The sequence below is a fragment of the Apostichopus japonicus genome, chromosome 16, assembly GCF_037975245.1.
Source record: "Apostichopus japonicus isolate 1M-3 chromosome 16, ASM3797524v1, whole genome shotgun sequence".
In the NCBI taxonomy this organism is placed as follows: Eukaryota; Metazoa; Echinodermata; class Holothuroidea; order Aspidochirotida; family Stichopodidae; genus Apostichopus; species Apostichopus japonicus.
The window spans coordinates 21,630,338-21,734,100 of NC_092576.1; the positions used below are offsets into that span (position 1 = coordinate 21,630,338).

General features: G+C 38.7%; 4 protein-coding genes and 1 pseudogene across 11 annotated transcripts; 3 read left to right on the forward strand and 2 right to left on the reverse strand.

Annotated features, from left to right (window-relative positions):
• Positions 1-269: 269 nt before the first annotated feature.
• Positions 270-32,129, forward strand: LOC139983618 (uncharacterized). 4 transcript variants are annotated; one of them, XR_011798771.1, is made up of 8 exons: positions 270-410; positions 1,497-1,631; positions 13,931-14,166; positions 14,588-15,836; positions 18,803-18,952; positions 23,116-23,233; positions 23,520-23,665; positions 28,412-32,129. XR_011798771.1 is itself a non-coding variant. In XM_071997288.1 (8 exons), exons 4-7 carry the CDS (start codon positions 15,794-15,796, stop codon positions 23,622-23,624), a joined length of 441 nt encoding a protein of 146 aa, XP_071853389.1. In that variant the 5' UTR covers positions 270-410; positions 1,497-1,631; positions 13,931-14,166; positions 14,588-15,793; the 3' UTR covers positions 23,625-23,665; positions 28,412-32,129. The 4 variants fall into 4 exon arrangements, 3 of the variants coding, with proteins under 3 accessions (XP_071853389.1, XP_071853390.1, XP_071853391.1); XM_071997288.1 differs by having other exon boundaries at positions 23,495-23,665; XM_071997289.1 differs by having other exon boundaries at positions 23,560-23,665.
• A 177-nt stretch (positions 32,130-32,306) lies between these two features.
• LOC139983617 (ubiquitin-conjugating enzyme E2 T-like) lies at positions 32,307-51,064 on the forward strand. 3 transcript variants are annotated; one of them, XM_071997285.1, is made up of 7 exons: positions 32,307-32,494; positions 35,379-35,537; positions 37,165-37,234; positions 40,593-40,698; positions 42,468-42,566; positions 43,049-43,129; positions 50,306-51,064. In XM_071997285.1, exons 2-7 carry the CDS (start codon positions 35,429-35,431, stop codon positions 50,483-50,485), a joined length of 645 nt encoding a protein of 214 aa, XP_071853386.1. In that variant the 5' UTR covers positions 32,307-32,494; positions 35,379-35,428; the 3' UTR covers positions 50,486-51,064. The 3 variants fall into 3 exon arrangements, with proteins under 3 accessions (XP_071853386.1, XP_071853385.1, XP_071853384.1); XM_071997284.1 differs by having other exon boundaries at positions 32,307-32,485; XM_071997283.1 differs by lacking the exon at positions 32,307-32,494 and adding an exon at positions 34,122-34,414.
• Positions 50,999-55,725, reverse strand: LOC139983619 (ribonuclease kappa-like). The gene is made up of 2 exons (XM_071997291.1): positions 55,463-55,725; positions 50,999-53,415 (listed from the first exon to the last, which is right to left on the reverse strand). The coding sequence occupies exons 1-2, from the start codon at positions 55,532-55,534 to the stop codon at positions 53,212-53,214; spliced, it is 276 nt and encodes a 91-aa protein (XP_071853392.1). The 5' UTR covers positions 55,535-55,725; the 3' UTR covers positions 50,999-53,211.
• Positions 55,726-58,138: 2,413 nt separating this feature from the next.
• On the forward strand, positions 58,139-99,466 carry LOC139982821 (pleckstrin homology domain-containing family F member 2-like). Of its 3 annotated transcripts, none has more exons than XR_011798384.1 (10): positions 58,139-58,228; positions 63,324-63,388; positions 72,971-73,108; positions 76,094-76,157; positions 78,325-78,450; positions 80,878-80,984; positions 87,151-87,289; positions 87,608-87,708; positions 96,269-97,382; positions 97,432-99,466. XR_011798384.1 is itself a non-coding variant. In XM_071995932.1 (9 exons), the coding sequence occupies exons 1-9, from the start codon at positions 58,213-58,215 to the stop codon at positions 96,299-96,301; spliced, it is 789 nt and encodes a 262-aa protein (XP_071852033.1). In that variant the 5' UTR covers positions 58,139-58,212; the 3' UTR covers positions 96,302-99,466. The 3 variants fall into 3 exon arrangements, 1 of the variants encoding a protein (XP_071852033.1); XR_011798385.1 differs by having other exon boundaries at positions 96,269-97,331; XM_071995932.1 differs by having other exon boundaries at positions 96,269-99,466.
• On the reverse strand, positions 64,236-72,438 carry LOC139982829 (uncharacterized; annotated as a pseudogene).
• Positions 99,467-103,763: the final 4,297 nt, after the last annotated feature.

Here is a 103,763-nt window from a genome sequence, read left to right on the forward strand (position 1 = left end):
ATGTCACTTTAAACATCAGGAGAAATAATCAGTGATAGTTTGTTGGTCGCTATGGTCCTGAAGGGACTACCTGCAGAGTTAAAACCGTTTGTAACCGTAATAACCCAGAAAGACAAAACTCATACATTCAGTGAATTCAAAGTTAGGTGCTTTGAAGAGACTGAAAAGGCCAGCCGTGACGTCACAAGCATGGACAGCGTGATGAAACTGCAGTCCAGCCCGTACGGTGGATCTGGAGGATTTACGGGGATGTTTCCAGTGTGGAAAACAAGGGCACCAGGCCGCAGATTGCTACACAAAGAAGATATGGTATGATGTCTGCAGAAACAACACACATTATACAAAATGGTGCTGGAAGAAAGATGCTGCAAAATCTGTTGACAATTCGGAAATTAGTTCTAATGACAAAGGTGAATATTCATTTTCAAGGTCAGCTTAGATACCGGTGACCTAAAAACAACACATGAGGTCAAAGGTTTACTTGTGCACTGTGGCGCAACAACCCACTTTATAAACGATGACACAATGATTACTTCAACCCAGCAGATCATTATTTGAACTGGCTGATGGTAGTAAAACAAATAATATTACTTTGAAAAGGGGTGATGCTAATATTTCTTGGGTAGATTAAAGTGGGAATGCCCAAAATCCAATTCTAAAGAATGTATTGTATGTTTCTGCTGTCAAACAAGATATCTTTTCTGTGCAAGCAGCTACTGATAAGGGTGCTTCGGTTCAGTTCAATCCAAATTCTGCTGAGTTGGTAAGTCAAGATGGTACTTAGTTTAACATTGAGAAGTGTGGACGCCTATATTTCTTGAATAATGTGGTACCATCCAAACATGCATCCCACACTTGAAAAATTGGCATCAAGTTATGGGTCACTGCAACCACATCAGAATGGTACTGTTGAAAGGGCTTGGCGTTCCTTGTTCGAGATGGCTAGATGTTTGTTGTGAGAATCCCAGTTGCCCAAAAGTCTGTGGACTTATGCTGTCATGTTTTCTGCATATGTTCGCAACAGATTTTACATTTCTAGAATCTCAAAAACCCCATTTCAAGTATTCACTGGTCAGAAACCAGACATCAGCAACATGCATACTACTGGTAATGTTTGCTATGCCTATGTTCAAAACAAAAACAAGTTGGATCCCGAGGGAATTTTTGTAGGCTATGACAGAGGAAGCCCTGCTTATGTTGTGTACTCTCGTGAAAGTCAAAGTGTCAGGAGGGTCAAATGTGTAAAGTTTCCTAAAATGTTGAGAGTGCTGGAGGTGATCATGGTGATGGTATTGTCATAATCAGAGGTAAACCAGAGTTAGCTATGGTGTCGGTGAGCATGTAGAACCTCAGCACATTGCCAATGAACAACCTGAAGGAGAAAGACTCGGTAGGTACTCTGGTAGAAGGCGAAAGAAGCCAACCTATCTTAATGAATATGATCTTGGGAATAATGATGATGATAGTGTTAATTTTACTATACATTATTGTTACAGATTAGCAGATGTATCCAAGACGTACCAATATGCAGTTGGCTCTTATGCTTCAGGTCAATGGCAGAAGGCTATGGAGGATGAGATGTGTACCTTCGAGAGAGAATGAAACTTTTGAGTTAACTCCCTTACCAGAAGGTAGGAATGCAGTGGCAGGGGTCGAAATTTACGCTATTCCGCTATCCCGAGATAGTGAAATCATGAACGGAATACCAAGTTGCTTGGGTTCACTATTCCGTATGGATAGTGCTAAAAGTGATAGCTAACAACAAACTTTGACAAATCCACCTAAATTTACTTGTCTGTCACTAGTCAGGCAACAATTTTAATTTTATTTGTTTCCCCGTGCGTTAAAACTTGCTCAGAAATACAAAAGAAACCCTCTTTACACGTGAGTTGCAGTTACGTACAGTGCATACATGTCCCGTAGGCCAACTGCACTTGCACAGTATAGCAAGCCTTACATTTCCCTCCGATTTATTGCACCTTACACGTTCCGTATACCATCGCGTATGTAGGGAAAATTATCACCTCGTGGGTAACAGGTTAGTACAGTGTTGAAAATCCTTGTTCAATTTTCTGCGAACACACTAAAAACAACTGCCGATTTCCCGATTTTGGTTATATTTTTCGGGCAAGTCGTTTCAGCCCCCAAATCAAATAAGGCTCCTATGCCTATGCTTGTGGGTGTCCAGAGGCGAAGGCCCCGGAAAATATTGGTAATTTTGGGTGTCTGGCGATAAAAAATTAGCAGTTGAAGATGCAAAATAATAACAAATTTTGGAATTTAAATTGTCACGAAACTGATGAAAATTTTAAAATGACAAGTTGGAGACTGTAGCAATATTATGTTATGAAAAGAGATTTAAATTGTCTTACTGTACAATCTTTAAAAAGTTTAACTTACAAAACTTCCGATATTATGAAACAAACAACGTTCGGCAAAGCCCCGTTTCTAGACTGCCATATTATAACAATGAATATACGTAAATCAGTTTACAACTGCAGTGTTTACCCCTACTTAAATACTACAGTACGTTAGGCTACACATGTGCTGCAAATTTTCCCAAGTACATTGCTAAACAACTGTGAGCTCATCCCCTGTCTAACACCTGTTTGTTAACATTTTTTGGCACGTTTCCAAGAAACGTTACATGGGGTTCAACTGTTTTGGCTCCATTCTAGAATTAATTAGGTCAGTCAGTAAAGGATCGGTAAAGTAATGCGAAATATTATCTTAGGCGTTCAAGAAAAGAAGGTAAAATATCCCCGTAACATTTAGATAAGTAAAACACACCTCAAGCCAACTGAACTCCTTCCCCATGATACACGAGACACAGTCCATACTATACAAGCATAGCACGATATCAAGGCCCCTATAGTTACCATCTTTATGAAAGTAACCCTTGTAATGACATGTTTTAGGCCACTTGGCATGATTCACTAAATGCTTAATATTGTTTCCATGTTCTTGTAGAAAACGTCAACTTCGCAAAATACAATAAGTTGTGTTTTGTAGTTACGTGTGATCCGTAACCGACGAGGTGGTTAGGCTATTTGCTATACACTTAACTATGGTAGGATATTATTTTTGCGTATATTCGGAAATTCTAGAAAATACTTTTTCTCCCGCTTAACACCAGATGTGGTCTTACGGTTTATTCATAAATGGGTGTACTAGAGCCTTGTTTTCATGACATTAGTTGCATTTAGCATGATATACCAGATTCGCGTGAATTTTTCGAAAGTGTTTTGCTCGATCTTTTTGTAAAATCTGAAAGGTGTACCAACTTACATTTTGTACACAATTGGTATTTTTTCTACTGATTTTCTTTTTTCCCCTCTATACAGTGAAGTGAATACGTTGTGCATTGAGTATAAACTTAACGCGAATGCAAGAAAACTATGCGGGGACTTCCAGCAGACAAATGTTTCCTTTGCGGGATTACTGAGTCAGTTGGAGGGAATCCTGCACATTAGAGGGAACGCTGAACTGAAGTCAAATTCATACGAAAGAAAACGTTAACTAACTAACATACAATATTAATTAAAAAAAAATGTGGAATGGCAATATTGTTCAAAACATTTCCCGCGAGGCTGATTTATTACAGCAACCTTCCCGCGCGGGGCCGTAGATGTCCGTGTGACCCGTATACCCTGAAGTGTGCGAAACTAGCCTTTAACATTGCCCTTGTGAGTGGGTTTTACAACCTGCGTCATGGGTTACCTGCTTTCTTGCCTCAGTACACAAAACACTAATGATTATCAATAACCCAACAAAAGAATCAACATATAATTTTGTTATGTTTTTTTCTTCTTTTGATTGTTTCAAAGGAATAGTGGAAAATGAGACGGAATAGTGTATTTTCAAATCCACTATTCCGCTGGAATAGTGGTAAATATTCTAAATTTCGACCCCTGAGTGGGTTTATGCTTACAAGTCAAACTTGACCTAAATAATGAAGGGCAATGTAAAGCTCGCTTTGTTGCAAAAGGGTATTCCCAACTCCCTGATATAGACTATCTTGAAAAATCCATATCACTAACCTGTATGTGTTTTTCATATGTGTGGTTCCTCAGAAATGTAATGATCTCAAAATATTTATTGTTCTGTGCAAATGCAACGTTCAATTGAGCAGAATTTGACCACAAAATGTCTGCCGTGTCAAGTTCTTCCATACCCCTGAATTGACACAATTTTCGATAAGCTTACTGTAACTTTGGTGTAAGTATACATCAATTGACTGTGGATGCTGTACATTTGCTATGCTCTGAGCCTCTAAGCTCAGACAGGTCAGGTCCCAGAGAGTAATGGTATAATGCTGAGGTAATACTGGTTATTTTTAGGGAGTAAAATTTCCAATCCAAATCCCCAAATTACATGCAAAAATGGATGGAGGGTGTTAAAAAAACACAAATTGATTAGCACATAGCTGAAATGGATTCAGACTCATGAAGTAGTTTAGGTTGCCTGCTGTATCGATGCTAGTAATATTTGAAGGTGTGTCAATTACGAAGGTGTGCCTTTAGTATACTACTAGTACTACAAAGCATAACTGCATGTTAGGAATGTAACTGTGTAAGCCTTACATAAGCCTGCAAACTTTACTGTTAGTGTCACAGCCATTCACTCTCATATTTTAATAATTAATACTACCCTAGGGCCTAGAGGTAATACTTAGTTTTGTACTGGTGGATCCAAGGGGGAGGGGAATGGGGTCATGCTTACCCAAAGGCGATTTTACAATATGTCTAATTCCCCATTGTTTGTCCTATGTACACCGTCTAACAATGTGCAGCTAGTGTCTGCAACTTTGAAAAAGATTACCAAGTACTCATTCCACATGTTATTCAGCACTTAGGCTACATGTTTTTCATGGACTTTTGTAAATGAAATTAGAAGTCCTTCTAGTTTTTAATGTCTTTGACTCTTTGTAAACTGCAGTGATTTAGATCCTTGTTTGGACAAGGTGTTGAGCTATTTTAATAAAATTGTGACAGGTAATCAGTAGTGTTCGATTGATTATATTACAATCGGGCCGATGCCAAGTACCGATTAAATTTCAACATTTTTGTAGAACTGTATGATATAGTGTTATGCATGATTACCGACTACTAGGCCAATACAATCAAAGATGTAAATGAACGACTTAACGTTTCACAGTAAAGATTAATTGAGCAAGTAAAGAACACTGTAATACATACATGAGGCAGGCGCTGTACGTTTATAACGAGGAGTCGCAAAATTGCAATCCTCCCACAACACGGTTAATGACAGTGCTGTACAGACAACAGAAGGGGAAAAATAGTAGTCATTGGCTATGAAATGAAGAAAAAGAAGTTAGGAACAGCTTTTACAACTGGTTATTATAACCATTATCAGTGTTGCAACTCCAACGTAAATAAAGGGAATAGTATATCGCACAGAAATAAAATATTCGTTATTTCATTAGCTAATATCGAAAATTATAATCTGATATGAAAAATAATGTGGAAGAGTAAGTAAGCCTGACGTTTCGATCATAGCAGGATCGAAACGTCAGGCTTACTTACTTGTACACATATTCTTACACAGGCTCTCTAATGGATAAGCAGTTTGTTAACACTTTAATTTTACTATGAAAAATAAAACAATCCTGAACATTTGATTCAAGGTTTCATAATTGCATCTGCTAGGTATAACTTCCGATGGAACGTTGTTTCAAACAATCATACACAGTAAGTCAATGGTGCTTCTTTCATTGACTTAACTACATGTGAGAAAATAACACACTAAAGTCCCATTGACTTTGTCGCACATGCCGCTGAAAATTGCTGGAAAGGGATTATTTAGCAAGTATAGAACATGCGTTCAGAGAAAATAAGTTGCTTTGGGCTTTTTGCAAAAATATGCGAAAGAATGTTTGACTAATCTCAAAATACTGTAATGCAGTAGAACTACTGAGGGCGGGTTGCCAAAATTGTTTACAATTTTTTGGTTCCTTGCTTTTTTGCAAAGCAAGGAACCTATGCATTCAACTTGGCGTGTGTGTGTGTTTGCATCTGTGGGTGCATGTGTGTGTGTGTACATGTGACGCTTGGCTTGTGTACACAATATCTCAATTGGGAAATGATGTATCATGATCAAACTTGGTGGGTGGATAGCTCATAGTGAGAGGAAGATCCCTATTGTTTTCGGTGCCTGTAAAGGTCTCCAAAGATCAATAAGGGGCACAAACCAAAATAGTTAACAAAGCAATAACTCCCATTAACAGGGTCCGAAATGTTTTTTTTTTGGAACTAGTTGTAAATGAGGTAGGAGATTGTTTTCAAACATAACAGTCATGTGATCCAAGGTCAACAAAGGTTAATTAGCGGTAAAAAACTAGTATTTTTGCGATAACTTAAGAACAAGGTTGAGAGTTACTCTCGACCTGCATCTTTGTGACCTTTGACCTTAGGTTGACCTCTGGTGACCTGTATTAGTTTCTATGGTCTTTTGAATTTTCGTGGCCATGTTCAGATCTGAAATGGTCTGCCGATCAGAATTGTTCATAGGTTCTGTGCTACCTTCTGGTGCAAAGTTATCAGAGTTTAAGTGTTTTTTTATCAATATGCTCATTTTAGGAGACACAGGGCAAAGATAAGAAAAATTGGTCAATATTTTAATATATGATAGAGTTCTGTGTGATCTATGGAAGAAACTAACTCCAGGTTTGATCTGACACCTGGTTCTTCAGTTATGAGATGCCAAAAGTTGGATTTGATACCTTCTTAGCAATAACATTGTGTGTGTACATTGGAGTGCATATCAATTTTAGGATGGAGTGCACTTCATCAAAGGTATCATTTTTCATAAAAAACTGTCATGCCATCCAAGGTCATTCAAGGTCGCATATGGGCAAAAAACTACCCACTTATGCTAATTTTTGCAACAACTTCCAGTGACAAAGTTTGACATGGATGATATTGGGACAAGTTGTGAATGTAGGCAGGGGCGTCAATCCGATATGAAACGTGGGGGGGACGTAATCGATTCGAGTATTCCAGCCGTACGTGCTATCTAAGCGGAGCGCCACCATCGGTTGGCGCGCAGCATACCAAGAAAATTTCAGATTTCAATATCTGCCAGATCGTTGGAGATGGCACTTGCCAGGCTGGATAGCAGCCATCTAGTTGCGTGATTTCGGGAGAAAATTACAAATTCGTCACTCAGGAAATCTGCAATAAATTCATGCGACCTTCATTTTTGGTGGATTATTTCTTTTAGTGATTCCAATTGACATGAACATTAGAACCTTTTTTAATGAATGGGCCAGATTTTAGGAGTGAAAGATTGACAGGGCCGCAACTAACCAACGACCTGCTGTTGATTTCAAACCTTTGCTTCCGAAGACGTTCAAGCAATAGATGTGTGTACTAATCTGTATTCAAAAAAACATAATGTCAATACAGTCCAGTCGATAATTAATGGTGATAATAGACCTGACAGCATCATTAGTGCAGATAAATTCTAAGCAGCTAGTTCGTTTATTGTGATGATGTAAAATAGATTGATTTTTTTTCTTTCTTGAGACATCTCACGGGCCGCAAAAAAATCACTGGCATGTGGCCCGCGGGCTGTAGGTTGCCCAACCCTGGCCTATAGGAACGATGTCCCAAAATGTCCCCGGATATAGGAGATGGAAGCTATCTGCCGCGACTGCATGTGAGTTTCTCGACTTGCCGTCCTGGGAGTCATACCACAAATGGTGCATTTCCTCATACGCCATTATTAATAATAATTTAAATAACTAACTAATTAGGCACAGCCCAGATCCGAGTTCGTATATTGAGCTTAGCACAAATTTGGCCAAAAGTCGTCATTTACGCCAGCATGTTAAACCACCAATGACTTTTAATGCCACCCGTGACACACTTCCAATGGGACTGTGTCAGTTTAAAGGTTTTGCTAGGTCTACGAGAATACATTTCTATGAATTTGTGAAACAAGGATGGGCAAGACAAACCACGTTAATTATGTTTTCAGGACCTCACACCTGCGTATGTATCGTCAGACTTAGAAAAGGTCCCATGTGAGTGGTGGCTAAAGTGATGAAGGCATCAAAATAAATCAGTGGTTTTTCGTTGGAGTCCTCACGCAAGTTACCTCGGTTGCTAGGTGGATCTGCATCTGGTAATCGGGTGAATTCTGGTCGGAGCGTACTATGTAACCACCGTGTACCCAGGAACGTAGCTAAGGCCTTATGATTGGGGGGGGGTGTAGTGGCTGAAAATCTAACTGGATGGGTTTTGAAGCAAGAAAATTCCGACTGCTGCTTTGTACCGCCCCCCCACACCTCGCGCTACTCGTCAACGATACGGTCAGTGTCAGTCAGACACCCAATCTTTCGCGACTGTACTTTTGTTCCGAACTTTTTTTCGATAAATTTGTACCCCACTGGCACTCATTTCACAAACTTATTAGCCCCCCCACCCCAACCAAATATTTTTGGGAAAATTCGGGCAATATGCTTTTTGGGCCCCTACTGAAAGAAAGATAATTTGCATTGTGTTTTACAGTGGTTAAAGTTATATTATTATTACCATTAATATTGTAACGACTTCCCCAATAATTCTAACCAATGTGGTAATAAGACGGAAAATGATTGTATGTTATTTGCATGCGATGTAAAAACCGATGCATGTCTACATGATATGCACATTAACATGTGGAACGTGTGCTAATATTGGTTATATTTTTTGGGTAAGTCGTTACAACCCCCCCCCCCAATCAAATTGGGCTCCTGAGCCTATGATGGTAGTTCTATTAGGCATTTTTTGGGAGTATTCAAAATCATACGAAGTTTTGTACGGTGGAGTATAAGAATCACGAGATACAATTTCTCAAAGTGGCAAGGAAAACGTGGTAAATATAACAGATTAAAGGTCAATTTTGACCAAAATTTTTTAGGTGATGCACAATCACAGGAATAAATGCATAGGCTTAGATAAACTAGAGTGCGACAGTCGGAAATTCCGACTGTTGCACTACAATTTTCCAACTATCGTCACTTTTACCTAGTTTGGGGGTGAGATACCCCCACCCCCCCTCTAGCGACGTCCCTGCGTGTACCCAGTGTTCTCACTGTGGAGTAAACTCTGGTATCACTCAACAACAAGGTAACATGCGATGCGCTGCCACGGAATATGCTCCTTATTTCATTTCCCCAATATTAGGGAACAGGCACCGTCTTTGAAACACCATCTACAACTAAACAACAACTATGTACAAGCTTTGGTTCTAGCTATGAAGTGCTGTCTCTTATGATAATGACGGAGCGCACTTTTTTCCTACTGGAATCGCCCGAAGATGCGGCGTCTGTAATCCGAGGAACCAACGAACTTCTCTGCTAACTCCTCAGGCTTCAACTGGGCTAGACGTTCGCGGTGAATATGGCACACCATCATATGGTTCAGCTTCTGTCCTGGCTTCTGAGTCATGGTGCTCCGTAGCCATGTCTTAAAACGCCTCAAAGCACTAAAAGATCTCTCGGCTTCCGTCGAACTGGTGGAGGAGACGAGGAGCAACCGCAAGAGAGCGTCGACTTCACCAAACATAGCCCGTACCGCTGGATTCATCGACTTGAATATTTGTCTATACCCTTCAACCGACGACAACTGGAACTGGCCTCGAAAGAAAGGCAGACTAAGCTTAAGATTGTCGGAGATCTCAGGGTACCAACTCACAAGATCTGGGTGGAATTATCCATTCAGCAACATTGAGTGATATTCGATGATATGAATCCTGAGATGTGTAAGCCCTAACCAAATAGAGCCACGACACTACCCTTTTCCAAATGTGTGGGGGGGACATTTGATATTGTTTTCCCCACCCATCGAAATGTGGGGGGGACGTGTCCCCCCATCCCCCCTGGATTGACGCCCAAGAATGTAGGTGCATGTTTTCCAAAATAACCATTTTGTAATCCAAAGTCACCAAAGGTCAATTAAAGCTTAAAATGTGTTTTGGGGGCAATAACTTGTGAAACTCCCACTGATGGGGTCCAACATGGTTGAAGATATGAAACTAGTTGTGGATAGGGTTTAAGCAATTGTTTCCAAACATTACGGTCATGAAATCAAAGGTCAACAAAGGTCAATTATGGGTCAGAAACTCCAAACTGATCAAAATTGTCCATGGTTGACCCATGTGCGACCTTCATGCCCAAAGTTATCAGAGTTGAAGGTTTTGTTTGGTTTTGAGAGGTGGACCTCTGTTGACCTCACATGACCCTGGAATAACGCCTCCAGAAACTTGTATTAGTTTTTTAACTTGAATATTTGAATTTTTGTGGCCATATTTTGTCCATGGGTTGACTCCTGTGCAACCAAAGGTATGAAGTACAGTTAGGATGATTCTGCAAGTCCTTATAAACAAATCTAACAAAAGTCAACAGATTCTCAAAAGAACCAATCATTGATTAGTGATGGCAATAATATTGTGTGCGTACATTAAACCCGGAAATAACAATTTTAGGATTGTGCTTAGTCCTTACAAGTAAGGAACCATAGTGCCCTTGGGCTCTTGTGTATTTAGTCAAGACAATTAATCTTTCTTATCAATCGTTAAACATGATTAACAGGAGGTTTTGTTAGATGCAAGAAGCGAAGTTTAAAAAAAAAATTACGTTGTCCCCCTAAGCTTAGTGGGGTTATACTGTACTATATTATGTTAACTGCCAAAACTGGATACTGTAGTACAGTATATCAAACAGCATTATTACAAACTTATGTGAGGAGCTTGCGATACGGTTACACGGTAGATTAGCGCACCTTGCCTGGCTATGAATAGCGTTGAATTGAATGATCTACATTCTTTTCCTGTTGTGGTTGTGGTGAATCAAAAGCGCGGAAGATAATCCTTCATGTGGAAGGTAATAATCGGTTCCAAATAATCAGCAGCGCAATGGTTTTGCCGATGCCGATTATTTACTGATTGTCTGATAATCGGCCAGATGCCGATTAATTAACCAATTATCGGTTGAACACTAGTAATCAGCATGAGATCCAAGAGAACTTCATATGTCATTCAAAAGAACTTGGTCAAATAATCAAGATCTTGCAATCCAATTTTTGGTTCAGCGGCACAAAATATGAACCCATAGTTATGGTCATCTTCATCATCATCAGTTCTGATGCAGTTGGTCATTGGCCATATCAAAATCATAGCTAAAGGTGTATGACACAACAATTGAAAACAGAATATAATTAAGGGTGACCAAAGATCATTAATACTGAAGTAGTCAAGGTTTGTCAGTCCAATGACTATCCAGTCTGGCCTTCAGTCTTTCAAATATGGTTTGCTGACAACACGCCCAGGCAGTAGATTTCAAGGATCATTAATAGGCTGATAAAAAAAGGAAAAACATTGGAAAGGAAAGTAAAGCTGAACTCAAAGACACACCAAATACTTTGCATGGTTCCATGACTGGTCTATGGAAGTTGCCATCATGATAAATAACAGTATGTCCATGATGGATGCCTCGTATGAAAGAAGGCTTTGGAGCAAATGTTGTTATTCCATATTTAATGTAGTTGTTCCTGGTCAATGGAGAGCAAGCACAGTATATGTAATATGCTGGTGTAAGTCTGAGCAACTGGATATTTGAAAGACTCTCCCTTATTGAAATGTACAGTAACTTTTAGCTCGACCAGCTATGCCACTTTATATATTGTGACTCAGCATCTTCACTCTGTCAATCTATCTAGCTGTTATCCAGCTGTTATCTATCTTTCTACAGTACCTTTTTGAAGAAACTACTGAATGGGCTGTGTGAAAACCCCTCATAAAACTGCAACTGTATGGTAGCCTATGGCTAAGCCATCCTTTACCAACTTAAACCCTGCAGTTCTGTGTTTGAGGCAAGTGGGATTGCTTGACAAAAGATTGAACTATTAAGTTTATGTAGACAGCTCAAACTTGGCAAATTACAATTAGTTTCCTACTTGTATTAACATGTAATAGAAAACCATCAAGGTGGTAAGTTTGTTCACCATACATGTATCTGTGCTAGCAGCCTAGGATGTCATCACTTACAGTTTGTATTTAGGAATTCTATAAAATTATGTCTTTTTCTTTCACCTTGACACATGATGTGGTCGAGTACTTATTTATGAATCAAGTAGAGCCTTGTTTACATGAGACCTGCAGCATTTCATACAACATGCCAGTTTCAGGGTTTGCAAATAACAGTTTTCAGTTGTAACTTATCAGTAGTATTACAATTTAGTTATGAAAACTTTTTGTTAAAATTTCACAACTTGAGTGTGATTTAATGGATTATCTGTATAACATTTATCTATGGTTGTTTAAGTGCTCTGGAAACTCTTTTTGTGATGGATTTTTGTGAAAGTTGGATGCAATGTCCTTTGCAAGGTCACAATTGCAACACAAGCGATGTGTGTTCAGTCATCTGTTGGCAACATTTTCAGACATTATATGAGAAGAAATGCAATAATTCCACCTATGGCAGTGAGTAAAACTTTTGCCGAAAGCGTGCAAATCTGTCAAATACTTCACACAAAATACCTGACATCACATATTTCATGCATATTGTGTTGAAACTTTTCATCTTTTCATTCTATTTATGTCAAGAGACATGTTCAAGGCATAAGAAGCCTCATAGAGAAAGTTTCACGAGTGCAAAAAGACATGACAGTAATCACATGGAGAGTCATTTGGCTGGACATTCCAACTGTAAAAATGATAATTACTGCTTTGGAGGCATACTGTACATACTGTACATACCTGAAAAGGCAATGGGTGGGAGGAGGCATATTTCTTGGTCTTGCTGCCTTATGTGCATGTAGTTGTCGTAGTTGTCGGCCCCCCATGAAGAGGCTTAAACGTGGTCGCCCTGCAAAGGCGTATAAAATGAAGATCATTGCTTTGTCGGATCCCAAAGCAACAACAAGGCCTTCTACATGGAAGGCACTGAAAGGCCTTGTCCAATGCTGGCTTAGGTTTGTTAAATTAATCTTCAGAATTTTATGCAACTTGGAAAACAGTTGTGTTCAGTGTTTATGTGGGTAAAGATAGAACATTATATTTACAGTAGTTCTTGTGGTCAAAAGTTAAAACCTTCAAATTGCAATAACTTAGCAACCATAAGTTGGAATTTCTTCAAAGTTGGTATGGTGATATATTGCAGTGCTTCTTCAAAATTATTGATACTGTGAATTGGTCATAGTAATAGTTTAGTAGTAATCCATATATGGGTTGTTTGGATATTTAAGTTCAATGGTAATTAGGTCATTTTTGAAACATGCCCAGTACATTCTGCTTCTCCCATGTCAATGGATCTCTTGTGATTTGGTCACATGATTCCATGGGTGAGGGGTGGCAATCAGGGTTTGATTTAAGGCTAATTGTTGGGGTCAACAGTGGTGGAAAGATCTTTGTTGAAACTCATAAAATTTATCTTGCAATTTGTATTCTGTATTTGTATAAGGCCTTTAGTATTTAGGACTGGAAATAATAACATAATAACATTATAATGATGTCTTTAGCTTGAGAAATACTAGTCTACTTTCAAATTCAAAATGACTTATCCAGAAGATATATATCACTTCATATTCTGACTTAATGAACTGCTTTGCTCATTAAAACAAAATTGTAACCTTTACTAAAATATTATCTACAACTAAACAGGTGACTTTCTTTCACTAATACTAAACCTTTTCAAAGGTACGAACTGCAGCACCTTTCAATCCATTATAGACAGAAACTTACTGTAGGTACCTTGCAAAGGTTGTGCAATTTTGATGCATTTCTTATTTTTGATTTGTCCCTCTTCCAATAACATTACACGTAGTTTGCTATTTCTTCAACACACTCTTCCCTCTTCCAACAGCACCATGTAAAGTTTTCATTTCTTTCATCTATGACAAAAATTTCAATGATACATTATTTTCAGGACATCTGCCAAGAGAATGCACCATACCAGCTCATCTGGATAGCGATGAGTTCAAACAGTTTCTGTGGGGGCAGTTTCCATCTTTGAATGGGTTGGACCTTACATTCAAAAGGGCCAATGTGAAGGGGGACTTAATTGATCTTACTGAGGGTAGCACCTGCCCAGCAGAAATGAAAGATTGAAGCAGACATTGGTTATATGTTCTGTCAATATCTCTACCATCCATAAATTGAGAGGTAAGTATATTTGCCTCAAGTTCTAACCTTTTCAAGGTTCCATTATATAAATTTGAACAATAATAATAAACAGTTTTTATGTAGCGCAACTTACAATAAAGTCTCGCCGCGCTGTAATATATCATGAACATGTATGTGGTGGTGGGAACAGGTGTTCCCTGGTTCAATTTGAAACCTGTTTGATTCATTGAACCACGTTGCAGATAATCATTACTTTATCAAATCTTATTTACATCACATAGTGACCAAAAAATACCATGATATTTATAATGATCATGCACTGACCATTAAATTCCATATTCTTTTGGTATATAGTACTTGATATACATACCAAAACTTTCCATAGTATTCTAGTGACTACATATGTGTGTATGTTGAGTTGTGTATGATGTTTTATTTACACTGTTACTTTCCATCATAGACCATTTGTCAGTTATGTTCAAGGACCCTCAATGGTGCAGATTGCTTGATGGCGGGCAAGATGAGGAATTGAATGAGTTCCTTGCTGCAACAGAAACCAGGTTTTTATTTCTTAATCTATCTTCCATGGCCATGAAATGACTTCATTCTTTAAATAAGCCTGCACTGTTTGCTGAGATATTTTGTAACACACTGGCACTAGCAATGTGTCCTTGAGCTCATTGGTTGAAAACCTGTTGGACCAGTGGTTCATTGTTGAAAAACTTTCCACTGTTAGCAAAGTCAATTTTGGGCTGATATACAGCAGATTTTAACTTTCTGAGAATAGGGGGAAAGTCAGAGGTAACATAAAGCACTGGACCAGCTAGGTGCAACAGTTCAGTTTATTGTTGTTGTTGTAAATGTCAACATTTAGATTCATTGTTCCTAAACCCTGAATGTACACTCTTTGATTGTGGTCTGCCATTCAATGTACAATGCATTTTTGTTGGAAATGAAGGAAATCATCAAAAAGATAACATGGTTATTGACTACCAATCAGTGGTAAAAGAGATTTTTTTGGAACACAAAGGTTGCATAGTATCACTTTAAGGTTTTCTTTCAGCTAGCAAATTTTTAGAGGGTGGGCCAATTTCATAGGTTTGGCTGGTACACCGTTACTCCTCTTTCTGATTGGGTCACGTGATACGGTATATGTAATATACTGCCACTGTACAGTGTATATCCTGTATGTAAATGTACATAATGTATAGCACAGTTTCATGCAATGTTGGCATAACTCACGTATGTGTATATTGCAGTCATTGCGCTGTGTACGTTGTGATTGTGAATTAGTATCAATACAATACTTGCAAAGAGGATAGTAGTACTGCTCGTTACATCGATATCATCGTAAATTTTTGGCCTGGCTGTCTTTTATTGGCAATCAATCCTGTCGATCACATATGTTGGATGGTCTTTATGATATTCAACATATCATAAGCATTTCTGAGGGTTCTCCAAAGAAACGGCCGTATCCAGGCACTAAACGCGGGTCGGCCGGTGGAAGGCCCAGGTTGCTTTATTGTGGGTCCCGATGCCAAAAGCAGTGAGCGAAAAACGAACAGAGAATTGCAGGCATCAAAAGTGTACTTGAGCTGGTGCTACGTGGACTGGGTCTCCAAAAACGATCTACTGGAACAGAGATCGGGGATCAACAAAATGACCAATGCTACCTTCTCGGAGCATTTACTGGCAGATCATACGAGAAGGTACGCAGCAAATAATGCTAATGACTAACATTATATATTTACTATTTATGCTACAGTATACTGTTTACTGGCCGAAGTGTTTGGTCTACTGTAGGCTTCCTTGTTACATTGTTCAATAGACCAATGCTGTGCCTACTTAGGAGTAGCTAGGCTGACAAACTAAGGCAGCTAATACACCAAGAAGCATAGGCTAGTTGTACTGCAGTGCAGGCTGCTGTACTTACTCTAGCCTAGGCCAAACATTTTTTGAGTGTTATTTATGCATTCTACTTATATTCGCCTAATAATCATTATCAGTGTGGAAGTCTGGAGTATCATATGTGTTGGTTTATGATTTGGTAGCTTTGCAAATATGAATATACCTTAGCCTACATCAGTGTAATATGGACATGGATTTGTAGGGAGATCTCCCAACAAGAAAATAAAAAAACTTCTCAAGATGTATACAATGATACATCATGCAGAGCCTACCTCAATTTGGTGGTTATTCCTGTGGAGCATTTGTTGATCGAGCGTCTGGGCATATTTATTTTGTAACTGTAAGTCTAGTATGCAGTGAGGTATGCGAGGAACGTGAGGGACGGGCCTATACTCAATAAAGTAACTGTTTTCATTTCCTACTTTACTTTACCAGCACAATTATAGAGTTCCTTGCAACAAATAAATTAGTCTACAGTATGACAACTTGAAAATTTATTGCATATCTGCCTGCATGGTCATTTCTCAATTATAGACTACTTACCTGTGTAGCTATTTCATGGTAACTTTTTGTCTGAGTATGGGTTCTTAAATGGTGAAATAACCTTGAATCTGCTAATATGCATAGGCTAGGGTTTTTACTTTGCTTGTCAATCCGCATAGCCACTTTAGCAGTGGATGATTCTTCATTTGCAAAGAAAAAATGTACGCATAAACACTCTTTCTATCCCGAAATAGAGTATTGCCTAACACCCCCAACTTGGTACTAACTTAAAAAAATTAGTGAAGGATACTGTTCACATATTGATGCATTCATATCAATGTCACTAATAATTGTGCATGCCCAGTGACGGAGCTAGGGGTATTGGTCAGAGGGGGCGAGAATTGTCTGTAGGGGCGCTTTAACACTAAGCGGAGCGCCACCACAGGTTGGCACGGAGCGTACAGAATTTTTGTGAGCAAAGATACTCCCTAGATCGCCGGAAATGACCCTTTCCGGGCCTTGCTAGTTTGCAGATAAACGAAGAATAAATAGCCGTTAGAGCATTTTGTCAGAAAATTACAGCAAGAAAATGTGACAAATGTCAATATTTATATGAGGAGCCCAATAAAAAAGTCAGTAATCGCTAAAAAGTAAAAAGTCGTAAAAAGCTGAAAAAGGCGCCAGCAGTACATTTGAGTCCGCCAGGGGGGTGGGGGGTGGGGGAATTCGCCCCCCTGACTTTATGGACGCTCCACCACTGATGCCACCATTTTATGTTCGACAAAATTTATCAAATTTAATTTAAAGCATTCACCATGATATTTAGTTACATGGTACAGTATTCTGCAATTACTGTAGTCTTATAATCTACTCAATCTAAGATGTAATGCTAAAATACTTATCTACTATAAAGTGTGCTGGGTCCATTATATTCTTCTCTATTGTTCCAATAATTTATGTGGTTACCATGTGATGGTGTGTACTATTTAAGTCACATATTGCACAATGCAATAGAAACATTGTCTATTGTATTACTCAAATCTCAGTGTTGGTTGAACTATTCACATTATTGATTGTTCTAATGGACTTCTCTGTTTAACTCAAAATAGGCGTGAATCATTGTTTTTCCTTTGTATGTTTTAATCTATTTTGATTATAAAAGGACTTATCAGGATTGCAGTTGCCAGTAATGGTTTAGCAATCGTATGGCGCACACTCAGACCCCTGGAATAGGTTAATTTTGTTTAAATTTTGAACATTGATGCACCCCTGCATCATAGTGAAAGTGACACATTGTTGTTGTATGTCTTTGACATACACCAAATTTGACCGATTGTTTGCTGACCATGATGGACCCTGTATGGCACATTGACTCACACTGACATACATATTGTAGTTGTAATGACGCACCAAATCTGCGCTTTGACGGAACCCTTAGTCACACAATTCATCGGACGCACCATTACGGGGGGTTGTAGGTCTGTCTTACAATAATTGATAATTTCATCATGATATAGAAATTAAAGACATTTGCCAAAATATCACAAAAATAGGCTTCACAGCTCTACACATAATCTGATCATGCAGATCTAAAAATTATACTGAAGGAAAGTGATACTAGTGATTTGTGAGGGAACTAGAATGGTCGCCCATAAAATACCGTATCATGTTTCTATGTTGTTTTAAAAACTTTATAGTTCAGGGAACACCTGTAGAATATTCCGTAAGTTTGAGTCTCGGAATAAGCAAAGTCTAGCTATATTTTTAAAAGTAAATATGCATCCCTGAACATGATGAAATTTGGTGACATATTAGTGTATGAGCAAGCCTACTGGGACATTGCCATTGTAACATCAAACGTTATGACATTTAGTGTATGTAAGGTATTAGTAGATGAGTTATAATACTGCAGGTGTATACTACTACCATAGAAATAAGAAATATAATAGAAATTGTTGCACATCACTAGTTTAGGTTTGCACTAGATTAGTAAATGAACCATTCTTGAATCCTTGCAGAGTTGACACTATACATACTGTAAATCATATTTAGATGTGATAAATTTATGCTGCCAATAGCAAAGTTCTGTAACTAGTAGTGTAATTAGTAATTACTCTACTGTGTGTGCAAAAATTGATGTGAATTGTTGACTATTTAGAAAAGGGCATAAGGAGGTGGTATTCAGTAATTTAAGTTGGAAATGATATTATTCACTATGTGTACAGTATGCATTCTAATATATAATATTAACTTTGCACATCCCGGCATTATTTGTCTCTTTCAGTTGAAGGTGTGTGCCCAATTATGAAACTCGAGAGGTTGGTATCCAAACTGATCCACCAGAAAAGACAACACCAGTTCCTCATAAAAAGGCTATGCCCAACAGAGGCTGATGCAACAATGCACTCCTGCAGCTGTACCCCAGTGGACACTGGTAATATTTTGATGTACATACTGTAACCATTCCATGCTGCAAATAGGTCTGCAGTTCAACTAGGTCTACAGTTCAACTAGGTCTGCAGTCTACTACTGTAGGACTGTATATGACTAACCGGATTTAGGACATTGGACACATTTATTCATTTGTTGTATTATTAAATGACAAAGACATATAGTGCTAAATATAGTGCTAATACAGCCACTGGAGGTCTGTATATGCAAGTGACCCAAAATGTTCAAACTCCACAGGTTAATAAGGGTAGTATTTTTCCTTACCTCTGAAAAATAAAGACATTTACCAATCGTGTAGACTGCTACCTACCTGTCTGAAGCAGTTTATGTTCAAACCTTGCACATTTATTCTTTTCTTATGTTTTCTTTTTATGTTTCATGATGATGTGGCATAATTTGTACATACAGTACTTGCACTAATACTCTTAACTGCCTATACTGTAGTCTGATCAGGTTGTTACAGTTTCATATCAGCAAAGACGTTGACATTTTTGGCAAATTTTGAGTGTAAGCTATATTTCTAGTTTAACATTCGAGGGGCATCATTAAAGGGTCTACTTTCACCCAGATTTGAACAATAATTTTAGTTATTACAATGAGTGCAAGTTACAATTTCAGTGAATAAACAAACATTACATTTGTACTGGCTCCAACCAAGTTACCTTGGCTATGATTAAAATCAAATTCAATCTTCAACAACAACAGGTATGTCTTTTTTTCCTTTCCATTTCACATTACAGATGTACAGTACATCCTTTAAAGGAACAGTACAGCACAGCGTAGTGTTATGACATGATGGATGTTTTGCAAGCAGATATAAGGGTTGGAACTGGAAGTGTTCGATTGTTTTATTAATAAACATGTGATTCTCTACTTCTATTATGTAAGATGATCGTCATTCATCTTGTTCTCCAGTGAAAGCTACGGATTTGCATAATGAACGTTGTTAAAATGGATATGGACAGTTTTGAAAGAGCTGAAGTCAAGGCAGTTCCAAAAGCTTGTTTAAATACCATACATCAAGGACACAAGAGTGGACAATAGAAGTAACAAGTATCCAGAATGTAGATATCACAAGGCTTCAAGACAATTGAACAAACTGTACTGTAACGGACAACAACAAACATGGTGTCTCAGTGAAATAATGTCACTAAGCTAATGCAATGCATCATAAGAATTTATCTTTTTCATGGTGTCAAACATTGATTGTTGCATTCAGTGCGTTATGTATCTTACTCCTTTCTGTAGTATTTAGCATTGATTTGCATGTTCATTCATAGTGTAAGTAAACTACATAATTGATGTCATCAAAGTTACAACTGTGTCATATTAATAAACTAAATGATTGAATATTGGTTTCACTACATACTTTATTGTACACTATTTGGCTTTCCATGATAGCAATATCTGATCTGTTTACTTACTGTAGTTTGTTCAGTCATACCAGTAGTTCTAATGTGACATTGATCTTGGGTTATTTATTGTTGGTACAGAATAACTTGTCTTTATTTTGTATTGTGTGAGATCAATTTCACATATAACATATTTTGTGATGTCATAGAGTGTTGAAGAGGTACTCTAACTTGCAGCTAGTAGTGATAAAACAGTTCATTCAGTGCTCTCATGATAACCCCAGTCGGGCCCAGTGGCAGATGGAGATAGTGGCAGATGGAGATGTTTGAAATGCAGGGGACATTATAGGGTCTTTTGAAGTTTTGGCAAAGTTTCTTTTGGATGTAAAGCTGCTATACTTATCATGGAAGGGTCCACAACCATCATGGAAGGGTCCACCTTTAAAATATAAATGGAAGGGTCCACAACTTATCATGGTGTCTCCTAGCCATATTTAGGTATATGTTCTTGCATTCCATATGTGGAACACTGCCCTACTATTGTTTGTATTGCTTATTCTGAAGTTAGGTACAGTAAGTCAGTATTGTAACTTTTCTTTATTTTTAACACATTGATTGCATCTGTACAGTTCTATACATTGAGTTCAACTAAAATAACCATGAGCAGGGAAAACGTACCACTATCTCACTTGCATTTTTTTTATGTTAAAGTGACCATATTCATACATAAACCAAAATATTTCTTCCATATTAGATAGTGTTTATCCAGAGTAGGTTACAGGATATTTTAAAGGTAGGCTATGTAGCATTGGCCCCAATTTAGCGTGCTAGAAGAATTAATAAAGAACGTTCCTAGATGTCTTTACTTTCCAATTTGTTCTAAGGCATTCTAATTGAAGCAAAAGATGCCTGAATGTCCCAGTGAGGTAAATTTCCTCTAAGGTGGTAATAAAAACAGTTTCAAAACTTTGACCAAAGGTAACCATATTTGAAGATCTGGTATATTTGGGGCCAATACAGCATACCTGGTCGAGAGTTGCTGTGGAAGCCACCATATGTTTGTAGTAATGCAGTAAAATGTAGTAAAGGCAGCTGGAGGAGTCCAGTTTACTCCTGTGCCGAAGGTAATTCATCTTTTGGGGTTTTCTCTCCCTTACCCATCCCTTGGATTGCTACTCCCACAGCCTCACTTTGGCAAAATGGTTACACACTCACACCCCCCCCCCCACACACACAAAGGCCTTCATCTTAACAGGGAGTCCCTGATCTTACCCATATCTTATCACCCCTTACTACAGAACAGAACCCATGATAAGAAGCCTCAACTAACAGGAAAAGGAAGAAATGTATACCAATGCACAGCCTGAAGAGTCAAGTTGTCGGTGTGACTAATTTATCTTAAGCTGAACTAATGTGAGAAGTTCTCGGATGACCGTCCCATTCATTACATAGCCAAATCATTCTATCAATATTGTTGTTTCCTTGCTCATTAAATCAAATGAATACATACCGCGCCTATCTATTTGGCTACCGTAAATTAGACCTATCCAAACTGTGCTGGGGCCATTTATCACTATTAGTTTGCTTTTTTTCATGTGGATTGCCAGCAATAAAACTAAAAAAGTGTGTACCCTTAGTTTATTACTATTTATCTATCAAAGAGTTACTTTTAATGTAATGGATTAGATTTGATCACAAACTAGCGATGGGAATATTTCAAGTGCAGCAGATCCCTTGGTATTTAGCTGTTGAACGACATGCCAGCAAAAATAGGGAAAAAGGGTTTGCCCCGTTGCATGGAGGATTTGTTTTACTCTGACAAATGCATTGTTTCATAGCCAATAGAAAACTTGTGTACAACTAGCATCCTCGTGAACCAGCGAAAATTTGCTAGCACATAACGCACACTACGATTACACAGTAGGCCTATAGGGTACACAGAACTGAGATACGTATTGGAATTTCGGACGCCTGAGAACTTTGTGGTCACAGTGCCCAGATCCATATACTGTTTATAGCTAAGGAAAAGAATGCCACATTTAAGAAATGAATCTGTTGTCGCTAGGACAGAGGGCAGCATTGCTTTTATTTTTAAATCGGGGGAATACGTTGAGACAAGATTAGCTGAGAGAACCTTTAATGAGTGGTTACAAATAAATAGTGTCACACATTTACAGGTGGGCACATGCATCCAAACAACTGAAGAGCTTTCTCTCTGAAGAAATATTTTGCAACAGATAGCTAGCAAACCTAGCTACGCACTTTACCCAAGTAACCATAGAATGAAATAAATAATATCTCGCAAACAGTGAGTTTGCTACCATTATGGTCCAATTACATTTCATGATTCTCTCATTAGACATTTAATTTAAATTCTTACCAATGTGCTGTTGGTGCCAAATGGAAATTATTTTCATGGCATTGAAGACTCGCCCCAAACCATGTGCCGCGCTCTGATAAAGTTCACTGGGGGTGCGTCATAAGTTCCTTGGTTACCCGAACAGGAGTGGGGGATCTGGCATCTAACAATGCTGAGCACGGTCCCTCAATAGGTTGCAAACTACATCAATATCTGTACATACTGTGTAGAAATTAATACAGAACATTGTGTTTCTACTCATTCTTAATATACTTGTGTCCTATATTTACACAAAGGCAGGCGACTCATGGCAGAATTGAACCCCGCTTCCCTTGATCTTATGTATCTCATGGTTGCCTTACCAGCACATATAAGTCCTTAAACTAAGTGTCTTAAATTTTACTTTGTGTATTGTTTCATCATTTCATTTAAAAGGTCAGAAAAATGCGCCACCGTGCAACATAGTGGAACCTGAGATAGGTTCAAAATCAAGTGCTGTCTCCCTAGTGGTGATATCCTTCAAAGAAAATTCACAAAAGAGGATTCTGTGTCCGTAAGTGAATGTATCATTAATTGCAATATGAGGTATTTCATATAATACATCACTCCAAGAACATGGCATCTAAGTGTCAAAAGATATGGCAAGATTTTATATACGTCAGTAAAGAGCAGATGGCATGAGTGATCACATGCAGAGACTGCAGAGTGCTAACCAAATTGCCAAACATAATAGTCTCATTTGAATGCATTATCATTGCTTTCCTTGTTTGTTAAATGAATCCTTGTGTAATTACCACATATATGCCTTATATAGTCTTTTGTTGTTTTTCTTCATTCTGGACTTGGTCAACTGGATTGGATCATTCCATGATGCTACAGAAGACTTCACCATCAATATCATGAGAGCATACCAAATACAAATATTGCATCCAACACTCTACTAGACATTGGTCTGCAGGCATCATGCCTAGTAAATGTGTCATGGGTAAGTTTTAATTGCAAGCAACTTTGGTGATATCTCAATTTTTGTTATACAGGTAGTTAACAAAGTCATTCAGTTGAACAATATGTGGATGAAAGTGAAGTTGCATACTGTAAGGGGACATATTTATAAACCAGATAAAAATTCAGTGAGTACCATAATTGTTGCAATCTTCCACTATGTGACAATTTGCAATTAAGTAATATTAAAGTGACATATTTTATCCTGCATGCATGTTGTCTTTTCCTTTTGATACTACTGTATGTTGACATTCATTACACTGTATGGTTGAGGTAAACCACCCCTACTCCCATAATTGAGTATATTGTACTGTCATTCATTGCACTATAAGGACACTGTGACCTGTTAATGGTCACATCCTTTATGGGTGTCACCACGATAAGATCATAGCACCTAGTGTTCTTGAAGGAGAAGTATCCAACAATATGGATGATCCAGCTACCAGTTCAATCATGTATTATATTGTTCTTCTGTCCAATTGTATTACAACTCATATATCTTATGATATGTCAAATCTTTGTATCTAGTCTACTGTTTCATATTCTATTTGTGGCTTACAGTCTCTTCTCTCACTTGGATGTACACTTACATCATTAGATTCAGTATGCTTTAAAGTCAGCTAGAACACTACTGTCAGTCATAGTATACTGCTTGTATCGTCCTCATGTGTTAGGTGCTCTTCCTATGTATATGTGCCGTCACTACCATCAGACATTACATTCAGTATGCTTTAAAGTCAGTTAGAACACACTACTGTCAGTCATAGTATACTACTTGTATCGTCCTCATGTTTTAGGTGCTCTTCCTATGTACATGTGCATTCACTACCATCAGACATTAGATTCAGTATGCTTCAAAGTCAGTTAGAACACACTACTGTCAGTCATAGTATACTGCTTGTATTGTCCTCATGTGTTAGGTGCTCTTCCTATGTACATGTGCAGTCACTACTATCAGACATTAGATTCAGCATGCTTCAAAGTCAGCTAGAACACACTACTGTCAGTCATAGTCAAGGGCGGCGGAACCGGGGGTGCACAGGGGGCATGTGCCCCCCCACTTTTCCTCAGGTTAAAAATGTGCCCTTTTTCTACATAAAAATTGAGGTGCCTCAAGTTAGCAAGAGGCCAGGGAACCAGAATGAACGCTCGGGAAGGGCCGTTTTCGGCAATCTAAGGGGTTTGTAAAACCAAAAATTTTCTTGTACGCTCCGCGCCAACCGATGGTGGCGCTCCGCTCAGATAGTCGTGCATACAACTTTGCAAATCCTGGCTACGCCCCTGACTTTTAATGAATTTCTGTGGGTCAAACTCAAAGCTATTTTGAATGGAAAAAAATTGTTAAGATATTAACAAGAAATAAACTCTAATTCGGAAGATTCCTACATTAGCAACTAGCATGATTTCACCTCATTTGTCTCAAAAGAAAACTTGTTCCTTGTTTCCCAATTTGCACATTGGATATTGCAGTGCTAGTATTTCCTGGGGGGAGGGGGGGGGGTGTTGATGGAGTGATGTGTATACGCAAATAAGATTATACAATAAGAGTTATAAAGGGTACTAAATATAAGCGTGCATCAGTCTAATCGAATTTCTGCAAAGTGCCCTTCGATGTCGGTGCCCCCCCAGATTAAAAGTGCTTCCGCCGCCCTTGGTCATAGTATACTACTTGTATCGTCCTCATGTGTTAGGTGCTCTTCCTATGTACATGTGCAGTCACTACTATCAGACATTAGATTCAGCATGCTTCAAAGTCAGCTAGAACACACTACTGTCAGTCATAGTATACTACTTGTATCGTCCTCATGTGTTAGGTGCTCTTCCTATGCACATGTGCAGTCACTACCATCAGACATTAGATTCAGTATGCTTCAAAGTCAGCTAGAACACACTACTGTCAGTCATAGTATACTACTTGTATCGTCCTCATGTGTTAGGTGCTCTTCCTATGCACATGTGCAGTCACTACCATCAGACATAAGATTCAGTATGCTTTAAAGTCAGCTAGAACACACTACTGTCAGTCATAGTATACTGCTTGTATCGTCCTCATGTGTGAGGTGCTCTTCCTATGTACATGTGCAGTCACTACCATCAGACATTAGATTCAGTATGCTTTAAAGTCAGCTAGAACACACTACTGTCAGTCATAGTATACTACTTGTATCGTCCTCATGTTTTAGGTGCTCTTCCTATGTACATGTGCAGTCACTACCATCAGACACAGAGTCCAAACTTATAGTGTCCTCACAATAAATAATATCTTCTATAAATCATTTGGGACACTATTTTGACATTTTAATTGCCAGTCATAGTGTTTTTTTTAATTCTATTTTGACATTTTAAATTCTTACACTTGATTAAATTGAGGAAAGATAAAAACATAAACAAATATAGACAAAAAGATATGTTTTAGACTGGATTTTATGTAGTTTTTCAAGGATTTTGTGACAACATGCTTGAAAAAAGTGCAGGGGTGTGTATGGGGGGGGGGGGATATTAGACAACGTCTGCCAACCTCACCTCTCCCAACTGTTTTTCAACAAAACTTTTGGTTTGTTATTGAGATGTTTTTTAGCAAATAACTTGGAGACGACTCGTCCTCCTTTGTAAATTATCTATCTATAACTGCTTTGAAATGTACAGCCAAGTTTAGTTATTTGCGTAATGAAATTACGGCAAATTAAGCTCAGATATGAAAACTGATTTTCTGATGATAAAACTTTGTTTATCCACAATTTTGGCTTTGACAGGAAGTGAAATATTCTGGTAAAGTTTCTAGATTGTTCAATCACACGTGGTATTGTGAAAACTGCACTTTTTTTGCGTTGAATTCTAAACATCCTGACAGAAACACATTGAAAGGTTACTCAAAAAAATAAGGTTTCTGATAACAATTTAATGCTCGACGTCACTCAGTGAAACGTCGGGCAGATTGAAACGTGACGGTAATATTATCAAAGATTTACCCATTCAAACAGTAACCAAAAACCCCCATTAAATACGTTATCACAAATAATTTGTGTGCGTATGTTGTCTGAGTGTTTGTCGGTGTGTTAGGATGAATCTTTCGGTGATTTGAATTCTTTCTGGCGGGATCATGTCTTACATATGCAAACTATACTACCATCTGTTAAAATTCAATTGTAATCTTAGCTACAAGAATTCTCTTTTTCTTTGTCAACTAATTTGGAACAATAGTACGATTCAAGTTGATAACAAGCCGATAATTGCTTATCATGCATATTTCCATCATCCTCCAATGACTTGCAAGGAAATGCAAAGAATGTTTCTACATTGGTTTTATTCCTTCCTTTTGATTCAGACTTACAACAGCTCAACGAATACTTTGTAATATGATGTTTTTTCAAGATTTAATATTAAAGTTGCATGAATAAATTTGGTCAGTTGATGAAGTGAAAGTAAAGCAGAGTTCTGGATGCGTCTTAGATTAATTTTCAAAACTACACTCTATATGAGAGGCAATTCAAATACCTCTTTTCAAATCAGCAGAAGAAGGAGGAACTTTATCTTTATTCTGTTCATCGGAAACTTATGCAATTGAATGTATCATTGTCATAGAGATCTTATACACAATGTTCATGGTTCAGTAACAAACTGGCAAAATGGTATGGAAAGGAGGGGTAGCGGTGAAGGAAGGGTAGCTATGGCCATGAGAGGGATGCTATTGCCTCCTATAACTTATTTTTTATATGAGTGATTATAGCTGTTTATGTAGTCGACCATGTCATAGTGTTGATTTGTATTGCACATATAAGAGCTATAAAAACATCCAAACCCTGTCCTCGTCACCGTCCCAACCTCACTACCATTCAGTCTTTCAAAATGCAACAATTGTAAACGACGTGATTAACTTGGCTGCTAATAGATCAAAATTTGATATTTATAAAGATGATTCTAATATTTTTTATTAAGCAAAATACACACTTCTGCATGTGTGGAACACAGTCACTTAGGGGTGGGGGGGGGACCATCCACGCAAATGCCACAGTTTCAGAGGATCAATATAAGCACATCACTGCGGACTAAATAAAGTCTTGCAGTTGACAAATTCCCGATCCCTGTGTTCCCAAATCTTCTTGCATCAACTCAAAACCCTATGAATCCTGTTTCAGGTTCGAATAACCGTGCTATTTCCAGCCATTCAGATCCCTAAATAAGATTAGTCACATGAAGTTAACGTGTTTGACTTAGTAAGCATTGTCCCTTTCTCATTCAAAACGGTCTTGAAATGTGAACAGGTTTTGTTTGTTGAAATTTTAAGCTAACTCCAGTTCATGTTCGTCTGCATAGAATATAGTTGTAAAAGGACAAAACTTACAGCAAGACCTCTCTTGCGAGAATAATCTTAAGCAACCTTGTGTGAATAAGAAGATTTCACGGAATCCGTTTTTCTTTTACTGCTTGAAAGGAAACGACATTCTTACTGCTTGCTGCAATGTAAACAAAGACAAGCATGAGCTTCTTGTTAATAAAGTTATTCAGATCCGTTGTTCTATTGAGAGTAATACAGGATGAATAGAGATTTCGTCGAAAGCTGTGTCGTTCACTGTTACCAATAGATTGTATCCAACCAACAATACCAATTTAAGCTCGCAGAAAGTGAACTCTTCAAATGGCTCAGAGAGTAGAGCAGTGGACTGGTAACATGATGAACTGAGTTCGACTCCATTAATGGTTATACACGTTTCTTTTTCTCTTTCATCAGTTCACGCTGAAGTCTTGATATATTAATTCAACCATATAATATACTAGCTGATGTGGTGGCCGATGCTATAGAGGGTGACAAAAGACTCATTCCTCGTCCGGTCTTGTAAATCGTGGCTAGGGTTCAAGACAGGCCTATGGCGATAATACCTCTGGCTGTGGCATGGTGCTTTTTTGTGGCCTAGGATGCTGTACCATGTCTCCCTGGTTGTCGCAAAAGAACCTGGGAGGATGCGCCGAGGATAGTTCAAATCGACCAGAAGCGTCCTAGGTGGCGTGCGTGGATCCTTGCCTTTGGCCAGAGGTGGGGACACTCTCTGCGACCAGCAAGCTTGCAGCCACCGTCCACTGAATACATGGCCTGATGAGGCGCTATTCTCCTCAAAGTAAATCTACAGATGCCTTTAAGAGCCATATAATTATTTTTTATTAAAAAACATCCTGTTTCCAACTAGCGCGATCGAATACCTTAAAAGCTGTTTTATTTTTTGTCAATCTGAAGGTGGAATGGATTTTATTGTAACAGGTTATTTGTAGTAGGCCAAAAAACACATTCAAACAGTCATGCAGTTCACAAGGGTTTGCAGGAACTTAATTAAACTCATTGTTTGACATAAATGTGTTGGAAAAGATTACACAACCTACATCAAAACAATCATTATATTTTATGCAATGCCAGAGACATACAAGCCAGCAAGACCATGAGACAACATTTTAATATACATAGAATTCAATCTATATCACTTTTGCAAGAACACCAAAGTATACCAGTGTCAATATGGTCACATTATAAGCAACTGTCATGCCCTTTAATATATTTTTAGCCACACCTGTGTCTTTCATCCATAGATGGAGAGCTGGTCCCAGATATGGTCTCAGGGGTCACATTAGTCCAGCCACTGTGTGACATTCCTTTCCATCTGTGATCGTAAAAAGCTGTCTATGGTCATATATTAGATTTTCTCCCTCAGCTATCCCTGTAATTTTCACATTAGTTCAGTTGTTAATAACAGTTTGTTTTAGCAGGTTGTTCACTGCAGTATCCAGTTTTGTGTATAGGAGGCAACACTGTTTCATTCACCTATCAGCCTCTTTTTTGTGTATACAGTTTTTGTCCTGGCAAATTAATAGTTCGTAAGTACTCTGTTTTGTTTATTTTCTAGATTGTTGGAAATTACCTTTCACTAAGGTGTCATCAATTGTTTCGGTCGTTGACCACTTATTAGGATTATTTAATCACCTTATTTATCGGCAACTCAGTATGTTTACCTGCTATGTGCTTACTCACCGTTTTAATCATTTGGGTATCAAGTCTTTGTTAGGTATCGGATCTAACAGTATACTTCATGTTCTAATTAATTTACTTATTATTCAGCCTTTGTAGTTTCTAATTTCAAGTTCAAGGGTGTTATCGGATAGATCGTTATGTTAATCAGTTAGTTAATCCGAAGGTACATTTTTGTAGTGTTGCTATTAGAGGTAACCTACTTTATCCTCTTCTCTTTCATACTCAGTCATAGTTATGCTATATTGATCATAACCGACATTGTTACCACGTCACTGTTCTGAGTACATTCATTATCGTATTTAGTTTAGTAATTAATTCTCGTAAAGCTGTAGTATTATTTTGATTCAATTACCTTGTTTCACAGTTTTACCACATAAATACAAGTTGGGAAATTCAGAAGCTACATCTGTCTTTGCCTCATTTTTTGGTAAGCTGGCTGTCTAACGAGCATATCCTACGCGAGTGAGGGCAGCACGCAACAGTGTTGTGGCAAATTATCATACCGGATAGTAGTTAGTTTCAGAAACTGAGTGATTCTTAAGAACTTTGTTCGAGATTCACAAAATTTACCCCATATTGTGTTTCGATAACTTCAGGAACAAAATTAACTCTGATATGCCGTGGACCGTAAAAAAGCACTGCTCTCGGTCTAGCTATAGTTGTATAGCACATTTACTTATTTTTTGTTTGTTTTTGGAATGACCCTTTAAACAGTTGAGGTGCACTAGTTAAAGTGACTGGACCTTTTAGTTTAATACACAGCCCATTGGACTAGTTCCTCAGTTGCACAACAAAACTCAATTGGAAAAATTAAGATTTTATAGTCTAACATGACATGTTTATAATTATTACAAATTTGTTAAGGACAAATGGTGTTGAATGTCATCCAAGGGTGCTCTGTTGCGTACATTAACTGTAACGAACATATTCTGGTTGACCTCAACAACAATGGATTAACATTAACTATAAGAACTGCAATAAGGAGCCGACGTCACCATCAAGTGAGCCTTAACAAATATTCCAGAAATAAGTGTCTTTAACGAAACATATCTTGAAAAATACTGGAATAGCTACCGGAATATTATTGGACTGAAAGTTGTCTGTTATTTTTGGTATTATAACATATCAAAACTAAAATTCTGCCTTATTCATTATTTAATTATTTTATTGAGTTAGTGTCGGCAAAATCTATCTGTCGATCATTCTCCCATAATTGAAATACCGGGGATACTTTTAAGAAAAGTTACCTAGGAAAGAACCTGGGCACGAAAACCAAACTACCGAACGTCTGATCCGCTCTCAACCCAAGTCCCCTTGCATCGGGACTGTGACTGTGTGATCATCGTCAGGTGTGCATCACCATTTCCCCCGAAAGGGAACAGATACTACACATGATCTTCGGGATGTCTTCAACTCTTGGGTCGATCTGTTAATTGTACACGATTCAGGATAAAACTAGTTTGATATCGGAAGAATGTTATCTGATTCCTTGATCTTTATTCTATTTGTGTCAATTGACTACATTCTGATGAACAATGAACAGATGAAGATAACTGCCATTTCTGGAATACCAAGTAGTCCCTGTTATGTGGAACACGTAACTCACTAATGGACTTTATCGATGCTCAATGACGAACCACATCTAACTTACTTGAAGCTAGCGAACAGGTTAAACCCACCCTATAGCAAAATTAGTACATAAATAAATCGAATTGAAGCTGTCGAACGTGCGGTAGTTGTTCTATTAGGCATTTTATTCAAATTCATAGGAAGTTCCGTCTTGTGGAGTATAAGGATCGCGAGATGCAATTTTTCAAAGTGGCAAGGAAAACGTGGTAAATATGTCAAGGTAAAGGTCAAGTTTGACGGAAATTTTTCAATTTTTAGGTCATTCACAATCAGAGGAGTATATAAATAGGCCTAGGTAAATTAGGGTGCGACAGTCAAATTCCGACTGTCGCACTCCAGTTTTCTAACTATCGTCAGTTTTACCAAGTTGGGCGGGGGGGGGGGGGGTGAAACACTCCCCACACCCCCTCTAGCGACCTCCAAGCTTTCAGGATGTCGGACTTCTGTACGTAGACTGTCAGCTTTCAAATCGGACGGGTAGAAGCAAAATCAAATTCAAACCGGGCTCACTGTTTGGTTAAACGGACTGGAGAGAAACCTGTCTGCCAGTTAATTATCAATATTTTTTTGTACAATAGGCCTTTGATCTTATAATTCTTCCTGTGTACAAGTTAAAAAAATCGCGAGTTCAGTCAGTCGACAGAAATGAACTCACAGGATCTGTAAGAATTTGTTTATAAATGTTCACAAGTGGGGGGGTTGATATTGTGTCCTCCTAACTCAAAAAGTTGGGAACATGCCCCCCCCTCCCCAGGATTGACGCCCATGCTGTCAAGACTCGAGTTTCCAGCACTGTCAAGGCACAAAGATGTCCAACTTCTAATGCGAAGCAACACACTGCATAATAAGCGGGTCAAGAGACTCAGAAAATGCCACAACGTATTTTTACTGATTTGGCGTTCAGTACTTCCGAAACCTTGCACGAACTTTCAAGTATAGTAGTGCCATAGAAATTGATTAGTAGTGCACAGTACTAGTGGGGGTTTGACGGCTTATATCACAAACTGAATGGCTTTACAGTACCACTGCAACTTTCATTGCACGGCAGGATACTGCAAAAGACTTACAAGAAGTCAAAACGGGAAGATTATATCATTGAAGCAAATAATCAACCGATTTCAATACAAAACTATTTTGTGTTGTCTAGTTTTCTTTGGTGTAAGTCCGGTATGACTGAGTTCAACTTCTAACTTCTTCTAGCTAACGTACTGTAGCCTAACAACACAGCTTGGCCTAGCCTAAAGTTGAACTTAGCGTATTATACTGCATAGGCTACACATAAGTCCTATTGTAAGGCGACATAAAGTCGGATATAAATCGGCGAGAGAGGAACCGGGCAATTTTTTGTTGTTGTTGTTGGGGGGGGGGGGGGGGGGAGTTACAGGTTGGCCATACAGTAGTTCTAAGGGTGTTGCGCCGATAATCGATTGCCTTATCTGTGTGGGCCATTGTATTGAACAATTTACTAAGTACCGTAGCATGGTCACTTCGAAGTTCGGACACCTAAGCCCTAAAACACCCCAAAACTAAATCTTATGGTATAAATCACCTGAACATATACTTGATTTTGTGGGAGAAATTTGTTATAGTACGATACACGGCCAAATTTTCTTTCCTGCAAACTGTTTTCACGTTGTATTCCAAGAAGATTCTTCGTGTTTGTGGAACTGGTATTTTTTTGCTAGAGTATTGCGAAGTTCGGACACCCAACCCACAGTGTGGCACTGGTGATAAAATTAGTGGCGCAGTTGCTCTTTCAGTAATTATAACAGACTTCATAGATCTCCATCATTTTATTGACAAATATCTTAGTACTTTGTTGCACACAGGCCATTTTGGAGGGAAAATAACTGTAGCTTCGTACTTTTTGATGAAATGTGGCTCTTCCTGTAGGTTGTCATGGTAAAATCGTGTATTTCTTAGGGTGTCCGAACTTCGCAGTGTTCCGAACTTCGCAATACTGACTATACTTCTTGTTACTTGCAATGATATATGAATCTGCTCTAAGAAACCCTCATCTTTAGCCTCTCAATTTGATGGCATATTGTCAATATGCCGATCAGCTGGTCAAAAAACAACACCCAAGTTTTGAAAAATATTAAACCAAAACGATCTGTAAACAGACCAGTCAAGCCACTTAACATTACGTATGTAGCAGCGTGGCCGCTGTATATACAAGTGAACACAGCACAATTATAACTGAAGATACCTTCCTGACACCTGTTTTGCCCTTGCAAATATTCTTGGCAAGAATCCAAGAAACTTCTTGCACAAACAAAGTTGTAAACTTGGCATATTCAGACGTACAAACAATGCACCAAAGTCAAACACAATGTAAGAAGTAGGCTAACTTATGTGACATTGAAAACATTTGATGAAACTATGTACGTATACTTCAGTAGTAGCCAGTCACACTAACTTGCACAGTGCTTCTGAGGCGTGAGGAGAATAAATGTTATATCACATGGAAACCGGGCTACTAAATCATTCCAAAAATTGCATATCTTCTTGAAAGGGTATCATACGGTTTGTTAAAACATCAATGACTGATGCAAAGATTGTATTTTGAGAATCAAGTTTGCAATATCGACATTTTTTTGCCTGTTGGTTTATGAAATATTTCAAACACTTAGCACTTGCTAATTTTGGCTAGGCTTTAATAGTTTGTTGTAGGAAAATATTTAAAATAATTTTTTCATTTTGGGTTTGGTAAACAAAAGGGGTGGTAAAAGTTCTTAGCCAGGATACGCTAATGTCTTTTCTAAATGAGATCAGTTTTATTCATTGCAGGATGTCATCTATTAACATTTTTGCTAATAAATTTGTGGTTCCATTTGACGAAATCGGAGATTTCCCGCAGACTGAAGTGTTTACGCTAAAATGCATAGTTGGACAACGCAATTGCAGTCACATGCATGGTTCTTCCTGCTTAACGATGGTCGGACCATGCTTAATTCGGGCTAACCATGCTAATTACCATCTTTAGTGGACGATGGTTGGACGATCGTCAGACCATAGTAGAGAGCGGTCACACGCAAACCGTATCATGGTCGGACCATGGTGGGACCATTGTTATGTCTGAAAAATGTACGTGTGACCAGTGTCTTAGACTCGCAGCCTAAGTGTTGAATGTAGTTGGTCAAACAGAGTAACAAATCATGCAACCGAATTTACAAAGAAGAATAGGCTCGTGTTTTTCACAAAAAATGCTAGCACATAGTTTCATGAATATCAACTATTTGGGGAATAAGATCTTTCATTTCAAAACGTTTTTTATAGGACTAATGGTATAGAATACGCACATATTTTTTTACTAATTTACTAACAGGATTCCGCAATGAGAGTTATACAAGTGGAAACTGTTTGTGAGTTGTGCAAACTATAATAAGTTACAATAGCAGATTATAGTTCAGATATTTTATTTACTAATGCATTGACCTAAAGTGCGATCTGACTTTCATTCAGGCTTTTTGAAAATATCGGTATCGGGCTGATATCGAAATTGAAATATTGGATATAGGCCAAAACCGATACTGGCTCCATGGGCACAACACTAGATAAAATTTATATCTGTTTGACGTAGAAAGCAAAAGAGGTCTAGCCTATTGTAGGCTATGTATTCTATACCACAGTCCTAACCTCTTTTTCAATGTTCAGATCATTTTCCCAACCAAGTTTTAAAACTTTTCAATAAGTCTGAGGAAAGCTTTTTGGAGTCTTTTTCCATGTTCACCCAACAAACTGTTTAGCCAGCAGACCTGTGTAAAAGTGATGTACAGTAATAGATATGTGGTCTCACTCAGCCTTTACGCATGGAAGCAAAGTGAATATGTAACTTCACAAGTATGTTGGAGTGGTTTGGGGGTGGGGGGCAGGGAGGGTTTAGGAACTTTCATACATGTGTTATTTTCACTTGAACCTGTACATCAAATTGATTAAAATGGTATCTGAAGTCAGCTCTAGGGGTCACACCTCCTTTTTGTCCTCTTCATATTTCCTTGAAATTGAAATAATTTGATGTATTTGTGAAATTTCCTATTTCGTCCTGCAGTTGGAAACTTAACATTATACTGTATTCAGGTCAGCCTCAGAAACTCCAGAATGCAGAAATCTAACAGGATGAAGAAGGAGATGGACATTCTACAAATGCCTCCTCCAGGAATATCCTGCTGGGCGACTCATGAAGATGTTTTGGACAATTTTCAAGCTGGTAAGTGTCACTGACTCACGTTAATCAAATTATGGTTAACTTATTAATCAAGATACTTATATATGATAGGAACTGGCAAAGATACAAGTTGATGAACAAACATTAACTCTTATTGGAATATCAATTTGTATGTTACCCCTAACTTGTATTTGCCCAATGGTGTTTACTCTCGTGGTTGTGCATCTATCTTGTGTATTCTCAACTGCTTGCTGTTGCTGATGGCAGAAAGAATATATTTAAGTTGTGGTGGAGGGTGTGTCTACTGTCTAGGTTTGTACTAGATCCACTCTTGTGATAACAAATGCCTTTTTTATGAAAGTTAAAGGTCATTTGAGGTCAACACTGAAAAACTTTAATTCAATTACTCTAAAAGTAAAGCTTGACTATAAATACACCTTATCAAGTGTGTGTGATAAACAAGCTAACAATATGACTCCAACAGAACATTTACACCTTATCAAGTGTGTGTGAGATACAAGCTAACAATATGACTCTCAACAGAACATTTACACCTTATCAAGTGAGTGTGAGAAACAAGCTAGCAATATGACTCCAACAGAACATTTACACCTTATCAAGTGTGTGTGAGATACAAGCTAACAATATGACTCCCAACAGAACATTTACACCTTATCAAGTGTGTGTGAGATACAAGCTAACAATATGACTCCAACAGAACATTTACACCTTATCAAGTGTGTGTGATAAACAAGCTAACAATATGACTCCAACAGAACATTTACACCTTATCAAGTGTGTGTGAGATACAAGCTAGCAATGTGACTCCCAACAGAACATTTACACCTTATCAAGTGTGTGTGAGATACAAGCTAACAATATGACTCCAACAGAACATTTACACCTTATCAAGTGTGTGTGAGATACAAGCTAGCAATGTGACTCCCAACAGAACATTTACACCTTATCAAGTGTGTGTGAGATACAAGCTAACAATATGACTCCAACAGAACATTTACACCTTATCAAGTGTGTGTGAGATACAAGCTAACAATATGACTCCAACAGAACATTTACACCATAGCAAGTGTGTGTGAGATACAAGCTAACAATATGACTCCCAACAGAACATTGTGAAGTCAAATTACAGTTGGTATGATCATCCAAAGAATGCTATTGGTTTCTGTGGATAACAAAAGTATATATTTCAAAATAGGTGAATGAAAGATCAAAGCCTGAAGAGCTAATCATTTCAAATGTTCTTAGATGAACCTTACCCTTGGTAGGTTGAAGAATACTAATGATTTTAGTCAACCAAAAAGATCATTTCAGGTTGATAAAAGATCAGTAATTTGTTAACACCAAAATATGAAAGCTTGGATGAAATTTTTTTTGCTGTCTTGGTACACATGAGTGCACACTTCTTGCTGTCAATAATAATAAAACTTGTAAATCTTGTTGGCGGTGTACCATTAACATTCTGGGATTATGATTGTCTTGGAATCCTTTTGCCTGTTTGATATAAGCTTCAACTTCCAGGGAACAGAACATTATAAATGACTTCAATTTAGATAAACTTGTGTTTATATTGCTTTCATGTTATTTTGTAACCAGACTAAGAAAATAAGCTGTACATGGAGTAGAATATTTTCTTTGAAATCACTTGCAGAAATCATTGGTGGGAAGGGCACACCGTATGAAGGTGGCATCTTTCATCTTGAAATCAAGATACCGGAGAGGTAAGACATAACACTTTACCGTGAGATATCATATACAGATATATATGTAATATAATAATATAGATAATAAGATATCATACAACAGAGGATAATAATATAATAATATAGATAATAAGATATCATACAACAGATGATAATAATATAATAATATAGATAATAAGATATCATACAACAGATATAAATAATATAATAATATAGATAATAAGATATCATACAACAGATGAGAATAATATAATAATATAGACACAGTGACAAAGGTTTGAGAGGATACAGTGCAGGGGAGAGTTTGGTTCGGTATCCTAGCAACCTAATAAAGAACAACCAATATGCATGTTGTCGGAGAGATGTGTAGGTTTGGTGAAAAGAACACCAGTTTTAGGCCAGTAAATCTCTTTCTTTGGTGGAACATAGGCCTATCACTATCTTTAGATAAATAAAAGTATCTCCAAAGGGATGGAGGGTGGTACAAATTTTTCATTATTTAGTTACATTCCTATCTGAATTTGATGTTATCAACTAGTTGTCTGCCAGACAAACTCCAAAGCTGATTGGCTTGTCCCAAAAGAAATTTTGTTGACTTGGACAACTGGAGGACCATTCAATATTTTCCCTGAAGTGGGCTTATGAAGTGAGAGAAAAGATATGTTTAAAAGAAAGCTTGTTTGCTCTCCATTGAACATCCTGGAATGTCTGTTAAGGTTGTTGAAAACAAATTGTATGGGGCTCACTGATACAATTAATGATATGCACTGAGTGGTTTTAAGTAACTCGCACGCAACAGGGGTTGGTGTGTTCGCTGCGCGAAAACACCGGTGGGAAAATCGGCAGTTGTTTTTAGTGTGTTCGCGAACACACTTAAAACAACAAGGAAAAATTATCGTAATTATAGAAATATGGCAATATTTTTTGAACTATTTATCATGACGTTAAAAAGCAAATATTGCCCAACCCTACTTAGAATCACATTTCACTGTGTGAGTTACATCTCTGTACACTTAGCGTTTCTTCTCACTGTGTGAGTTACATCCCTGTACACTTAGCGTTACTCGTCACTGTGGGAGTAACATCCCTGTACACTTATCGTTACTTGTCACTGTGTGAGTTACATCTCTGTACACTTAGCGTTACTCGTCACTGTGGGAGTTACATCCCTGTACACTTATCATTACTTGTCACTGTGTGAGTTACATCTCTGTACACTTAGCGTTACTCGTCACTGTGTACTAGAGCCTTGTTTACATGACATTAGTTGCATTTAGCACGATATGCCAGTTTCGCGTGAATTTTTCGAAAATGTTTTGCTGGATCTTTCGTAAAATTTGAAAGGTGTACCAACTTACTTTTCGTACACAATTATTAATTTCTCTACTGATTTTCAGAGTTTTTTTTTACGATCTCCAATCGATACATTTCCTTTGATCATGTATTTGAACAACTGTTAGCAAGTCGAGTATTCGACCCGGTATTGTCTGGTGGGAGAGTTCAACGTGATGGACAGGGATTGTAATCATTTCGATCGAACATGCATTGACTGGATTATCTGCGTCGCCGCTGTCGGCTCGATGTAAAGTACACTTGTGCCGCGTATCAGGAAGTTTTCACAATAGGATAACAGCGTTCAAGTTTAAGCCATTCATATCGCCGGATACACACATTTGGGGGGGAGGCACAAAAGTAGGATTATGTTCACGGTTTATGATTCGACTGATCGTAAGTTGTGTTGTTATTTCGCATAGTAGACAAAATAAACACGGGAATTGATACACGATTTTTGTCAATATTTTAATTTTCAGTTGATATCATAGTTTCGTTTAAACGTTCATCAGGTTTTATTAAACGTTTAAACAATGTTTCGTTCATTTACACGTTTAAACGGCACAGCACTACTTAGCGTTACTCGTCACTGTGTGAGTTACATCCCTGTACACTTATCGTTAATTGTCACTTTGTGTGAGTTACATCCCTGTACACTTAGCGTTACTCGTCACTGTGGGAGTTACATCTCTGTACACTTAGCGTTACTTCTCACTGTGGGAGTTACATCCCTGTACACTTATCGTTAATTGTCACTTTGTGTGAGTTACATCTCTGTACACTAAGTGTCACATGTCACTGTGGGAGTAACATCCCTGTACACTTAACGTTACTTCTCACTGTGGGAGTTACATCTCTGTACACTTATCGTTACTCGTCACTGTGGGAGTTACATCCCTGTACACTTAGTGTTACTCTTCACTATGTGAGTTACATCTCTGTACACTTAGCATCACCTGTAACTCACACAGTGACAAGTAACGATAAGTGTACAGGGATGTAACTCCCACAGTGACGAGTAACGCTAAGTGTACAGGGATGTAACTCACACAGTGACAAGTAACGATAAGTGTACAGGGATGTAACTGCCACAGTGACGAGTAACGCTAAGTGTACAGAGATGTAACTCACACAGTGACATGTGATGCTAAGTGTACAGAGATGTAACTCACACAGTGACAAGTAACGATAAGTGTTCAGAGATGTAACTCACACAGTGACAAGTAACGCTAAGTGTACAGGGATGTTACTCCCACAGTGACATGTGACACTTAGTGTACAGAGATGTAACTCCCACAGTGACAAGTAATGATAAGTGTACAGGGATGTAACTCCCACAGTGACAAGTAACGCTAAGTGTACAGGGATGTAACTCCCACAGTGACAAGTAACACTAAGTGTACAGGGATGTAACTCCCACAGTGACAAGTAACGCTAAGTGTACAGAGATGTAACTCCCACTGTGACATGTGATGGTTTACTAGGTGTATCAGAAATCATCTTGTTTACAATTCTGAGGTGGACAATGTCCTGTATGTAAGTAATACTTATTGGAGTGTACTGATTTTAGTCGGCTGCAGCCTGTGACAATCAGTTGCAAGAACCTATTACTATTATGATTATTATTATAAGTTATAATATAATTGGTCTCCGGAATACAAGTTTATGGGATTGGGTCAGCATATGGACACAAATTTGAACTGCCAATAGTTTATCTGACATCAAAAGCTCAACTATCTTTTTATAACATGGTATACACCATCTAGAGGACAATATAATTACACTTGAAAAGGTTAGAAATGCAGTACAAAAGCCTGGTGTGTATCTTCAGCATTTTAGTGTAAACTGAAGTTATATGTTATAAAGATGGGTGACATGTAGGGTACAATACCAACACAAGAAATAGTTGTAAAGTGAGAAAAGTGTCTAATCCAGGGTTACAAAGTAGATCTATGCTTCCCCTAGTAATAAATGTGTAAACAACAAAGAACTGCAAGCTTTATTTGCTGTCTTAAATATAATAGTATGGTTTTTCTTTACACAGATATCCATTTGAGCCTCCTAAGGTACAATTTACCACAGCTATATATCATCCTAATGTTGACAGCGCTGGAAGGATCTGCCTGGACCTACTCAAGATGCCTCCTACAGTAAGTAAATGAAATAATGGTCTGCTATAGGGAGGATGGCTATAGGGAGGATGACATATTGTAGTCAGTGGGTCATTGGAGTGGTCTGCTATAGGGAGGATGACATATATTGTAGTCAGTGGGTCATTGGAGTGGTCTGCTATAGGGAGGATGGCTATAGGGAGGATGACATATTGTAGTCAGTGGGTCATTGGAGTGGTCTGCTATAGGGAGGATGACATATATTGTAGTCAGTGGGTCATTGGAGTGGTCTGCTATAGGGAGGATGGCTATAGGGAGGATGACATATTGTAGTCAGTGGGTCATTGGAGTGGTCTGCTATAGGGAGGATGACATATATTGTAGTCAGTGGGTCATTGGAGTGGTCTGCTATAGGGAGGATGGCTATAGGGAGGATGGCATATTGTAGTCAGTGGGTCATTGGAGTGGTCTGCTATAGGGAGGATGACATATATTGTAGTCAGTGGGTCATTGGAGTGGTCTGCTATAGGGAGGATGGCTATAGGGAGGATGACATATTGTAGTCAGTGGGTCATTGGAGTGGTCTGCTATAGGGAGGATGACATATATTGTAGTCAGTGGGTCATTGGAGTGGTCTGCTATAGGGAGGATGGCTATAGGGAGGATGGCATATTATAGTCAGTGGGTCATTGGAGTGGTCTGCTATAGGGAGGATGACATATATTGTAGTCAGTGGGTCATTGGAGTGGTCTGCTATAGGGAGGATGACATATTGTAGTCAGTGGGTCATTGGAGTGGTCTGCTATAGGGAGGATAACATATATTGTAGTCAGTGGGTCATTGGAATGGTCTGCTATAGGAAGGATGACATATTGTAGTCAGTGGGTCATTGGAGTGGTCTGCTATAAGGAGGATGACATATTGTAGTCAGTGGGTCATTGGAATGGTCTGCTATAGGGAGGATGACATATTGTAGTCAGTGGGTCATTGGAGTGGTCTGCTATAGGGAGGATAACATATATTGTAGTCAGTGGGTCATTGGAATGGTCTGCTATAGGGAGGATGACATATTGTAGTCAGTGGGTCATTGGAGTGGTCTGCTATAAGGAGGATGACATATTGTAGTCAGTGGGTCATTGGAATGGTCTGCTATAGGGAGGATGACATATTGTAGTCAGTGGGTCATTGGAGTGGTCTGCTATAGGGAGGATAACATATATTGTAGTCAGTGGGTCATTGGAATGGTCTGCTATAGGGAGGATGACATATTGTAGTCAGTGGGTCATTGGAGTGGTCTGCTATAAGGAGGATGACATATTGTAGTCAATGGGTCATTGGAGTGGTCTGCTATAGGGAGGATGACATATTGTAGTCAGTGGGTCATTGGAATGGTCTGCTATAGGGAGGATGACATATATTGTAGTCAGTGGGTCATTGGAGTGGTCTGCTCTAGGGAGGATGACATATTGTAGTCAGTGGGTCATTGGAATGGTCTGCTATAGGGAGGATGACATATATTGTAGTCAGTGGGTCATTGGAGTGGTCTGCTCTAGGGAGGATGACATATTGTAGTCAGTGGGTCATTGGAGTGGTCTGCTATAGGGAGGATGGCTATAGGGAGGATAACATATTGTAGTCAGTGGGTCATTGGAGTGGTCTGCTATAGGGATGATGACATATTGTAGTCAGTGGGTCATTGGAGTGGTCTACCTTTAATTAGATCAAGTTGAACAAGATATTTGTGTACCTGAAGAGAATTCATTAGCAATGATTTCATGATATATTTTTCTCTGATTTCATTCATCTAGGGGTCTTGGAAACCTTGTTGGAATTTGTCAACCTTGTTGACTTCAATCCAGCTGCTGATGGCTGAGCCAAATCCAAATGATTCTTTGATGGTTGACATTGTGAGTCTAATAATAGTCTCTCTCGCTGCATTAAGGTGCAATTTACCTCAGTACCGGTCTGCATATTGTAGCTATTTCAATCCCCTCTTGAAATGTTTTCTCTGCTTTGGAAGAGCATCTTTATATGCAGTCTCAAAGTTTTAATTTTCAAGAAGGACCTGGTCGTTTTGCATGTCTTTTCATACTATGTGAAGGAACAGCTTGATCTTATATCATGATGGTAAAAAGTTCAGTTAAATGATAAAGAAATTGCCTTGATCATGTTACTGGATGGGATTTTGCCACTTTTATATGACAATATTGCAATATTGGTGCAATTGATGGGATTTCCCGAACTCAATGTTTTTGATGACAGGAACTGTCGATCTTACCAAAACCTAACCTATGTTGCCCTATTGATCCTCTTTAAAATTATGCAAAATACCTTATTTTAAATTAGATGCTACATTACCAAGTACAACTAATATAAATTTTACTTACAGGCAGCAGAATTTAAGCACAAACGGTCTGATTTTATATCAAAGGCAAAAGAGTGGACACAGAAACATGCAGTAGATCATCAGGTAATGTTTATTTGTAAGTCTTGGTAAATTGAAACTGCAGTACCTCTTTTGTACTGGGTGTAGCTTTGTGAGAGCTTGGAAGAGATTGACTGAGCATTCCTCAGGTTGTTCTTTTTGGTGTTTTTGAAAGGGAAAACCATGGAGTCACTTTCAAAATTTGTGAGAGGTACCACGGATTGCAAAAGTCGGCAATGACTATAACGCGGGTCGCAAAGTCAAAAATTACTATAATGATTAAATTAGTCCAACACAGAAATGCTGTACTCCAAGCTGAAGACTTCGTTGGTATAAATCCTTTGGCCAGCAACAGCTAGACCTTCATTTCTTAGAAAGGTTGCTATTACTAAAATGGTAGGGTCTTCACTGTTTGTAATAAAATTGTTCTTGGTATTATAAAAATAATAAATGCTGATAATATAATATTGTTAACACATCTTTACATTTTAATATATGTCTTTGATACAGAAATTTGTAGTCCTCTATACAATAGTCCATACATACCTGAAGCTTTGGTTAGTACCATTATGTTGATAGGGGTAACGTAAGTTGGCTTTAAATAAAACAAAAGTGGAGATATATCCATAGTGCTAAATAACTGCTTGTACAGCATAATACCTATAAGGGACAGCTACATATATGATGTATTCTGAAATAAAGTTCTCCTTCAACTACTCAAGGAGGTAAATTACATGCCAACCTTACACATTACGAGTAGAACCACTCTGACAAATCTTAAAGTAGTACCATTGCAATGTCATCTGTGAATTAAACAGGTTACACCTCCGGAGACTATGCATCCTAAGTTCTATACCTCCCTCATTACTTTAGGGAAACCTTTCATACTGTAGTTTTGATTAGCTCAGTGTAACCTTGATTTCACTGTGTCCTCTTAGTCCCTGAGTGTTTCCTCACAGTTGTTATTTTCTTGTGTTTTTGTCTTTGTAAATACCTTTACTTCCTTAAATGACATATGCAAGTGAAGTTGTTTCATTATATTTTGATAGCAGTTGGAAGTGGGTGCTGAGTACCGGCCATGCACACACTGCTATGCATGTTATTCTTAGCATCATCAGACTAAGTGTTAATGTTTGAGTGTTTAAGGAATTGTCTGGTGAAAGATTTGATACATTGTCCTTGTAGTTATTATTTTTCTCTTTCTAACCATGATAAAATTGTCCCCATTCGATGTTTTCTTCTTGTAGAAATCTGGTTATCAAATTCACCAGTTAGGATAGCGCAATGTATAAACAACGAAGAGTCTACTACATATAGGCGGCTTAAGGAGTTTTTGAAAACATATCTAATTTATAAGAAATTTCACCGAAAATAAAGGAAGAAAATAATCTGTATACAAACGGGGTTTTTGTTGTGATTGCTGTAGGTACTGTACGGAGCGTGGGTTAATGTTGCAATCTGCATTAGCGTAGATGACGTCACGTTCTGTACTGTTCAAATCATATTGGAAATGTCCATTCGTAACGATTAAAAATTGTTTTTCTGTCAAAGGCAACACTAGCGTTCTCATACTTTGACAACATGTTTGGAAAATTATTTATTATTTTTTAAGTTAACTTCTGGTGGCCACTAGACAATTCTTTTAATGATATTTTATCAGTGTCCAATGTTGGTATGTGATTGACCATCTTTCCCAGGGCTGCTCGGTGATCTAGGATAAGTATTCATACATGCTAATGTTATTATCTTATTGATGTATCGTTCAGGGCGGTTGCTTGGGTAGAATCCGTATCCTGGGGCAGTTGAGGAACACAGAGAACATTATGTTACACAGTAATGCTTTCATATGCGTACATATACCAGGGCCTTGTTTCAGACATATTTAGTGGGTGGGCCATCTCCCAATAGTGACCATCATGACACCAAGCAGAGCGCCACCATCGGTTGACGCGTAGCAAGAATAGCACGCTGATAGCACGCTGATGGTAGTCGTAGCCCATATATGCTAAGAGGACCCCAAATGGAGGATTTACTTGTAAATTAATTGTTAGGTCTGTGTTATCATTATTTGGTTTATATACCAAACAGGGACGTACTGGGGAGGGGGGGGGGGGGCGTTCAAATAAGCTGAGTGGGTGGCCCTGGTATATACGAATGATCACAATGCCTCAATATTCCTAATTAAAACATTGGAGCACTGATAAAAGGGCTGACAATGAAACTGGTATGCATACATAAAACACATCTATAGATGTAATAATGATATTTATGAAACATAGTCTCATATAGACTGTTACACTGTTCACACTGAACACTGTTCAAACAGAGCTTTCGCTGTTTATTGTTATTCAAACAAAACTGGTGAAAATCAAAGCAAATGGATGGTCATCGCATCTGAGACTGCATATATGTGATGAGCGGTTAAAATAAACCTTGTTCTTCTTGAACGCCATTCCTACAATACGTGACTATAATCTTGAGGTTGTACACTACTGACTAATGAAATTAGAAGAATGATACAAACATAAACTAAATGAATTAACCCATACTGTCCAGGCATTCACAGTATCCTAGGCCTATTTTCATTTAGGAAGTCAAAATCTCAGGGGGCAGCTGCTCCCTGACTGGTCAGAGTCGGAAAACCTTGTAGTCACAAGTACTGTACTCCAAAAGTAAAGCTCAAATGAAGTAAGTGGTTCCACCTTATTGAGTACAAGAACCTTTGTAATTTCTGTGGAGGTCAAGTCAAAGGTCTATTAACATCAACAAAAGGCAATGTCTGTAAACAGGGTAACCCAAAATGTAAAGCTTGGATGACTGCATCTGTGCCGATCCAAGGTCACTCTGGTCAAAAGAGCTGTCTGTGGAAATGCTTCATCATTACAGAAACTTCTCTTATGAAAGATGGCAAGAAATCAATAATATCAATAATAAAATAGTTTGAAAGTGGAAAGTATAGCACTTTAAAATTGAGCAAGTAACAAAACTGTTTCTTGTAAGATCTTTCATTGTGCATTCACTTAGTCATCCTTTGGTGGTAATGCAAGGTTGTTAATGAATTCAATGGTTCAAGGGGTTTTACCGGTCATTCTTTTCACAGGAATTTTACATCAAATGTCATCTTGGGTCATTGCTTGGAAATGCATCTCCTACCACCAAAATGATTGGACATTTATTAGTTGACCATACATATTGACTCAGTGGTTCAGTTTGCTTACAGTTCAAATACGTTTGGCCATGAACAGATTATGTTTGGGCAGTTGTTTGAAACACAGAGTATGCTCTCATTCTGCAGGAATGAATGATTCCAGACTGATAAATGGAGGAGAGCTTATTCATGTAAGGTCAAGCAGGGGCCATTATAAATCATTGCTGCAAATGTGTGTAATTCATTACAATGGATCATCAGCTGATTTGTTTTTGATTCCTTGCTTTAGCAAAAGGAACCTATGCAGTCAGGTTGGCATGCGTGTGTGTGCGTGTATGTATGTGTGTATGTGTGTGTGTGTGTGTCTGTGACACTTGCTTGGGTACGCTCTATCTCAATAAGGGAATGTTGGATTGAGGCCAAACTTGGACTATAGATCCGCCATATGGAGAAGGTGTGCCCTATTGTTTTTGGTGCCCACAAAGGTCACCAAAGGTCAGTTATGGTCCAAAAACCGAAAATATTAAAACTGCAATAACTCCCAGTGCCAATGTGTGACAAGATTGATATTTTGGGACAAGTTGTGAACTGGTTAGGGGAGCATTTTCAAACATAACGGTAATGTGATCCGAGGTCACCAAAGGTCAATTAATGATAAAAAACTAGTATTTTTGCGATAACTTGAGAACGAAATGTCTGTTAGGGTTGGGAGTTGCCTCAATGTGATCCAATTGTCGACCCGCATCTGGGTGACCCTTGACCTCAATTTGACCTCTGGTGACCTTTTCGTGTTTTTGGGATTTTTACAGTTTCGATGCTATTTTCAGATGTCAAAGGTACCTTCTGATCATAAATGTCAATAGGTTGACCCTGTGTGACCTTTATGTGCGAAGTTATATGGGGTCAAAGTTTTTCGGTCGGAGTTAGGATGGTTGTACAGACTTTTCGTTTTGTTTTTTGGAATCAGGAGATTAAACTACATCTGAAACCAAGGTCAAAAGGTCAAAGGTCACATGAGAAAAAATGTGCTTATTTTGGGAGGAAACGAGCAAAAAAGAAAATGTTTGGTTTTGATGCTAGATTTGGATATCAAAGGTACCTTCCGATCAAAAATGTCAATTGGTTGACACCCGTGTGACCTTCGTGTGCGAAGTTATACGAGGTCAAAGTTAATTTTCACACATTTAATGCAACAACTCCCAGTTCCAAGGTGTGACATGGTTGATATTTTCGGACAAGTTGCAAATGGTATAGGGGAATATTTTCAAACTTACCGGTCATGTGATCCGAGGTCACCAAAGGTCAATTAATGTCAAAAAACTAGTATTTTGGGGGTAGAAAATGGGCAAAGCAAAAAATGTTTGAATTTTTATAGTTTGATGCTCTAATTTAGGTCTCATCAATCAAAAATGTCAATAAGTTGACCCAAGGTGACCTTTGTATGTTAAGTTATATGAGGTCAAAGTTAATTTTCAGACATTTAGTGTAATAACTCCCAGTGCCAAGGTGTTACACAGTTGATATTTTGAGACAAGTTGCAAATGGTATAGGGGAATATTTTCAAACTAAACGGTCATGTGATCCGAGGTCACCAAAGGTCAATTAATGATAAAAAACTAGTATTTTTTGCGATAACTTGAGAACAAATTGTCCGTTAGGGTTGGGAGTTGCTTCAATGTAATCCAATTGTCGACCCGCATCTGGGTGACCCTTGACCTCAGTTTGACCTCTGGTGACCTTTTTAGTGTTTTGGAGATTTTTACAATTTCGATGCTATTTTCAGATGTTAAAGGTAACTTCTGATCATAAATGTCAATGGGTTGACCCCCGTGTGACCTTCGTGTGCGAAGTTATATGAGGTCAAAGTTAATTTTCAGACATTTAATGCAATAACTCCCAGTTCCAAGGTGTGACAAGGTTGATATTTTTGGAGTAGTTGCAAATGGTATAGGGGAATATTTTCAAACTTAACAGTCATGTGATACAAGGTCACCAAAGGTCAATTAATGATAAAAAACTAGTATTTTTGTGATAACTTGAGAACAAATTGTCCATTAAGGTTGGGAGTTGCTTCAATGAAGTCCAATTGTCGACCCGCATCTGGGTGACCCTTGACCTCAATTTGACCTCTGGTGACCTTTTCGTGTTTTGTGGATTTTTTAGTTTCGATGCTATTTTCAGATGTCAAAGGTACCTTCTGATCATAAATGTCAATAGGTTGACCCCTGTGTGACCTTCGTGTGCGAAGTTATATGAGGTCAAAGTTAATTTTCAGACATTTAATGCAATAACTCCCAGTTCCAAGGTGTGACAAGGTTGATATTTTTGGAGTTGTTGCAAATGGTATAGAGGGATATTTTCAAACTTAACGGTTATGTGATACAAGGTCACCAAAGGTCAATTAATGATAAAAAACTAGTATTTTTGCGATAACTTGAGAACAAATTGTCCGTTAGAGTTGGGAGTTGCTTCAATGAAGTCCAATTGTCGACCCGCATCTGGGTGACCCTTGACCTCAATTTGACCTCTGGTGACCTTTTCGTGTTTTGTGGATTTTTTACAGTTTCGATGCTATTTTCAGATGTCAAAGGTACCTTCTGATCATAAATGTCAATAGGTTGACCCCTGTGTGACCTTCGTGTGCGAAGTTATATGAGGTCAAAGTTAATTTTCAGACATTTAATGCAATAACTCCCAGTTCCAAGGTGTGACAAGGTTGATATTTTTGGAGTAGTTGCAAATGGTATAGGGGAATATTTTCAAACTTAACGGTCATGTGATACAAGGTCACCAAAGGTCAATTAATGATAAAAAAACTAGTATTTTTGCGACAACTTAAGAATAAATTGTCCGTTAGGGTTGGGAGTTGCTCCAATGTAATCCAATTGTCGACCCGCATCTGGGTGACCCTTGACCTCAATTTGACCTCTGGTGACCTTTTCGTGTTTTGTGGATTTTTACAGTTTCGATGCTATTTTCAGATGTTAAAGGTACTTCTGATCATAAATGTCAATGGGTTGACCCCAATTTGACCTTCGTGTGCGAAGTTATTTGAGGCCAAATTAATTTTCACACATTTAATGCAATAACTCCCAGTGCCAAGGTGTGACAAGGTTGATTTTTTTGGACAAGTTGCAAATGGTATAGGGGAATATTTTCAAACTTAACGGTCATGTGATCCAAGGTCACCAAAGGTCAGCTAATGTTAAAAAAGTAGTATTATGGGGGGAGAAAATGGGCAAAGAAAAAATGTTGGAATTTTTACAGTCATGCTCTATTTAGGTCTCACCGATCAAAAATGTCAATTGGTTGACCTCCGGGTGACCTTTGTGTGTAAAGTTACATACAAGTTCAAAAGTTAATTTTTTGACATTTAATGCAATTAAATCTCAATGCCAAGGTGTGACTTGGTTGATATTTTGGGACAAGTTGTGAATGGGGTGGTGGAACATTTTGAAACTTCAAGGTCATGTCATCTGAACTCACCATTGTTATCATATCTGTTGACACGCTTGTAGGTCTCTTATATTTCTTACATTTTCGACGCCATATTTAGATCTCAAAAGTGCCTTTTGATATAAAATCCGATCACATTTTGTGATCACAAAAGTGTTGGCTATAGTGTTGGTTACTTTATGGGAACATGTAGGACAATTACTTGGACTATTTCAGCCCAATCTTGCTTGATAATATGATGTGTATTGTCATATACCCCAAGCAAGGAACCACAGTGCCCTTGGGCTCTTGTTCTATTAAACCAGAGCGATCATATAGGACCCAGAGTGCATTGCTGTTCTCTTCTGTAGACTTCACTGAAGTCACAATCATAGCATGGGCGTCTATTAATATTTGTCCCAGCACGTCTATTACCTGTTGAGTGGGTACAACTATTGTTTGTCGCTACTAGATTTCTCAGAAAGATACTTTACGGAGCCTCACCCACATGGTACTAACATGTGTTTGGTCAACTTTCATATAGCACAATGTCTTTTACCCACATTACAATGTATGTACTTAAGTTTACTTCCAACTAGGATATTTTTCTGTATTAAAGTTTTTATTTCTACTTCCAGAGACAATATCAGCAGCAGTCAGTCACTGCAAATACTGAGGGCAAACAGGAAATGCTAGATGATTTGAAGAATGAAACAAATGGAACAAGGAACAAGCTATCACTCAAGAGCAAGACTACTAAGAGACCTATGCAAGAGCTGAACCGGTCAGACCAAAGCACAAAGAAGGAAAAACATTAAATCAATCTGTGGGATTATGGTTTACTTTGAGAAATACACAAATTGTGATGTTGTCTGTTCATGACAAAAGACAAACATACTAGAACAGTACACTGCAATGCTTAACTATGTCAAGCATGGTGAAAATGATATGCTTTTCATTGGGTAAATGAAACACATCCATGATGTAATTTTCAAGCATTCCATGGATGAATTTACCGTATGTTAGGGAGATCACATGGACAAAGTTACAGCTGACTTTGCAGTGATATTCTTAACTGAGGATAATCATGAATATGAACTGATGTTTATGACTAAGGTATTATTGTTTACTAGGTATTATTCAAGTCTCATGTCTACAGCTATTGATTACTGTATTAGTGTACACAAGTACATTTAAGTGCACCAATATTGAACATACTGTACAACAATGCACCTGCAAAGTTAAGTAACTTTTTGTAAGTTAAAGCCCTTTTGTTGCAATTATTTTTATATTACTTCATATTTCCATCAGAAAGAAAGATAAAATAACAATTCTGTCAATTTCATACATGATGTAGTTTATTACAGATATTAAATACATATACTGACGACCTACTAGTTAACATAAAGCTTCCCATTTTTACATAGTTAAAGGAATTAAATGTTTGTGACTATCACACAGGGAATAATGACCAACAGAAGTGGGCTGTCATGTCAATGTCTGTCTAGTCACTGAAAACTAAACATTCAGTTAGATTAATACATTAACAAAATCATGGTGCAATACATCAACAAGTTGTTTATTTAACATGGAACAAGTTCTTTATACCTTCTTTGAAAATCAACTGTTGTTCAGGGCACTAAATAATATTAGAACTTACCATAGCATATACTGTACATACAGCGATTCAAGTGACCAAAGATATAGCACAAGTGTATAACAATTTCATGTATGTTAATTTTACCAATGTTTTACTAACAACTTCACATCAAGTTAAGGAAGAACAATGAATCAAGAACAGTAACAATACCTGGCTAGTCAACTTATGTAGAATGCAACACATTTTTGCCTTAAGGCTTTGCCCAATCAACTTATGTAAAATTCACAAGTTTTTGCCCAACAGCATTGCCCAATCAACTTATGTAGAATTCACAAGTTTTTGCCCAACAGCATTGCCCAATCAACTTATGTAGAATTCACAAGTTTTTGCCCAACAGCATTGCCCAATCAACTTATGTAGAATTCAACAAGTTTTTGCCCAACAGCATTGCCCAATCAACTTATGTAGAATGCAACATGTTTTTGCCTAAAGGCTTTGCCCAATCACTTATGTAGAATTCAACAAGTTTTTGCCCAACAGCATTGCTCAATCAACTTATGTAGAATGCAACATGTTTTTGCCTTAAGGCATTGCCCAATCAACTTATGTAGAATTCACAAGTTTTTGCCCAACAGCATTGCCCAATCAACTTATGTAGAATGCAACATGTTTTTGCCTAAAGGCTTTGCCCAATCAACTTATGTAGAATGCAACATGTTTTTGCCTAAAGGCTTTGCCCAATCAACTTATGTAGAATTCAACAAGTTTTTGCCCAACAGCATTGCCCAATCAACTTATGTAGAATGCAACATGTTTTTGCCTAAAGGCTTTGCCCAATCAACTTATGTAGAATGCAACATGTTTTTGCCCAACAGCATTGCCCAATCAACTTATGTAGAATGCAACATGTTTTTGCCTAAAGGCATTGCCCAATCAACTTATGTAGAATTCAACATGTTTTTGCCCAACAGCATTGCCCAATCAACTTATGAAGAATGCAACATGTTTTTGCCTACTTCTGTAGAATGCAACATGTTTTTGCCCAACAGCATCTCACCTAAATAAGTCTTAGTGGACACTCCTTTTGTTTACAGCAATGCTTGTTGCCCTAGTATACTGATATCACCAGGCACTTTTTGAGAAAATGTATATATATCTTTCAATTCCACATTTAGTGAATGTGGAGTGAAAGTGATTTCTGTTTAACAGTGATGCATCCCAAACCCTAACACCACCATCTCTTAAGTCAAACTTAAAATAAAGAGCAAACTAAAGTAAATTAACATGCACAAGCCAATCGGTAATGAAAGTAAGAATATTTATCTTCACATAAACTATAGCAACATATCTTCTCCCCTTTCTAAACAATTACAGTATGATTAGTATTGTATTACAGACATCAAATATGAAGAACTATCTCTATGAAGATATTGAGATGATGATCATGAGCACACAACTTCTCATTAACATCACTAACATGCTACTACATAGAAAACTTGTTCCCAGTGTCAAACCATCTAGTAGGAATTAAAGTTAAATTTTGGATTTTTCTGGATTCCCAAAACATACATACATGTTAGATGACATTTACTTAAATCACTCAAAGTACTTCTTTAAAATGTTGAAATCCAGGGAAAACAGTACCAGGTTGATTTTTATTGCAAGTTGATGGCTCTCCTCTGGAAAAACGACTTATCTCATTACAATGGTGGTCCAGGCAACAAAGTTGCTGACACGATAATTACATGAAGTGTAATAGAAGGTGTAATTGAGTCCCTTACATTAATAAAGTCTTATAGTTGTTCCTCAGACAACTGCAAGGACAGTTGTGTTTGTCTCACAAGAATTTTGTCTTTCCACTACTGTCTCTCATACTGGAATGTTTTCAAAACACAAGGGTCTCTAGGAATTTGAAGTGCCAGCAGATGTGCTGAAACCCTTGGTTTAGTTGACCTGGTAATGACTTGAACGACCAAGAGTATATTGCCATCCTGAGAAGACGAGGAAGAGGAAGTAAACCCCTGCTGCAAAAAAGCAGTTGTTGGAGACATTGGTATAAACCTTGGTAAGTTCATCATTGTTTTCTGTAGCAGGAACATCTTCAATGAAGGCCACTGCATTGACCCTGAATAGACCCCCAAGAATCAGCTGGGAAATAGAGAGATAGAAAAGTTAAACACACTCTGCTGAGGTGACAATCCCAAGAAGCTTAAAAGACAGGAGCCCAACAGGCACTATGGTACCTTGCTAGTTGCTAAGTGGAATATTTAAGTGCTATATGTCATCACCCCATATCATCATTGATAAAATAAATGCAAAGTATGAACTTCACACAAATAGGCAAGTTCCAAAGACGTCACTCCATAAAAATATTTAGGCGCACTTGTACCAGTTATTAACCAACAACTGTATTCCAAGTTTGGATACAATTAGGTTGAAGGTTTAATAGTTATTGCAATTTTAAAATTTTGGCTCCAGCCCAAAAACTTGGGCTCTGTATTTTTCGCCCAAATGGTCTCCAACATTCCAAAATTGCCTAACATAACACTAGGCTATTTGCTCGCAAAATGTCACGTGTGTAACACTAAGACACTGCATAGTGGCCTGGGTACACAGCACACTTGTACATTGCAGCAACATAAACGAGCATGTGGTATGCCCACATGCCCAGTACACTGTAGTATAGACAGTATTGCGAAGTTCGGCATACTGCGAAGTTCGGACACCCTAAGAAATACACGATTATACCATGAAAACCTACAGGAAGAGCCAAATTTCACCAAAAAGTACGAAGCTACAGTTATTTTCTCTCCAAAATGACCCTTGTGCAAGAAATTACTTACATATTTGTCAATAAAATGACGAAGATCTATGAAGTCTGTTATAATTACTGAAAGAGCAACTGCGCCACCAATTTTATCACCAGCGCCACACTGTAGGTTGGGTGTCCGAACTTCGCAATACTCTATCAAAGAAATACCAGTTCCACAATCACGAAGAATCTTCTTGGAATACAATGTGAAAACAGTTTGCAGGAAAGAAAGTTTGACCGTGTATCGTACTAAAACAAATTTCTCCTACCATATCAAGTATATTTTCTTGTGATTTATACCAGAAGATTTAGTTTTGGGGTGTTTTAAGGCTTAGGTGTCCGAACTTCGAAGTGACCATGCTACTGCATACACATTGTACTGTGGCTAGCTTGTCATACGTTGTGCAGCCATGAGATAGAAAGCAAGTGTGGTCACCGCCACCATGGTCTGTACTCAGTAGTGTACAATGTATACAGTAATTTACGTAACCACTAGTGCATATGCACAGTATGCACATACAGCTTAAGTGTAGGATTATCCCCTCGTTACAGAGCAAAATGTGATTGATTTCTTACTTTGTTTCTAATATAAATGGAAGGGGATACCAACGAGGTACTACAATTTTTCAAGAGCGAAGTTTCATTTTAAAGAAAATGGATTTCAAAGTTTTGTTATAAGTGTTTAACACTTATGGTAAATAAGCTAGTCGTCTGTGGGACAACCTAAGCGGGGTTTCAGGTTGTGACGTGACTTTTGGTCGTCTCTGATGATCGGACGACAGTTATATTTGAGCCCTCTATTACTATGTGTCATACTTGACCCAAGTTCTAAGAAAGAGCCATGTAACTGCATGGATAGACACAGTACTGTAGATGCTGTGTCTGTTAGTCAAATTGTAACCACTATGTCAATCGCACTTTTACAGAGTCTTAACGAAAACCCCAAAAATTCCCACAGTGAAACTAAGACTAACTAGTATTAGTACGACTAGTAAGAACATAAATTTGGTATTTTGCAACACTTTTGGGGAATATTTCAACCATTTCACGGAATTGTAAGTACTGTTAACTTAAAAGCATGCCCGAAGTGAAGGAACTTTTTCCTTGCTTCGAGCAGTTTTGACGCCTGACCATTTTAAGTATGCTACTTCTCTCTATTTATGATGGAAGTTGGTCAGACCATCTATGAAATCACATTGCTAAAAGACAGAGCTAAACAGCTGAGCAAATCAGCGAGACCGTCATCACCGCTATCATTAAGAAGAACATCAGCCTAATGTCCTTACTAGCATTGCATACTTCATTACTAGCCCAGTCCTGTCGACCTAACGTTAAGAACGTATTTAGGCTATACACTAGGCCTAACCGCCCTAAGATACTTACCAGCATTACAAGTCCCCACGTACTTAACAATGTACAGCATATCGAAAGTTTAGGTCCACAAATGGTCTTCATTTTGCCGACCTTGAGTGTCACAGATGTGAAGTTCTTTTAACAAATTAGAACCACTTCAAAGAATCAGAAAAGAAAATGAGGCATATAACGTTATGGGAACAAGAATATTGATAAACAGCTATGTTTTCGTGTTAGTCTGTTGAATTCGTGAGTATCCTATACGAACAGTATACCAGCAGTATATACAGTCACAAGCGCTAAGCTTTGACTAGTTTCAGTATTAGTCAGCTGACTTGATGTGTTAATGAATCATATCACCCAATTCTAATTGTGGTCACGATAACTATCGCGGTTATTGGTAATTTTGATCCACCATAGTTATCGTGTTGTGTTATAATTTCATCACGCATGTTATGAATGTCACGATAACTATCGTGGACTATAACAAGTCATTCAAGGAGACATTTTATAGTCGGATATTACAGAAAGCGACTGGGATGATAACTCTAAAGTATTGACAATATCCCAAAGAACTTAAATTGCGAAACCACTTGCATTTTGAAGGTCTCACTGATCTAAATTGATCGACCATCAGCGCATAAGCTCCAACCCTAAGCTAGGTGACTGACAAAGCAGAAGTGATTGTCAATTACTGAGCAATTTGTTATTTCGAGTTATTTTTCTCCACCGTAGTACAAAACACACGCATTTAATTCCAATTTTTAATATTTTTCATAGTGTTATTGAATGAAAGACACTTTCATAGTTAACGTAAAAATTCAGCAGAAATGTCATAGGCTGGTATAAAGTGTTAAAAATCTAAAACATTGATGCAAAATATGGCTTTGCTTTGGCAGCGTTCAGAGAGAACTGCCCTGCCCTCCCACTTGCAACATTCGCCCGCTTTTAATTTCTTCAGTGTAATTGTCACATGGTCAATCGTAAGTGCATTATCATAACGTCAAATTGCTAAATATATACCACTGCATTTCAGTCTATATGCAGTATCAATAATATTTATTTTTCATTAAGAATTCTAACCAATGGTTACCATACTTGCAATTATGAAGATTTTGATCAGATTGTCCTTACTCAAAATCCATATATGGCCCATAAATGGCCCATATATGGCAATTTGTATCTGGCCCATATCTGTGCCATATATGGAATTTATATCTGGCCATATCAAGAATTGGGCAGATATAACTTGATATAAGATAAAGGCCATATCTGCATCAGATAAAACTTTATATGGGTCACTTTTTATCTGGACCAGATATGGTCCATATATGGCAAATCCATATCTGGACCATATATGGCAAATCCATATCTGGACCATATATGGCAAATCCATATCTGGCCCATATGGCAGATCCATATATGGCTAATATATGGCAATTCCATATCTTGCCCATATATGGCAGATCCATATCTGAGAAATCCATATTTGGCTCATATATGGCAAATCCATATCTGGCCCATATATGGCACATCCACATCTGGCCTATTAATTAGAAATCTATATCTGGCCCATATATGGCAAATCCATATCTGGCCCATTACTTAGAAATCCATATCTGGCTCATATATGCCACATCCATATATATTGCCCTTGGTAACCCTCATTCAACCTCACACAACAAATACAAAGTATACTTATTAGCATAATCTTGAGTATAGACCTAATTTTTGACCTCAGAATGCACCATTTGATGATTACCCTTTAATTTCTGTCTCTGATTGAGAACACAACCCCCCCCCCCCACTTAACGGGTGTACCCCATTCATCCCCGATCGTGCCGCTCCCAAACTTGTGAATTATTAAAAGAGGCCCTAGTGTGTGGTACAGTATCTGTTGGCTCGTATCTCGCCAACAATATACTTACCTTACCTATCTTCCACCTTACCACACGATCCTATGGCAAGCCGTTTTAACATTTACCCCTACTTTTACTTAAGTGAAATGCATTCTACTTAAGTGAAATTAAATTTCACTTTAGTGATTGTATTGCCCTTACTTAAAATGGAATTTTAAACATTTACCCCCAATTCTAATTAACCGAAACAGATTTCGACTTAAGTAAAATGTATTCCACTTAAGTGAAAAAGAAAGAATACAAATGTTCTACTTTACGTAGACTTATACTTAGACTGGAATTCAATATCACTCAAGTAGAATTGTATTACACTTAAGTAGAATATAATTTAACTTAAGTAGAATTCAATTTCACTCCACGAGGACGCTCCAGCAAAGGTTGCTATAAGAGAAGCATTGCTAAACCAGTAGGAAGGACCGTGACTATCTTGCTTTTATAATAAAGTCGCTTTTTAAGGAGGTTAACATTAGAATTTCGAGGATGCAATAAATCTTGCACAAGATCGTGATACGTGGCGGAGGTTAATCACTAAGCATGTCGGATAGACGAGACTCAACTTACTACTACTACTAAGTAGAATTCAATTTCACTTAAGTGAAATATGCTTAAGTTGAACTCAATTCTACTTGATTGGAATTTTATATCACTTTAGTATAATATTCTATATATTTTGCTGAAGTAAAATGTCATTTCACGTAAATATATATATTACATTTAAACAAAATTGGGAGCTAAAATTTAAACGGCTTGCCATACAATCCTTTGCTGCACTGTGACGTTCGTGTCAAAGAAATCTAGCAAAATGCATAGCTTATTGCCAGCATAGAAAAACAGTCAGGCAAATTACAAAAACAGAGAATCATGGTGGACAGACTAGGTAATATGATTGATTATTTCTAAAACATCGTTTTATAGAGTTTTTTTTTCAATCTATTTTTTTGGTGTTGGTCGGTCTGAATGTTCTGTAAAATTTTATAACCAGGTCTTACACTCATTATTTGCTGTCCTTGACGTACAGTTATTGAAATGTAAATCTTACGATAGCCTGCTACAGTGCTAGGCCAAGAACTAGTAGTAGTACTGTGTAGTAACAGTAGTAGGCAAAGTACTTCAGTTACGTGTATGTCCTAGCTGAAGCCATAATACTAAGCTAGAACTAACAAGTATTGCTAGTATGAGTATGATCATAAAGACAAAGACTGGTTGTTATTGTACGTAATCTACTTGGTCCGATAGTAGTAGCATAGTAAAAGCTTCATAATTGACACACCTTCAAATATTACTAGTACTAGCTAGATACAGCAGGCAACCTAATCTTTTTGCAGTGAAAGCAGAGTAACATATATCATGCCTTTTCAGCTATGAGCTAAGTAAGTCAGTAAGTAAGTCCACTTTATTGAATCCCAGAAGAAAATGACATATCTGCTGTGAGCAATAAAATGAATGATACAAAATACACTTACCAGTCAAAACGTCCCTTTACCAAACATCCCCGTACCAAAACGTCCCCTCTTTTGGTCAAAACGTCCCTGTAAGTCAAAACATCCCAGTCTATCACATTCATTCATAGTTGTGAATATAAATTAATTTTAAGTTATAATTTGGCTAAGTTATAGGCATGCAAGTTGGATTACAGGCGCTAAATAAATCATAAGGGACTATATCGTTTAATTATATTTGGTATGAAAAAGGTATATCGCTATATGTTTTTCAGTGAAGTAACGAATTAAGGAAAACAAAAAATATTATACAAGAGGAATAAAAAATAATTTGGATGTGTATACTATACAATACATATATCTGCTAAAAACTGTGTTTTAACCTAAACTATACTTATCCTTACTCATTGATTTGAACTAAAAACATCAACACTTGTATTCCAACTGATAATAAAAGCGGGGATGTTTTGACTCACGGGGATGTTTTGACTGCGGGGACGTTTTGGTAAAAAGCGGGGACGTTTTGGTCTTAAAAATGCAGGGACGTTTTGGTAAAGGGACGTTTTGACTGGATACCCAAAATACAATATACAATGTTCAGTTATATTCAGTCTATACAAATTATGCACTAACTAGCTCCAACAGCACAACTCAGTCGAACGGCCAGCCGTACCTTGTGAAGTCCTTGTTGTGAACACTAATGGCAGTGTCTTTAAACGAAGAATGATGTCTATCTGCGAGTTCTATCGCGAGTTCCTGCTTGCGGGAAGATCACATATACATACATACATACATACATACATCTGTGTGTGACGTCAGTGACCTCAATCTACTGCTATGAGCAATGATACGGCTGGTTAGATGATTATACAATGGGTGACAGGTGATCTTTCCACAGCAGCTTGTCTCGTACACAACTCTCCCTACACAGAACTTCCGTTCCAATGCTGGTCTGTCCTCACACAAGAGGGCCAGGAAATGTTAATTGATTGCCTGTTTGCACTCAACAGTCATCATTGGTAACAATGGACAGTCGAAGACAGCTTGTCTAATGAATATAATATTGCGTCTTCAGTACAGCAATTCTTACTGTAGGCCAATTGTAATGGGTCCATTGGACAAAATATTAAAGACTTAAGATAATTGAGAACTAAACGCTCACAGGTCTTCTTGACAACTGAAGTTAAAGCAATAGGTCGAAGATCATTCATGCATGAGATTATTGGGTTTTTGGGCACAGGGATGATACATGACTGTTTCCAAATAGATGGAATGGACTGTGTAGTGAAACACATATTGAAGATGTAAGTAAATAAAATACCAGCTCACTGACTTGTGCAATCTCTAAGCACTCGGGGGGGGGGGGGGGGATAGATTATCAGGGCCAACAGCCTTAGATGGAATAATCTTTCTAAACTTATGCCGAACTTCCTCTTCAGTGACTTTTAAAAAGGGCACGGAATTGTGAGAATTTACACATATGAGCTGATCAAATTGTGGCTTCCTTTAAGCATTTAACACCCTCCTCCCAGTTTTGCACATATTTTTGGCATTTGGAAAAATTACCTCAACATGATACCACTACTCCCTGGGACCAGAGCTTAGAGGCTCAAAGCATAGCAAATAGAATCCACAGTCAATGGATGTATACTTACACAAAAGTTACAGTTAGCTTATCAACGAATGTATCAATTTCAGGTATGAAAGAACTTGACATGGCAGACGTTTTAAGGCCATTCTGCTCAATTGTACGTTGCATAGGCACAGAGCAATAAATATTTCAAGATCATTTATACATTTCTGAGGAAGTATACATATATGCAAAATGCATACATTTGAGTGATTTGGATTTTTCATAGACAATTTTTAATTGTAGTAGTACTACCTTGGCCAGACATTTGAGATACCAGTTTTGTAATAACCAGAAGAATACATAATTCCATATGTTGCAAGGAGAAATGGATGTACAGTATTAGGCTTACAGTGTATAATATTTAATTTGATAATATGTTAGCTTACATGATGTCAGAAGTATCCTGCTTTTGGACACACGAAACTAGAAACATACAAACTTTTGGGCGAAATTCCAATCCCAATATTGTACTTTTAACAGCCAGAATGAAGGTAAAATTGCACTTTAATCCATGCATCAATACATAAAGTAAATTATAATCAGCTGTTGCACATTATTATTGTTTGCACAACTCACAAACAGTAACTACTTGTGCAACTCTCAATTGCGGAATCCTGTTTAATAGTAAATTAGTTAAAAATATAAGCGTATTCTATAACACTAGTCCTAAATCGTTCTTAAATGAAAGATTATATTCCCCAAAAATTTGATATGCATGAAACTGTGTGCTAGCATGTTTGGGGAAAAGCACAAGCCTATTCTTCTTTGTAACTTCTGTTGAATGATTTGTTACTCTGTTTGACCAACTACATTCAACACTTAGGTTGTACAAACTGTCGTCAAATGGAATCACAAATTTCTTAGCAAAAATATTAAAGATGACAAAGTATATAATGAATAAAACTGATTTCATGTAGCAAAGACATTGATGGATCCTGGCTAATTAGTTTTACTACCCCTTGTGTTGAACAGAACCAAAACAAAAAATTAACAATTTTTTAATATCCGTAAAAATTATATTCTACCATCAGCTGGCTACACTAACAACTAACAGTAATGTTATTAGTGAAAAAAAGTTTGCGCCCCAGGGGCGCAAGCCCCAAAGTATCGTTTTTCATATGCCCTACTGTTACTAATACTAGTGTTATTCACTGCCTATACTTTGAGAATGTTATACACAGTATATAGGGCAGAAATGATCAGTGCCTTAGCTTCACTGTTTTTCAGGGGTGGCCCGGCCCGCCCCTCCTTTCGACCACCCTGCCGTTTCCACCCATTTTTACCCCCAGTTCCCCCCTCTTTCATCCGCCCTTCTACTTCCCTACTCCCCACGCCGTAGTGGCTTAGTGCCTAGTACCTACAGTGTGCATATTTCTCGCTAAATTTCAGTTCACTGTACTACTGTATGTACATGCCTTTTTGAGCTTCATTTTCAACTACACATGCGCATATCCTTAAAATCTGATCCAACATTTAACCTGGGCTCTTTGCAAGCAATCATCTATACGAAAATTACAGTAGGCTAGGTATATCTATTTACGCAATGCAGATTTAAAAAAGAAAAATTGAATGTTCTAAAGTACAGAAGTTTACACAAGATTGTTGCAACAAAATAACATTTACTGAAGCACATGGTTACGTGGACCTCGTAAATTGTTTGCAACAGATACTACTGATGGTAAGAATGCACATTTTACATTAGCAACTATTAATACAGAGAAAAAAAACATACTCTGAGCTGAATATGCTGTTCAGGATCAGCGATGTTAGCTTCCCACAAAATTCCTAGGTTTTCTCCACCAGTTAACATTTTCTAATCAAAACAATGATTCAAATATTACGTGATAGTCTCAGAAACAATGCAAGTGGCTTAATGGGGTTGTTGCCTTGGTCTGTGACTTGGATGGGGTTGTTGCCTTGGTCTGTGACCTGGGTCACTGGGTGGGGTTGTTGCCTTGGTCTGTGACCTGGGTGGGGTTGTTGCCTTGGTCTGTGACCTGGATGGGGTTGTTACCTTGGTCTGTGACCTGGATGGGGTTGTTGCCTTGGTCTGTGACCTGGATGGGGTTGTTGCCTTGGTGTGTGACCTGGATGGGGTTGTTGCCTTGGTCTGTGACCTGGATGGGGTTGTTGCCTTGGTCTGTGACCTGGATGGGGTTGTTGCCTTGGTCTGTGACCTGGGTGGGGTTGTTACCTTGGTCTGTGACCTGGATGGGGTTGTTGCCTTGGTCTGTGACCTGGATGGGGTTGTTGCCTTGGTGTGTGACCTGGATGGGGTTGTTACCTTGGTCTGTGACCTGGATGGGGTTGTTGCGTTGGTATGTGACCTGGATGGGGTTGTTGCCTTGGTCTGTGACCTGGATGGGGTTGTTGCCTTGGTCTGTGACCTGGATGGGGTTGTTGCCTTGGTGTGTGACCTGGATGGGGTTGTTGCCTTGGTCTGTGACCTGGATGGGGTTGTTGCCTTGGTCTGTGACCTGGATGGGGTTGTTGCCTTGGTCTGTGACCTGGGTGGGGTTGTTACCTTGGTCTGTGACCTGGATGGGGTTGTTGCCTTGGTCTGTGACCTGGATGGGGTTGTTGCCTTGGTGTGTGACCTGGATGGGGTTGTTACCTTGGTCTGTGACCTGGATGGGGTTGTTGCCTTGGTGTGTGACCTGGATGGGGTTGTTGCCTTGGTCTGTGACCTGGATGGGGTTGTTGCCTTGGTGTGTGACCTGGATGGGGTTGTTGCCTTGGTCTGTGACCTGGATGGGGTTGTTGCCTTGGTCTGTGACCTGGATGGGGTTGTTGCCTTGGTGTGTGACTGGATGGGGTTGTTGCCTTGGTCTGTGACCTGGATGGGGTTGTTGCCTTGGTCTGTGATGCAGCATTGTTATTAAGCTTCTTTTTGTTTACAGTTCACAGCCCAGCAAACAGGAAGAGGATTTCTGTGGTGGAGGACAGATTCGGCAGCTCTGGTCAGGTAAAGCAAAGGGATTTGTTATTTAACTTTTTTTTCTGCAGATTTTGTTTCTTGCTTCTTTTCATGATGATTAGTTACCTAGACTGTCCTGCTGCAATCATGTGAACATATGTTGTGGACCTACCATTACAAAACAGTCAAATGATATCATAATTTGCACTTTGTGTAAGAAATAGGTCCAAATTAAACAATATTCATGTGAAGGATGTGTGTAAAATCTTGAGTATTCATATCATGTGACTGTTGATTTTACAGTTATCTTTTTATATTCTTAAAATCACAAACTGAGATTTTTGTAAGCACTGTGAATGTTGTTAGTATAGTGAACAATGTTAGTATAGGTTACCCAGGAATGAAAGTTTTCATAGATGTTTGAGAGAGCTGTTATTAATCACAAAGATCTCTTTCATATAACTCAAAGATGATGACTTGGTTTATACATCATTATCTCCTTTAAGTTTCAAAGCAACTAAGAGCCTTTCATACATGATAAATTATGTCTTGCACATTGAACCCACATTTTCAATTAATAACACTAACTGAATTTCTTTGTTTATCTTGACAATGCAGGTCTCAGACTTGTGCTTAAATGTTAAAAATTCATTGTGAGGGTAGGAATGTTGTGTAAAGGTTTACAGCCTGAAATCAGTAGCTCATGTATATATCAGCACAGCAGAGTGCTTTGATTTAACAGACAGAAACACCTGGTGATTGTTTCTAAGTAAACAATATATATCTGTGTAGTTTAGATTGTGCATTATACTTCTAACAACCCACCACACCTGCACTGTGTATAATGTATTACTGCATCATGACAATCTGGCTCTGAAGTATGTACAGGTAACTACAGTTTGCAGTTTTTATTACAAAATGCGTAAAATACATTGATACATTTGAATCAATACTGAATTAAAAGAAATTTCTTCAAATATGCAGTAACTGAGTATGATTGAAGGTAAGTTAGCATGGATGATAGTCATTGTATTGGGATCAGAATACAGACCAGACAGTACCTAATAATGTCACACTGTATGTACTGTGAAGTATTAGTTTAATACTGAACTCTCAGTTTAATCAATAATAAAATTGCACATAGTCTTACTTTTTAGTTGAATATGACAACTGCTGGTGTGTACCAGGTTATAATGAATACTTCTACTTTTAATTTATTAATATTTATCCACAGAGGAAATGCAGTTTCTAAAAAAAAAATAAAACGATGATAATGATGATGCTGAAGATCTATAAAGTACAGACAACACAGATAGTTAAACTGCAAATATCATTCTTCATGGATAAATCAACTAGATGATTAAATATTATGAAAATGTAAGGCTTTTGAAGAATTTCTACCATCATTACATCAGAGACTACCCACTGAGACCATTTCCTGGAGTAAGGAAGGGTTTAGCCATTAAATTCACAATACAGTAAAAAGTGTGCAATAGTTTCCTCATTGAGAGGTTTACTTTGTCTACCTGACCACCGACATTCCTACATCATCATGTTCTACGTAGGCCATCCAGATATTTAGTTACTGCTTTGTCTGTGTTTATAAAGTAGTAAGCACTGTGATGTAAGCTTCATGGCATACTGTATAATGTTGGCATAAGATTGTGGGTAATATATCTTTAACTGCTACAAAATATTTCACAAACTTGCCATTACTGTACATAGCACAATACAATGAACCATACATGTACTAGACTGACAAATATAAATGAAACCTGTGTCTACAGTCAAGTTATGGACTTGCATTATTTTGGGATTATGATGTCAAGGAAGTTATAGTCTCAATGTGTGTTTGCCAAATCGTGACTTTGACCTTTCCAACTTACTGCTCCTAAGAGCTCAGAGAAAATAACACAGTTCTATGCAATTTTCTATGCAATTTATTAAAGAGTCTGTAAATTCTACAAACTTCAATCAAAATTTGCAAGTCGTGCCTAACAGATCATGCGACAATCAAATCTTTCTGTTTTGTTAACAACCGTTAGGCGGCTTTGGTCTATAGGAATACTTTACGTGGCTAACCTGTGTTAGGTTTTTTCTCTTGTACAGTATCTTTCTTTTGGTCTCTGTTTTGTTTACAACCGTTAGGCGGCTTAGGTCTTTAGGAATACTGTTGATGTAGCTTGCAAAATTGTGTCCCTCCTTCCATTGCAATGAACAAACAGGTGTTTTCAGATGTTTCCTCCGTGGAATTGGGTAAATACGAATATAGATTACAGAGTAATGATCATGTTGATATGGGCTGTCGCAGTGATCTTATGGTCAATCGTTCACACCATAAGGGCAACAGCAAATAAATTTCTTTCATTCAATTGCGACAGCTTTTTTTCAATTAAAACCACCTGGTCAGACTGCATGTAGAATAAGAAACATTGAATCTGCTTTGGAAGTTTGTTTTTACGAAATTTATCATCAAACACGTATTGAGACTTAAAGAAATGAGAATTTGAATTTCAAACACAAATTGTAAGCACAAGCAAGTCAGCTACCCTCACTGAGAAGAATACATGTAGGCTGGTACATGTAGGCTGGTACATGTAGGCTGGTACATGTAGGCTGGTACATGTAGGCTGGTACATGTAGGCTGGTACATGTAGGCTGGTACATGTAGGCTGGTACATGTAGGCTGGTACATGTAGGCTGGTACATGTCTCTCTCTCTAGTCGACAGAAGTCGGAATCATGTTGAGATTTGCCCATTTATTTCTGTCCCTCATCAAGTTAGGAAGATCAGTTTGAAGCACCCCGATGTCCCTAGCAATTACATCTATATAGCTGAGCTTATGTTTTCCCCTATTTCTCCTTCCATGTTTTGGTGTCCACATGATAAGTTGAGAGACTGGTTCCTTGGTGTTCCTGTATGAGTGCCCTGCTAGTTTGAGACGGCGTTGTTGTATCTTACAGGATAGTTTTGGTTTGTTGCCATACAGTTCAGTATTTGTCATATGTTGACTCCAATGTACATTTAAACATTTCCGTAAAAGTCTTGTGTAGCACCCATCTAGTTTTGCTTCCAATTCCCTCGTAACTGTCCATGTATCAGAGCCATACATGATGACAGACTGTACAGTTGATTTAAAAATGTCTAGTTTGGTCTTTCTGTTGAGGCCATAATTTCCACACAGTGTCCATTTTATTACAAGCAGACCATGCCATGCCAATTCTTCTGTTGATTTCACTTTTACTATCTCTCACAAGGGAACCAAGGTACTTGTAGTTGTCAACTTCATTTAGTTTTGCGCCACTACTTATTTTGATGTCGATTTTGTCCTGGGTTTTGATGTTGACTGTGAGATATTCAGTTTTTGACTCATTAAGTCTAAGGCCCACAAGCATGCTTTTCAACCTTTTGCAGTAGCTCTTGACCGTTGTGCTGGTCATCGCTACATAGGACAATATCATCTGCAAAATCTAGATCACAAAGGACTACTTTTGGATATCTTGAGCTTCTTCTTTGGTTGAGTGTGAAGCCTAGTTGCTCTGCATTTATGGTTGATTTCCTCATTATGTAGTCAAGTACGATAATGAATAAAAACGGGGCCAGAGTATCGCCCTGTAGAACTCCTGCTTTGATTTGGAAAGGATCAGTGTCGCCGTCGGGTGAGAGAACGATGGCTTCGGTGTTTTTGTACATAACTTGGATGGCACTGACCATTTTTTTCGGTATTCCATAAGCCCTGAGTATTTTGAACATTTTTCCTCTATGAATCGAGTCGAATGCCTTGCGAAAGTCAACGAAGGTTGCCATGAGGGGGAGATTGTGAAAGTCTGCTTCCACTAATATGCGCCTCAATGCTAGGATGTGTCCAGCAGTACTCCTACCCTTTCTAAATCCATTTTGGTTCCATCTAAGCTTTTCCTCGACAGGGCTTCTGCATCTGTTCAGTATGAGTTTATTGTATAACTTAGCTGCCATTGGTGTCAGGCTTATTCCCCTGTAGTTGGTGGTCAGGCTAAGGTTACCCTTCTTAGGTAAGGGAACTATGGCACTCCTTGCGAATTCAATTGGTTTTTGGGCTGAGTCTAGTATGAAGTTACACAGAGTCAAGAGAAAAACTTTGAACTCGTCAATTTTCCAGAATTCTAGAGGTATTTCGTCAAGACCTGGCGCTTTGCCTGCCTTTGTAGCCTTGAGAACTGCATTGAGCTCATCCATAGTGAAAGACTCTGTAGATATTTCTAGGTCACCGTCTGAAATTATTTCAATGTCTTCAATGTCATCTAGTTTTGAAGGTTCTTCTCCAAGTAATGCTTCAAAGTGGTTTTTCCACTGCTTCTGTCTTTCTTCAGGTGTATTGCCATTCAGCCTCCCTTGGGTCGTTGCTTTCCTACCGGTTACATGGTCTATTATTTTCCAGGCTACTGATGGATCGTTACAGTTAAAGTTGCCAGATATTTCATCAAACCTTTCTTTGTAATAGTTATTTTTTGCTATTTTGTATGCTTCTGAGAGCTGGCTTTTCAGATTTTGTAGCTCATTCTGTTCGGTTGCCGTCTGCAGTTTTTCTCTTATGTCCACAACTGACTTAATGTTGTACAGGGCTGCTGTCTTTGTTCTGCGCTTTCTTTTTGGGAGTAGTTTTGGGGCTACCTCTTTATTTGCTTGTACTAGGTAACTGTACTCTTCACAGGGGTCTGCAGCATTGGTAGACAGTACAGAATATCTGTTTTTAACTGCAATGGTGAATTTCTTCTGCAATTCTGCATCTGTTCGAAGCACTTTCCAGTCTAGAACTGTTCTCTTTTGAGTTGATTGTTTTGGTGCTCTTAGGCTCAAAACTATGCGGCAAGTGAGGATACGATGATCAGAACCAACGCTTCCGAATGAGCTGTAGGCTTCAATATTTTGAATGCTATTCTTCCATTTAGATCTCACAAAGATGAAATCTAGCTGGGCACGGTAGCCTGATGGATATGTGAAGGTCCACAATTTCCCTTTGTGTTTTTGGAATTTTAAGTTGATAGGTATGAGGTCTGTTTCATTGATGAGGTCCAGCAGTACTTCACCATTTCGATTTGTCTCTGCCTGGAATGTATACTTGCCATCGGAGTGACCAATCTTGGCATTCATGTCCCCTCCGATTAAAAGAAAATTGTGTTTTTGAATTTCATTGATTGCTACTATGAGGTCCTTGTAGAAAGTTTTTGTTTTTCTTCACAGCTGGCATTGGTTGGACTATAACAGCTGATGATGGTATTGGCTGGGTTTCCACTGAATGATGCTTTTAGTATTCTTGAGGAGATTTTTTCCACATGCTGTAGACATTTACTGGTATGAGGACTTAGCAAAATTCCTACTCCCCCTACTGCAGCACCCATGGAATTCCTTGTTGCAGACGAAGTTACAGGCAACCAAGTGTTGTCCATGTGTTGGAATTTGATGTCCTCGTCGTGAACAATTCTATGTTCTTTAATACAAATTATTTCTTGATCATATTTCTCTGCGAGAAACTGGATCTCATTTAGTGCTTGAGTGCTGTTTAGTGTTCTCGTGTTGAATGTGCTAAAGTTCAGAGTCTTTCGACACCTGAGAAGTTTTGGAGCTGCTGTCGGCCAATTATCAACTGTTCCCCTCCCCGGGGAGTTGAAGGGAACAGCGTCATTGACTCTTAAAGTAAGAGGTGGTCCACAGAAAACTCCATTTTTGTTTTGATCAGGGGCTTCAACCCTGGTGCTGTTTGGTGTACATCATAATTCTTTCAATGGCTAACTTAACTGTCTCCTCGCCACTGGATGACAGCTGTGGATGTCGTTGGCTGAAGAAATGTTAAGCTCATCCGCCTTTTGATGGCTTAAACTCCATCATGGGAACCACTGCCCTACTCAAGCGCTCTTCCGTCTGGAGTCGTTGGCACTTCTTGAGGAAACGAAGGGTGCCTTAATAGGTAATGAGCCCTTCCTGCCCCGCAGTGATCGCTGACTGACCAGATGCCCCAAGCCGAGGAAACCCAAAGAGGTAATCGCCGAGCGCCAAGATAACACAGCCGGTTCCAGCAAACTATGCTCCCGCCTACGCTACCAAACCACTGTCCTGCTGCCAACAGTTTTGTCGTACCCTGACAAGGGGGCTCACGGGTACTAGACCTTGCCCAAGGGTCACCCGGAACTATGCATGGCAGGAGCGTCCAACTCCCTGAGGTAGCATATATGCATACCCGCATACCTACAAAACATGGTACATGTAGGCTGGTACATGTAGGCTGGTACATGTAGGCTGGTACATGTAGGCTGGTACATGTAGGCTGGTACATGTAGGCTGGTACATGTAGGCTGGTACATGTAGGCTGGTACATGTAGGCTGGTACATGTCTCTCTCTCTAGTCGACAGAAGTCGGAATCATGTTGAGATTTGCCCATTTATTTCTGTCCCTCATCAAGTTAGGAAGATCAGTTTGAAGCACCCCGATGTCCCTAGCAATTACATCTATATAGCTGAGCTTATGTTTTCCCCTATTTCTCCTTCCATGTTTTGGTGTCCACATGATAAGTTGAGAGACTGGTTCCTTGGTGTTCCTGTATGAGTGCCCTGCTAGTTTGAGAAGGCGTTGTTGTATCTTACAGGATAGTTTTGGTTTGTTGCCATACAGTTCAGTATTTGTCATATGTTGACTCCAATGTACATTTAAACATTTCCGTAAAAGTCTTGTGTAGCACCCATCTAGTTTTGCTTCCAATTCCCTCGTAACTGTCCATGTATCAGAGCCATACATGATGACAGACTGTACAGTTGATTTAAAAATGTCTAGTTTGGTCTAGGCTGGTACATGTAGGCTGGTACATGTAGGCTGGTACATGTAGGCTGGTACATGTAGGCTGGTACATGTAGGCTGGTACATGTAGGCTGGTACATGTAGGTATGTAATGATCTCATTGTTTATGTATCATGATTTACCTTTTACTGAGTCATTAATAAACTCTTGTTTTCATAAACCACATTTCCTGTTGGAACCTTTGAATCTATAGGACTTTTACAGGAAAAGTTTTTGTATGCATCATAATTTCCCTCATGTACTATCAACTTATGTCTTAAAGTTCCTTCTAAACCTTATTTTAGGTAACCTTCTAAGTTCTATAAATAACATGTGATGCTGTTCAATGGCATTTAGGTTGAAAATCAAATTGTGGTTTGTATTGATCAGTGAATCAAAATGATGAAACATGTAGTAAAGAAACATGCTGGTGTAGTTGTTGTGGATTTACAAGATACTGATGGTTATAAAAGATTGGTAGCAAACAAAGACAAGGAGGAAATCAAACAGGACTGAAAATGTCTGAAATGTATATAACATTGAAGGTACTTTAAAGGTTCTTGTAGTATATACTACTGTATGTATGACTGAAGGAATGCTTGCATATTCCCTCTGATAATGTTTGGACAGATTGGAAGGTTCACATAAAGTGCAAGAATTGCTTACAAAGCTTTTAGTTAGTCACAAACTTTCAGAAGAAAATGTCTCGGTGGTTTGATGACTCATCAAAGGTTTGAACAAAGTGGTATCTGACAACTTCTGAGCTAAATTCATCGATCATTTCCCTGGTTAGTCAGGCCTGATAAATAGTTGATAATTCCCAGACCTCAAAGCTGAAAATTGTTACTGGAAAATATCTGTCAGTGGATTTTCATTCAACAGGACTTCACAGAATAAGTCTACAGTAATGCTGCTATGTTGTTTCAAATTTGTTGTTGCTTTGCAGGATTATTTCAGACATATTGTGATTAACATTTGCAATTGGTGTTTCGGAAGGCACAATGTGGAAAATAGTTGCAACAAGAGTAGCAGAAAACTTGTAAATTTGGGTTGGTTTGTTGGGGGTGGACTAGTAAGATTAATCTGTGACCTACATGATACTGGGTCAGACCTAGGTTAGGTCATAGTTCCGCATCAGCATAACAAAAGATAAAACAGGCTGATTTACTAAATATTCAATTATTGACACAGTTCTCAAGGCCAATATTGTTGCATGTTTGTAACTGTTGGATCCATCAAGCTAACTGGCTGCCAGGATTACAGGTTATTTAGAGTGTAATGGGGAGAACCCTGGGGGTGTTAGAACCCAGGTACAGCTTGAATACCAGCTGTGATGTTTCTAATAATATATACAGAATATCCAAAGGTGCAAGTATAGAGTTAACATAAACTAACAACTAGAAAGCATCCAGCACTGTATACAATGACACAGTAGTAACTAATAAACAGCCTTTATAGCTTGAAGTATGAAGTTGAGGATTGTTCAGTGTCCTTCACCTTGCTTGGAAACGACAAGCACGACACTACTGGGAAAATGTGACAAGCACCACACTACTGAGAAAATGTGACATGCACCACACTACTGGGAAAATGTGACAAGCACCACACTACTGGGAATATGTGACAAGCACCACACTACTGGGAAAATGTGACAAGCACCACACTACTGGGAAAATGTGACAAGCACCATACTACTGAGAAAATGTGACAAGCACCACACTACTGGGAAATGTGACAAGCATCACACTACTGGGAATATGTGACAAGCACCACACTACTGGGAAAATTTGACAAGCATCACACTACTGGGAATATGTGACAAGCACCACACTACTGGGAAAATTTGACAAGCATCACACTACTGGGAATATGTGACAAGCACCACACTACTGGGAAAATTTGACAGGCACCACACTAGACTACTATGCCAAACAATAAACATGAATTTAACTGATTTAAATATAAGAACCCTCGATTAATACAATATACCAAACTGTTTAACTGGCCTGCTTGATACATTCTCTGCTATCTCCATTGTACTACTGTATTAAAGTTACTACAGTAGTCATGTGTTCAGATTCAATGACAGATAGTATTGCACTGTCTGTTGTGCTTGGACCTGAGGTGCTGCCTCATTGTAGTTGAAGTGCTATGAAATGCAGCATTTATTTCTTGTTATTTGATATGCTTCCTAGTTGCTATTATCTGTGGAATGATCAAAGCAGGTCATCGTCAACTATTTGTCCGTTGCAATCGGTCTGCAAGTATATTAGGCATGGAAATGTCAATGTGTAAGTATAGAACAACTTGTCCCTATAGGAAAAAGTTGGATATGGCTATTTCCTGAAGTTGACAAGTGTGGGTTCTCCTTGTTTGCAACCAGCATCAACTCTGTGTTCATCAATTCATCAAACCAACGGTTATTGCAGTAGTAATACAGATTTTAGATAATGGAATAAAGGAAATGCTTTTAGTATGCAATTTAGCAATGCTCTTGATTGGGCCTACAGAATGAACAAAAGGCATCGTTTTTAGCCTTTGTCCATTGCAGATTTGTACATTTGTTGTACAATAAGAATTGCTTGCATCTGATTGATCAAATTCAAAACCATTTCTAACATTGTGTCCTACTGGTTTTGTGCGATAATCTAAGTGTTTCTCGCACTGTCAGTGTATACACTGTAATTTCACAAGGGCATTTGTTGAGAATGGTTTTATTTCCACTGTAATTAAATCTGTGATCTTGCAGTGTACAATCTTGCATACAATTTATCCACTCAGTCACCCCTCAGCTTATGTTTTAACTTTTTGTTGATTTGCAGCCCCTTGCTGTACCTGGTCGTGTTCTTGTCGGGGAAGGAGTCTTGACAAAGTTATGTCGTAAGAAGACTAAACCACGAATGTTCTTTCTTTTCAATGATATTCTGGTGTATGGCAACATTGTTATCCATAAAAAGAAGGTATGTTTTCTGTTGATTTAATGTAGTCTTCCTAATAATGGTAAGAGCATATACCCTTTCTAGTGTAGTACAGTAGTTTAGTTGTGCTGCCTATTGGTATGTTACACACATGACGTACTTTGTGTGTGCTGTTACTATTACCTGCTTATTTCCTCATGCACACTACAATAGAAAGTCAACAGAACTCTTTTGTCATTCATTCATGACAATTAACATCACAGTGGTTTGGATTTGGTCAGGTGCATTGAGGAGGGCTAGGAACCTTGGAAGGTTTCATTCAGTTACAGAATTACTCTTAATGGCTGTTAAAAGATTGACAGGAACAACCAGAAAAATCTCCTTATTTATATTCTTAGATCTCTTTGAAGGATCATTCAACGCAATGTCATATTTTTCCATCAAAGGAAATCCTGTCTTATGCTTGATTGAAATGTGATCAGCTGCTGTATAAGTTAACTCAATCATACTGCTGTATACATGAGACTATTAAGTATACTAATACTGCACTGTATGACTAAAGATACTGATTTATTACTCAATCATACTGCTGTATACATGAGACTGTTAAGTATACTAATACTGCTGTATGACTAAAGAGACTGATTTATTTCTCAATCATACTGTTGTATACATGAGACTGTTAAGTATGCTAATACTGCACTGTATGACTAAAGATACTGATTTATTACTCAATCATACTGCTGTATACATGAGACTATTAAGTATACTAATACTGCTGTATGACTAAAGATACTGATTTATTACTCAATCATACTGCTGTATACATGAGACTGTTAAGTATACTAATACTGCTTTATGACTAAAGAGACTGATTTATTTCTCAATCATACTGTTGTATACATGAGACTGTTAAGTATACTAATACTGCACTGTATGACTAAAGATACTGATTTATTACTCAATCATACTGCTGTATACATGAGACTATTAAGTATACTAATACTGCTGTATGACTAAAGATACTGATTTATTACTCAATCATACTGCTGTATACATGAGACTGTTAAGTATACTAATACTGCTTTATGACTAAAGAGACTGATTTATTTCTCAATCATACTGTTGTATACATGAGACTGTTAAGTATGCTAATACTGCTGTATGATTAAAGAAACTGATTTATTACTCAATCATACTGCTGCATACATGAGACTGTTAAGTAAACTAATACTGCTTTATGACTAAAGAGACTGATTTATTTCTCAATCATACTGCTGTATACATGAGACTGTTAAGTATACTAATACTGCTGTATGATTAAAGAAACTGATTTATTACTCAATCATACTGCTGTATACATGAGACTGTTAAGTATACTAATACTGCTTTATGACTAAAGAGACTGATTTATTTCTCAATCATACTGTTGTATACATGAGACTGTTAAGTATGCTAATACTGCTGTATGATTAAAGAAACTGATTTATTACTCAATCATACTGCTGTATACATGAGACTGTTAAGTATACTAATACTGCACTGTATGACTAAAGAGACTGATTCATTACTCAATCATACTGCTGTATATATGAGACTGTTAAGTATACTAATACTGCTGTATAATTTAAGAAACTGATTTATTACTCAATCATACTGCTGTATACATGAGACTGTTAAGTATACTAATACTGCTGTATGACTAAAGAGACTGATTCATTACTCAATCATACTGCTGTATATATGAGACTGTTTGTTATATTAATACTGCTGTATGACTTAAGAGACTGATTTATTACTCAATCATACTGCTGTATACATGAGACTGTTAAGTATACTAATACTGCACTGTATGACTAAAGATACTGATTTATTACTCAATCATACTGCTGTATACATGAGACTGTTAAGTATACTAATACTGCACTGTATGACTAAAGAGACTGATTCATTACTCAATCATACTGCTGTATATATGAGACTGTTTGTTATACTAATACTGCTGTATGACTTAAGAGACTGATTTATTACTCAATCATACTGCTGTATACATGAGACTGTTAAGTATACTAATACTGCACTGTATGACTAAAGAGACTGATTCATTACTCAATCATACTGCTGTATATATGAGACTGTTTGTTATACTAATACTGCTGTATGACTTAAGAGACTGATTTATTACTCAATCATACTGCTGTATGCATGAGACTGTTAAGTATACTAATACTGCACTGTATGACTAAAGATACTGATTTATTACTCAATCATACTGCTGTATACATGAGACTGTTAAGTATACTAATACTGCTGTATGACTAAAGAGACTGATTTATTACTCAATCATACTGCTGTATACATGAGACTGTTTGTTATACTAATACTGCTTTACGACTAAAGATACTGATTTATTACTCAATCATACTGCTGTATACATGAGACTGTTAAGTATACTAATACTGCACTGTATGACTAAAGAGACTGATTTATTACTCAATCATACTGCTGTATACATGAGACTGTTAAGTATACTAATACTGCACTGTATGACTAAAGAGACTGATTTATTACTCAATCATACTGCTGTATACATGAGACTGTTAAGTATACTAATACTGCTGTATGACTTAAGAGACTGATTTATTACTCAATCATACTGCTGTATACATGAGACTGTTAAGTATATATACATACTAAGCTAGAATAATCAATAACATGCACACAGTCTGTATTACTTTACCTTCATAACATGTTAAATACCAAATTCATGAATGCAAACAACAATCCAGGTTATCAATACCTCTCTAGTGTCCAATGTCAGGAAGTATCGTTTGGATGAATTTCAGTAATCTTTGGAGATGTTTGTACAAAATAATTATATCATAACATGTGAATGGTAATCATCTTTCCTCGTTGTGTACATTTGGTCTTCAGACAGAATTCCTAGTATTCCTTTCAGTACAATATGCAAATAAGAGTGTTGTTTTCTTTCAGTGTTTATAACTTGCTATCTATGTTGTTTTGCAGTATAATAAGCAACATATTCTTCCACTGGAGGATGTTAAACTAAAATCAGTGGAGGATGATGGAGGTGAGTCAAGCTTTGATAAATTCTTGAGGAATGATATTCTCATTTAGTTGAAGGACCTAACACTTTACGACTGTGTGTCACAGAGTTATGTGACCAAGAAATAAGGATACGAACAAGTAGTTGAATTAAACAGTATATTAGATCTTCAACTGGCTAGATATCTCCTGAGTACAGTGAGTGTGTCAGGGGAAAGTAAGCTTGAGAGAACCATGCTAAGCACGGCTACTGCAGGTAAATTGGAACTCTTTTTTTTTGGAATGATGAAAAACAGAAAAGCAATCAAGCAATTTAAAGTAACAAATGAGGTTGAAGACAAGCAGTACACAAATTTGGAATCTTTAAGAAAGAAAGGAGCTTCTTAGGAAGATAATGGGAGGTTGCCCCAGACCTGGCATACCCACCCTGCCTGGATGTACCCTTATGCTAAAGAATAATAAAAAAATAAAAACTAGTTCTCGGTGACTTGACTGTTCCCCAGAGGAGGACAATTCCAATGGGATTTTACTCATAAGTCCTCCATGGCGTTGAATACAATTGGTGAAAGTTAAATCTGATATACTCTTGACAATGGATTCCAGAGGGTGGGACAGGAAATTACTCTGTCCTCATGTTTACCTTCTAGTAAACAGGGGTTAAAAGCTACAAATGATAAAATGACCACACTATGGCATCATTGGCAATGACATCATACAGAAGGTTACTTTATTGGTAGAGATCTGATGTTAGGTGCACACACAGATGTAGGGCTTCTGTTTTAGAGAGTTACTATGGGAGGTCAAAGTGTAAGTTATCTACTGGTACTTAGAGGTTGGAAAGTATGTTATGTAAGGGGAAGGGGACATAATGGTTAAAATGCTCTCTGTTGTAACTGTACTAAACCTCATTTCATTGTCCACAATTGTAAAGTTTGTATGCTACCTACCCTATACACGTACATCACATGTGTTCAAACAGGTGGTAATCATAATAAATATATGCTTTTGAAACCTTGCAGTTGCCTTACACTAATTAAGAAAATATTAACTGTCAAAGCTATAAGCCTAGGCTAAATTCTCATGCAATAACTGCGATATCATTTAAATGCTGTATGAGACATTACAGCATTATGGGGTTGTTTGTTATATGTCGATCTGGCAATAAGTTAACTTAGTTGTCAAATTTGGGTGTGTTTGTATGTTTGTATGCTGTGTGCAACATTACAGCATTATGGGGTTGTTTGTAATGTGTTCTGGCAATATGTTACCTCAGTGGTCAAATTTGTGTGTGTTTGTATGTGTGTACGTGATGAGAGTTTGTATTTTAAAAGATGCATTTTAGCTGACCAAACAAATAAAGCAACAAGTAAGTTTTCATTACTTGTGTCAGACCACTTGTCTTCTCTGCTTGTTCAGTTGACCATGACTGCCAAAGTATGTACTTAAAATCAATGCAAGTCTGTAAAATGTAATGCTGTTTTAATAAGCTTCATTGGCAAAACAGATCCTTGGAAAGTTCAATCTTCAAATGAGTGATGACACTGAATTCAAAGACCATGAAGAAAAACAGTAACTCTTTACTTAGGCCTGTCTATTCCAACCATAGGTATGAACCATCACAGCAAAACACTGACTGGCCTAAAATAAAATCCAATGTAGAATAAAATGTAACAAATTCCAAATTCACTTATTTCCTCAACCTACCAAATGAACTATAGTAGACGGTGCTTCCTCCTGTGTGTTTTCAACTAGTCTAATAAAAAATCTGCACCTATTATAGAAACAAAGAAGAGACCTTGGAATCAAGACTGAGATTAATCAAATTAAACCAGAAATAAATATCAAGCTTGAAACAGCCTGCAGTTAGATTGAAAGCATAAATGATCATAAATGGTTTTAAGTGATCTAAATAATATAGCTTAGCCTAGAGCCCTGAATTGGGATACTTGACAAGATAACTCTTACATGAACATGTCAATCACATAGATGACCTACCTGACACGGTTCATTCCCCCACTTAATGTTTTTTCGTTCCCCAATCAAACCAAACTATAATGATGAATTAAAAGAGTAAATCAACGGTCACATGTCCAGCTGGTACATGTCTATGTACAGTCCTCTGTTCCCATTTGTACAATATATATTACCAATGCAATGCATCACTGCATCTTGATTCCTTGTTTCATTCACAGTCATGAAAAATGCTTGGAAGATCATCAGCACAACTAAGTCATTCATGGTATCAGCTGCTACAGCCACAGAAAAATCTGAATGGATGGCTCACATTGACAAGAGTATACAAGATCTGTTAGATAAAAGTAAGTTCAGGATCTGAATGGATGGCTCACATTGACAAGAGTTTACACGATCTGTTAGTCTTGGTCTTGGAGGAGGATGGGTGAAGCAGTGGCGGCGGAACTGGGTGGGGGGCTTGGGAGAGCTCAGCCCCCCCAATGAAACAGATGAGGGGGAAAATGCATGATAAGCCCCCCCAATATTTACCAAGGCTCCGAAACGTGCATCTGCCCATTTTGCAATGCATAGGCTTACTGGTCGATCTGTCCCATGCACACGTATACTATATAGGTGTAATAATTTTAATGCTGGGGGAACCCTCGGCGTTGATCGACGAGAGTGCTACTTCGGGAAACGTTAAAGTCTAATGGATGACTAGATGATGACTATTTCGTATTCTGGACTTTTTGGTACCTTCTACATTAAGGAAATCTAATCTCTGTTCTGAAAGAATTGCAGTAGATACAAGGGTAAAAAACAATGGGATAGTGGGATCAGTGGCGGATCAGTGGCCATACAGTCAGAGGGGGCAAATGTCCCCCTGATGGACTCAAATGGACTGATGGCGCCCTTTTCAGCTCTTTACCACTTTTACTTAATCGTGGTTATTGACTTTTTTATTGCGCTGTCAAATACCTATGGACATTTATCACATTTTGTTGGTGTAATTTTCTGACAAAATAGCGATGACACCTATTTATTCTTCGTTCATCTGCAAATTAACAAGGCCCGGGAAGGGTCATTTCAGCCAATCTAGAGAGTGTCTTTACTCAAAAAATTTCTGTACGCTCCGCGCCAACCGGTGGTGGCGCTCTGCTTACATAGTATGTATAGGGTACATGCATTTGTGACAGTGCTTGGTTCATAGAAATTTGTTGGCAACTGCACATGGTTTTGGAATTACCCATTTGTTGACATTAAGAAATGCTTTCTGTTTTTTCTTATGACATTTATTTAATTATTGCATTTAATTGCAAAGTAGTAACTTACTGCACTCAAAAACGTCTTTGCGAGTACACTACAAGTAATAGCTACTCTCTTAAAACACCATCGAATATACAAATCACAATGTTTTTACAGATTTTTACGTGCAATCTGAGAAATTGCAGGCTTGAGACCCATATTTTAGGGCTAGGTATTCGCAGCATAAAACACTCGGGAAGTGCCGTTTTCGGTCATCTGGGGGTTTGAAAAACCCAAAATTTTCTTGTTCACTCCGCACCAACCGATGGTGGCGCTCCGCTTAGATAGTCTCTACACATTAACCACCCCAATAATTTTCCCGTTCCGCCGCGCCTGGGGTGAAGCCTGGATCCGGGAGTTACAATGGGGGCTAGTGGTAACTACCTGAGCCAGAGCTGGCTGCTGAACCAGCAATTGGAATATTACTAACAGAACTGTGTAACATTCCAAGCACACTCAGATCTAGGAGCTGGTGGCATACCTTAAAATAGCACCATAGTCTGTACCCGATTGCTCCCAGGAGCACACTGCGGGCCTGGAGCCAGTGTGGAAGCCAGACCTTTGTTGATCGGTGGTCAGTTGGTCGTTTCCCTTCTGAAGCCTGCATCTGAATCCACTGAGAACTCATCTGAAGATATGAGCCTTGGTCTTGCTTGAGCTGGAGACCCACAAGGACTAAGTCTGTCTCTTGACTCCTCTTGGGGATTTGTGCAATGGAGACCATAAGCTTCATCACATTGAGCTTCACTGTTGTGTCTAGGAGCTTTTCCATTGCCTTTGTTAGTTGACCTCCTACCTATGAACTACACAATTAACTTTCTTTAGCCCCAGAGTAAAGTCATGGCGCACTCACACAATGTAAATAGCCTTGACCTCTACAGACCAAAACTCTGCTACACAGTGAAAGCTATAGAGCCAACTAACAAGAGAAATACTTAAGAACCCGCTAGGAGGGGGAACCAAGCCCTTTCTCCGAATGAACTATATGAAAGACAAAGCCATGTACACCTCATAACATAACACTTGGCTCGACTTACAACATAAACCTAGGCTCGCTGAACAACATAACACTAGGCTCGCCTAACAAAGGTTCTGCACTATTGTGAAACATAACACCAGGCTCTCCTAACAAAGGTACTGTGCTCTTGTGCAATGGGTACACTCAACCATATATAAGCCATGCGAACCTCACAAGAGAACACTAGGCTCGTCTAACAACATAACACAAGGCTCACCTAACAAAGGTACTGCTCTGTTGTACAATAGGTATACTATATATAAGGCAAGTGGGCATATCCCCACAGAAGAAACAAAATGTGAAAAGCATGTAAGTTATCAAGAACACTTTTCTTGCTTATTTATCAGAGTGATGTTATTGTACTAGTATTTTGGATTGCCATGTTTAAACAATAGTTAAATATTAGTCATTGACGGAGAAATTTCTGTTTTCTCTCATCTTTTTTGTTTCATGTTGGTTATGTTTACAGGTGGTAAAAAGCCAGCTACAGATTTATCACCTGTGTGGGTTCCAGATTCTGAGGCCCCAGTGTGTATGAGATGTAATAAGAACAAATTCACTACCATCAACAGAAGGGTGAGATACACTAACAAGTTTTGTATTTGTTTTCCTATTATGTTAACATACAGTGTTGATGCAACCACTGCATCATGGATATTTATGCGAGGCTATTAGGGTAATATACAATTAATATTCTACCACTGCATCATGGGTATTTATGCGTATCTATTAGGGTAACATACAATGAATATTCTACCACTGCATCATGGGTATTAATGTGTTGCTATTAGGGTAACATACAATGATGATGCTACCACTGCATCATGGGTATTAATGTGTTGCTGTTAGGGTAACATACAATGATGATGCTACCACTGCATCATGGGTATTAATGTGTTGCTATTAGGGTAACATACAATGATGATGCTACCACTGCATCATGGGTATTAATGTGTTGCTGTTAGGGTAACATACAGTGATGATGCTACCACTGCATCATGGGTATTTATGTGAGGCTATTAGGGTAACATACAATGATGATGCTACCACTGCATCATGGGTATTAATGTGTTGCTGTTAGGGTAACATACAATGATGATGCTACCACTGCATCATGGGTATTAATGTGTTGCTATTAGGGTAACATACAATGATGATGCTACCACTGCATCATGGGTATTAATGTGTTGCTGTTAGGGTAACATACAATGATGATGCTACCACTGCATCATGGGTATTTATGTGAGGCTATTAGGGTAACATACAATGATGATGCTACCACTGCATCATGGGCATTAATGTGTTGCTGTTAGGGTAACATACAATGATGATGCTACCACTGCATCATGGGTATTAGTGTGTTGCTATTAGGGTAACATACAATGATGATGCTACCACTGCATCATGGGTATTTATATGTTGCCATTAGGGTAATATACAATGAATATTCTACCACTGCATCATGGGTATTTATGTGAGGCTATTAGGGTAACATACAATGATGATGCTACCACTGCATCATGGGTATTTATGTGTTGCTATTAGGGTTATATACATACAATGATGATGCTACCACTGCATCATGGGTATTTATGTGTTGCTATTAAAGTAACATACAATGATGATTCTACCACTGCATCATGGGTATTAATGTGTTGCTATTAGGGTAACATACAATGATGATGCTACCACTGCATCATGGGTATTTATGTGTTGCTATTAAAGTAACATACAATGATGATGCTACCACTGCATCATGGGTATTTATGTGAGGCTATTAAAGTAACATACAATGATGATGCTACCACTGCATCATGGGTATTAATGTGTTGCTATTAGGGTAACATACAATGATGATGCTACCACTGCATCATGGGTATTTATGTGTTGCTATTAAAGTAACATACAATGATGATGCTACCACTGCATCATGGGTATATATGTGTTGCTATATGGGTAACATACAATGATGATGCTAGCACTGCATCATGGGTATTTATGTGTAGCTATATGGGTAACATACAATGATGATGCTACCACTGCATCATGCGTATTTATGTGTTGCTATTAAAGTAACATACAATGATGATGCTACCACTGCATCATGGGTATATATGTTGCTATATGGGTAACATACAATGATGATGCTAGCACTGCCTCGTGGGTATTTATGTGTTGCTATATGGGTAACATACAATGATGATGCTAGCATTGCATCATGGGTATTTATGTGTAGCTATATGGGTAACATACAATGATGATGCTACCACTGCATCATGCGTATTTATGTGTTGCTATTAAAGTAACATACAATGATGATGCTACCACTGCATCATGGGTATATATGTGTTGCTATATGGGTAACATACAATGATGATGCTAGCACTGCCTCGTGGGTATTTATGTGTTGCTATATGGGTAACATACAATGATGATGCTAGCATTGCATCATGGGTATTTATGTGTAGCTATATGGGTAACATACAATGATGATGCTACCACTGCATCATGCGTATTTATGTGTTGCTATTAAAGTAACATACAATGATGATGCTACCACTGCATCATGGGTATATATGTGTTGCTATATGGGTAACATACAATGATGATGCTAGCATTGCATCATGGGTATTTATGTGTAGCTATATGGGTAACATACAATGATGATGCTACCACTGCATCATGGGTATGTGTTGCTATTAAAGTAACATACAATGATGATGCTACCACTGCATCATGGGTATATATGTGTTGCTATATGGGTAACATACAATGATGATGCTAGCACTGCCTCGTGGGTATTTATGTGTAGCTATATGGGTAACATACAATGATGATCCTACCACTGCATCATGGGTATTTATGTGTTGCTATTAAAGTAACATACAATGATGATGCTACCACTGCATCATGGGTATTAATGTGTTGCTATATGGGTAACATACAATGATGATGCTAGCACTGCCTCGTGGGTATTTATGTGTTGCTATTAAAGTAACATACAATGATGATGCTACCACTGCATCATGGGTATTTATGTGAGGCTATTAAAGTAACATACAATGATGATGCTACCACTGCATCATGGGTATTAATGTGTTGCTATTAGGGTAACATACAATGATGATGCTACCACTGCATCATGGGTATTTATGTGTTGCTATTAAAGTAACATACAATGATGATGCTACCACTGCATCATGGGTATATATGTGTTGCTATATGGGTAACATACAATGATGATGCTAGCATTGCATCATGGGTATTTATGTGTAGCTATATGGGTAACATACAATGATGATGCTACCACTGCATCATGCGTATTTATGTGTTGCTATTAAAGTAACATACAATGATGATGCTACCACTGCATCATGGGTATATATGTGTTGCTATATGGGTAACATACAATGATGATGCTAGCATTGCATCATGGGTATTTATGTGTAGCTATATGGGTAACATACAATGATGATGCTACCACTGCATCATGGGTATGTGTTGCTATTAAAGTAACATACAATGATGATGCTACCACTGCATCATGGGTATATATGTGTTGCTATATGGGTAACATACAATGATGATGCTAGCACTGCCTCGTGGGTATTTATGTGTAGCTATATGGGTAACATACAATGATGATCCTACCACTGCATCATGGGTATTTATGTGTTGCTATTAAAGTAACATACAATGATGATGCTACCACTGCATCATGGGTATTAATGTGTTGCTATATGGGTAACATACAATGATGATGCTAGCACTGCCTCGTGGGTATTTATGTGTTGCTATTAAAGTAACATACAATGATGATGCTACCACTGCATCATGGGTATTTATGTGAGGCTATTAAAGTAACATACAATGATGATGCTACCACTGCATCATGGGTATTAATGTGTTGCTATTAGGGTAACATACAATGATGATGCTACCACTGCATCATGGGTATTTATGTGTTGCTATTAAAGTAACATACAATGATGATGCTACCACTGCATCATGGGTATATATGTGTTGCTATATGGGTAACATACAATGATGATGCTAGCATTGCATCATGGGTATTTATGTGTAGCTATATGGGTAACATACAATGATGATGCTACCACTGCATCATGCGTATTTATGTGTTGCTATTAAAGTAACATACAATGATGATGCTACCACTGCATCATGGGTATATATGTGTTGCTATATGGGTAACATACAATGATGATGCTAGCACTGCCTCGTGGGTATTTATGTGTTGCTATATGGGTAACATACAATGATGATGCTAGCATTGCATCATGGGTATTTATGTGTAGCTATATGGGTAACATACAATGATGATGCTACCACTGCATCATGCGTATTTATCTGTTGCTGTTAGGGTAATATACAATGACTATTCTACCACTGCATCATGGGTATTTATGTGAGGCTATTAGGGTAATATACAATGATGATGCTTTTGCTGTGTCAAAATCTGTTTTTGTAAACTTTGTAACTTAAAAAGTGAAACTGCAATGAACCTAATACTATGTCAGATATACTTTGTTGTTCTTTGAAGAGGCCAAAGGGCATTCCAAGTTTAGTATAGGTCAAAGTTTGAAAAACATTGTAAACATAACTCAAAAAAAACAAGCTTGGATGAAGTTCATACTTGGGATGGTGGTACCCCACAATAAGTTCTCAATTGCTGTAATTTTCTTTGGTGAACATAGGTAGGTCAACTTCAGCTCAGTTCAGTGTATTCAGGGCTCACTTTACAATACACACTACATCTGAAATAATCTTGAACCATGCATGCAGTCAGTCAGAAGATGAAATCTGTTTTTGAGACTTGATACTCTCCTGTTGGGTGACTTAAACACACTTGCTCCTTGTCAGTTGTCAAACTCTGTGCCTCAAGGAGTAAACAGATTATCTCAAATGGTCTTGAAATTGGCCTTTTTCCCTGTGATAGGTGGCTTTAGAGTACGTTGTCAAAGTAGTGCAGAGTACATAAACAATGCCATTATTTCATTCATTAGTTAAATTGTTACAGGGGTTACTGGCACAGCTGATTTGTTAGCTCAGTTTGGTAACAAACTGTTCATGTGTTCATGGAAAATCTATGTGACTATATTCCACATAGAAAGACAGCTCTTTCTGGATATTGATACATTTGACTTTCAAATTGTATCCTTTTAATACCAGTGACTTGTTAATGCCCACAAGTGCTTATTACAAGATGTAATGGGCTAAGGTCTTTAGTGGCAGTTTCTGATCTTGTGGTTCGCACTTAATCCTTGGACAAATTTAACTCAACAGGATTGACCATGGTCAGGTTATTTGAGTGTCCTGTTATGTCAAGATTGACATTGGTCAGGTATTTGAGTGTCCTGTTATGTCAGGATTGACATTGGTCAGGTATTTGAGTGTCCTGTTATGTCAAGATTGACATTGGTCAGGTATTTGAGTGTCCTGTTATGTCGGTGTTGACATTGGTCAGGTATTTGAGTGTCCTGTTATGTCAGGATTGACATTGGTCAGGTATTTGAATGTCCTGTTATGTCAAGATTGACATTGGTCAGGTATTTGAGTGTCCTGTTATGTCGGTGTTGACATTGGTCAGGTATTTGAGTGTCCTGTTATGTCAGGATTGACATTGGTCAGGTATTTGAGTGTCCTGTTATGTCGGGATTGACATTGGTCAGGTATTTGAGTGTCCTGTTATGTCGGTGTTGACATTGGTCAGGTATTTGAGTGTCCTGTTATGTCAGGATTGACATTGGTCAGGTATTTGAGTGTCCTGTTATGTCGGGATTGACATTGGTCAGGTATTTGAGTGTCCTGTTATGTCGGTGTTGACATTGGTCAGGTATTTGAGCATCCTGTTATGTCAGGATTGACATTGGTCAGGTATTTGAGCGTCCTGTTATATCAAGATTGACATTGGTCAGGTATTTGAGTGTCCTGTTATGTCAGGATTGACATTGGTCAGGTATTTGAGTGTCCTGTTATGTCAAGATTGACATTGGTCAGGTATTTGAGTGTCCTGTTATGTCGGTGTTGACATTGGTCAGGTATTTGAGTGTCCTGTTATGTCAGGATTGACATTGGTCAGGTATTTGAATGTCCTGTTATGTCAAGATTGACATTGGTCAGGTATTTGAGTGTCCTGTTATGTCGGTGTTGACATTGGTCAGGTATTTGAGTGTCCTGTTATGTCAGGATTGACATTGGTCAGGTATTTGAGTGTCCTGTTATGTCGGGATTGACATTGGTCAGGTATTTGAGTGTCCTGTTATGTCGGTGTTGACATTGGTCAGGTATTTGAGCATCCTGTTATGTCAGGATTGACATTGGTCAGGTATTTGAGCGTCCTGTTATATCAAGATTGACATTGGTCAGGTATTTGAGTGTCCTGTTATGTCAAGATTGACCATGGTCAGGTATTTGAGTGTCCTGTTATGTCAGGATTGACATTGGTCAGGTATTTGAGCGTCCTGTTATGTCGGGATTGACATTGGTCAGGTATTTGAGTGTCCTGTTATGTCAGGATTGACATTTGTCAGGTATTTGAGCGTCCTGTTATGACGGGATTGACCATGGTCAGGTATTTGAGTGTCCTGTTTTGTCAAGTATTATCACAAAGCTTTACTGATTCTACATTTGAGGTGTGTTTTATGATCATCACTGAAATTAAACTTGCATGACATGTTGTTGTAATTGAGTCAAGACCAGTTTCTATTTTGTCTTCCTACAGCATCATTGTCGTAAATGTGGTTATGTGGTGTGCAGCGGTTGCTCTACCAAGAGATACTTATTACCTCAGATTGCCTCTCGCCCAATAAGGGTCTGTGACAACTGTTTGGATACACTAAATGTTGGCCAATCAATGGATGGTAAGCTTCATTTCTTCTCTGAATCCTTTCTATAAATGGTATAGGCTGTCTGAATTCTTTCTATAAATGGTATAGGCTGTCTGAATTCTGTCTATAATCAGTAAATGCTGTCTGAATTCTTTCTATAATCAGTAAATGCTGTCTGAATTTTTTCTATAATCAGTAAATGCTGTCTGAATTCTTTCTATAATCAGTAAATGCTGTCTGAATTCTGTCTATAATCAGTAAATGCTGTCTGAATTCTTTCTATAAATGGTATAGACTGTCTGAATTCTTTCTATAATCAGCAGATGACTGATTTCATTTTGTAATTGGTAGATTCTGACCAGTCATATCAAGACCGTGACTCATCAGGAGAGGATGATGATGATGAAGATGATGAAGATGAAGAGTCCCATAAGGCTGAGGAGGAGGAAGTGGTAAGTGTAAAACTCACAAGGTTTGTGCACAATGTATTTATGATTTGTGTTGAAGGTAGAGAAATGATCTTGGGGAGTAAAGGAAGGATTTAAGTCGTAACAAGATGAAGGGCACTGGTTAGTATTTTTTTCCATCATGATTGTCTTGTACTCTCTTCACAGCTGTTTATTGTCTCTCAGTAAACTAGTCCCTGTGTTGTTTGCTGTAGGTAGCTGATACAGCTTCAAGCATTAAATGTGTACACATCCACTGGCTTCTCCTGATCATCAATATATCCAGATCAAGACATCAGAATTAACTTTCCAGAGGTTTGAAGTTACGATGCCAAAGGCTCAGTAACATTTGCAATTGTGCTGGCATGTTTGTGTGTGTGCATGTATGTATGTCTTGTGTGTAAGTGATGGCCAGCTTGTAAAACGCGATACCTCAACAACCTCCATTTGAATCATTGTCATACTTGGTAGGTAGATGCCTAATGATTGAAATTGTTAAAGGTCAAAGGAGGTCAAAGAATGTCATAGCTTGAAAACCTTTTAAAGATAACTCCAAAATTATAGCTACAATAAATTTGTCAATTTTCTGATGGTATGATGTTCTTTTGGTGAACATAGTTTGGTCAAATACTCTTTGGTCAAGTTTTGTGAAGGGGCTCTGTAAGTCTTTCGCAGAACATTCAGTCATCCTGGATATTGAAAGTTGATTTGAAGATATGGTTTAAGCAGACTCAGGAGGCCCATACCAGTTTCACCCTCTGAGCATCAAAGGGTCAACAGGTTATCTCAAATGGTGCAACATCTTCTCAAGGTGTTCACATGTTATCTCAATTGGTCTCAAACTTTGCCATTTCTTTTGTGCTTTACCCCAGGTTGTGAAACTATTTCACTGTAAAGCTCTTAGTCATTACTAACAATTATTAAAGGGATTTGCAAGTTGAAAATTGGTAACAAGGAAATTTGCTTTCGTTCATACAATGTGTGTGTCTATATTTTAACGTTTACCAGTGCCTCCCAAAGTACCGGCTATTTGAACCAATAAAAATCTTTAACACAAATCAAGACAAAAATCAGAGAAGAGGTTGATAACTGGTGGATCTCTAATTTATTAATGAATTCAGACGATCTTTGATTCACTGACATATGAATTTACCACAGATTACGGCATTGACAGACTTTACAGAGATTACTTTAATAAACAGTCAATAGAAATGGTACAGTAATTGTCCTCACACTTAAGCAGTAGTTACAGTTACGCAATAACAGTTACACAGTGACGCACTTGCGCAGTTACGCACTTGCACAGTTATGCACTTGCGCAGTTAGGCAGATAACTGTATGTAGTGCGCCTCTTGCTCGCTCTTCCATCCAGGAAGGACCTGGCACCATGAGCTATGACCGATGTGCAGGTCTTGCTTGCGACAGGACACATGCTTGATATGCATCACGCTGTCTCCAGCAAAGTGGCAGGAGATAGAGGCCTGGATGACAACTCGCAGATAGAAACTGCAATCTAAACCCATAAGACTCTCAACACCTCCCGCCCTGACTTCTGAACCGGAGACACCTGAAGGGACATTTTGGAGTCAGTCGCCTATGGCTATGGTTCCCCACTCGTTGCAGTACTGGTTGGGTCCGGGAATAGCACAAGTTCTAATGCCTTATCAAAAGGCAAGAGAAGCAACAAGGGCAATGGCAAAGCCCTCAGACCCAAACGGACCGCACTTCCAGAAGAAGGGTCGACGCAACTGCAGTCCACGGGTCCACAGACCACCGGACCTCCAGACCTCTGGTCCAGTGGACCACCAGAATTGCCAGATTGCCAGTCCCTGCAGACCTGAGCGCTGAGATACAACTCACCAGGGATAGAGAAAAAACTGGCACCACAGCCGACCAGACCTCGCTCAAGGATCAGATCCCCATATCCAAGGGACCCATCTCCAGTCCAGGACGAATCCTCACAGGACTCAGACAGCTGCTATAGACTGACAGGAGCTGGGGACCCTCCCGAGGGGAGCGACAACAAGCAGATGGGAATTGGCTTCTCTCCCAACTGTCCGCTATATTACAACCACTTATCGCACAAATGACGCCCCCACAGAATGCGGCCACAACCGACGCATCCACCGCTCCACAGCCGCTAGTCGGGCCGCTAACCCTGGACCAGGAAAGACCTCCACTGACACCCATGACCTGGACGCACTGGCGCTTGTAGCGTCAGAAACCTTGTCTTAATGTGAGGAAGAAACCTCAGTCCTGGACAAGTACGAATTACAGGTTGACGAGGCAGAAGAAGAGGAGGACGAAGAGCAAAGCGTCAAAGGCATTGACCTACTCCCAGACCTCATCGCAAAGGCCATCCACATTTTCACAACAAGACTCAGCTTTGAGCCGCCTCCCAACCCTGAACCAACAGAGCCCACTTCGAAACTGCGGATAACGAATGAGCCGTCGCAGTCCACGACACCTTGTTTCCTGGTGGACACAGTCTGCTTCGACAGGATCGAAAGGCTACAGGCCAAAAAGAGATGGACTGCTTTTCCAGCAAAGCAGGATAGAGCCCTAAAGATCCATGACGATACTTGGAAACGAATCTTCAAGGTTCCGTCCATTACAGCTGAGGTCAGGGACCAACTCAGAGCTGAACAAGCTCTGAGCTCGGGTTACTTCAGAGAGCCGCTGCGCAAGAAAGCGGAACAATCGGCCTATGACTTTGACCAGGCCTCCAGAGTCGGGATAAAGATTGCTTCTACTTTTATGCTCGCAGCAGCTGCCGGAGGACAAAGACCAGATTCCAGACCGGCAGGAGTCACAAATCCTGTGGCTGTTGGGACCACTGGCGAGACTCATCTGTGACCAGTTCGCCAGGATGTCCGTAAAGCTGGTGGAATCAAGACGAGACAACCTCCTTGCAGCAATGCGGTGGCCAGATGGGGAGACTCGCGAGAGATTAACACACCTCCAAATAGCAAACGAAGACCTGTTCGGGGGCCAGTTTGCAGACGCTGTGCAGTCGGATTTCAAAAAAAGAGACTCCCTCACCAAGACATAGTTCTAGAGGCTGAACACCCGGAGACCCAGGGACAGAACCCTCCCACGAAAACGTTCTCTGGCCCCAGACCTGTCAGGAGCCACAGCCGGAGTAAACGCCCCGTCCTCAGACGACAGACGTTGCAGGTCTCGTAGACCATCCCCACCGAGATACAGACAAAAATGGGGATGGGGATGGAGACCGCAAGGAACGGCTCGGCCACGGAACGCACCCAGACAGCCAGCAGCACGACGAGGCAGGACCGGACCTGACCCACGTGGTGCTCAGCCACCCAGATCCACCTTCGGTGCCCGGCGCTAGGGATGCCCACCCTACCACGGTCTACCCAATGGTAGGGGGGAGACTTCGACTATTCACCCAGCAATGGGAACTTTTGGGTCCGGACTCTTGGCTATTGGAGGTGATTTCAGCGGGGTACCTCACAGAATTCGTCGATATACCCCACTTACCTCCAGAAGGCAGAGGGAGGAAAATCACCCCAATCCCCAAGATCCAGACCAAAGCTGCGCTCTGGAGACAGAAATCCAGGCATTGTTGGACAAGGTCGCGATAGTGAGGACGACAGGAAGGGAGGGACCCCTTTTCTGTTCGTCATTCTTCCTCACTCCAAAAAAAGACAAGTCCTTGAGGTTGATTCTGAACCTGCGGCCATTGAACAAAGCGGTAATAAAACCAAAACACTTCAGGATGGAAACACTATCCATCATCATACAATACTTCAACAAAGGGATGTGGGCATCAACGGTGGATCTGAAAGAATCCTACTTACACATACCAATCCACCCGAAACACCAGCGATTCCTCGCATTTAGCTACAGGCATGGGCGTCAATCCAGGGGGGGACGGGGGGACACGTCCCCCCCACATTTCGATGGATGGGGAAAACAATATCAAATGTCCCCCCCACACATTTGGAAAAAGAGTAGTGTCGTGGCTCTATTTGGTTACGGCTTACACATCTTAGGATTCATATCCTCGAATATCACTCAATGTTGCTAAATGGAGAATTCCACCCAGATCTCGTGAGTTGGTACCCTGAGCTCTCCAACAATCTTAAGCTTAGTCTGCCTTTATTTCGAGGCCAGTTCCATTCGTCGTCGGTTGAAGGGTATAGACAAATATTCAAGTTGATGAATCCAGTGGTATGGGCTATGTTTGGTGAAGTCGAAGCTCTCTTGCGGTTGCTCCTCGTCTCCTCCGCCAGTTCGACGGAAGCCGAGAGAAATTTTAGTGCTTTGAGGCGTTTGAAGACAAGGCTACGGAGCACCATGACTCAACAGAGGCTGAACCATGTGATCGTGGTCCATATTCACCGCGCAGGGACGTCGTTAGAGGGGGTGTGGGTGTGTCTCACCCCCAAGCCATGGTAAAACTGACGCTAGTTGAAAAATTGGAGTGTGACAGTCGGAATTTCCGACTGTCGCACTCTAGTTTATCTAGGCCTTTTCATGTAAATTTTTTTTTTAAATTTTGGTCAAAATTGACCTTTAACCTGTCATATTTACCACGTTTTCCTTGCCACTTTGGGAAATTGTTTCTTGCGATTCTTATACTCCACCGTACAAAAACTTCTTATGATTTTGAATACTACAAAAAAATGCCTAATAGAACTACCGTCATAGGCGTTGGAGCCCAATTTGTTTTGTGGGAAGGGGGGGGGGGGGGTTGTAACGACTTGCCCGAAAAATATAACCAAAATTTTTTGCGCGATTCATCATGTGCATATCATACAGGCATGCATCGGTTTTTACATCGCATGCAAATAGCATACAATCATTTTCCGTCTTATTACACTTCCGTATTGGTGATAATTGTTGGGTAATAATAATATCAGTATAACCACTGAAAAACACATTGCAAATTATCCCAAAAACTATCAGCATATTGCCCGACTTTCACAAAAATATTTGGTTGGGGTGGGGGGGGGCAATAAGTTTTTGAAATGAGTGCCAGTGGGTACAAATGTATCGCAACAAGTTCGTAACAGAAGTGCAGTCGCGAAAGATTGGGTTTTCTGACTGACCGTATCGTTGACGAGTAGCGTGAGGGTGGGGGTACAAAGCAGCAGTTGGAATTTTCTGGCTTCAAAACCGATTTTCAGCCACTTCACCCCCCCAATCATCAGGCCTTAGCTACGTCCCTGGGTACATGGTGGTTACATAGTACGCTCCGACCAGAATTCACCCGATAACCAGATGCAAATCCACCTAGCAACCGAGGTAACTTTCGTGAGGACTCCAACGAAAAACCACTGATTTATTTTGATGCCTTCATCACTTTAGCCACCACTCACATGGGACCTTTTCTAAGTCTGACGATACATGCGCATGTGTGAGGTCCTGAAAACATAATAAAAGTTGTTTGTCTTGCTATCCTTGTTTTCAAATTTCATGTAAATGTATTCTCGTAGACATAGCAACCTGGTTTAACATGCTGGCACCAAATTTGCGCTAAGCTCGCTATACAAACTCGGATATGGGCTGTGCCTTATTAGTTAGTTATTTAAATTGTTAATAATGGCGTATGAGGAAATGCACCATTTTGTGGTATGACTCCCAGGACAGAAAGTTGAGAAACTCACATGCAGTCGCGGCGGATAGCTTCCTTCGCCTATATGTCCGGGGAAATTTTGGGACATCGTTCCTATAGACCAGGGGTGGGCAACCTGCGGGCTACATGCGGCCCGCCAGTGATTTTTTGCGGCCCTTGAGATGTCTCAAGAAAAAGAAAAAAATCAATCTATTTTGCATCATCACCAAAAACGAACCAGCTGCTTAGAATTTATCTGCACTTATGATGCTGTCAGGTTGGTCTATTATCACCATTAATTATCAACAGGACTGTATTGACATTATGGTTTTGTGAATACAGATTAAGTACACACACCTATTGCTTGAACGTCCTCGGAATCAAAGGTTTGAAATCAGCAGCAGGCCGTTGGTTAGGTGCGGCCCTGTCAATCTTTCACTCCTAAAATCTGGCCCATTCATTTAAAAGGTTGCCCACCCCTGCAATGGGCCTATATCTGAGGCCCAGGGGTCAGTGGCGTCGTTCCCATTGGGGCCCGGGGGCACAGGCCCCCCCAAAAAAAATCAAAGGTGTCATAAAATTTTGTCATAATTTAAAAAAAGTGTTTTCGAAATCGAAATGTGGCCTAAATATTCAATTGCTCTTTGATGGTCGTTGCGGATTTTCCACACACCTCAAAGACGACATATCGGGATTAGTAATGCCATTACCTTTGAATATGTTTGTCCTAAGCTCGCGTTTGATACAGTCTCAATTAACCTGGAAAATAATCACTTCGTTATCGCGCGTTTTACCTTAGGTTTCGCTACTTTCACTTTTTCTGCTCATGTTGTCAAACGGCATGGCTTTTTCTTCACCCAGTCACCACTTCTCACGGGCATGGGCGGCAAGGGCGGCAGAACCGGGGGGCACAGGGGGCACGTGCCCCCACTTTTCCCCAGGTTAAAAATGTGCCTATTTTCTATATAAAAATTGAGGTGTCTCAAGTTAGCAAGAGGCCAGGGAACCAGAATGAACACTCGGGAAGGGCCTTTTTCCGTCCATCTGAGGGGTTTGTAATACCAAAAATTTTCTACTACGCTCTGCACCAACCGATGGTGTCGCTCCGCTCAGATAGTCGTACATACAACTTTGCAACTCCTGGCTACGCCTCTGACTCTTAGTGAATTTCTGTGGGTCAAACTCAAAACTATTTCGAATGAAACAAATTTGTTAAGATATTAACAAGAAATAAACTCTAATTCGGAAGATTCCTACATTAGCAATTAGCATGATTTCGCCTCATTTTGTCTCAAAAGAAAACTTGTTCCTTGTTTCCCAATTTGCACATTGGATATTGCAGTGCTAGTATGCATATTTTCCTTGAGGGAGGGGGGGCGTTGATGGAGTGATGTGTGTACACAAATAAGATAATACAATAAGAGTTGTAAAGGGTACTAAATATAAGGCTGCATCAGTCCAATCGAATTGCTGCAAAGTGCCCTTTGCTGTCGGTGCCCCCCCCCAGATTAAAAGTGCTTCCGCCGCCCTTGATGGGCGGTGATCATGGATCAGCCAACACGAAAATGTTTCGATATCTTAAATGTTGGGCACTTCTGAGAGATGAGGAATTGGTAAACTTTGGAATAAATGGCGATCACTTCCTTCGAGAATATTTCCCAAAATAAAAAATTGCCTGAAATTTTTATCAATTTTAGGGGTGTTGCTTTCTGCCATAGTGCACGGGAAGTGCCGTTTCTTGCAATCTGAGGGGTCTGCCAGAAGAAAAATTTTCTTGTACGCTGCGCGCCAACCGATGGTGGCGCTCCGCTTAGATAGTACTTACGGCCGGAATACTCGAATTGATTCCGTCCCCCCCACATTTCATATCGGATTGACGCCCCTGGCTACAGGGGAACAGACTTCAAGTTCACAGCACTCCCGTTCGGACTATCCACCGCCCCAAGGGTGTTTACCCGGGTAGCGGGAGTGGCAGTCAAGGAACTCTGTTGCAGAAGAATTCCTTTGTTCGTCTGCCTAGACGACTGGCTCCTTCTAGGAGACTCATATCTGGAGGCACGACGTAACGTCGGGCTTCTTTTCAAACTGATACCTCTAACTTGCACCGGTTTGAGCGCACTCCAGTGTAAGATTACCGTCGTACATAACATCACTTGCACCCCACCTCCTTTTCTCCGGGTGGGGGCTTCTCTGATGATCAGCAGAGCTCGCATGCGCTTTTTCGCTGCCCTCGGCTCACCCTTAGGTGCCACCCACGTGCCACCCACCCTCCCTACCCAAACGCGGGGCAAGCTGCATGCATGTGTCCTGGAATAGATTCGGAAGGAGGAGTAAGTGGGTGGTGCCTAGGGAGCCAGTGTGCAGTGCTAAAATATTCCAAATGTGTAGTTAGTAAATCCCCAAACCAGTGAGTTTTGGGGAGTATGTGACCTTAGTGCCACAGAGAACACCTTAATTCTCTTATTACAAGGTGTCAGGTCACAGTTATACCAGTATGTGACCTTAGTGCCACAGAGATCACCTTACTTCTCTTATTTACACTATCTAGGGTGGTCAGTCACTTCCTGGTATTACAAGGTGTCAGGTCACAGTTATACCAGTATGTGACCTCAGTGTCACAGAGATTACCTCACTTCTCTTATTTACACTATCTAGGGTGGTCAGTCACTTTCTGGTATTACAAGGTGTCAGGTCACAGTTATACCAGTATGTGACCTCAGTGCCACAGAGATCACCTCACTTCTCTTATGCTATGAACTGGTTCATGATTTAAATAAACAGGAGCTCCCGCCTCTTAACTGTGTTACATTATGCCTGTGAACTGGTTATGCTGATGGTTTTAACACCATTCATGTATTACATGGTCACTTGCTGATGAATTTAATGTTATTCTAAACCAAATTTACACAAGTGTTTCAAGCAAGTTAAACTTGGAAGTTACTTATGATGTGGATGGTAACCTAAATGAATTGTTTTTATTTGCAGCATCCTACGTTTTACGAAGATAACTATCGATAATGGAGGAGGTGATGTACTACTTGGTCAGAGATTTACCACTGCCTTGGCTATGACTGCATCAGCTCTCAGATGATCACAATCAGCTTCCTCTCTAAACTAACTACAGTGGTTGACACAGCAATAATTCAACAGAATCTGCTCTCATGATAACAATAATCAAATAATAGCTGTGTTGTTTCAGATCACAAAAGACATTGTTTTACTCGCGCTACTAACAAATCAGCCATGACAAAAATGAATAAGCTACAACAGATATTACGGTGGTTCCAGATATGACTGATTCATCAATTGTAATCCTTTTCCTTTTATTTAGAATAATACCAGGGTTTAAGTTTAGTTGCATTTAAAGCCTCAAACATCAATATTGGTGCTTTTTGTTCAGTCAAGATAATATGTTTTTGAATCTACTTTGATCACAATATAGAATTTTTCAATGAAATGACAGAATCTGAATTCAAAAACTCTTTTTATCGATCGCTTTTTAGGATTGATGGATTTCATCTGTACATATATATCTTTCTTTCTTCAATATTTACTTAATATTATTATTAGTGCTTTTTGTTGTATTGCAAAAACTTTTCTGCCACATATCCTAAATCAAATGATATTTGACATGATGATACATTCTACAATCAGCAGTTCAAGGTTATTCAAATATCAGAAATTTTAGGATATTGTATTTGTTAAATAAGGTTTACAAACTTCTGGGATATTATATACGTTCTATGATTAGTTCCTTCACAAAAGCAGAAGTTGGAATATATTTAAATATATTTTAACTTTGACATATGTAAAAATGTATGATAGTGGCCCATTATTCTGGAGGCATTGTTCTATGCTGTCAGTTAGTTCCATAGACTACCTACCATACATTTCTGTATTTATTAAGTTTGAACCTATTCCTTCAATGCATTAATTATCAGATGCCAATGACAAAGTGTAAGCCAGCCCCGGAGCTGGTAAATGGAATCAACTATAGGTAACAGTGATTTGTATTAGGGTCCATGCTGCTAAGTGGAATCAACAATAGGTTACAGTGATTTATATAAGGGTCCATGCTACTAAGTGGGATCAACTATAGGTAACAGTAATTTGTATTGGTCCATGCTACTAAGTGGAATCAACTATAGGTAACAGTGATTTGTATAATGGTCCATGCTACTAAGTGGAATCAACAATAGGTAACAGTGATTTGTATAAGGGTCCATGCTACTAAGTGGAATCAACAATAGGTAACAGTGATTTGTATAATGGTCCATGCTACTAAGTGGAATCAACAATAGGTAACAGTGATTTGTATAAGGGTCCATGCTACTAAGTGGAATCAACAATAGGTAACAGTGATTTGTATAAGGGTCCATGCTACTAAGTGGAATCAACAATAGGTAACCGTGATTTGTATAAGGGTCTATGCTACTAAGTGGAATCAACAATAAGTAACAGTGATTTGTATAAGGGTCCATGCTACTAAGTGGAATCAACAATAGGTAACAGTGATTTGTATAAGGGTCCATGCTACTAAGTGGAATCAACTATAGGTAACAGTGATTTGTATAAGGATCCATGCTACTAAGTGGAATCAACTATAGGTAACAGTGATTTGTATAAGGGTCCATGTTACTAAGTGGAATCAACAATAGGTAACAGTGATTTGTATAAGGGTCTATGCTACTAAGTGGAATCAACAATAGATAACAGTGATTTGTATAAGGGTCCATGCTACTAAGTGGAATCAACTATAGGTAACAGTGATTTGTATAAGGATCCATGCTACTAAGTGGAATCAACTATAGGTAACAGTGATTTGTATAAGGGTCCATGTTACTAAGTGGAATCAACAATAGGTAACAGTGATTTGTATAAGGGTCTATGCTACTAAGTGGAATCAACAATAGATAACAGTGATTTGTATAAGGGTCTATGCTACTAAGTGTTTTAAATGATTTTTGGTTTCGATGACAAGAGAAACCTATGCAGTTAAAATGGCGTAGGAGTGTTGCTTGTAAACATGATATCTCAAGAGGAGTAACTTTGATGAATCTGATACTTGACAAGTAGATGTCACACATTGAGTAGAAGAGCCCTATTGGTTTGTTGGAGGTCAAAGGTCATCTGAAGTCACCAGATGTCAAACAGTGAAACCTTCTTAACAGGATATCATAAGATAAGAGGCATGGATACTTCTCATGTGGATGCTTTATATTGATTAAAATGACTGTCTTGCTTTTGGTGGAGTTCAAAGGTCATCTGAGGTTGCCAGAGGTCAAATATAGAAAAACACGACCTGTGTTATCATGCTATAGTGTAATTTTACATCAAACTAGTAGTTGAGGACATTTCTATTATAACAGCTATTTTGGGCAAACAAACAGAAGTCTAGTGTAATGAAGTCATTGACAGGTCATGACAGGTTCTGGTAAAGTTACTGGTGAAGACTTTTAAAGTACCGATGGGCAGGTTAGATTTGTCCTGATAATCAGGGCAGTACACTTCTTCATCCTGTAGTGTATTCCATGTGAGTTCAGCTGGTCACAGGAGTTGTCATCAGCTCATGTGTTTGGCTTGACTGAATCTGTATGCTGTGGAACTAGTTTGAATGGCTTAGTCCATCCTTTGGTTGGTTCGTCATCGTGCACAGATCAGCATCTTTTCCCGTCTAGTCTAGGAGGGACTGTTGTTACTCACACTGTCACACATGAATTGCGATAACTGAAACAATCCTCCGTAGAGATGATAGCTGATCACCTTAGATCTTTGTAAATTAAAAGACAACAGGATTGAGAGTCGTGTTGTATATTATGAAATCCTAAGCCTTTGTTAACTACTGTGAGTGCTCTTCTCATCCCTCCTTCCCACGTAACAGTGAACTAACTGTGCAGTGTCTGTTGCAGACCTGTAAGAATGCCTGAATTTACTCACCAAATATATTGTACATACCTGGTCTTCATATTTTCATCTTGTATTTACTAGCAGATGGCACAAAGGACTAGTTCTCTAAGCTAACGTAACTAAGGTTAGATATTGCGGTTAGTTAAATCTTCGTGCAAATTATGTTATTGCTCATGTTGATAAACGCACTGACCTCCTGTAAAGGATGTTGGTGATAGTAATAATTGTTAGAATTTTAGCCGGTTGGAAGAGGATAAATACAATGTCATTAAACTGCTCCGATCTTTGTATTACTGTATTTGCTTCAATTAGGAATTCTGTCCAAAATGGCTCATTTGACTGTGTTCCATCTAACACACACAATATGCCAAATATTTGACTTTTAAAGTCCAAATTTGTTCACAAATTTACTCAAAATATTACTATTCTGAATCAGAATTTAGAATACTGTAGTCCGATTCTCTAGCCTGAACAAAACCAAATAAAAACCCGGGTAACTATTAATACAACGAAACTATGATCAATCATCAACGCAACGAGCGAGCCATGACTCACAAGCGCAGACACGGTAATCATAACAGCTGCATTAGTACACGTGTAAATGATACGTACGAGAGAGCAACCACACACATATTTACTCTGACAACAACGTTTCGCTGACAACAACGACATTTCGCTCGTACATTCGGAAATTTGTATCGCAATCGTCGAAAAGTTTAGGTTTCTGTTAAGCATTTTTGGGCGGGTTTCAAAATATTTATCGCAATATGTCGCAGCGCAATATTAATAGTTTTTTCCCGGTCGGGCCAGTAGTAGTAGAAGTTAAGAGGAAGCCGATTTAGCGGCCGCGACTGACGCTGGGCCATAGAAATTGATTAGTTTCTATGGGCTGGGCACAATGATCATGAGATAGAGGCGTGGTCGCTATACTCAAATTCCACATAATCATCGTGCTTTTCAGTATAGCTTCTATCCTAGGACCATGAAAGACTGGAATACATTATCCTTGGCCGTTAAAGAGAGCCCTAGTCTTGAGGTGTTTAAGACAAGATTGCCCATGCATTGTTATTAGCACTGCTGCGCTGCACACCAACATCCTCGTGATACCCGAGAGGTTTTTTTTTTAACGAGTATCCTACAGAAGCAGAAACAGAAGCAGAGGACTGTGGAACACCAGTTCCGCGAAATGGCAGTAATTATTGAACATACCCCCCGGTAGGATGGTGACTTCGAAGTTCGGCCACTTAAGACTTAAAACACCCCAAAACTAAATCTTCTGGTATAAATCATTTGAAAATATACTTCATATGGTGGGAGAATTTTGTTATAGTACGATACACGGCCAAACTTTCTTTCCTGCAAACTGTTTTCACGTTGTTTTCCAAGAAGATTCTTCGTGATTGTGGAACTGGTATTTCTTGCTAGAGTATTGCGAAGTTCGGACACGCAACCCACAGTGCGGCGCTGGTGATAAAATTGGTGGCGCAGTTGCTTTTTCAGTAATTATAACAGACTTCATAGATCTCCGTCATTTTATTGACTAATATGTAAGTAATTTCTTGCACACGGGCCATTTTGGAGAGAAAATAACTGTAGCTTCGTACTTTTTGGTGAAATTTGGCTCTTCCTGTCAGTTGTCTTTTTAAAATCGTGTATTTCTTAGGGTGGCCGATCTTCGCAGTATGCCGAACTTCCCACTACTGACTATACTACTGAATCGGACGTCGCACATGATGAACCCAGTTCTAGTACTGTTAGTGCACAGTCTAGTAAGACTTCAAAAAAAGAGAAAGCTTGCAACCAAATTCCTGTCGGTGTGGAAAACGAATCGGCCATGGCTGAAATATGTTCCAAATGAAGGTATGTACTGTACTTATTGCCAAAAGCTTAACAAAATGCCTTTTGGTCGCAATGCATGGAACAAAACACCAAGTGTTAGGATAAGATTACAAACTAAAAAGGAGCATGAACAGTCAATAGAGCATAACGACTCGGTGAAGGCTGAACTCCTTGCTGCAAAATCGAAAAATGTGGTAGAAAACGGATGAAGCCTGTTGAAGTTTCAAAGGATGGTATGGTCGAGGCTTCTGAAGTTCTGAGTAAAATAAATCACGAAAACTCAAAAAGTAAGTTGCCAAGAACAAGATTTTTTTTATTGCAAACACCTGCACAGGTGCTGTGGATCAAGCGATACAATCCAGCACTGAATCATACAAAACGGTATACAAACATTGAGAATTTGTGAAATGCAAAACCATATATATTAAGCCTTTCCTTGTACAATACAAATTACAATGATAATTAATATGTAATTGTGACTTGTGAGGGCTTTACTAGGCATGGGTTTTTTCGTTCAGTGATGCCGGTGGGCGTAGGGTGTTAGGTTCAGTGATGTCTGTGGGGCGTAGGGTGTATTGAATAACATACCTAATTTTAGCTATTCACAAAGACTGTCAGGTGAAAAAAATAGGGGTAGAATAGAGCCACCTTTAGCCATTGAAATCAACTAAAACCCTGTAGCTTCGGGGGCTTTGCCCCTCGAACCCCTCCAAGGGCCCCTGGACCTCATGCAGAGGAGGGCTAGCTATGCTCGCGGGCTGGCTTCGCTCGCCATCGTCAGACAAATTAGCCGCCACTCTCTTCAAATTAGCCAGCACTCACTTTCTCCTGGCTACAACACTGGTCACTGGGTATATTCATCTTGAATGTCAGTTGGGAAGATTCAGGATACTGTAAGATGATATAAAGGGATCATCTTTAAGACCTTGCAAAATAACTTTAAGGCGAAGCTTTTGTCTTGATAATAAAGAAAAAGAGAGTGCTGATAGTGTTTCCAAATAGAGATCCTATAGATCTTAAGCATTAAAATATGCTAAATCTCTGCATAGCTGTTTTAAGGCTTACATTGATGATGACATCACTTCCTCATTGCATCTAAAGCTTAAGGTTATTCCACTCTTCTATCAATTTTAATAATTCAGCCAAAAACATTATGTTCTTGTTAATCATATGAACAACAGAGAGCATCGTTGAATGACATTGAGCACCATCTGTGCTCGACACATTTGTTTATGCATTGTTAACATATGCCATGTGAGGGCCATAAAATGTCTTTAGTGTTACATCTGATGGAATTGATCTAATAGTCGGTGAGTTAGACTATAATAGTCCAGTCACTTTAACTGATGAACTTCAACTGCTTAAAAGGTTGAAGTTAAAAAGAAGAAATAGAAAAGGAAACAAAAATTGAATTCGATAAGGAAGATGGTCTAATAACAATGATAAGGAAAGAAAATAAACCTGAACAAAAAAAGGAAATGGAAAGAAAAGAAGAGTTTTTCATTCCAGCCTGACTAAACTTAAATAAAATATTTACTAAAATAGTCATTATGATTCCAGTTTATATCATACTGACAGTGCAAAGTGTACAGTACTTCCAAACATATACCCAATAGAAACTGGAAGTTCATACAGTCAATAAAAGTGCTTTGAAGTGCCATATTGTCACACATTGTCCAAAAGGGCGTTGGCTCTCTAAGTAATGTTTATAAGATAAGATCGAATGCTGAATACAAGTTTACAGCATATTCCCCAAATTTGAGAGAGAGGGTGTGGGTGGGGGGGGGCATTGACTGTTAGTCACGTGTAACCCCCCAAAAAATTAAGATGCTTTCACATTTTAGAATCTGTAGATAAACCTGCATGCTAACAACACAGTTCACTTTTGGGTTCGGTTTAGTCAAATTACGCGTGTCGGCGTATGTGTGTGCACGCAATCAGCCTTATGTTACAGACTAACTCTGACTCGAAAAATTCAACTAACATCTCTAAATTGTTTCGTCTGCAAATTTACTTAGAGTTTGTCCTTTGCTTTGTTTCTTTCTTTCTCCCGTCAGCTATTTCTTTTTTGAATTCATTTCTTGGCTCTGACATTATCAAATTACAGTAAACAAACATAAATGTCTTCTTGCAGAAAGCTCGATCGCAATCTTTCACATTTCTGTGGACTTTTCCTGTTCATTTTCATTTCCGTTTAAATTGTCATTGGCAAACTGTCTTCCTTATTTCTGTTTGTACATTTGAACAATTTTGTAAACTTTTGCAATATAAAATGATGAATTTTCACAAACACATTCATGGACCCCCAATTTTGTGCTTGAAATCATTTCGTTGTTACGATCACTGTTGTTTGAGAAACTAATGTTGTGTCACGGATATGATGTATGTTGCACCTTTTTGCCAGTGGTTGTTAATGCTGCTAATGTTTCTATAAATACCTCTGCTTTAAAAGGCCATGTTTCAGCACATCTGACATGCTCATACGGTTAAATTGATGTGGCTTCGTAACTTTAGTTCAGTCTTCTGTTAATGTAAGTCCATAATTATATTCGGAATTCTAATTACTTAACCAAAGAAAATTCTCATAAAAAATGGACCCCCTCCCTTCCATGGATGATATCCGACACCATTTACCCTAGAAAATTGTTATTTTTTTATACTGTTCGTTGAATTTTGGGTTGCTTCTGATGAGCTTAATAGTCCAGCCGTTTTGATTGATGAGTCTTAACATGGT

Bases quoted from the DNA above. Each gene is read 5' to 3' on its own strand.
- LOC139983619 (XM_071997291.1), bottom strand. From the start codon at position 55,534: ATGAAGACCATTTGTGGACCTAAACTTTCGATATGCTGTACATTGTTA. The intron at 53,416-55,462 runs GTAAGTATCTTA...TCTATTTCCCAG, and splicing joins CGTGGGGACTTGTAATGCTG to CTGATTCTTGGGGGTCTATT.
- LOC139983617 (XM_071997283.1), top strand. From the start codon at position 34,294: ATGCTAATTACCATCTTTAGTGGACGATGGTTGGACGATCGTCAGACC. The intron at 35,538-37,164 runs GTAAGTGTCACT...AATCACTTGCAG, and splicing joins TTTGGACAATTTTCAAGCTG to AAATCATTGGTGGGAAGGGC. The intron at 40,699-42,467 runs GTAAGTAAATGA...TCATTCATCTAG, and splicing joins TACTCAAGATGCCTCCTACA to GGGTCTTGGAAACCTTGTTG.
- LOC139982821 (XM_071995932.1), top strand. The intron at 78,451-80,877 runs GTAAGTTCAGGA...TTATGTTTACAG, and splicing joins ACAAGATCTGTTAGATAAAA to GTGGTAAAAAGCCAGCTACA. The intron at 80,985-87,150 runs GTGAGATACACT...GTCTTCCTACAG, and splicing joins TCACTACCATCAACAGAAGG to CATCATTGTCGTAAATGTGG.
- LOC139983618 (XM_071997288.1), top strand. From the start codon at position 15,794: ATGCTACCTTCTCGGAGCATTTACTGGCAGATCATACGAGAAG. The intron at 18,953-23,115 runs GTAATATTTTGA...TTCATTTAAAAG, and splicing joins CTGTACCCCAGTGGACACTG to GTCAGAAAAATGCGCCACCG. The intron at 23,234-23,494 runs GTAAGTGAATGT...TGCCTTATATAG, and splicing joins CAAAAGAGGATTCTGTGTCC to TCTTTTGTTGTTTTTCTTCA.